General features: G+C 42.5%; 10 protein-coding genes and 1 long non-coding RNA gene across 27 annotated transcripts; 7 read left to right on the top strand and 4 right to left on the bottom strand.

The window, feature by feature from the left end:
• Positions 1-909: 909 nt before the first annotated feature.
• LOC112560441 (putative transcription factor Ovo-like 1) lies at positions 910-23,463 on the top strand. 2 transcript variants are annotated; one of them, XM_025232306.1, is made up of 5 exons: positions 1,030-2,114; positions 18,308-19,498; positions 20,323-20,425; positions 21,054-21,233; positions 22,192-23,463. In XM_025232306.1, exons 3-5 carry the CDS (start codon positions 20,332-20,334, stop codon positions 22,461-22,463), a joined length of 546 nt encoding a protein of 181 aa, XP_025088091.1. In that variant the 5' UTR covers positions 1,030-2,114; positions 18,308-19,498; positions 20,323-20,331; the 3' UTR covers positions 22,464-23,463. The 2 variants fall into 2 exon arrangements, with proteins under 2 accessions (XP_025088090.1, XP_025088091.1); XM_025232305.1 differs by lacking the exons at positions 20,323-20,425; positions 21,054-21,233; positions 22,192-23,463 and having other exon boundaries at positions 910-2,114; positions 18,308-19,494.
• A 7,034-nt stretch (positions 23,464-30,497) lies between these two features.
• LOC112560191 lies at positions 30,498-47,947 on the bottom strand. Of its 6 annotated transcripts, none has more exons than XM_025231831.1 (3): positions 47,820-47,947; positions 35,948-37,536; positions 30,498-35,289 (listed from the first exon to the last, which is right to left on the bottom strand). In XM_025231831.1, exons 2-3 carry the CDS (start codon positions 37,408-37,410, stop codon positions 35,013-35,015), a joined length of 1,740 nt encoding a protein of 579 aa, XP_025087616.1. In that variant the 5' UTR covers positions 37,411-37,536; positions 47,820-47,947; the 3' UTR covers positions 30,498-35,012. The 6 variants fall into 6 exon arrangements, 5 of the variants coding, with proteins under 5 accessions (XP_025087616.1, XP_025087620.1, XP_025087619.1 ...); XM_025231835.1 differs by lacking the exon at positions 47,820-47,947 and adding an exon at positions 47,475-47,521; XM_025231834.1 differs by lacking the exon at positions 47,820-47,947 and adding an exon at positions 46,707-46,827.
• A 17,836-nt stretch (positions 47,948-65,783) lies between these two features.
• Positions 65,784-67,270, bottom strand: LOC112560733. Its single transcript, XM_025232758.1, has 2 exons — positions 67,137-67,270; positions 65,784-66,815 (listed from the first exon to the last, which is right to left on the bottom strand). The coding sequence occupies exon 2, from the start codon at positions 66,772-66,774 to the stop codon at positions 66,190-66,192; it is 585 nt and encodes a 194-aa protein (XP_025088543.1). The 5' UTR covers positions 66,775-66,815; positions 67,137-67,270; the 3' UTR covers positions 65,784-66,189.
• Positions 67,271-70,622: 3,352 nt separating this feature from the next.
• LOC112558757 (tankyrase-like) lies at positions 70,623-77,245 on the top strand. 2 transcript variants are annotated; one of them, XM_025229403.1, is made up of 7 exons: positions 70,623-70,722; positions 72,069-72,186; positions 72,838-73,007; positions 73,420-73,587; positions 75,194-75,388; positions 76,120-76,273; positions 76,601-77,245. In XM_025229403.1, the coding sequence occupies exons 2-7, from the start codon at positions 72,171-72,173 to the stop codon at positions 76,864-76,866; spliced, it is 969 nt and encodes a 322-aa protein (XP_025085188.1). In that variant the 5' UTR covers positions 70,623-70,722; positions 72,069-72,170; the 3' UTR covers positions 76,867-77,245. The 2 variants fall into 2 exon arrangements, with proteins under 2 accessions (XP_025085188.1, XP_025085189.1); XM_025229404.1 differs by lacking the exon at positions 73,420-73,587.
• Positions 77,246-85,684: 8,439 nt separating this feature from the next.
• LOC112558767 lies at positions 85,685-96,490 on the bottom strand. Of its 3 annotated transcripts, none has more exons than XR_003098232.1 (6): positions 96,022-96,478; positions 95,117-95,672; positions 94,523-94,645; positions 94,005-94,206; positions 93,428-93,780; positions 85,685-87,909 (listed from the first exon to the last, which is right to left on the bottom strand). It is a non-coding gene; the product is annotated as an uncharacterized LOC112558767 (long non-coding RNA). The 3 variants fall into 3 exon arrangements; XR_003098233.1 differs by lacking the exon at positions 85,685-87,909 and adding an exon at positions 87,923-90,419; XR_003098231.1 differs by lacking the exon at positions 85,685-87,909 and having other exon boundaries at positions 93,181-93,780; positions 96,022-96,490.
• A 1,752-nt stretch (positions 96,491-98,242) lies between these two features.
• On the bottom strand, positions 98,243-101,966 carry LOC112558764 (GTPase IMAP family member 4-like). 2 transcript variants are annotated; one of them, XM_025229421.1, is made up of 7 exons: positions 101,838-101,966; positions 101,234-101,489; positions 100,827-100,946; positions 100,211-100,516; positions 99,493-99,851; positions 99,118-99,281; positions 98,243-98,906 (listed from the first exon to the last, which is right to left on the bottom strand). In XM_025229421.1, exons 5-7 carry the CDS (start codon positions 99,506-99,508, stop codon positions 98,373-98,375), a joined length of 714 nt encoding a protein of 237 aa, XP_025085206.1. In that variant the 5' UTR covers positions 99,509-99,851; positions 100,211-100,516; positions 100,827-100,946; positions 101,234-101,489; positions 101,838-101,966; the 3' UTR covers positions 98,243-98,372. The 2 variants fall into 2 exon arrangements, with proteins under 2 accessions (XP_025085206.1, XP_025085205.1); XM_025229420.1 differs by having other exon boundaries at positions 100,827-100,952.
• Positions 101,967-103,565: 1,599 nt separating this feature from the next.
• LOC112558759 (immune-associated nucleotide-binding protein 6-like) lies at positions 103,566-120,105 on the top strand. 4 transcript variants are annotated; one of them, XM_025229411.1, is made up of 3 exons: positions 103,566-103,733; positions 104,212-104,372; positions 119,529-120,105. In XM_025229411.1, the coding sequence occupies exons 1-3, from the start codon at positions 103,724-103,726 to the stop codon at positions 120,069-120,071; spliced, it is 714 nt and encodes a 237-aa protein (XP_025085196.1). In that variant the 5' UTR covers positions 103,566-103,723; the 3' UTR covers positions 120,072-120,105. The 4 variants fall into 4 exon arrangements, with proteins under 4 accessions (XP_025085196.1, XP_025085194.1, XP_025085193.1 ...); XM_025229409.1 differs by having other exon boundaries at positions 103,578-103,733; positions 104,209-104,372; XM_025229410.1 differs by lacking the exons at positions 103,566-103,733; positions 104,212-104,372 and adding exons at positions 118,628-118,726; positions 119,198-119,361.
• LOC112558758 lies at positions 112,300-116,822 on the top strand. 2 transcript variants are annotated; one of them, XM_025229407.1, is made up of 10 exons: positions 112,300-112,536; positions 112,819-113,077; positions 113,602-113,751; positions 113,989-114,122; positions 114,278-114,512; positions 114,714-114,956; positions 115,241-115,366; positions 115,518-115,661; positions 116,007-116,134; positions 116,679-116,697. In XM_025229407.1, exons 1-6 carry the CDS (start codon positions 112,432-112,434, stop codon positions 114,746-114,748), a joined length of 918 nt encoding a protein of 305 aa, XP_025085192.1. In that variant the 5' UTR covers positions 112,300-112,431; the 3' UTR covers positions 114,749-114,956; positions 115,241-115,366; positions 115,518-115,661; positions 116,007-116,134; positions 116,679-116,697. The 2 variants fall into 2 exon arrangements, with proteins under 2 accessions (XP_025085192.1, XP_025085191.1); XM_025229406.1 differs by having other exon boundaries at positions 116,007-116,822.
• Positions 120,106-122,453: 2,348 nt separating the features above from the next.
• On the top strand, positions 122,454-126,130 carry LOC112558754 (GTPase IMAP family member 7-like). 3 transcript variants are annotated; one of them, XM_025229401.1, is made up of 4 exons: positions 122,454-123,004; positions 123,442-123,605; positions 124,106-125,020; positions 125,060-126,130. In XM_025229401.1, the coding sequence occupies exons 1-4, from the start codon at positions 122,995-122,997 to the stop codon at positions 125,123-125,125; spliced, it is 1,155 nt and encodes a 384-aa protein (XP_025085186.1). In that variant the 5' UTR covers positions 122,454-122,994; the 3' UTR covers positions 125,126-126,130. The 3 variants fall into 3 exon arrangements, with proteins under 3 accessions (XP_025085186.1, XP_025085184.1, XP_025085185.1); XM_025229399.1 differs by having other exon boundaries at positions 122,455-123,004; positions 124,106-126,130; XM_025229400.1 differs by having other exon boundaries at positions 122,455-123,004; positions 123,445-123,605; positions 124,106-126,130.
• A 962-nt stretch (positions 126,131-127,092) lies between these two features.
• Positions 127,093-141,714, top strand: LOC112559683 (trichohyalin-like). Its single transcript, XM_025231016.1, has 8 exons — positions 127,093-127,288; positions 127,743-127,908; positions 128,431-129,437; positions 131,472-131,544; positions 132,422-132,936; positions 133,415-133,728; positions 136,454-136,617; positions 140,041-141,714. The coding sequence occupies exons 2-8, from the start codon at positions 127,783-127,785 to the stop codon at positions 141,529-141,531; spliced, it is 3,690 nt and encodes a 1,229-aa protein (XP_025086801.1). The 5' UTR covers positions 127,093-127,288; positions 127,743-127,782; the 3' UTR covers positions 141,532-141,714.
• Positions 129,438-134,449, top strand: LOC112558753 (GTPase IMAP family member 7-like). The gene is made up of 3 exons (XM_025229398.1): positions 129,438-130,584; positions 131,381-131,544; positions 132,422-134,449. The coding sequence occupies exons 1-3, from the start codon at positions 130,560-130,562 to the stop codon at positions 133,622-133,624; spliced, it is 1,392 nt and encodes a 463-aa protein (XP_025085183.1). The 5' UTR covers positions 129,438-130,559; the 3' UTR covers positions 133,625-134,449.
• Positions 141,715-142,278: the final 564 nt, after the last annotated feature.

Consider the following 142,278-nt stretch of genomic DNA (forward strand, 5'->3'; position numbering starts at 1 on the left):
TGTCTTTCTGTCGTCGTTTGTCTTGTTTTTGTCGGTCTTTTCTTTGGCGCCAGTTCTGATGGCAGGTCTTATATCTCTTGGTTCTCAGTGCTAAAATGTTAGAGTACAACGATGAGGCCAGAAGCCATCCACCCGACTCTTTAGGGAAACAAATACAGGGTGGATTAAGTGCTGCTTGAGTTGAGGGTTTGTGGTCCCAACTGGAGAGGGATGCACAGAGCCGGTATGATGGCGGGTTTAGTTGCGGCCCTATGCTCTACTGGGGGTGGAATATGAACAAGAAAAGAACTGATGGGTGACTGACTGGCTGGCTGGACGGTCGTCACACCGTCATCATTCTTCCTAGCGGATCTCGAAATGTGTTTCTGTTTATTTATTCAGTGCTCATTCATCTTTCTGAAAACGTGTCTTGTAGCACTCATCGTGAGCAAAACTGTTTGAAGTGACGTAGCCACAAACAAACAAACAAACAAACAAACAAACAAACAAACAAACAAACAAACAAACAAACAAACAAACAAACAAACAAACAAGCCAACAAACAAACAAACCCACGAAAAAGTCAACCAATAGATAAGAAATTGGACTGCAACTATGTCAGAATGAAATGTCTAATATATCACATTTCAGAGAGTTGGGACGAGAGCAACTATTCCAATAAAACAGACTCGAACCTCAAACTGTCTGGTACACTAAACAAGAAGCCTGGGAGTCCGCCCCAACCTCTCACTCTCTCTGTCTCTGTCTCTGTCTCAGGTGGAGGTCAGCGAACCGTTAAATGCTGGAGGCCGCCACTACTTTCACTTAGCGCCTCACGCTTCACTGAGCAGCCAACATCTTGTGAGGGGACGCTACCTCTCTCATGCCACCCTCCCTTGCTTCGGGTGTTCACCCCTCCTCCAGGAGGCCACAAGGGAGGGTGAGAAACGGGCGGACACGAAACGGGGTGGGCCACACCGGGGTCACAACGAAGATGGCAACAGTTGGTGGGCGGCACGACAGGTGAAACACAGTCGGGTGGCTGCTACCTGTAGGCGGTGGTTAGCGCACTCGGGAAGACAGAAAAGAAAAGATGAGTTATGATAATTATGACAGATGACTTGACATACTAATGTTTATCATACATAAAAATAATAGATGATAGTGAACAAAATGCAAAATACGGGAATGCAAACAGGAAATTTAGTTTTTATTTAGAGAGAATGAGAGGTAAAAGAATACAAGGGAGGTAAGGGCTAGAAATGAACAAATATGAACACTAACTTTGCGAGCGATGTGTGTGTGAGAGAGAGAGAGACAGAGACAGAGAGAGAGAGAGAATACAAAAAATCATGGCGGCAAGTTAATGAACTCAAACACGCAAAGGATAACGGAAAGACAAAGTTTCGAGGAAAGCCACTTCCTGCTGTTAGACGGATGCGACAACAACACAAGTTCCTCCACCAGAATAGCATCACCTACCCCACCAGGAAAACATGAACAGGTAGAGATAGGCTACCCTGGGTACAGAGGCGATAAGGGTAACCAGAGGCACCGTGCGCCGCGCACCCGCATACGGTATTTGAGGGGTGGGGTTTCGTACGGTTCACGCGTGCACACCCCTTTAGCCACCCGAGTGTGTATCTAGTGTATAAAGATGTTTTGCGGCGATGAATAATTCCACAGCACGATGAGTTCAACTCGGAGACTATTGCGATGTCAGGTGAATTCACAATAAGAAGGATCTGCTTCTGTTACTGTATGTATGATACACAACAGCAAACGATTCTCTAGAGGCCCCCACCCGTTTGTTATGCCCTCCCACCAATCAAAAAAGGAAAAAAAAATGTGGTAAGTGTTGTGTCTATAGAGTCTACAAGCTTCGTTGCTTACTGTGAACTGGATCCACCGCCTCGTGTGGCAGGTGACTGTGGGATCGTATGAATGCCAGGAGTGTGTTAGTCCAACCTGGAACTTCGTCAAAATGCCAAAAGTGTTTATGATCCGAAAACGGCCGAGCTGTGATGACGGGTGCTCACCCTCTACCCGCAAGATACCCAGGTGGCACAGCAGGCAGGTGACTGTGGAGAAGGCCTTGGAGCTTTGGCAAAACAAGAATGTGCTCTTCGAACAGGGTAAGCAGCTGATTTCCCTCCTAGCTAGATAGACAGACTTGAAAAGACTCAGTGTCGGGTGGATCTGTACAGTCGATCAACTGTGACACAAACGAAGTTTAAAAAGGTGGAGTTCAGGTCCTCTCACTCGGGGAAATGAATTCTGTTTATTTACAAAGGACTGGCGGTACCCTGTGATTACTAAACAGAAATTGTGTAGACATGGTATCGTCTCCTTTATGAATTGAGATATTTCTTCGAAATTTTTATTATTTAATGTTTCAGGTGTACTTTTTCTCCGAAATATTTATAATTACAAAAAAAAAAAAAAAAGTTTTTGTTTCTTTTACCTTTTTACTCGGTGAGGTATCAATGTTACACCTCTTAATTAGACTGAATGTTCACAGCCTTCTACCTGAAGTACTCGGGTAGGTCTGTGCAAATATGCGCGCGTGTGTGTGTTCGCGAGTGTGTGTGTGCGCGTGTGCAGGAGCTCGTGTGGTCTTGCTTTGCCGTCTCCTCCTCTTTATTCCATCGAAGCCATCCTTTACTGGCTCCACTTCTGTTCAGCAGGTCTTTAACCCTTTTGTCGTCTGTGGGTAATCTTAATTAATTAACAATTGCATGATGGACCTGCACAAGCTACTCAATGCTTTAATCGCCGTCTAGAAGAAAAATATAAAAATATTCAATCTTTATAATGATTACAAAACTTAGGATACAGTCTCATCATATTTGTACTAATTAGAGTATGTCTGAATACGTTTATAAAAGCTGTTAATTTGACAAGGAATTTCTCCATACAATGAACACCGTGTTGTAAAAACGAATTAATTTTACACTTACGACAATTTTGCAAATCTTTAAATTTTATTTTCTTTGATATTTATTGTATATTTTGGGAAGCATAAATTGTGCTAATTACAGTATATATGACTATGTAAATTAGTATATATGTTAATGTATATTATTGAAGTAAATGTAATTAAAATAATTAGTAAAATAGGACTGGCTGACAATTTAAATCTTCCACTGACCAACAGTCAGCAGATGGAAGACGATTCCAGCGACAGTATGTTCTGTCTCCACAACTCCTGACAGTCGTGTCTGGTCTGTGACATCATGTGAACATGAATGTTTTGTTAATTAGTGTAAATGATGTGAAAAACGCGCGTGAACTCGACATTCCTGCATCGTCCCGTTGCCTACACCAACATTTGTCATCAAGGTTTTCTCTCGTTTTTCTGAGCGTGTATGTACCCTGAACAATTCTCTTTAACACCCGAAAAACAAGGTTGTGGTTGAAAGAGCATCACGATAACATCATCACAGACACAGCAGACGACAGACCCTGCGTCCGTACCTACGGAGATGTTGCTGAGGCTGAGGGCGAGGGTTTAAACTGACCCTGGGTCACGAAGGTACTTACTACTCCTCGTGTCTACCCCGGGTGGTCGTGCGTAACCACGTCGGTGCAGTAAAGTAACCCATCAAGATCTGTCTTGCTTGATTGGCGTGTTAGAGAAATATTTGTCACTAACTCGAATATTTTGCATGGACTTGACAAAAACTGTAGGTAGAGGAGGCCGTCAGGTGAGAAATACTCGAGGCTTGGCGACGCTTGAATCTTGCAACAGCCTTTTAATGGAGGATCGTTGGCCTCCCCGCCGCCATTGTGTCGCCCTGTGAACTCGCTCAGTCGGGGACTGTTTGTGGGCTGCACAGAAAATACGACAGAAAATTTGGTTCATAGTTTTCAGTTGTGAGTTTGAGACGAGGGGGTTGGGGGAGGGAGAGACAGAAAAGAGAATATAAATGTGAGAAAGAGAGAGTAAGAAAAAGTGAGAGTGCGCGAGAGAGGGAAAGAGATAGAGTGCATGTGTGACAAAAAAAAAAAAAAAAAGAGTAAGAGAAAGGAGGGAGAGAGAAAGTGTGTGTGTGTTAGGTGCGTGCGTGCATGCTGCAGCAGGAGAGGGAGTGATAGAAGAACGAGTAACAAAAGAGTGTTTGTACTGGAATGGTGTCTGGAATTGACAGAAAGGCCGCCTGCATATGAACAGGATCCACTAGCAAGATGCAGACAGCGAAAGAAGTAGATAAAAAAAAAAAACCAAACTCGAGTGAGTAGGTGGACAGGTAGGAGGAAGGAGGTAGACACAGGTAGACAGGTAGACAGGTAACGTCACGCCTGTAGAACTCTGGCGTCCCGTTGACATTCCTACCCAGACATCCCGGGTCTTTGAAACTCGCCAAGTGACAGCAGACATAATGCACCTCAAAGTGACACTTGTCATCATGTAACAGGTAAATATGTGACACATAACATGGCACCGACAGCAATCGGAGTAACCTGAGGTAGGGGCCATATCAAGAACCAGTTGCCACCCCACTCCACCCCACCTTTATTTCTCCAGACAACAGGGCAATGAAGGCAGCACCATCAACCCCCCTCTACCCCAAATTTACATATTTAGAACATTCTGATACACTTCTACTCTCACTCATATTCATATAACTATTAAGATATATATAGTTTTATATAAATACAGTTTCAACTCGTCTTGCCATTGACTATCCCAGCAACACCCATCCTACACCCACACGTTGTGCAATGAATTATCCTATCCCGCTTATATATATTTTAAAAAAAACCAAAACAAACATTTCGACGTGCATCTCGTACTATTTTCGTGTCGCCACCATCTCCAAAATGTGTTGAAGGGTAGCGGGGTAGCCAACCTGTGGTTTGTACAGATACGGGTACAGAAGGAGTTTACTACAGTACCCGGGCTTCAAAATATCTAAATAAAGCAACAATGACACCGATAAACCAAGATCTCGGTGGACAGAGATGAAGACAAGTTGTTCTGTTGACTTAGTGCACAGCCAGGAATCGTGGATATGTGAGGATGGACGGGTAGGTAAAACAAGTCACGTGATCTTTGCGGAATGAGATGTTAGTAACGATGTAGGGACCGGGGGAGGGTTGGGCAGAGTGCGGGAGGTTTCTCGCTCTTCTCACTCTCTTCCTTTCATTCCCCGGCCCTGTGAGGAGTCAGGTACCCGGAGCTGCAGCGGACTATGCTCTGGAATGTTCCTTTTTAATGTTGACAACCTGCTTCTGAGAAATTAGTCTGCTGCTTGAGATGATAACCGGTAATAATCTCTGTCCTTGACACTATCATCTGTCGCTCCAGCCTCTACCCCATCTTCAGCACTTTCCTTGTTACCCAGCCACCCTCACCCTCACCTGATGTACCCGGGCAACGGCCTCGTATCAAGCGATTGATATCCGCCGCAGCGGCGATGTCGCGCGCTTCCGTTGCCCTGTAACCCTGACATGGCGTGGGTCGTCGTCGATGGATGGCTGATGGCTCGCTCTCACATCCTCTTGCTACAGTTCTGTACTTGATCATCACCAGCACTTGTTAGTGGCGCTGGTAGTCGAGAGGTGGGGTGTACAGATGGATATCCACACCAGCATCTCTATGCGCATGCGCGGAAAGAGGAAATTCGAGGGGAGGAGGAAGTGGTTATTGTTTCACCTGCACGTGCATGATGTCAGCTCTGCATCACTGGCTTTCATGCTCGTTATTTCAGTTCCGCTTCTTCATCATTTCTAAAAAACAAGCGTCTTTGAATTTGGAAGAAGGATGTTGACGGTTACCGTAGCGGGGTACACACGACACCCGACCTTCAGACTCAGTTTTCAGGTGAAGATGAGAGGGTTGGGTGTATCGGCGTGGTGGCTGGATTGATGGTTAAATGGAAGAAAATGCCTATTGCCATCGGCAATCTCATGATGGAATAAAAAGCACTGAAAGAAAAGGTTTCGAGAAAAGATAGATGAATAGTAGTAAGCGTCAGAGAGAAGAGAGACAGAGACAGAGAGCAGAACAAAGAGAACTAGTCGGGTGGAGGGTGTTCCGATGAGTTGGGGTAGAGGTGAAGGGAGGGGTGGTTAGACAGCATCGTTTGTCATATTAATGACACTCTGCCTTACTGTGCGAACCTTTTACAGTCCCACAAACCTTCCTCCCGTAATGGATGTCGTTCATCTGACAACAGGCTGACATCTAGCGGGACGACCATATTTATCTCCCTTGGCAGATTGCACGTTCACAGTCTTGAACCCACCCTCCATCCCCCTACCCCTATCTTCCTCTCCAGACTAGGGGCCGGGTTAAGGTGATTTGAGGACAATCCTTGCCACCGCGATCCCAAGATCTTCGTACCCGAGAGGACACAGACATGCTCCACCTCCAGACGATGGACAAAGGCAAACTCCACCCCCTGGCAGACGATCCTGCAGACACACTGGTCCTCAGAGAAGAAGGAGAACTCCGTTACCTGTCATCCCTCCTTCGACAGCCGCCAACAATCTTTTCTTGTCCCGTCCCGTACAAACCCTCGTCAAGGGGCGCTGGTGATGGCGACTGGTTCTCGACGATCGCACCGAGCGTGTGTCAGGTTTCCACAAAATGTAACATGGCGGATGCGGCACAGCATGTGTCGTGCGTCACGTGACGACAGCAGCGTCTTGCCGCCTGCATTCCAGTCGCTTGCTCCAGGCTTTTTCAAGAGTTGCGCCGCCTGCAGCGAGCAGCGGTGACGAAGCGCGGGTCCCGACAATGGAGCTCTCTAGCGTGGGTGATCAGCTTTCACTGCCAGCCACCCGCTAATCCTTGCTCGCTGGGATGTACCCGGCAGCTTGACTTCAGCTGGGGGGAACCTTTCAGTGAAGGCGCTCGCCAGGCAAGGGTGGCGAGGCCCCTGCTCCTCCTCCTGTCGTCCACAGGACATCGAGCGGTCCTTGCACAGGACATTCATCGTCCGTGTATGATGTGGCTACTTCTTCGCCCTTTCAAATGAACCCTAAAAATTATGGGGATGAGTGGGAGGAATGTTTGTAGAAACTGTCGTAGGTAATACACATAGAGTTAGTTTATTTTTGAACTGTTGGCAACTGTAGGTGTATAAACCTGCAATCTTGGAGTAAGTTTCTTTGTACATGAAGATGTCCTCCCTCATAAACGTGGGCTGATAAAAGGCGACATCAGATGAAATTATCAGCCTGTGTACAGTGTGAGTGTGTGTGTGTCTTCATGCATGAAAGTGTATCTGCATGTATCTCAGAAACTGTCCTAATAACCGTTTCTGGAGTAGCGACCTCCAAGGAACTTGCTGTGGACACCCATTGCCCAACAGGTCCATTGCCCTCACTGACTGACTGCGCCCAAATAAATAAAATACGTTTTGCGTGGCAGAGACATGTTCTAACAAAGTTTTTAAGCTCATATTATCCAAGCTGGGTTAAAGATAGACATTATTGTAACTGAGACGATGAGCGATGTCAGACGTGAACGAAACATCTCTGTTTATCACCGTGATATGATATATACCCGACACCATCATTAGTCTTCTTGTCATGTCTGCTACAAACAGAGACTCATTGTGTGTGGAACAGCGGAGACAGTGAATGGCGTAGTCGTTGTGTAATATGTCACGTGGTCACACAACTCTATTCACGCTGTGGATGACGGGAAGACTGTGAAGTAGCGGGTGTCGGGTGCATGCTCATCTTTATTTACATTGGCGTCAGAGCTGCAGGAGTCCCCACAACTGCGGGGTGGAATGTTTGGGTATTTTCACTCCGATGGTCAGGTAAATGTAGTGAATGGCCGTCTTCCCTTTCTCTCTCATTCTCTTTTCAAAGGGAACGACGACAAAGATATCAGAGAGATTGGGAAAGGAAAAAAATATTACAAGAAAAATTATTAGAAAGATAAATCGCGACTTGTAGCGTTTGTGGCAACACGTGACACAATAAACTCCTTCTTTGAAGTCACCTGATGGATGTATTCATCACTTTCATCACCTTGATGTCTATCTTTAGATTGTGACGGTTGGTCTTCTTGATGTCTTGTCTCTATCAAGTCTTGGGTGTTACCTGCACACAAATATGCAGGCTTCATGTTTGGGGGACAGGTATCCAGCAAGGGAGACAAGCCAGAGAGAAGATCAGGGGGAGAGAAGAGAGGAGGAGGGAGGGTGGGAGAGATACACGGGGTGGGGAGGAGGATTTCTAGGAAGGGTGTGAACGTGCGATGTGGGTGTTGGGAGCGGGTGGACGATGACTGTGAGCAGGGTGTGAGGTGAGCAGTGTATCACTGGCCAGTAACAACACTGTGTCAAGTGACATCAGTGACTGTGTCTCTGTCAAAGCAGTTTCTATGGTGATAGTTCTGGCGACTTGGTGTGGGGAAGTAGAGAAAAGAGTGTTTCCAAAGTGAACAATGGCAGTGCCAGTGATACTGAGATGAAAGTACAGGTGAGAGAGTTGATAAGAGAGTTGAGTGAGTTCTACAGGTGAGGGAGGAGCAGCAACCAGAGATGAAGCACTCCACACCTCAGTTAGTCTGTGATGACAAGCTGTACTAGCATCATGTGATCATAGTTCCCTTGAAAAAAGTATTAAACACAGTGAAATCCGTTAAAGTATTTATGGCTCTTCCACAGATATTCATTTCTTAAGAAAGTTTGGAATTTTGAGGAGACCATAATTTTATTGTTCACTGAATTGGTCTCAGTTGTCAAGCGCCACAGATCGCGTGTACTTTGCGTGGGCTCTTCATTCTATTAATTTATTTATTTATTTATTTATTTATTTATTTATTTATTTATTTTAGCATCCGAAGAAAGTTTGTTTAGGTTGTATTTAGCTAAACTATCTGTGCAGATACGTTGTATGATAAACAACACGAAGAGTCTATTGTCCATTGAAGCTCTCTTGACAACCCGAGCTGATCATTTAGTCATTATTTTATTGTCATGGAAACATTCCTTTAAAAACAATCCACGAAATCAACTAACCTTTGGCATTTCTGGTCTTAGGGGTCTCTGTCGGTTTTCGCTGATCATCAGAGGACTCAAACAAGATCCGTTGCATGCAATGTTTTATTTATTTTCATTATGTTTTATTTTTTTTATTTTTATTGTGTTTTGTTTTTTTGTTTAATTTTATTGTGTTTTGTTTCTTTGTTTAATTTTATTGTGTTTTGTTTCTTTATTTTTATTATGTTTTGTTTCTTTATTTATAGTTTTTTGTTCTTTTTTTTTAAATTTTATTTATTTTATTTTTTTTTTTTTTTCTTTTTTCCCAGTTTTTTATTTTTTTTTTTTTTTTTTTTTTTTTTTTTTTTTTTTAAAACTATTTAATTGTTACATTAACACATTACAATTACATACAAAATCATCAAAATCATATTCTTAATTATATAACGAGCATACATAGCAATACTCACAAGCCTTATATAGGCCAGCATTTTGTCCCAACATTTTTGGAACTCCTGAATTACAAAGTAAATTTCATATAATCTAATATCTAACAAAGCCATAATCGTCATCGACTAACTATATAACAATATAAAGACATATAAGGTAGTGTATTCAAATTAATGGAAGCTAGTGCATGCTTAAGTTTTTGGAGAATCGGCCACCAAGTTCATATAAGGTAAGGCCCAAAAGGACTGTATGAGGTAGGACGTAGGACTTGGTTTGTCTTCTTGATTCATTTCCTAGGCGAGGCAGTTATTAAAATTTGGGTTGTTATAATTTGGCAGTATCTGGATATGGGGGTGGCCTGCGGTTGTGGTTTTTTTGATCTGCAAGTATAATTGATATAGCGTGTAAGATTAATCCCAGTAATTCTCCTGTCTAATTATTAACTAGGCATGCCAAATAAACCCGTGTTTTCAGATAATATCCCTTGTCATAATCCACCTTATTTGGCCACATATTTAAACGTTTTTTGGCCCAGAAAAATCTTTTGGAAAAAGCCATTTACATTTCCCAAAAATATGTTGAATGTCTTCATTCTAAGGGTACAGATATCATTTCTAAAGAACCCCATATTATAAAAGCTTTTGATGCAGATCTTACTCATGACTCTGGATGTTGGACCCATTATATTTTATATCTTAAATTTCTTCCTTTCTTGCCTGACGAAGTGCCAATCGACGATTTCTAATTTTAGGTTCTTGTATCCCATTTTGGAGGCCACAGTTTTAGGGCACCATTAATTATTCCAAATGTTCTTGTACAGTGGGCTCACTAGTTTGACTTACACAAAGAGTTTTATTTTGTAATCATAGTCAAGCGGTGTGATAGTGGCATTCTCCCTTGTTGATTGCATATTCTTATGGCTTTTATGCAACCATTGAGGGAGACAAAAATTATGTCCCTTCAATTCATTTATCTTTTCATTCTTTGACCAAATGACATCTCTTTTCAATCAGCAGAATGTTTATTGTAAATTATATCCTTTAGTCCTAGCGCCAAACTTTATATCAACCGAATGGGCTTTAATTTCCCAATCTTAATTTTAATTTGTTACCAAAATGGCTCTGATATAATCGTCTTATTATGTTGACACAACCACCTTCCCACCGTACGCATTTAACAGAATCTTACCAGAAACTATTTTACAGTTACAGAAGAGCACTACGGGCCGAAGTTTGTCTAGGTATTTAACATTTTAAGTGTGAGGACAAATAATCATTTTTCCAACTATGACTGGGTTTTCTGTTATGTTCCGCAAACCCATTGTTTAAGGCTCAATCCCCCATGAGTTCTTAGCGATCTCGGTATGATCATCCCCCCATTATATATACTGTTTTAGTAGACACTTTTGCTGGCTAAATTTTATCGCTTTTGTTCCAACGCCCAGCAGAAGCCAAACTGAATATAGATTTTTTGAATGTTTGTTAACAATAATGAATCTGGGGGATTTGGGCAGCAATAACTATAAGTGTGTTAATTTGACAAATAGACTTGAGTATTGCTATTCTCTAATGGAGTTAACTTGTCTTTTCATAGCCAATCTTGTACCATGTTCCTACTGAATTTCGGCTAGCTTGACTATCATTAATTTACTTTTACATCTTTTAGATTATTTAGTAAATCCAAATCCCCCCCACCAGAATATTTTGAACTCTCCTGAGGTCCACTGCTCTGTAAATTTGGGGGAATACTTCAGCTGTTGAATTGCTTTGCTCCCAGCCATATTGCACTGATTTTTCAGTGTTCAGAATAAACCAGATATTTTTTTCGAACACTTTTAATGTATCCATGATTCTTCAAGAACTGTCTATCAACCCTCTAAAGTCAATTCGTGTCATCGCATATGTACCAATTTTGTTCTCGCTATTTGTAATTTTTATACCTTTTATGCTTTATTTTTTTCTAATCATTATAGCTGAATCTTTACCACATAAGAGAAATTATCGCGAAATTGGGTCCCCCTGACGGCCATCTCTTCTAACATAGAAACCATTCAACAGTGCCATTAACTGACACACTACGACTTGAATATTTTGTGTAGAAAAGTGCTTTCCACTCTTACAAGATGTGACTAAAACGCATAAAAAATTCAACTTTCCGACAATACGAGCTCCAGCTGATACCTATCGAACGCTTTTTTTTCAAATCAAGAAAATCCAACAAAGCCAGGTTCTTTATTTTTATCCAAGCTTATCAAATCGTATATCAGCCTAACATTATCTCCTAGAAGTATCTTCCGCGCCGGACAAACAGATGGTCTTCATGATTAGGATGACAAACGTTTATTCTGTTTGCAATGCATGTTGAGCCATCTATATCCAGACTTTCTAGTAGTCCCCACCATCGTAACATACAGGTCTCCGATCATTTTTACACTTTGAGTCCTCAATAGGTTTATCTATTTGGGAAGCTATGATCAACCTTCTTCTATTTGGTGTTGCAGGCATATTCCCACCTTACTTAAACCTTCATCCCAGTCAGCAGCGCCACTCCATACATGAAAGGTCCAGTTGTTAAAAGACCTAACAGAAATTCCACCAGATGAACCATCACTACCTGGCGTCCCCTTACCCATATTTTAAAACCTGCCCCCCCCCCCCATGCTCACTCTTCTAAAGTGATATTCCATCCAAACAGATTGATTCAATTGTGTAAGTTTGTATATCCTCTATATAGTAAAGCTAAAGTCCTGAACAGCTCTTCTGAGTACAGGTGGAAAAGAATCTCGCACTTCGCTCTTATTCTTCAGTTTTCTAATACCTTTCCCCATTTTGCTTCTTTAATTTCGAATTTGCTTGCTTACATAATTACGGTTTTCCAGTGAACAGAAAAATACTTACTTCTCTCCTTCTGCTATTCCACTTAGCCCTGGACGAATCAGTACACCCTCCATTCTTTTTCTCTTAAACTAATTGATTCACTTTATTCTTTCAAGTTTTTTTAATTTTTTGTTTCTTCTTTATTATTATGCTATTATTATTTAATTAGTTTATTTCTTATTTATCGTGTTTATTTATTGTATATATTTATCATGTATATTTTTTATATTATTATGTTTATTAATTATGATTTATTTATTATGTTCTATTCATTTACTTTTATTGTGTCATTTTAAATTAGTTTTATATTTTTATATGGTTTTATTTATTTAATAATATTTAATATTTTAATATGTTTTATTTATTTTTTTAATTAGTTTTTCACGGAGGTAGGACCACATTATCTTGCAAAAGCTTTACTACCGGCACAAACTTTCTAGACGATTCTTCTACATTCATTAAGAAACTTGTCCGACCTGCCCTCCGATTTCGCGCCAGACTACCAAACCTGACCAATGTTTGGTTTTAATTTACTCCTCTCTTCCACCACTAGAGTTGTTTGTTGACAATAAGTTGTTTTCATCATTTGCTGTACAGAAATCTCTCAACGCTCGTGTACCCAGGTGGCGCAGCGACTTGTAGGATCTTTGTACGCATGACAGAATTATTTTAACACCTGAACAATTTAATCAAAACAAGTTGAGAGGCGCCGGGAGCCCCCCCGGGGCTTCAGTGGATTAAAAAAAAAGTGGGAACTGCTGTTTGGAGCAGTCACTTACCTGGATTACGCTCACCTGCCCGCCATGCAGGTCTCACCCCATTGACAGCAGCGGCGGGTCGCACGGACCTCCCCCAGCTCATTATGGGTAATTAGGGCTTATCGCCGCTGCCATCAGCCTTGGCTTTAACATCAACTAATGGACTGGAGCCAGTGTGGGTCGAACGATGTTTCCATCACAAACGTGTTGTGGGGTGGACTGCACTATGGGGTGGGTAAAGTTACAGGTGAGTGTAAGCAAGGTTTAACTCCGGGTACAGGTACGAGCTGAGGTTTCATGAAGGTGTGAAGGTATTGTTGCATGAAAACATGAAGTCTGGGAAAGTGAATTATCTGACTACAATATTTGGGAGGGACATCGCAAGTAGCATAACAGTTGCGTCTGCGTTCGTTTCCCACGATAACCGGGTAGATTATTATTTCTACATGGCAGTGATGACTGAATTGTAAAGACAAAGAACAAAGTATATTAATAACTGTGGCTCTCGAGCATCAAAATCGTTAGTCTCCCTCTCTGTGAATTAAATTATTTTAATTACAGTTCCACGCGAAAAAAAAACCCTACAGGAATGGTGTGTGTGTGTATTTGCGTAGTGTTTTATTCGTAATTTTGTTTTTTTTCCAACTGAGAACAAGTCCTGGCAAGGATATTTCCGCTGTTTGTGTTGCTAGCTGAAAATGAAGGAGATAAAATAGTCCCAAGAATATCTTTACGTCCTGTCGCTGATCATCTAAGGCACTCGGGTGGGCATAACGAGGGTTAGTCGCACACACTTCACAGTCGCATACCCATTACATTTACATTCCAAAAGAACTTTACGACTTTCATTGTGCATCAGACTCATCATTCCGACTGTGAGAAACACCCCGGCGCCGGCTGCACGGATCGACGACTGCCGAGCACCCAGGACTTCGGGTGGCTGCTCACCCGCCTGTACCCGCCGCTTATAAGAAAGAAACAGTTACAATTGCATCGCAAATTACTGAGCGCTTCGTTCGCCATCTATGGGCTGTCAGAGCCGCCGCCTTCACTCGACATCTGGGGCCAGTCCCCCACCCCGGGTGCTCGTCCTGAATGAGGCTTGCACTCCCCTTCCTCGACCCCCAGCAGTTCAATTGATGGAGCTGCGCGAATAGAAGTTGCACGCAGGGCAGAGAAATTACACAAATTCTTGTTCATCAAAAGAAGCAAAGTATTTGAAAGTTACATATGAACAACCGTTTGGTAGTCAGTGTCAGTGATGCAGAAAAAAAGGGAGAGGTTCTACCCGCCTGCCCCTGACACAAGGTCTCGTGTCACGAACTAAATACGGGTACGTGGACTGTAAGCAGCTTTAGCTCTGGTCGCGGTTTTTATTGCAAAAATAATTTGGATGAATGTTTTACTGGAGTTTATTTCGTACGAAGTATTCATGCAGTTCCTTTCGCTATCCGAGATTTTTGTACCTTAAAAAAACTTTTACTGATTGTTTCACAATATTTTTGTTGTTTTGTTCGTTTTCTTTGTCCTCTTTTCCCTTTCACCCCATATCTCCACTCCCTTCACAGAGAGAAAGAGAGATTGTGTGTGTCTGTGGGTGGAGAGGGGAGGGTGTTGCTGTTGTTTACTCAGAGTCCACATGAAAGGCTACAACAGGTCACAGGGCCAAGAAAAACGGTGTTGCGCGAGACGAGATGCGAATCACGATCCTTTCTGTTCTAGTGACAAGAGCTTCACAGTGGGGAGACAAGGGGATGTTGTTATGCAGACTGCTTCATATTATTAGTAATATTATGCAATATTGTTTTTCTCTTTCTCTTTTCTACTCTTTGACACTAGTTCTCTGAAGTTTGTGGGGTGTCCCCGACTTTGGGTTTTGTATACTAACCTCAACTCGAGCAGTCAACGCGAGCTGTCGTTGTTGTTGCTGTTGTTAAATTTGTTACGGACAATTTCCCGTGTGGATGCTCGGTACGTTGCACACGAAATAAATAATAATAATAATAATAATAATAATAATAATAATAATAATAATAATAATAATAATAATAATAATAATAATAATAATAATAATAATTCGCAGTTGTCACAAAACCCTTTTGGTCGACTGATGGCAGTCACAAGCTGAATGCAAAGTATTGCTGTATATATTTATGTATTTATATATTTAATGGCATTCTAAACAGCAATGCACATCCGTGTTCCACGTCCATGAACAGTAATGAGCCTAAGGGGGGTGAGAGCCGTTGATGTTTTTTTCCTGTAATGACTGGACTGGAAAGCGACAGTGGAGACGAAATATTTAACTTTGTTGTGACCGCTCGCTCTGCTTGACTTCCTGCTAACGAAGTGAGAAAAAAGCAAATTATGGCAGAATGGCGCTTGGCCTCGCATCAGTGGTTTGTCGACACCGTCTGACCGCCATAGCAAGACTGTCCATGCTTGCAACTCCCTCCCGTGGCAGCTGACCTCAGCGGAAAGAAACGGAGGTGCCCACATTTTTGCCTTAAGCAAACAGCAGACGTCAGCATGGCTGTTGACGCGTGAGATTCGATCTGGCAGACAGATACACCGCTGACTGAACATGTCTTCATGGATGATTCCGCCGTGCAAAGGTTCATCCCCGCGAGGAAGACACACAGGTTGCTATTTTTCCACCCACTCTTCTCCCCTTTCCTCTCTCTCTGATATCTTACCAATCTCTCTCTCACACACAAACAAACAAACAAACAAACAAACAAACAAACAAACAAACAAACAAACAAACAAACAAACAAACAAACAAAACGAACGAACAAACAAACAAAAAACGAACGAACAAACAAACAAACAAACAAACAAACAAACAAACAAACAAACACACAAACCAGAAGCGTGGCCTCCGCCTTACAGACCCTCGGATATCTCGTTCCTTTGACCTCATGACCCCACACAAGTCGTTACGTTCATGAACGACCAAAAAATCCGAGCACCGGGCCCCTGATGTGTTTTTCATCTTCGTCGTCTTTGCCAGAATCACCTGGCCCTCCCCGTTAATCCCGAGGGATTTATCTGCCTCGGATCGAGGCCACTTAAGTCCTCGGCTACAAAACTTTAGGGAAGACGGGACAGAAGGAAGTGCTGTCACTAGCAAGAGATTCAACCCCGTGAAGGATGTGAGTGATGTCAATAGTATCTTCATCAGCAACTGACTCAACACATGACAACGAGACAATGACCGTGACTTACTGAGGATTTGACTCGGGTGGAAGCAGGCGGTCTTTTCTTCTGAGCGAAAAATGTGATTTTAACTTCATGTAAAGGGAGGAAAAGCTCATTCTCTCTTTCCCTGCTGAGGGTTAGGCTCTGAGGATTTTTATTAAACCTCATCCATTGAGGTCTACAGTCCTAAGGCCAGCTGTGGAGGCTTCATGTCCTGATGTTCCTGACCTAGAGACGTCTGGGAGGCCTCGGGTTGCTGATTGTGCAAAGCAAGCGAACTGCAAATGATTTCCTAATTATATTTTTTTTATTGTTTTTTTTTTTGAGGGGAGGAGGTCATGGAAAGGGAGGTCACGCCCTCTTTCCAAAACGCAAGGTTACAATTGCGATGTTCAAAGACTTCTATCTCGTTTCAGATACACATTTTTTTTCTCTCCTTTCTTGAATCTTTCTATTGAATCTTGGGTGTGGAACTAAACTCACGGCTTGAAGGTTTATTTGCCCTCGTGTTGCCCTTTAAACAACAAGCATGAGCACTGTTCCAGAGGACCGACACATACTCTTACTGGGGTCACGTGACGCGGCCGAGGCGCTGGGAGGAGAGGCCGACGAAAGATGAAAGCCTGTGATGTCTGCGTGGTTCGTGAGAAATGGACGGCGATACCCAGCGGTTTAGAGAGCAGATACAACACAGGTCCCCTCACCTCTCGAGAAACTCCTTTTCTTCAGTTGTGCGAGTTCGCGCCGTTATTCCGATATGTGGACGGAGCCAGAAAAGTACACACAGCCATTCTCACACTTCCACAATCAGGTGCTGGAAGACCTCCACCTGCTGGCGCCATTGAAAGACGCTGTCAGGTGTGAGATTGAGCTACGAGCTGACCGAGGGCAGCTTTTGCTCCCCCCTGATGGGCGATGCAGTCGCCGATGAAAGCAGCGATACAATGCCGATCTTCGCTTTTATTCGGAAGGTGCGACGATGTTGACGTAGGTGTGACTAGCGCTCGGTGCTGCCCTCTGGCTGTTGTCCTACTCCTGAAGGGAGGAAACCTAGAGTCTGAACTGGAGTGTGTTGCTTGAGTCGACAGAAATGACCAGTCCTCTTGTCCCCTTCAATGAAAGAAACTTTTGGCAATAAAAAAAAGTAAGGAGAGTAATATTAAAATGAAGGAATCGTGAACACGAGAGTACCAAGCTTCGATTTTCAAATATCTTCTCACCCGGATGTGTAGATCGTCAGCGTGTGAAAACACTTCAGTTCGCTCGCTGCGCCTGACCTCCAATGGTAAAGCTATTCATGTGATTCACAGAGGATAGACTTTGAAGGATTTTTAGTTTGGAAAGAGATTGTGTGAATAGAAATTACGGGAAATTTTTTAAGCAGGCCAAAAAAAAAAAAAAAAAAAAAAGTGGGCGGGGGGGGGGAACTTTGCCGAACATCATCTCCCCTGATTATGACAACTGAGTTTTGTTCTGGTGGACGCCCTCATTGCTGGCAAACCTTACAAGGTATTTGAAAGCTGGCAGCAAAGTTCACAAGACATAATCCCATTTTACAAATGTACCCAAACCAATTAATACAATACTCTCTGATCAACTTGACCCACAATCCAGAACGCTTCTAGGGAATTCTCGCGGCTCAGATAATGAAACTACTTCAACAGTTTAATATCTGCTTATTCCCGGGGTTGGCTTATTTTGTTTTTGCTGTTTTACAGGATTTTCCTTGCTTTTCCTTTGTGTGTGTGTTGCATGCGTGCGCAGGACCTGAATAGAAAAGGAGGGGCAGGGTTCAATGCAGTAATGACAACTACTTGGTCCTCGACCAGCCAGAATGAGAAATGACAGCATCACGTGACTTGTGTGGCAGGACCTTAATTGCAGTCTCACATTCCGTCCTGAAAGTCTTGTCGCAGAGTTAATCTCGTCCTCCAGCTGATTTCTCCACCACGGCTTTCGTTTACATTCGTATTGTTGCTGGTTCATCTAGCTTATCATCTACGTTTCCCTGGCTGTATGTTCCTGTCTGTACCTCTCTGTCTTTATGTTCGCTTTGCGCATGGCTTGTACTTCGCTCTAACTTTGTCTTTGACAGACTTTGGAGATGTTCGCGATGGAATTGAACCAACACGGCAGGGGGAGCCACACGGTCTTCACCCAGCTTCTCCATCCGCGCCACGGCCGGCAGAAGATGCTCAGGAGGTCCCAGAGAGGCCCACACAGCATCAGCTGCTGCAACAACAACAACAACAACAACAACAACAACAACAACAACAACAACAACAACAACAGCAGCAGCAGCAGCAGCAGCGGCAGCAGCAGCAACAACAGGAACAATGTGTTGACTACACCAGCCCCCTGTCGACAGAGACCGGGTCTCCGAGGTCTGAGGTCACGGCCACCCCCAGGTCGAGTGCCTTGTCCTCGCCGACTGGTTCTGTCAGCCCCCTGGAAACAGTTACATCGCCGCTCTTTACCAGGATGAAATACTTTTTCTCGTCTTCATCCTCATCGTCATCCTCATCGTTCTCCTCATCTTCACCGCCATCGTCTTTGCCACCAACGACACCAACAAAAGAGCCCCGAAGAGCAGCGCCATCGCCGGCATCCAGAGCAAACAAGTCACTAACAGAAACATTCCAAGCAGGACAGGTGCCACCGTTCATGACGTCACCATTGTTACCCAGGAGTCACCTGTCATCCACGTCCTGCGGGCGAAGCTGTGTGTACAAATGTTGTTCTCAGGCGGCGAGCAGGCTCAGCAGTTATATCCATGGAAACCTGGAGATACGCCAACACCGCATCTTCCCAAAGACAACCCGTTTCCGGTCAGCACCACGTCACTCTGCCTGCAGCCCACAGCGCCCTCTACATGTCATCGGGTGCTGCCCCCTCACTGCCCGCTCCCCCTACCACCCGCGTTTGGACTGCACCCACTGCCCCTCCCCGGTCTCCCCTGGCCCTCGGGTGATGGTGTCTACCACCCGGTTACCCACAGAATACCCGTGGCGCACACTAGGGAGTTCGGGGTGTATGGGATTGTCGCCCCTGAGGAAGTGCCCTCACCGCCAGAGAGCGTGGTGCCGGACATGCCCACCTCGCCTCTGTTGTGTATGAGGTCGCCAGGTGCTGAGAGACCGTTTGGACTGCACGATGCCAACAAAGGGTGGATGTCAACAACAACGACAGGGAGGGGAGCAGGAGGCAGGGCTACAAGTCACCTTGTGGAGGGGAAGCCTTGGACACCAGCCTGTGTACAGAGCAAAACTTCAAGGCGCTGCTAGAGGTAGGCTGTAGTCTTCCACAATTAAAATAAGGATTATTTATCATATATACACATGTATATATATCATGTTGCTTGCATCGCATCATATCAGGTTGGAGGACAATTAAGTTGGGATTATATTACTTTCCACATTATTTCACACCGCTCTATCAAGTCCTTTTTATTGAAACATACTTCTAACATTTAAATGTCTAGATTGCTGCAATTGCTTTTCTCATGACTGGAATGCAAGAAAGACACTATTTCCCTCAAATCTGACAAATGACAAATCCCCAATCAATTCTTCAATCCCAGTGGACAGTTGTACTCGGGGAATGCGCCACAAGTTACACAACTAAAGACAGAACAAGTGGTGGTTGATAAGACAAGTGGTGCATCAGAGAAAAGTTACAAACAATCTGACCTGTAAACCATTTGTTAGAGACACCTACATCATCCCTCCGTCATACACTCAGCTGATGGTTCATCTGTGAGTGTGACTGTCACTGGACTGAAGAAGGAACAAACCATCTCAAGTGCCTGTCACAGACATAATACAGACATAACCATTTACCTCAGTTTAATAAACATATTCTCCTGTTAGAAAGTTTTTTAGACCATCAACCTCAGTGCTGTCACACTTCCAGTCAGAACCATAATACCCTTCACCCTCCATCCTTCACCCTCCACCCTCCACCCTCCACCCTCACTAAGCTTTGATGATCAACATGTTATTATCCCACTTCCAGTAAGAGTCACCCAGAGTGACTTGTGATGATGACAATAGTGATGATGGCTGTGATAACATGCAGTCAAATGATGCCGGGTGTGATGACGATGTGCAGAGAGCCAACATGTGTGTGGAGACTGTCAACGACGGCAAAGGTGTGAAGAACCCGCTGCTGACCTCTGACCAGCGCCACCCGCAGGTAGACAGAGGACGTGTGGGTAGGTAGCGGTCTGTGTGTAGGGTGGGTGATGCACGTGGGGTGTGTGTGTGTGTTTTTGTGTGTGTTTTTGTGTGTGTGTGTGTGTGTGGTGTGTGTGTGTGTGTGTGTGATACTAAGGGTATGCATGAGTGTGATATCTGGAGTAACCCTGTATGTGTTTGATTCACTTGGGTATGTGGTGTGTCTTACATCTGGGTTCTGTCATATTTCGATACAATAGGTTATGTTTATACGGGTATATGAGTTATTTTTACTTGTGTTATGCATTCGGGGCACGTCTGTATGCATACTTGGAGTATTATCTGTCTGAAATACATCAGCGAGCAGACGAAGCTTTATTTAATAGAGAGCATTAGAGAAAGGTGAGAAACCAAATTAATCTGACTGCAAGCATATCTTTGGTTGGCTTTCTATGAATATTTTTATGTACTTTCACCGTTATATCTCTTTATGATTTTTTTCTACAGATATTTAAAAAATATATATCAGCTAACATATTCGTGCTGTTGTTAGGGGTCCAGGTGACACCTCCGTGTAAAAGTTGTATTCTTTTGGTCCTGTCAGTTATACACCTCGATGAGTGATTTACGGTTTGTTTACTTACTACCATGCCATTAATCTGCAAGGGTTCCTGCGGCTAGAGGCGTGCCATGCGTGCCCGGTGTGTGGGGTGGCGTGCGACACGCCGAAGTTCCTCCACAAACATGTCAGGACACACAAAGAGCTCAAGCGCTACCTGTGCTCCTTCTGCGGCAAGGGCTCCAACGACACCTTTGATCTCAAGCGCCACACCAGGACGCACACAGGTGAGCTCGCAGGAGTCGCAGCAGAACACCTGCGGTTACTTGACGGCAGGACTTTGCAACATCGCCTCTGTGGCCGCGAATTTCAGTTTTAATGACCATAAAGATGATAAATCTTCCGGGGACGGTCTGGCCTAGATAGGTTGAAGACTGAACCGGAAGTCGCCAAAGCGAGGCGCCAACTGTAGTTTGGTGAGAGGTCGGTGTGGGTTTGGGTGGTGAAGTCTATCAACTTACACAGATCACTAGGTAGATGAACTCTTATGGTAGAATGCACTGGAAGAGGAGGGGAAAAAAGAAATTAATCTGAAAGATGTGTTGACTTCAATGGTTGGTCCATCTCTTCTTCTTCTCTCCTTCCAACCTGAGGTGTCTGTCCTGTTTCATCATCGTCATCATCTCACACACACCATTTCTCTGTGGTTGAGCATCTGGACAAAGATGGAATGCCACTGTCAGATCATTCAACAAGAGTGTAATCTGTCACACTGTCACACCTGTCACACCTGTCACACCTGTCCTGTAGAATGGAAGCAGGGACAAGCTTTACAAACACTCGTCTACTCTGGTGGCATCTGCTACACGCCCACCTGTCTGCTACACAACACACACAACAGTCCAGAATAAATGTTTTGCACGTCAAAAATGAGAGAGAGAATAAGAAAACCGTAGTAAATAAATTCCCGGTGTTTACTAACCTTCTATTTTCTTGTCAAAATTGTTTGTCTAACACTCTCCTGACATCTTTTCCCTCCTTCAATGCCTTTACCTTCAATTCACAGTAAATAACAGATTTCTCCTCCCCTAACCCTCCCTTTTTCTGTCTCATCCCCGCCTCTTTTTAACGGCAAACTAAAGCCAGCTATATCTATGTCTGTTGTCGATGATTTGCCTTGGCAACACGAGCCTGATGGTGGTGACTACAGGTGAGTAATGTCTCGGTGTCCACACCTTGTGGCAGGTGTCAAGCCCTACAAGTGCGACTCGTGTGGCAAGGCCTTCACCCAGCGGTGTTCTCTCGAGTCTCACTGTCGCAAGATCCACGGACAGAACCTCCCCTTCGCCTTCAACGAGCGCCGAGCCAAGATCTACGTCTGCGAGGAGTGCGGCCATTCCACCTCCAGCCCAGACACCCACTTCCGCCACCTGCGCGCGCAGCATCCGGGACATCCGGCCCTGCTCAAGCACTACGATCGCCGGCAGTTTAAGTTCGAGAAGGACAGAGGAGGGTGAAAAGGTGGAGGAGAAAGAAGAGGAGGACGAAGGATGGTTGCAGGTGGATGACACGAGCGAACACTGACAGTCGTGAAGCAGGAACGTGAGTCGCAGACTTTGTAACACGGACTGGGCCTGGTGATGGAAGTGAATAACATGATGATTGCTATGTTGGTAAACATTCTTTGCTTCACCTGCCGATGGTCCTCAAGAAAGATTCAGCTGAGTTTTGTTTTCTTGTAATATGCAAATGTAAAGGTCGGTCCATGACTTTTTCAGGGTTAGAAAGTGAGGTGCGTGAGGATGCCATTGTCCACCTCCTCTTTCTCGCTGCCTTATCTCCCCAACCCTCTCTGGAGTCAGGTACCCATTCCTGCCAGATGGGTGGACTGTGGAAGGGTGGGGGAAGGAGTAGCTGTACTACACGGGTATCGAACCAACGCTCTAACCACTCGGATACCCGCTTCCGGTTTTTCTAGTAAAGAATTTGAGTTATTTATTTCTTGTAATGGTACATCCTTAAAGGCACAGACATTCCACAAGAAATAACATTATAATAATATATAAAGCAAATAAAGCTTAACAAGTATAAGCAAGTCGGGGGAAAAGACGTTTACTTTTTAATTAGAAATTCACCGATGTGTTTCTACTCTTTTGACGAAAACCCATGTACGACACAAGTTCCTCAAAAGTTTGTATTGAATAAAAGTCGAATGACGAGTCCCTGAAGGTGGGCAGACAATCGCTGCATTTCATGACCTTTTCCTTGCTTCTGAGCCCACTTCCGGCTGAAGTTGTGTTGTTGCTGCTGATGTTAGTGCGAGGATGAGGAAAGGGGTGAGGAAGGTTAGGGGATGCTCAATGACATAAAACTGTCGATACCTGTACAATGTTTACTGACTGTAAACTATGAATGTTTACACACGTACACCAACTGTTTACAGACTGAAGACTTTTATCTGATCTCATTGTTATGGAATTATTATATGCAACATCACTAAACAAATGCACTGATGTAGGTGTGCAGGTGTCTGTGTTGGTTTTATTTGTGCGTGATTGCGGAGTATGTCGTTTCGTTTTGATAACAACACGACGACGACGATGATCATGATGATGGAGAAGAGGACGATGACGCCCTATCTGAGTTATTCAGAATTATTAAACGAAACTATTTTGCACACAAAGACTCGAAACCCTTTCCGAAAAAAATGCCCTGGCGGAACGAGTTGCTGATGACAAACTAGCGACATCAGGGTGCAAGTCGACAGTCGCCATCTACCCAGCCTTCACCCCGCTGTTTGCCATTTAATACATTTAAAGAACATTCACTGATTCTGACAGGCGGCTGCGGTGATGAGTGCTCAGGCAAAACATTCACCAACCTGTGTGAGGGACGCGGCCACATGGGGGGCTTTGGTGAGTCGACTGAGTGTCTCAGGTCGGCGCGAAACTTGATGTCTGTAAGGACCTAGCCTGGAGGAAACATTGCCCATGCACTACCCTGCCCTGCCTATCAACAGATGGGTATCCCGTATCTTGACTTAGATAATTGGGAGGAAGGGGAGACGTCCTAGTTTAAATTTTCTCAGCATTTCCAGGACACGGTGAGCCTCTGAACCCTTCCTGTCCCTACAGTCACAGGTCTGTAGGATCCCTTAACTGTCTAACCGTCCTCCACCCGCCATCCACAGAGCAGCAGATGGTGTGTGCCAAATGGCGAGCACCACCACCTTCTGTAGGAGGACTGCTGTTAGCAGGTCCCCCATCCTCCATCCTCCAAGACTGCAACCATTTCTGGCGTTCACTCAACTCTATCCTCCATCGTGTGTATGTGTGCGCGCGCACCTTTGAATGCTTTGTAAGAAGTGTACGCCTGTCCTCCCCCTACAGGGAGGGTTTATATGACCTCGTGCACATCACCTTACTGATCCATTCTTCTCTTTGCGTTCTTTGTCCTCAGACCTAGCACTGAACAAGTTAAAGGTTTATTACAGAGCAAACTGTGTTTTGACGGATGACCGCACGATCTCTCACATCGGAAGCAAGTTTTTAAACTAGAAATGTCTTGTGCAACTGCCCCTGTATGGAAGTACTGGCCTCTCCATCCCATCATGCACAGAGTGAAGGTTATTATTGTCTTTACTGTTATCATGAATGTACATGGATGCGCTTACGTCATCAGAGGCTACAGCCAATCAGAGACCTGGGACCATAGGTTGAATAGGTGAGTCCATGGATGTTCGTACAACCATAGCTGTGTGTAGGCGTGCATCTCGAGAACGAAATATGGTGATTCACTAAGACTGGGAAGACATGGCATCTTGTACTGCAGTCAGCGGCTGTACAGAAAGTATATTGTACTGTCGGAAGCCTTTAAGCCAGTCGTTGCCCAATCAAGGCTCAACGCTTCAACAGCCAATGCTGACGTCTGCTGTTTCTAAAAATACAATTAATTAATTAATTGGCAAAAATTACCTCTTAGGGGTAACTTAATCTCTCCAGTTTTATTCCTGCTGAAGGTCCTGCTGGGGGAGTGTTTTTTCTTAAGCATTATGTCTTCCTTTTGAAATGTCTTGCTATGGCGGGCACGAGGACTAGCAGCAGTCAGTTCAGTCACCCTGTCGACAACTGGAAAGCACAAGGTGGTGGTGGTGGTGGTGGTGGTGGTTGTCACGGTAGTACTGGTAGTGATTTGTTAATGTCCATCAAAGTGTAAACGCCTGTTCATGCTTTGAGTAAACGAAAAAGACCTTCTATACAATTTTTCCTTAAAAAAGGACCGTTAGCTGATCCCCACTGCGCATGCACAAACAACAAATTCTTCGTTCTACAGAATATAAGTGCGTTGATGTCTGTGAAGGAAAAAATTTCAAATAAGGAAGTGAGTAATTGCTACACGACTCCACTGAAAGAGAATTATTCGAGAATTAAACTTAGAACAGTTCTCTCTCTCTCTCTCTCTCTATCTCTTTTTTCCTCTCTGGAATCACGGATTAAAGATATTCATTGCCTTAAAATATTCTTTTTTTGGGGAAACATTATTTTCTCTAGAATCTTGCGTTTGCAGTCATATTTAATAAATAAGGTCATATAGGTTTGTCTAATGCCTCCACCACGAACAGATGGTAGTCGGTTCGAGGCTCTATCCGGGATCTGTATCAGAAAAACTCTCCCTGCCAACCCAGCACAAGGTTCCTCATTCATCACTGGAGGTCAAAAATGAGGGAAAGATGTTTGGACTGCGCAAAAACATGCCCTAGACACGATGAGCCACACAAGTTCTTTTCCTTGAATACTTGAGGGTACAGGCCACTCTCCACTTCATTCTGAGCACGTTTGTGTGACTGTCACGTGAACTGCAGTCTAACTCATTAAACAGCAGACCACCTGCTTGAGAATCGGTTGAAGTGATAATGTGAACGGGAGAGCATTCTACTTGTCAATGAACGAACAACCTTTTATTTTTTTTGTTCTTCTATTCATTGAAATGACGCAAAGGGCCACAACCCTTAACGTTAGCGCCAGCTGCTTGGGAGGGAAAAAACCCATAGACTGGCCACGATTCACACTTTCAGCTCTTTTTTATTTTTCCTTCACCAGGAGCTGCCCTGCTTTCTTCTCAGTGAAACGATTTATATTTGGACAAGTTGCTTACCCGCTCCCACCATCTCCTGCCCGTCAACAAGAAAAAAGAAAATGAAGGAGGAATTCTTTGTAAAAATGTGTTGACTTTAAAAATACCACTCCAATAGATGAACACCCCACGAGTTCAAACTTTTACAAATTCTTTTGGTGTTGCCAGTGCAAAAGGAGCGAAATACCCACAGAGGAGCACAGAAAGCTGATGTTTTGTGGACAAAACCAGGGACAAAGGGGTACTTGTGGCTCGCTCTGGGTAGTCGATGAGAGGGAGCGTGAGAGAAAGAGAGAGACTGGGAGGACAGAAACGTGTTTTCCTTCCCGCCACCTGACCCTGCAACTTGTTGTACCCGTTTTCTTTGAAGCTTACAGACAAGTCGCTTCAGCCACCCTGGGTGTTTTTCAACGGGCTCTGTCAATTATAGACACCGCCGTATTTCGGTTCTTGTGTCGGGCCTGCACACCCGCTTGTAACATGAATGACGAACAACAAATGGCCCTACAAGCAGTCTTCATTTTCTGTAACTTATCCTCAGTTTGCTTCCACAAGTATGCTTATGTTTCCTGAATAGTGTTATCGCAGAACACCTCAGAAAAAGACGAGGGTCAACAAACCAAAACAGTCGATCGTGTAAATTAATGAACTTGCTGGAGGACATCCCCGAGGGCCACCCTCTCCATACTTGTGTGTTTGTGTGCAGGGTGTCTAGAGCTTTAGGTGTGCAAATGTGTTTTTGTGTCCCTGGCTGAATGTTTATCAAAATGGTTGCATGCATGGGAGGCCGTTTGAGGACATGGGCATGCGTCTTGGCTGAAGGTGATCGAGTGTCCACACCTTCTTCCCACCCGTAATTCCAGTATAAACCCTAATTCGAGCACAAAACCTTGCTCTCCTCCAGCCATCGACTCCAATATTCCGGGGATTAACTCCTACACCTCCACACAGCGTGGGTCACTGTATTAGCTGTCGGCAGGATTAGAGTCCTGTCGGAGACCCAGGAGCTCGTCAACAGATCCTGTTACCGGACGCTCTGACGGACACTCAAGATGCTCACCCATGCGTGCTTCTCATGCCCAGGGGGCGTTACTAGGAGCTTGGCAGGGGAGGTAAGAATGAAAAGATCTGCAAATAAGGTTTATCTGCCCACAAAGATGGTGGCGCGCGTGCAAAGCTGCCTGACGCCCCCCTGACAGCTCCCGCAGCTCTCGTCTCTGGTTTCTGTCTCGCGCCGTCTCCTGCGGCCTCTCTTGTGGTGGTGAGGACCTGCTGCACCACCCTCGGCCGCTAATTTATCGCAATCACGGGGGATGGGGGTGAGTGATGGGGGAAAAAGGCAAAAAAAAAAAAAAATTCCCGTCCTCCCCCGTCGGGTTCTCCGATGGCGCAGCGGTACAGCCCTTGTCTCCACGTGGTCGAGGGTCGTCAGCGGCTTGTAGACCTCATGGCAGTCACAGCAGCTGTTCCTCTTGGTGCGACATTTTACTAAAGATTGTAACAACTGATGGCATACAATGTATATTATACAGCATAAACAGTTAAAGCTTTTCCTGTGTGTGTTGTTGTTGTCTAGAGATTGCTTGTGGCGAGAGGTGAGAAGGTCAAGCGACAGCGACTATCAGGCAGCCATCACCTCCGGTGCACGGATAATAACCTGTCAGGTGTTTCACTCAGTCACAGCATGAACTCTGCTCATCACCTTAGCCACTGTTTGGAGGAAAATCCGGTAGAACACTTGACACTGAAAACGAGAACATTACATGCAAACCTCTTACAGCATGTTGTTTGTTGTCTTTACATCCTTTACTGGTAATTATAATTATAAACACAACAAAACTGTTTCTAAGTTTCTTCCGGCATGTTCAACTGTATTGAGACCACCTGACACACAGCTTTTGTTTGGTCGCTGGGGATGTGATAGATGATTTAAGCACGAGATAACAACAACTGTTTTGGTGTTTTAAAAACCTCATGTGTCAGTGGTTGTGTAAACAAACAACTTGACTCATGGGATATCGCTTGACCAATGTGATGCCTTTACATGGCTGAGTAAGTCTCAGAGGTTTTATAAGTAACATCAAACATATTGGTCAGAAAAGAACATAATGAGAAATGTGTACACGTTGCAGATAACATATACAAAACAACAACAACAACAACAAAACTAAAACAAAACTAAAACAAACAAATAAAAATGCAAGGAGAGCAGACATGGATGTTTCAAACCTAACAGAAGGATAGAGAGACAAAGGACACTGCAGATAAAAGAATAAATCCAAACAGTGACAGACATAACAAATATTGCGAGGTGATAAGTAGCAGGAATTCAATGAATATGTAATAATCAAGCAATATGAATTCAATGCAAGCAATCGGGTAGAAAGGGCCTGGAGTGAAGAAAACAACTCTCCCGCTGCTCTCCAGTCTGTAAAATAACACTTTTCCGACACGTGGGTTGACCCTAAACAACAACCACCCGCCTGACCACCACCACCACACCACCACACCACCACCACCACCACCACCACCACCACCACCACCACCACAGCCTCGTGGTAAAAAGCTGAGATCGCAATCAGTCCAGGCCCCCCGCGTGTCCCGTGGTGTTGATGTCGTGTTGACGAGTGCAGCGACGACGCAGCGACAACAACATCACGAGGCAGACGACGACCGCAGTCCCCGGGGCCGGAGAGCAAGGGGCTGTCACTGCTGCAGTCCACTAGGAGGAGCTAGGCACGAGATAGCATCTCACAAACTCGGAGGTTGCATGCACAGTCAGGGGTCATGACCTCAGGCCGTTAATATGCTTTCACACGGGGTGGTGGGGGTCAGGGGTGAAAGGAGGAGGGTCGTCTGGGTGTGCTGCTGGGGGAACAAAGTGGCTTCACTGAGCGGCGGAGTTTGTTGGGGAGGTTGTTGTTGTTGTTTTAAACAATAGCGGTAGTAGGGACAATGCAAGCCAAAGGCGAGGAACCTTTCGTCCTGCCAAGGGTCATTATGATATTTTTAGCATCATTTGCGGACAATACATAATTATCATCTTAAACATTAGTCTGTTACATATGGCGACACCGTGGTTTGCCAGTGTTAACACTTTGGTGACATGTACCACCCCAGTCTGTCTGGCACCGAGTGTTAGTCACCGCAACATCAGCAGACAACGTGTTGTACTCGGGTACCGTCTACCCCGTAATGCACGTTCCTTGCTTGTACCACACAATCTACATTATTATCATTCTCTGGATATACATTTATGTTGCTATGATAAAAGCTCCCAGATTGATTGAATTTCGAGTCCAGTCTGCGGTTGTCCTGGGATGGCCAGACCAAATGATTTCACAGACCTCACACAGCCCACGAGCCGGACTTTCCCCGCCCCTCCCTGTACCCCCCTGAGGTAAGCAATGAAAACACCATCAGACCCAGCATGGGATGCGACCTGGTGTTCTGTGACAAGTGATAACAACACTCAGTTCTGTAAATCTGAAGACTCCTTTGAAAACTGTTTTGTACATCGACATGCAAATATTTCCATAGTCACACAATCACACAAAGATGGTTGCTTGATGCTTCAGTTTTATTATGTTAGACTGATGATTTAGTCAGCAGCTAGTAGTCGTGAAAACATCAAGTGGTGTGTGTGTGAGGCTCTCTGGCTCTACCTGTTCACTGTTCACCTGATCCGCACTTCGCACGATGACACTTTGTTTACCTGATGTTCACGGACTGTGTTCTGTTTGTTTGCTGAAACATCTTGATTACTTGTTTACTGACCTGTTTTAAGGACACAAGGTCGTTAACCTGTCTAAAATTTAAAGTGTACCAGGAAGAGAAAATTTCAGCGATGATTTCATTCTCAGAAGCCACCTTGGGTAGGAGGGGGGAGGGGCGACCAACAGTCTGTCAGTGGTACTCTCCCCTTAACTAGCGACTGGCGGCGATACACAGACATCAGGTACATGTACACAGCTTTACTTGTCACACAGGACATTTGTTTTTTGGTATTTTATGCCATGCCAGCAACTCAGGCTATATCATGGCAAACACACAGGACAACGAATACACACACAGCCACACACACATATAAACATATACATACATTCATACATACATGAATACATTTTGACAGACGACTGTACATCTCTTTGCCGAGACTTTTTGTGTGTCATCACGAGTTGCATTTTTTTTTAATGAAAATTTTAAAACATCTGAAATTACAGAATCCTATCCCAGGAGTGGTCAGTGTAAACTTATTTACAGACATGCTAGCTCATGCGTGTATCCACATTGTGCGAGGACGAGTAAACAACCATGTCAGGTGCGGGTGGACACATCACTACACTTGATTATTTCTACATCGCTGGTCACTGGAGCACTGTGAGATACAAATACTGTGACAAAAACAAACAAAAATATTGTTTTGAACAATTTTAATGAAAATTATTTTATTTCCACCTTAAGAAACGGATACTGTACGCAGGTTTGATTTATAAAAGTTTCAATAGCAGTGGTACAAAATATGAGGGAAAAGTCAAACTCAGCAAGATGTTAAAACACAGGCAAGGTTGTATAGACTTGCAAATACTTGAGTACACCATGCGGACACACACACACACTACACACACACTACACACACACACACACACACACACACACACACACACACACACACACACACACACACACACAGAGAGAGACTTATATGTACACAAGATGCACACAGACACACATGAACACTCACTCGCAGGCACAGAGTCCTTCAGACAGAGGACGAGGACGACAGCGAAAAAGATCCTATGATTTCAGTCCACTGACAACAACTGGTCTCCAGACAGTGAACATGGACTGAACACTGCCAAGCTGTTGTTACATCAACAAAGGACGGCAGGGGAAATAATTTATACCTTTACTACAACAACCTCCTTGCCTCCGACTGCGTGATGTTCCTCCCACTGACAGAATCTGTGTCTCGTCCTCCCCCTGGACATTCAGTAAAACACCAAATACATGGACTGGGTCATCTGGGTGTCAGCAACACCGCACTTATACATAATAATAATATAGACACACATACTCACACACCTACATCGCCAGACACCGGGGGCACCTTCACCTCTCGCAGAGCTGGGTGGCTAACACCAACAGACAGCTAAAATGTTGTTTACAAACATGTTACTAGACTGCTAGGCGTTAGCCATTCAACCACTGAGGTAGGGTGCACTGATATTGATAAAGTAATATCAACGGGCTTTTTTTTATCATTCTTGTCCTTTCCAAAAAAAATTTAATTTCTTTGAAGTGTTCATATTCCACCACAGGAATATTATTATTACGAGGTGTGAAGTATTCATCATGCCACACTCCACACAAGGTGGACCATTGTCAGGTCGCTTTTTCTACTTTATGGTTCTCTTTATTCCACCTGATGTAACACAGTAGAGACAGTGGACCACTCTCATCTTCGTAACCTTGATCATCACTTTATTTTTTAGCCACCTACACGGTCTTTTGTATTCACGAATTATACTTTTTCATCTCCATTGCTGTAAATCTTACTGTCAACTAAAGTTTAAGCAGTATGAAGAGAGGTCCTCAGGATTTCTTTGTGACAGGGAACATCACCACTTGCTGACTAGCTTCATGTGACACCACCAATGAGAGATGTCGTGTAAACATGTTGAGACAACATGGACACAACACATGGTTTGTTAGACCTTGCAGACACTACATACAATGTTACCACTAGGGCAATGACTGTCAGCCCCTGTCCCCTTATCTGTGCACCGGTAGACTTCAAGGAGGGTCAGATAAAGATAAAGAAGTTTACAACCGACATTGTAAGAGAGATTGATATATGGTCCACTGATTATTTTACTACGTTTGTATGGAATTACTGGCTACCAAGAAAACGGAAGTTCGTCCATCGAATTCTTAGAAACCAAGTTTCAGTATTCATCCAAATTTCATCTCTAACACTAGTACAGTGTACTATACTTCTTACATCCTGATTATTCCTCCATACCCGGGGTATACATCCAAGTGCCATCTCTTTTCTTTATTATTTATACATTATATTCGTAGTTACAGTGTCCTGCATTCAGGTTCCATCTCCTCTACATGTCAACTGCTGCAATACACTCTGATTTACTGATACATACATACAAGCTCCATGTCATCCTCTACATAACTTCTACAATACACTCTGAGTTTGCCACAGACACGAGTTTCATCTTTACACCTACACCATGCTTTGTACACTGATCGTTATGTCTTTGGCATACATTTGAACCTGAGCTTCTTGTTTTTAACTATTCATTCAGTATTTTAGTGACTATATAGTGACTACATCTCCGCAGAATGACAAATCACAGAGGTTTGAATCACGGAGGGATATCTATGAGTTTGTATAGTTTCTCACCTGTGAACAATATTTCTCAGGATGGTCCAGAGTGACCAATTTTTCCGCCTGATTGAGTTGAGCTCAGTTCAAGATAGGATATCACAAAATGTTAGTGAAAAAATTCCAGTGGGAAAAATACAAGCACACAAACTAACCCTGTTTAGACTGAGACCAAAGTTATGATAGGTCTGAATAACAAAAGGTCCTCAGTTATTCCATTGGCTATAGTCACGACAATACAAGAATTGCAAATACATTCATGTTTGTGGTTTTAACCATTTTGAGTTTGTTTGCAGAGTTCAGGAAGGCAATGACTTCATTCACACAAATCATCGCTTGTTCTAAACTAAACTGAGCCACTGGAAAAATACAATTTGTAGATATTTAAACAAGTTTGTTGCACTTTGTAGATATTTAAACAATTCCTGTCATTTCCTGTGGTCTGTCCCAACAATTGCTTCGTTTTTCTTCGTGATGAATGTGGATGTCATATGAATTCACGTGCACTTTTTTGTCAGGAGTTGAGGGGAGGGGCCTGTAGGCAGTCCGTGACCTTTGCCCTGCTGACGACCATCAAGTGACTATCACAGACTCTCTGTCTCGGCAGGCAGGTCTCCACACCAGTTGACAGTAGACGAGAGGATGCTCCGTGGGTCTGTGCGCAGCTACTGAAGGACTTCCGGCTGCAGGTGACACATCTCTAGAGCTTCAGTCCTATCTCGGTTCTTGTGATAAACTGGAGGACAGACCACACGCCAAGTGCTCTGGTGTCTGATGATCGAGGATGGCCAACTAACCCCGAGTGCTGCACTCCACTCTTCATGTAATCTTTTCGGGGACAGCAATTTTTGTCCTCGCAGGGGTCTCAAGATACTCTTACATAGTCAACGAGATTACAATTTTTTAATAGAAGGAAAGAAAGGACTAAGGCGATGACCGAGGACACGTTTTGGTGACGGATCCAGGAACATTAATTATTTCCCTTCCCTACACCTTGTTTCAAAGAAAGAGATAGCGAATAGTTTGAGCAGTTTGTTGAGATACCAGCAGCTCGAACGAAACAATGCTTTGAGGGAACATTTTTAGGGGTGGAGCTGAGGTTAACCAAGTTTTGTTAACTGTAATGACTAGTGCACACTCTGTACAATGAAAGTCTTTCAGTGTCAGTTTGATTGACTGGCTCTCAGTCTCACTTCTACTGAACATTCTCTAAAAACATACAAACAGACAAGACAACATCGCTGCTCAAAGCACGACAGATGCGGAGGTTATAAAAGTAACACTGTAAACAAAACAAACATGTGTTCAGTGTGTTATGAGCTCTGTCCTCAGCTGGTTGACCAGGTTGTCTGGCAATATTTGTTGTCACAAATGTATGACTTACATCAAATAATGCCCTTTACAACATTCTTCCAACATTATCTCCTCCTGCTAACAGTGTGACACAGCAAATACTATCAGTCATTTCATCTTAGAAAAAGTAATACTCTGATAACAATGATAATACTGGACGATCACTGCAATAATTTAGACAAGCAAAGCCTCAGACACCGAGGTCTGACAAGGAAGTGAAAATCTACTTCAGTTGACATGTTGACAATTGTGACACTTGTACTTGACTTCATTTGAAATATGAGAGCCAATGCTATTGCGAACATTCGTAAATCAAGAATATATATGTAAGCTGATAAAAGTTTGAGTGTCTGCTATTATTACTCCAAATATTGAGCTGAAAATCTCACAGTAAAGTTCTTTCTTGAAAAACAAGAATATAAACCATCGACATCATTTCAACAAAAGCCAGAAAGATTTTAGTTTTCGTAACCAGATATTCTGAATATCTGACTCATGTCGGCCATTTTCCACTGACCGCCATATAAATATTAGCCACAGTCAGCATTGTCCATCGGGTCCAGACGGTCCTTCAGAGAGAAACATGTTGTAGGAGGGTCAAAGTCTCCAGCAGGTCACTTCACGAGGTCCTTGCGCCATCAGCTCCGAGGCACTGTCTTCACCTTCCGGTTCATCGGGCAAAGAATGGTGTTCAGACTGCGGTCGTTTTTCACAGTTTGGACAAACGATTTCCGGCAAGTCTTGGGACAAGATGTCGGCCTGTCTGTGGGCAGGCTGGCCACCATGTTCCACGTCTTCAGGGGACACGAGTTTAAAGGATATGTGCTGCTGTCTTCGGACCTCACCTCCTGCCAAGGGAGGGAAATCACTTCTTTCTCGCCTGGAGTTTGTGAACCTTGGATGATGCTCTCCATGTTGTGTAGCTAGGAGGTCGGGAGGATTTACTTGAGGGTTAACGATGTCATTTGTTCCAGGAGTTTCAGCAAAGGACACAACCTCGGCCTCGTTTATTTCGGCGTAGATGGCGTCTGAGTGAAATTCTGATTCATGAAGTCCTGACAAAATGGTGGCTCCTCTCCTAGAACCATTTGTCCGTGTCCTCAGTTCTAAAATCTCTTGTCCAGACCCACTTTTGTCGTGGCTGCTGCTCGAAGCAGGAGTTGCGTGTGACCTCTGGTCAGAAGACCTCTGACCCCACATCATTATAATAAATCTTGCCAGCAGACGGTCGCCGGGCGTAGAGCTGGTCTTCCCTCGCTAACGGAGACGTGGTGTCTTTGTTCCGAGAGTTTTTTAAATTGTTTCTTCGTAAGATCCTGTCTTTGGTTGAGCCCTTAGACTTGACCGAGCTGGTCTGTCGGTCCGACCCGCTGGCCTCCTGTCTCAGTTGAGACCGGAAGTGGGGGGCGCTGGCCGTGCCGCTGAGTATTGAGGACTTGAAGTGACGTCGGAACCTGCAGGAGAGGTCAAAAGGTTGTGGGATTTACAGAAACATCCGGGCATTGGATGATTTGTATCGGATGTAGGAGGATACAGTAAATAGACATACAGTGGAAAGAGACTTGGAAAAGGTTAGAGGTTAGAGCCAAGTGCAAACAGTGTAAAAAGCAAAACGAGCATCGTCGAACAGAAATGAAAATAAGAGGGAAGGAGCGGAAATCAAGGAGAAATGAAATAAAGGACAGAAGACCGACGGCAGGTGGATATGAAAAGAGGCAGGAAGGCAGATATTTCTGTTCAAACTTACTTCTAGCTGACTTCTGGCAAAGATATCCTCGTACACTACACCGTCGCAAGAGACGGACGTGTGCGTTGTCCGTCTTTGGACGAATGATTGTTGGTTGTGGATGCAATGTGTCGAGCCGTAGATAAACAAACCTACTCCTGCCTGAATTTACCAATCACTTTCTTTTTCTCCTTTTCTTTGATTTTCATCTCTATTCGTCACAGTGACTTAGCTAACTGCCTGTTTCTTTCCTTTATTTTTCCTTTCCTTAATCGTCCTGGCGTCCATCTGTCCACTTTTGTCTTTCTGTCTTTCTGTCTCTCTCTCTCTTTATCTGTCTCTCTGTCTGTGTGTCAGTGAGTGCGTGTAATAACAACTTTCTTCACCTGCTGCCCACCATTCCTAGCATGTACTTGACTTCCATGCGGAAGCGGTTGCTGCGCGACGAGTACAGCCAGAAGTTGATGCCGTAGTTGCTGTACTGCAGGAGGTTGGTCACCACCTTCACCATGTTCATGATGGCGTTGGTGCGGGAGCAGGTGGCGCTGTAGTCGTACAGGAAAGTGTCGATGATGTAGTAAATAGAGTTTGGCAGCGTCGTCACCAAAAATATTGTCGTGACCAACACCAGCATCCGGGTCACGCCCCACGAGATGACTGGCACGGGCTTCGCGAGTGGCTCATGCTGCCTAGTCAGTCTGACATTGGTTGTCGGCCTTCCTGTATGCAAGTCGCCTCCCCTGTCAAGAACCATGTCGTTTCTCGCATGGACGTCGGCCTCCATGCGGATGTGATTACCTCCTCTTGACAGAGCATCCTCCAGAGTTTGTTCCGGTGCTGCAGAATGACCACTACTACTCACGCCCTCCGAGCCTCTGACGTCAGAGGTCACTGCCTCTCTCTCGTTTTCAAAAGCGTCGTCGCCATCCGAGGACCTGGACTGTTCATAAGCCCCGGACTCGTACACTTCACCGACTGCGTGTCCGTTGGGCTGAGGCACCGCTTGATCCTCCGACTCGAACCCATCCTGAGACATGGATGTCTCCTCGACCCTGTGACCCCGACCGATGTGCTGCTGCAGGGCTCGTCTAGTCGTCGTCCGAGGGCGGTTTCTTTTTGATTCGCGTAAAGATTTAACGATAAAGCAGTTTGACAAGGCCATCAATACAAACGGAAAAAGGGAATCGAAGAAGAGGTCGATCCACACGAAGTAGTAATTATTGAACACGGAGAACTCTGGTAGAGAATCACACCTCTGTGAATCGTCTGTTGTTGCTGTTGTTGTTGTGTTGATTCCGGTGTTGTTGTCGGAAGAGGTGGAATTGAAACTTGAGACCAGTCCGTTGGTGAAAAAGAAATGCATGTTGATGCCACACAGCAACACAAATATGATCACCAGTCGTATCAGCGCTCGGTTCACGGTGAACCATATCCGCGCGTGGAGTGGTTTGTGAACACTGACGACCCTCTCCACGGACACGGACACCAAAATCCACGCCGAGAAATCCAGAGAGGTGTAGAGGACGAAGAAGTTCAGCCTGCATCCGAAGTCGGAGATGGTGGCCAGGTCGAACTGGAAGACCTCCTTAGTCCAGTATCTCACGGGACCCAGACACAGGATGACGCTGTCGTTGAAGGCCAGCACGAACATGTGCAGCAGGGTGCTCGACTTCCGGAAGTGCAGGCGCTCGAAGACGATGATGACGAGGAGGTTGCCTAGCAACCCGATGATGATGATGAAGGGAGCGATGGTGGACCACATCCATTTGACGACCTTGTCTGCCGCGTGGCAGAGGTCGTCGTCGGCGTGGCTAGAGTCTGGGTCGGCGCTGTCGCTGCTGTAGTTCATTGCTGACCAGGCTCAAACCTCAGGCCAGTCCTTGCTCTCGTCGTCTCCTCATATCCACTCCAGCTGGTGTTGAGGGCAATGTCGAACATTCGCCGTCAGAGGTCGCTCCTGTTGAACTCTGGAATACTAGAAAGAACGAGGCAATCAGGACTCGAGACATAACACGAAGGTAAATGAAAGGACGGTGATAGAAGAATATAAAGCTAAGAAAAAAATGTGTAAGATGGAATTAAAGTTCAAAACTGTTTCTAGCAGTCAGAAGCAGAAGGTAGACTGAGATGTAGCGCAGCCAACGGACAGCATCATGGAAGCTTTATAGAGTCCAGAGAGACAACAGACATTCAACTCAAGGGCTGTACAGCTCAGAGAAAAAGATTCAATCAGTTTAAAAAAAATGCTTATGCCAGTGATGTCTTTCTTCTTCGCTTGTATCTTTGAAAACTGTTCTCAAGTAAAACTCACTCCAACATCTAAGATATAATTTATTCATACATTGGACACCAACAATCAGCGAAGCCACGCCCCACTCGAGTTCCCAAGTACACGAACAAAACATACTTTCAGAGGCAATATAAATGACTAACATGCATAAAATACTATTTTTCATGCCGTGGAAGACATTGGGATGGAAGAAGAACGACTATTTTCCGGTTGAGATTACTGTGAGTGACAGGAGCGAACGGTTAACGGTGCTGACGACAGAGGAAGCAGAATACAGGAGACGAGACTTCAAACTCTGTGCTACATCCTTCGGTCCGATGAGTTCAGCCTGTGGGACAGCTCGAACACACGTTTTGCCAGAGAGAGTTGTCCCTGCACATCGCACCCGCTGCCATGGCAATGATGCGTGTCCCCAGTGTCCTGTGCCGCCGGTGACATCAAAGACACCAGAAGCTAGCGCCCAGGTGAGAACTGGAGCTTTATCGAGGTCAACTGTCAGCCTCAGACGACGAGACTACACATCCGGTTCTCCTCCGTCACCTTTGCCTTCTAAACTCAAGCTTCTAGGAAACTGTGGCGCTGCGCATGCCTGTGAACCTGTAGGATCCGCCATCTCCAGCAAGCTGGAACCAACAGGACTTAAGGTGTAGAGTGGAGATTAGCCACGTGGTGTGACAGCTTGGAGAAGGTGAAAGGACGCGACGAAGTGTTTCAACAACCAGAGATACCCGGAGCAAAGAATGAGAGAGAGAAGAGAGAGAGACTGTGTGAAGTAAAGGACCTCACTAGCCAATAGGTTCACAATCCAGGACGACAAGGATTGGCTGAGATCAAGGGCCACCCTGGGGAACATTCTGCTGCTTCATTGATAAGACCAGTCGGGTGAGGTGAATACACTTTATAAAGTCAGTCTCCATGTTGGTAGAATTCATTATCATAAAGAGGGCATTGAGAATATTATTTAAATTTTATTTGTTTTTAAGTCAAGCACATTGAGTTTACAGCTAAAAATGCGCCATGATGATGATGACAGAGTCGTCGGGATTCCAACAGTTGTCGACACCAACCTCAACATCTGTAGACAGCTGACAGAGTATTGTCACAATCATAACAGTGACAGAAGACAGTTCACACTGCCTGTCATCTGAACACATGCAGACAAGTGAACACTGAGACCAGTGCAGACACTGTATCCGCCGACAAGCAGACGACAGTTCGGGGGGCGAGTTGTCAGACCGAAGGGAAGTAACTGCAGGCGGCGGGGGGAGGGGAAGTAATTCTTATGATAGTAATCGTCATCGACATCGCCATCACGTGATGTTTGTCATCTACAGGATGAAGGATGGAGGTGCAGACCGTGTGTACCCCAGTGTGTACACGTGTTACATATTTAGTGAAGCTCGGGTGCGAGTGACAATGTTTGTGCTCCAGCAAATACCCAACTCTGGAGTTTGCGAGTCCTTGTGTTGCTGAATAAATAAATATTTGTCTTCTGCCAACAGCTTCCTATATTTTCTTCTCTACTTCATGTCATTCTTTTAGCCTTATCTCTTCTGCCTTTAGCAAGAGTACATGTTTATGAAGTCAATGAAAGGCGAATATAAACAGACCTCGTTAAACTTATTTCTGATAGTAGAAAACTCTGCTGACGGGGAGATTGCATCTCTAGAATGTATTACGATTATTTTTGTCTTTCAAAATATTTTTCTTACACCTTTTATTGTCCTGCTTATCTGATTAAATTGTTGTTTTTCGATTTTGATTTAGAGATTAAGCTTGTCAAAACAAACTTAGGTATTTAATTTTCTATGTTTAGCGCCGTTAGTAGACAGGAGCTGTCCACAGTCCCCCCACTGCTTGCACTGATTACAGGGCTACTAACCATGATAAAATAATAGCATAATAAAATACCATTCTGAGTAAAACCTTAGAGCTTACTGGTGTTCTGTTTGTACAGAGGTCATTCAGCTCACTACATACTCTGCCCTCTAACAGATTGCCTAGGTGTGGGAGGGAGAGATACAAACACTCCCAGAAACACTCGCCAAGATGAGATGAGATGAAAGTTCTCCATAATACAACAGGTGTGAGTGTCACATAGTCATCCCGCAGTCACAGGTATCAGCTTCTGTTTCCCTTGGGCAATACCTTGCGTAGGTGTATTGTATCACATGACCGACTTCTACCTGACGTTCATTGAGGTGTGTAGCTACCTGTGCTCTGTGTCCGCGTGGGTTGAGTGCGCAGGGTGTGTGTGTGTGAGGGAGAGACAGAGTGTGTGTGTGTGAGATAGAGAGGGTGTGTGTGTGTGTTTGGGGGAGGTAAGTACTGTGGTGCTCAGTGTCACGGTTGTCGCTCAAGTACTCACGAGCAGTGTAAATGTTCACAAACACACAGGCCCACCTACAACACAGTTTCTCTTACCTGTGATAATTAATGACTGTGACGGTTGATGACACGGCCACTCACAGGTGGCGCATTGTTTGCCGAGAAGACTTACACAATGCGTTTACCACAGATCGCTCCAACTTTCTACAATCATCGGTAACCAACCTTCAAAGTACTTATCAACAATATTATAGATACAAGCCTTCACGATTTCAGTTTTGCCACAAACATTGGAAGCACTCCAGCTCGTAAAAATAAATCAGATTTTACTATTTTATAGCATGTTGTAATATAAGACTAAACAACAATGTGAGTAACTTGTACAACACAGCATAGAGAGGGCAGGGTCACCATGGTGACCCTCGTGTCCACCATCTCGTCCTGCTGCCAGCAAGAACCTGATGCAGTCTAGAATTGTATGTAGACAACACATTATCTTGCCAGCTACATCCAGAACCCATCAAGACAAACTAAAGCCGTACAAACAACTGAACTGTAAATATCTCGAGGTTGTGCCAACCTTACTCCTAGCTGGACTCCTACAGGAGACACGCCGGACTGTGAGTCAGAAAGTCAAGAACTTACCTTGCGACGACGCAGAAAGTTTGGTGTGACGACAGATACACTGGGAGAGGCACCCGGATGTACATGTGGTCGAGACACTTCCCCAGTGTGGGCGTCAGGAGGGTGGGGAGGAGGGAGTGTAGGGGTGGGCGGGTATTTGAAAAATGTGTGCGCCGTGCAAGCATGACGAGCATTGTCTCCCTTGTATCCTGTTGGCGCTGCACTCACCGCGATGTCTACCCCCTCTCTACCCGCTACATACCCTGGATGACGTCCACCCCTTGTATACCCTGCAATAAGACACTATCCCGTTATGTAACCGCCTCCTCTTGCTACACAAACCTTCGGAGTTGTTAGTACCCTGATATATCCTTCGCGTGCAGCAGTTACACTGGATCGGTCATCTACACCCTCATCTGTACTCCGCACCCCATTCACAATTCCTCTTGGGTTCACCTCTGACCTTGGTGTCTCGACTTTCTACAGAGATATACCACCCTTTCTTGACTCTACCCACCACTGCTACACGTGTTTACCTACTACTGAATAAAACAGGTGGGGTAAGAGCGGGTGGGGTCAGAGCGGGTGGGTCGGGTGGGTCGAGCAATGCATCATGTCAGAAGCTATCAAATGTATTGCATCTGGTCTGAGGGTACCGTTACATCCGGGTGATCAATATCTGGGTCTCGAGGGAAGAGTCGTGTGTGGGAGCAGTGACGTGGAACGATCCCAGGCTTTGCTGTCCACCCGCTGCTCCCCACAGACTTCATGCGAGCGAATGTGTCGCCACCAAATGAACCTGTTGGTGGATGGAGTTATGGCTGTCTGGACAACTGCTGACACCTACTCACAAAATTTCACAGCCGGGTATTTTTCACGACCTGCGAAAATTGCGACACCGCCATTTTCTTTCAAAATACAATAAAATAAATAAATAACGAACGTTAAAACCAACCGACTCACCCTGGTATCACCACCGTTCCCTCTTTGTCTTTCTACAGACCACGTGCTGACAAAATAAAAGCACAGCAGTAAAACTAATATATTCTCCAACGACCAATTTGTTTTATTCATGACCAGGTTGTGTGTGTCTGTGTGGAGATGGGAGGAAGAGGAAATAGCACTGCACGGCGATTATCATATCTCATGTTTGCACGTGCACGCGAGGGTACATTAACACATTCTCCAGCGGTAATGACAGCATCCCAGCATCATTTACATACATACAGAGCTGTGTACACGGGTCGACTCATTTGCAAAAACAGAGACAGAGAGACAGACAGAGAGACAGACAGAGAGAGAAACAGAGACAGAGGGACAGAGAGAGAGAGAAAGAGCCACAAGAGTCTGACTGTCCAGGACTGGAATGATGATAAAACTTGGGAACAAGACTACTTTCCGTTGGCTCAGTGTTTGTCTAGCGACACCCAGCATCTGTACACTGTACCCGACACAGTGCATGTACCCCACTTCACAGTTCAACGGATACTTTGTTTATCAAAGATTTCACTTTCCTCACATTCCTTGCTATGAATTTTAACGGTTAGTCAGCAGGGATCTGATGGACTTAGAGAACAATTGTAAGAGGAATCTATCAGCTTATCCATCCCATAATTTGGAGAGTTGCGAGATAATGTGATGATGGTGTAACTCTTTTGAAATACAACAGGCTGAAATGTTTGTTAGCTGTTCTTCTTTGCTTCTCTGTGTCTCCGCTTATTTGACAGATAGCATCTCGCTGTTAGTCCAGGGAGAGAGAGAAAGTAGTTCGTGTTGTAGATAAAACTGTTCTTCCTGTCTGCCAAGTGAGGTCCTCACACTTTCACTGCCCACCAGAGACATCAGTAAAGTTGTTGAACATCCCTGATTGACTCCAGTAAAGAAACTCGATATTCTGCACTTATTCATGTTCCTGGAACTACAGGCCCACAGCATCCTTGACACGGTGAGCAGACATGTCGTTCACCCCATGCCCTTTGACCTACTTCAATTTGTATAAAGTCTTCCTGACATTGTTCATGATTCATGTAGGTCAGAGCATTGAATTCTTTCTTGCTTTCACTCCCAAATTAGTCTTCAATGAGAACCTAGTTATTTAACCCAAGCTGCACAGGAAATAATTAACGAAGGAAGCTGTTTGGATTAGTCATCAGTCAGCATTCATCACAGGACCACTTCAGACCTCAGTTTCATCAAGATGGCCGATATAATTTTCAACTCTCTTACAAATGTTTATCATTGTCCTCTTCATGGCTGCCTTCTCGGAAGTCTATAGAAAATGATGTTGTTGAACGATCCTTGTGTTTCAGCCTCCACATCCTGTAATCTGGCCACCTCAACATGCTTCTTGTAAATAAAAAGATTATTTTTCATGAAGATGTTGTGTGCATTAGTCTTACAAACATAATGTCCATGTGGTGGTATGTGTGTGCACAGGAAAACTACATCCTGTCAATTCTTAAACAAAGTAAAAATTTAACGAAGAGGATGTTTATCTAAGGAGTTCTTGATGTTTGTACAGATTGTAGTTATTTAATTATTTTACAAGAATCATGACACTAGTGGTCAGATAGACATTTCAAATTTTAATGTCATTTCGACCTTAGAGATAATTATTTCAGAGTTGACAGAAAGCTCCTCAGAGCAACGCACAGGATACTTTTAGAACATTTTCAATGAAAATCGTTTTGAATAAGATGAAACTGCTGAACCCGGACTTTCCCTCCCTCAGTTCACGCGGGTGTAAACAAGGAGGATCATCGCGAAGATCATCTAAAGGACAGCCAACCCTCACTGTACTGAGGACAGATGATGGTCGTTGCCCCACCGGACCGCCCACTAACGACCATTACAGTCAGACGACTCGACCACTGCTAAGATGGTTTTGTATACACATACATTATGTGTTAAAATTTTTTAAGTTAAAAATATAATGCATATTGATTGATGAACATTCAAAACGTCTTTAACTGCAATTTATCTTTGAAATCGAGGAGGAGGTCTGCTTGTCATCAATCATTACAATCTGAAATGATTCTGGAAATGTCGCTTTGCTAAAATCCAAACTCGCTGCAACAATTCGTTATCATTCTATTTACTCATATAGTCTCCAGGTTTTGTTGTTGTTTTTCAACACCTCGAGTTCTTCTCTGATACTGGTTCTAAAAACCGTGGTCCTTGCTTTCATGTTTTAGGCAGTTTGGTACAGCTCCAAGCTTTTTACAATTTACAGGACAGGATCTCTCATAAAACGACTCCGAAGCCCCGTGCAACTCTTGTAAAAGTTGTTGGTGACAAACACTTAATTTGATTTGACAAAACAATTTTAGGGCTTAAACGTGTGCTGTGCAGCTGGCCCCACAGTTGTAATCTTGCTGTAAAGTTTTGTAGCCAGTCTGTTGAAAAACTGTGAAATCACTAAAGAAAATGGAGAAATTTATACAAGTGATACACAACAATTTCCTGAACAGCATGAAAAAAAAAATGTTGTGTATTTGTATTTGCTTGTCTTTGTAAATTTTTCTGTTAAGCAACAAATATCGAAGAGGAATATAAATTCAATGACTATAGACTGGTGCACAAAATGTTTACACTGTTTGTTGAGCACTGACCTTACAACCAGGGGTCACCACACCTTAGCTGCTGACTGTAGCTGACCTTTGCACACCTGCTGCGGCCAGACCGAGCGGCGATCCGTGACCATCCGATGTGAACACACGAGGGGCAATCGTCACGTGCCTTTGGACAGCATCTCCTTGTCTGGTGTTGTCGTTGGGTCCTCTGGCTGGTGAGCTCCTGGGGTCCTGAGTTGGTGTTGTCCTCTCTTCACCATAAAGTCCATCATTCTTGCAGCTACCGAACTTTCCTCCCTTCTTCACTGGCTGTAGTCCTGATCTCAACTGTTTGCTCTCCGCTACATTAACCCTCGATGCTTAAAAAAATCCGTTCAGTGTTGTGTATCACCACCATCTTGCCTCCTCAGCCACAGAAGTGTACAATTAGGAATCATTCCTTCCGTGGACTAAGACTGTGTTTGCTGCTTTGTTCCATTCCTTGTCCAATCTCTTGTTGAAACGATCGATCACAATTCTCGCAATCTCTCGCGCACACTCACTGTAATCCTCTTACACTCGTTGCCATTATAAACTTCAGAATTATCTTTCTAGACAAATCTGAGGTGTCGAGTTCTTTTTCAGTCTGGGTGTGAATTTCTTTTTTTCTTAGGAGTTCGTTCATGTCCTCATAATTCTGTAATATATCCGTTCTGAAGCTGATTCTTCCAAAATTATCCATTTTATTTTTCAAAGTCCTCACATTGTGCTTTTAATTGTTCTTTCATTCGTATCTATTTTTGTCATTCATCCTTTCAATGTCCAGTCAGAAGAAATTGTAGAAGGCAAATATTCACCCAATGCTCTGGGCACGGTATCATTGGCTGTGGAAAAAGTGTTGGCTACTAGACCTTTAACAACGAATTCCTCCAGAGGATCTGGTTTGTCTGCCCATCACCACACTACACCAAGAAGCGCGTGCAGACCAGTGCATCACGTGACTAACGATAGAGAGGCTAGAGTCCCCCGACTTGTCTCCCAGCTATGGTGGCTGTTAGCTGTGTCATCACAATCAAACCAAAAATACTGTTTGGGGTAGTCAGACCTCATCATCCTACATATTTAACACTTGACCAAGTGCAATGATAAACACGTGATTGAAGCACCATGCTCGCAGCGCGCGAGACAAGCACGAGACAAGCACGAGACAAGGACAGAAGGCGAGGGCGGCTTGAGAAACATTCGTGCAGACAAGTAATAAAGACAAACAAGACAGGAATCAGGGAACAAGTAAGGATGGAGAATGTCATAAATCTGCAGAGAAAGACCAGCACGCGGACTAGTCGACAGGCTATAGTCACAACTATCGACAACACATCAATAGACGAGAACAAAGGAAAGAAATGTTAGAGAATAGACAAGAATCTTGTTGATTGGAGCCAGGAGTAAAGCTGATGTAACAAATGTGTTTAGTGCATGTTTACAGGAGTTGATGGCGGGTAGATGGCGGATATGGAAGGGAAGAGAGTTCCACTGTCTAACAACACAGTCAGTAACAATCCAGTAACCATACTACTGTTGTAGATATATCATATAAATATAAACATAAATAATATATATACACACAACATAAATACCTCTCCATGTGGACAACATTTGTTCCCTCACAACGATATGAACGAATAGACAGAGGAGAGAGAGAGATGAATGTTGAAACGATGTTAATGGTGTATCATTAAGAACACATACAGAGTTCAAAGGTCACACAGCTTAGTAACCATAATGCTAGTGAATAGTAAGTGGTTCACCGTGCTTAGCTTACAATCAGCCGCCTTCAACGTTGGGTTAGGTAACAACGTGTACAGGGTGGGCCACAGTTGGGACAAGTAACCTTTTATTGTAGACTGGAACACACTAACCACAAATTTACAAATATATCTCATATATATATATAGTAAATACACACACACACACACACACACGTGTAAGTACACACACACACATGTCAGCTTGCACGGGTATACAAACAAACGTGCATATACACAACAGACGTACGCACACACAGACACACATTATACACACGCTCACAGACACATATACACACATTCTCTCTCTAGAGAGGAAGGGACGAGCAGGCAGACGACTGACTAACCTATCTCTGTAGAACTGTGTGATCAGATCACCAGGGTGTGAAACCCTCCCTATTACAGGATGTATTTACATACCACGTGTTCTAGACAACTCAGACATGAAATGCGCCTAAACAAAATGTTTCAATTAACAAGCTAGAGATAAAATAATGTCAAAACATCCTCAAGTCCATTTATGTTTGATGAAAATAAACATACATACGTTTCCTTGCTATCAGGCCAACAGACCTTCTCGACTTGATACAAATGGACAGAAAAATGTAAACCTTCTTCTCTCACTTCCTGGTTCCCTCATTAGTACACTCGTTAATTGTCTATTTGCTGCCAGCAATCAGGGCTCATTAATTCTTTTGTTCTTTCAAACATTTGTTCACACTTACTTCACAACTAAAATCTGTTCCTGTCACAACTGTTTGTCCCCCACCAACAAACACCAGGCTACCTGTGAACACCAAACCACTGCAGCTGTTGTCGCGGCTATTGATTGGCAGTTTCCATTACCTCATTATCGTCACACCCATACACTGAGGGTGTCGATCAAAGCATCGATAGTGATCAAAGCTAGTCTGTCAGACATACCCGTAAATGTTCCTGAATTGTTTGTCTACGAACTGAACTTAAACATTATCCACCATTAGTTTCATACCAAATAATATTACTTTTCGCCGATGAGACTTGTCTGGTGTTCACATGTTATATAGTCAAATGCTTGTTCCTCTGGCTGTCTGTGTTTTTTATGTACACCAATGCCTGAGCAATACATTTGTGTATTACCAAGCTGTGCATCTTTACTATTGCATGGATAAAATACCACTGGTGTTTTACACACCATTCAAGCAATGCACCTTTGTTTTCACGGTCCTAACATCAGAGCTTTGTTTTCCACAATCAGATTTCATTTATCTTTGTTTTCTGAAAACCAAAAAAATGAAACTCTAGTCACCGATTTAGCAAAAACCGAACACTATACCTTTTGTTTTCCGTAGTCCAAACACCCAGACCACCAATTCTCAAGCTATGAACTTGGTTTGCGATGATGAGAGGCCCACAGTATCCTTCTGTCTACAGAGACTAGCCTGACATACACTCACTCTTCTACCATCTAGTAAAGACAGACTGTAGTAGAGGAGGATGACAGGACACAACTGTCGGTGGGAACAAGCTTCTCATCAATAGATGAACCTCACATCGACCATTGGACGAGCGGGACGGACACCGTAGCAATGTGTCTTCATGTTTGTTCTGTTTACAACACAAAACTCCATTTCCTGTGCGGACAGAGTCTGTAAACTAAAAGAAAGTTTGTTGACTTTACCTTTCCGGAAGAAGCCATTAGACGGAGCGGAGGGCTGTGCAGGTATTTGTGTTTGGCCAGAATGCTCAGTTCCTGTGCATGTGTTTGCCTTGCTTTAGACAGCTCTCCCAGAGGAACAAAAGATAAACCAGCCTGTGACTCAACTTACAAACTCATGTGACGATATGTATTGCAAAACTGATAACGATTCAATGCAGATATTACTGGCTTTATATCTCCAAGCTTCTGATCAGCCAACTGAGCGACAATGACATGTTTGGTTCCAGCAAATAACCCGCACCTTAAAATATATATTGAAATAGATATTTGTTGCAGGCGTATTATCGACTAACAATAAAATAAAAGGTCGATACATACAATATGTGACGGTATCTAAAGGGTGTAAGTGATGCTGTATAGTTGTGCCTGGTGCACTGACAGTTGCGATACAGTGGGTCAGAGGTCACGGTTTATCAGTAATGCGATGTCCGCTGACTTTTGATTAGAGGCCTAATGTCATGTGCCTGCCCTCGGATCACTCATTTCAACGGCTTTCTGCGCACATCCACTGCAGCCGCGACTGTCGGAAGTATGACAGTGGGGTCACGTGAACAGTCGGGTTGACCTTTTAGAGCCAGCGGGAGGTGACTGGAGAGGGATGCTCACGAGCACGTGTGACCCGACAATGAGTTGGATAATAGGCATTGTTTCACCTGCGTGCCTATGCCGAGTATGTCGAGTATGTACAGGTGTGACATCGCTAGAGAGTATGTGTGTCGGCTGGGACAAGCTGCTGGATTTCTTTATTTTTTTTTTTTTGCCATCCCTCCCTCCAAGTCCTATAGAAACACACACGAACAATGCACACTTAACAGACCCAGTGACTGATCCACTGACCTGCCCCACCACAGACAGCACAACATGTTGCACAATGTCGAGTGCATCTTCCTAAAGACAGACGGCGACATTTTTACCCAGGTGATAACCAGTGAACTTCTAGGAGAAACCCGACTGAGCGGCCGTCGTTATGTCAACAACATAAACAAACAGAGATTTGTATCTTGCATGTTATGTTTTGTTTGCCTGTCATCTAACTTATCCTCTTGTCGTGTCCAAGTATTTTACGAAGACAATCCTCAAGTGATGTCGGGAAAACAATGTATCAAGAGGAAGGTGTCGCGAGAATCATGTCGACCCTTCAAACTGAGTCGTCGCCAGATGCATAAACACACATCCTGTTCAGGTAGATGAATAGCCATGAGAGAAAAGCCCGAGATGTCAAGTGAGGCAGGTAACTGATTTAAAACCGCGATACGAGAAGTGGGGCAAATGTTTGTTGGTGTTGCTTAATCTGAAGGTCTCGCACTCACTGAAACTATTTCAGTTTCTAACATCAACTGAGACTGCATGGGGGAAAGATCAAACTACACAGACCTGCACCTCAAACAGTCGTGTGGGCAACAATATGTTTGTTACACGATATCCGACATGTTCCAGAGATTTCCAGATGTCCGACATGTTTCAGTGTCTAGAGACCAGAGACGGTTTCGTGTAGGGATCCGGGGATCCACAGCGTTCCAGTGTAGGAACCAAGGAACCCGAAGTGTTTTGATGTGTGATGTCAAGACACCCGACAGGTTTTAGTGTGGATGTCAAGACATCAGACAAGTTTTAGTGTGGATGTCAAGACCTCCAACATATTTTAGTGTAATAACCCGCAGACCTGACATGTATAGCCTAGATGTATATGTTTTACTTGGATGTTCAGATAAACGACATTATTATCGTAGATGTCAACACATCCGAATATTTTAGTGTGTGAGTCAAATCTGCATTGCTTAGTGTACAGGTCAAGAGTTCACAATGTTTTAGTGCAGATGTCCAACGTGGCATGTCTTAGTGTAGGGATCAAAGGATCCGGTGCTAGTTAGTGGAGGTAGGAGAAGGGTGGGCGACACAAGGTGCAGCTTGAGGCATGTTAGAAAACTCTTCAAGAGTGTGAGATTAGAGATTACAGAGACGGGGGAGGAACAAGGAAGCCTACAGAACGGCACACGCCCCTCTTGAAGCAGGTGGCAAGACTCGACACTGCCTACAACTCACTCCCTCACGTGCTTCACCTGCTCACCCTCGGGAAAGTCTGTGCAGGTGTGTCATGGTCACAACAGGCGACAGACGACGTGGAGCCCGAGACAAGACTCCAACACCGATATCCTCTCTATCAGTTTCCTTGAACTCGCCTCAACCTTCAGTCAACCTGCGCTGATTGGTTGTAAATAAAACAACCCTGGGTTGTAACTGATATCAAAACAGATTCTTCCTGCTTCAGAAAAGGTCGTAATTTGTGTCAGCAACATTATAAACTACGTGATCAGTCTGATGGAGTGGTAACTCTAAATCAGTATTCATGTTGAAAGGTTGCAATCCTTTCTCTACTTCTGTCTAGCTCGGGTAAGACAAGTCAGGGTAAGACTTTCATGATAAAAACTATCCAAGAGTCAAGATAATTTTGTAGAAAGGACCGAGAAAATATATTCTTCAACCTCCGGAGTCAGGAGACCATGCAATAAATAACTTCGAGTTGATCTTCGTGATAAATGTACCACGTGTGTGTCGCTAGTTACATAAATCAACAAGATGATAAACAACCCAACAACTTCGAAGTAAGAGAGGATTGGCTGAGGGAGCATGTGGTAGACTCTGCCTGTCCGTCTGTCAGTCTGTTCTGTGTGCAGACCACTCTATCTGTGTGTGAAATGTCGGGTTCTTCCTGAGAAGTTCAGTGGCTTATCAGTCCTGTACAGATAGTCCTTCTGGCTTCTGTCTTCCTTGTTCTCTTGACATACCAATGTAAGTGTGAAGTCGTTGTCGTCAACCTCACGGGACTGTCCCCAGCGGACGATTAATATCTCATTAACATGTTGTCTCTTTGTCACCTGCTGAATTTTTATTGTTTTTATTTGCAATTTCAGTTAAATTCATTCAAACGCTTAGTTTTGTTCCTGATGAACACACCCCAGATATCTGCACTTTTATTCTCCACACTTTTACGCTTTAAACAATTGTTTTTCTTTTAATTTTCATTCATCAATCCCTTCATTCTCTCTTGCTTGCTTCTTCTTTTCATTCTACGTACGTGTGTGTGTGTGTGTTTTAATCTCTCCTCCTTTTTTCTTTCAGTCTCATTCTCTTCCATTTTCTGATTGTCTGTCTTCGTTAATAGTGCAGTTTGTCAAGCTTTAGTCTCCATTTGGCGTCCTTTTGGAGCTTAGCTACCCAGCCATCGCCTCGACTGAAGTTAAAGCCCCTTAATCCTGACCTCTTGACTTCTGACCTTCCGCAAAGTCTGTTCTTGTCTCAAACTGTCGTACGAGCAGCCAGGTGTACATCACGCAGGTAGCACTTGCTGATAGCTACCTCTAGTTAGCTACAATACTGTCTTTGTTTGTTTGTTTGTTTGTTTGGTTGGTTGTTTGTTCGTTTGTTTGTTTGCTTGTTGCTGAGACAAGGTGAGAATGTCACGACACTAAATAAACACAACAAGAACAAGATAAACATAACACAAAGTGTATATATCACGACACAAGGGGACAATAACGGTATTACAGAATGTCAGTGTATCATCAATGACAGGCTTGCTCGGTAATCTTTGGCAAAAGAGCGAGATCAATACAGTATAAACCCATCAGAAAACCACATTTACCCTCAACAAAAGCTGGAAGATTGGCATCCACCCCTTCCCCACCAGAAATACTCACTTTGTCATGGGGCGCACATCACGAGATGAGTAAAAGATGGATCGGAACATTTACATCTTTGTAAATAGCCCCCGTATAAAAGATTTAAAAGATGAGAATAAAGAAAGGAGACCATTGTTTGCTACAGACAAGGCCGCCTTTGACGATTTCGCTGAAGTAAACACGACACAACAATACCGTGTGAACAGTTCATAGCAACCTTTGATAGTCTCACGGGAGTAAACACGACGCACCAATCCCGAGTAAACAATGCACAGCCACCCGCTTTAGAGAGAGAGAGACGGGCAAACGGTAATCTAGGAAAGTGTTTTGCAAAACTAATGTAAATCAGAATCCATCCCAATACTGAAAAGAGGAGAGGAATCGAATTTAATGCAATATGCAATCTTCTGGTAAATAGGTGCGCGAAAGATATGCACAGAAATGGAGTGCTGGGTATTTCCGGTTGAGATATTGCTGGCAGGACTGAGGCACGAACAGTGCACACCTCCACTGCATGCGGCATGAGGTGATCAAAGATAAGATAAACCTCCGACAAGAATGATCAGACAGTTAATAGGAAGTAACGAGGCTTGGCGATGGCAAGAGATGACAAGTGCTGGCAAACACTCACAGGGGCTTAAAACAGGGGCTGGCAAGTTCTGACAAGGACTGGTAAATACTGGCAGGGACAGACTAGGGTTAGTAAGGGGTGCTATGGTCAGGTAGGCACGGGTAGAAAGTGGCACGGGTGACTCAAACGGAAGTCCATCGTCGCTGTGATCAGACATGCATATAAAGACAACACGCAAAAAAAAAAATTAAAAAGAAACAAAGAAAAGAAAAAAAAAGCAACGAAAGACAAGAGAGACGAGCAGAGATATCACACGAGAGAAAGAAACAAGAGCGAGGAAGACATCACATGACAATGACAATGACAATTCTTTATTAACGTGAGGTAAATTAAGCAAGAAAATGTTTTTTTTCCCCCATTTAGCCCTCGCCCAATACGGGGGAAAATAAGCTAAGTAAACGAAGTAATTAAGTACAACGAAACAATAATTAGTAGTAAACATAAGGTAATGTATCAAAGGAGAGTGGAAGGTGCATATGTACAAAAGTGGTAGTAAAGAAAAACATTTACAAGGTTTCCTGGAGTTGGGAGGTATCTCTAGAGGCTTCATCTAATTCTCTTGAATGTATTTAAGAGAGAAACATACAGACACATGACGAGAGAGAGACATAGAATATACTAACTGACATCATCATAGAAAGATGAGAGGGGAGGGACAAAATGTAGGGAGGTATTATCTCCCTGTCCGCTGTAGAAACTAGTAAAAGCGGCAGAAAATACGCTCAAGGGAGGCTATCCTGCTGACTATACCATTAAGTTGATTAATTACCTCCCTTACCTGAGTACGAATGTGAGACAGCAGTGTAAGGGAGACTAACAATAACAACAGACTTTATTAATCCCAATGGGCAATTTAAACACGGGAGCTGTGCCCTGCGTCAAAAATATATGTATATGGAAAAAAACCACACACAAACACACACACACACACACACACACACACACACACACACACACACACACCTACCCATCACACACACACACCGCTGATAGTTCATCTGTGATTGAGTAGCTGAACTGCGGATGGCACAAAAGATTTTAGATGCCTATTGGTTTTGCATACTGGCATGGCATAGCGGTTACCGGAGCTTAATAAAACAAATTCTCCCGCTAGCACATGCTCAGGTATGGACAGAATGCGGCAAGCTTTCCTCGATAATTGCTGATCACAGAAGGAAGTCAAGTCCCTCTGTTTAATACAAATTATTTTGGAACAGATGTTGACAATACTATTCAAACTGTTCCTATCATGAACAGATAAATTATGAAACCAGCATACAAATGAGAAGGATAAAAGACTCTCAATGAAAGACTGGTAAAAACGACCTTAAATTGCTCTGCTAACGGAGAAGCTATTTAACTTCCGCAAAAGGTACATTCTTAAGGTAACTGCTGGACAATCAACAATCTAGTACCTTGGACATAATGTTGGATCCTTTGATGTTGTTACTCCAGGTGTCTAGAGATTTTGTAAGCTTGCTATTAATGGCTGGATTGGCATTTGTGGGCCTCAGGTTCACCAAATAATACATTGATCAGTAAGAGCGGCTAGGACTGAACTGAGCAACTCGTGTAGTTACGATTTGTGTAAATAACTCAGTTATCTCCCTTCCACCTCTCTTCTTTCGCCATCGCGTTTTTTGAAACATCGCAGGTCGGAATAAGGAATTTCACAATGGAAATTTTTAGAGATTTTTTTTGGGGGAAACTGCAAACGAAACGCGAAGACCAGCACACTAAAAATAAAATTTTTTAGAAGGGTGTCATTTGGGATGCTTGTGCTCACCTACAAATATCTGTAAAAAATTTCATTTTGAAGCTATTAGAATTATTACGGAATTGAAGATTGAAATGTACAGAAATTCTTGCATACCAAAAACAGCATTTAATTGGAACAGTGTAGCACAAAACATTCAACAATCGACATCTATTTCAGAGTTTTAAAAAGATGTTTGTGTGTTTGATAGCAATGGTCCTGCTTTCTATTGTCTCGATATTGTTCTGATCAAATCTGACATACTGGGTTACGCACTGGAGCAAGCAACGTATACTTAAACTTAACACACTTAAAAAATAATTCATCATGTTGTGTAGTCCCTTAAGCGAATCATCTGAACGTTATTTATTGAAATGTCCACTTTATAATAATATTCGTCAAGCTTTTGTTCATACATTCAAACTACCTCCTTACATTTATTCAGACAGACATCGTGGATTGAAGGACACCAAAGACAAAAACAAGAGTTAAGTAATTTAATCAGTTTAATAATCAAAATTCGAGCAAATGACTAACATTTTACAGAGTATAAACATATGACTACATGAAAACAAAATAACACCATCTTTGAAGAATGAAGACTTAAAGCAGCAAGTTAACGAAAAAAAAAAAATTCTAAACGGGATCCTGGAGTGGTAGTTGTGAAGCGAGGGGAAATCGTTGCCCTGGGGCAGCATGGGTAACCCCAGGACATGTTTCCGACGTTCTAAAGCAGTGTCCACACCCAACAAATGTTTTACACCCTAGAGATGTAGTTTCAAGCAGTAGCAAATAAGTTTTTTGGCAAAGAAACAGGAAGTAGTGCCCGTGGGGCTGGGCGCCGCTTTTCCTCGAGTTCCGTTGCCCAAGGGCTTACCCTCGCTTCGAAACTCCGGCCGCAAAGAGTCAGAGGTAGTTTGTTTTAAAAAGAAAGCCTTAAAGCTAATCCTGATTTTTACTGTCTGAAAGAAATATAACCACCGCTTACACTTTAAAAAAATTATATATCCTTCTTGTATTTTGTGCTTAAAAACACTCCATCTCTGAATAATTTTCTATTACCAGTGTTATTATATTACAAAAATAACACATCCAAAAGTGTTCTACAGTGTTACCAGAACGTTCGCCTTTTAAATAGTTTAATGGGTTTTAGAGTGTTAAAATATGTTCTAATATGTCATACAGAGTTGGTTTGGTAAACCACGCTCTTGCTGAGGAGAAACATGTGTTTGGCTCATGTGGTTTGATATACAGTTTGCGATGTAATTTACAAACATTTTACAAGGTAGTGAAATGTGAAAGAACATCCTATAAATATCTTGTGAAATGTCATATTATATGGAATGAAAAATAGGAATATTCACACAAACATTGAATATTATATTAGAGACAAATAAGAAGCATGCTAAAATTGGTGCTTAGTTTATACGTTTCAAATTTCCTACTGAACAAGCTGTGCTCTATAATATTAAAACCAAAAATCAAGAAAGTAAAATGCAAATCTACAGGGCAAGGTCAGGGTTGCTGCGTACGTTAGTGCCTGGATAGGTCCTCATCTTGGCCCTGGTGCTAACCACGTAGCTTTCACCACGAACCAAAGGTATCTCTTCATACGACTGTCACAATGACTCAGCTGGTGTTTTTTTTTTAATCAACTGGTGTTGATAGGTTGTTTTGTTCGAAGAACAAAGGAAAGAGTGTTTGAGTGTTTGGGATGTTGTTGTGTGAGTTTTTCCTTGACGGGGGCGGGGAGAAGTAACAGTCTCCTCGGTGTCATCAGTGTGTCCGGACGTTTTGTTTCTAACAAGACTTGAACCGACTTGGTGTTGTAGTCCTGACTGGTGCACATCCTGACCAGATTTGTGTTATTTAACAAGTCCTGAACAGAATGGAAGTTAGCCTTGACTGGACTGGGCACATCCTGACCAGATTTGTATCTGTTGAGGTGAGTGTGTATCTTTGTTGATTGTTCGGTGAGCGTGTGTTTAATGTTTGAAGAATGTTAGTTAGTTTTGAACTTGCCATTTAGCTAAAGACTTTTTTTCTCCAGGTTTTTGTGGGGTTTTTTTTCTCACTTTTGTTGTTTGATCTTTGCTTATTCATCGTATCCGCCTCGGCTCACCAACCAGAGCTGAATTAGAAATAACTTCAGGAAGAGCATCGGTGTCAGTGGAAACTTGTGTTACTTTCAAGTGACATTATTTGTGTTACCTAGAAGTGGAAACTTTGTGTTATATTCAAGTGGACATATTTGTGTTACCTAGAAGTGAAACTTTGTGTTATATTCAAGTGGAGACTTGGTGTCATTTTCAACTGGAGATTTTTTTTTAGGGGGGAGGGAATGAATGGTCGGAAGGAACATAAGATGTGTTGTGACAGTGGAAGTGTTCGGACTGTGGGGTTCGGAAATTTGGAATTTGTCTTTTTTTGTGCATGACCAGCTGTGGAATGTGGCAAACATATCTCACATAAAATAATAGAGAAGTCCGACATATTTTTGCCAAACACATCAACTTATCTATTGTAATTTAACAGCATTGATGCTAGAAAGCTCTGACAAAATCAACTTTTTAAAAGTATGTAACAATTTAACATCTACATGTCAGTCCAAATTTTAAAATGACAACATGACGAGACGATGTAGTTTAGCTTATAGTTTACTTATTTATGAAAAAATAATGTGGATATTTAAACAAACTTTACCAAACAGACAGTCACAATAATGTCTGGGTTTACTGGTCGTTACCTTGCTGTATGTAGGTGTTAAATAATTTTACTGTCATTTGACACTTTGACACTAATTACCCAGCGTGTCTCTTCACACCATTGGAAAATCTGTTTCAATACAACTTTGCTAATATTTAAATCTGATATCTGATATCTGGCATCGACATTCTCTCAAATACCGTTTTTATTTTGCGTCTTATTCTGAACTATACGTTTGCTTTTCTTGGAGGTGTTTCTCAAATGTATCAGTTTTAATTCACTCCTTAAAGATTATCCTTTCTCTTTTTCTCTTTCTCTCCCGCACGCGCGCACACAGATGAGGGTCCCGCTCTACAGTCTACAGAAGCGGGGGCGAGGGCAAAACTGCTCGCTGGTTCCTCCGACAATGACGAATAAGCTGCGTAACCTAGTCAATGACTGCCAACTGGTGTGTGAAGGCGCCATCACTTTTTCATGCCACTTCCGGCGTGTCATTTTCCCGCGCACCACTTTCTTTGCCAGGGGAGGCTATTGAGGATGTTTGAGGCTGGGTGGTGCACGGGAGTGGTACCATCGGGGGACTCGGACCCGAGGTCGGCGGCGTTCGACGAGCTGCTGCAACTTTTGACGCCGCACAACAGCCGACGTCAGGTCTGGTGCACGGGCGCCCCCTCGCGCACGAGGCTGACCGCCTCATTAGGCGCACCGTGTCGCCGCGCGTCGCACGTGCACTGGCGCGGTCCTCGCGCCGGCACACTTGTTTGACTGCGGTCCGCCGCGGCCCACTGGGCCAAGGTGCAAGGCTCGGCAGTAATCGCCGGCACTCCCCGACCTAATTGTAACCGAACCCCTACCCCCTTCCGCTGATTGCTGCGCGCGCGTCTGATAGGTCACGTGGTGTGTCGACTGGTAAATCACCCATTTCTTCACTGTCTCAACTGGCGCTCCGATTGAACGCCGCATATTTTACGACCGGTAGGTCGCCAGGCCCGTCACCACGGTCACGTGACTACCTCGGCAATCAAAATTTAGCATTCTAATGTGATGCAAGCCAAACTGCATCGATATAGCCAACTCTAAAATGTCTGGATCATCACTTCATCTGAGTTAGTGTCACTGACATTGTTCATTTAACGTATTTTATTTTTATCCAGTTTTCTTTCATTTTAAATGAATTTTTATGTTAGGATAATGCAAAAGTAAATGTATTAGTCACCCCTTAGAATAAGGGTAGACTCCGTGTTCTGGAAGTTACTGCATATGGTCACTGTTTTGTGCCTGTGATAGATTCTGCTTCCCACCCCACCCCCACTCTCCATCCTGCTCATTCTTTTCAGTAAAAATAAAAGTGGCTACTGATTTATTAAGGAGCTATTTAAAGCTTACAGATGTAAATGTGGCGGAGGGAAAGCTTTGATTCCGCTTTCCACGGGACGTACTCTAGACTGATGAGCCACTTCGGCCAGTAGGCACAGAGTCCATGCCAGTAAACTACTTCGCTCATTTATTCATGTTTATCTGTTCACCCTGGCCGTGCCTAGCATTATGCTAGCACATAGCTAGCTTGTTTGTTTGTCTGTTCATCCTGGCCATGCCAAGCATTATGCTAGCACATAACTAGCTTGTTTGTTTATCTGTTCACCCTGGCCATGCCTAGCATTATGATAGCACATAGCTAGCTTGGTTACGAGTGTTTGCGTTGCTCAGTACAAACTCAAGCCAAAGGCATGATAGACTAGCTGCTTGACTAGCCACTGTAGTCCATCCCTTTCCACATTCTAGAATTTTATGTTGTTACAAATCGAAAGGTGAATAATGATTTAGTTATTTATTTATTGGGCGTCATCACGGATTTCTTTTAATGTGATCTTGCTCTTTCTTACACACACATGCGTGCACCCCTCCAGTGAGACTTGAAAGAGAGAGAGAGAACGCTCACTCGCTAGAACACACACACCCCCTCTCTCATCCACGCACGCACGCACGCACCCACACACACACAGTGGCCTGTCTCTCCGGGGGCAAGCGAGGCCAGTCAGTTGGAGGTCTCGGTAAACTCAGACCCCTCTTTGTCTCCGCATCTCTGAAAAGTTTGTCACTGTCCTGGCCTGGTCTGCTGGGACAGCCAGTCCCACGTCGACCATACATTATCTTCATCATCCAGCGGTCCTCTTCGACCCGCCGCCCTGCAGCCGCGGTAGCATCGTGGGTGATCGCGTTTGACCCATCTGACGTCGGAAGTGTGCACATTCCACGACCCTGTGTACAGTATATGTGCGTGTGATTGTGTGTGTGTGTGTTTGCTTGCTTGTTTGTTTGTTTTTTGTTTTTTTTTTGTTTTTGTTTTGTTTTACCAGGAGAGGAGTCTTTCGATTTGCAATAAATAAAATTCTTTTACCAGCTTCATTACGAAAACGTGCTCACCAGACACCATTGTGGGCAATGCGAATCTGAGATAATTTAATAGAGAGAAAAAGAGAGAGATTAATCTAATCGGTGTGGTGTGTGCGCCGCGTGCAAAATGTACATTTTGGAAGACAGCGTAATGATAAAAATGAGAGAGAAGAAGGGTGAATATGAAAGCACTTACACACAAATAAACAAATAAAACACTACACACACGCGCGAGAATAAGTTTGCTGTGGACTCCATGTCTTGCATCTCTATTTTATGGTACAATATCATCATCAATAATAATAAGTATAAAAAATAATAATAAAATTTATATTAATTATTATTATTGAACAACAACAAATAAAAAGCTTAGACACTAGACAAAGTAAGAATCACCACTCTCACATTTTCATGATAATAAACTGATTTTTTTTTAACCAAGAGCTAGCATTACTTCAAAAGCTGTTTTATTTACTGTTTTATTTCACATCACTAGAAACTGTTGATTCTGGGAGAGCAAGATAGAGTTGTTTGTCTGCGAAATGACCACGTGATACTTCATGTAAACAAACACCGAAAACCAAGGTTAATATAAAGGAACAACTGCCACGTGACAGTTTGAATGACTTTTGTACAACGGACAGGGTTGTTGGGTCACGCGACGTCAGCACAAGGTTCGTTCGACAGAAAGGAATGACGTCACAACACAGAATGACGTAACGTACTCTTGCAAGCGTCAAAAGTAAAGTCAAGGTCAGGAAGCGTGCTGCAGCTCGAGCGGCACGTGATGCGCGGTATGTGGTGCGCTGTCGTCACTCTTGCCTCCCCTTGAGCCTCTGTCACTTGCCTCCCCTTGAGCCTCTGTCACTTGCCTCCCCTTGAGCCTCTGTCACTTGCCTCCCTTGAGCCTCTGTCACTTCCACTCTTGTGACCTGAGATTTAGTGCTTGGCACGACGCGCGCTTATCTACCTGCTCACTCGTGTATACCTCTGCCGTCATCCCTTTGTTGTTTTCACTATTACGTCTTTCTTCTTTCTCTTTTAATCTTCCTTTTTTTTCTTCTTTTCTTTCTTTCTTTCCTTTATTTCCTTTCCTCCTTTCTTCTTACCGTACATTTCGCGCGTCTGTCAGTGTATCTCTTTCTTTTTTCGCTATCTCTGGTCTGGTAAAGGTAGATAGAAAGTGTCAGAGACCGAGCGAAACTCTAAAAACAAAAGTTTTCACACATAATATCCTCAATATGAGCAGGTAGAGAAAAACAGAGATTGAGATCCAGAAAAATAGAAAGAAGGAGCGAGAGAGTGGGTGGATGTGCGTAGGCTGCTTCCGAGTGTAGATGACAGTGTAAATTTTCACACCTTTTGGCAGACACACTGTTCCTGTCGCTTGTCAAGGGTTTGTGCACTGAAACCTTGCAACATGTGCTGACGCCTACAAACCAGAAACATGAACTTGACATTGACTAATGGCATCCTTGACCCATCTGACGTCGGAAGTGTGCACATTCCACGAACACCCTGTGTACAGTAACCCTGCACTTTTGCCTTTTCGCCTTTGTTTTTGTTTACTCGTTGGCTTCCTTGCTACAACCATTCCCGTTTCGAACCCAACATCAGTTTCCGTTTCCATTGTAATGTCGACCCATCCAACCCGTAGTCTCCCGTGTCTGGATATACTAGAAGCAGATGAAATGAAGAAGCCGACATCCGGGCACTGTGCAACGAAGCAAACGCGCAGCATACTGGGAAGCCTCTGATTCTATCTCTTCTCAGTCTTAAAGACCAGCCAAAGTCAAACAAAACTAAGTTCAAAGGTCTAGTTGGGTGTACATTTTTTCCTGATGCCTGGTAAGACTCAGTACAGGGTACTATTTCCACAATCTGGGTCGTGACGTCATATGTGTACACAAAGAGCCTCATTCACATATGACCCAGTTGTCCCATTGATGGATATGGCTGATCTTATTCATAGATATCTAATTCATTGCTACACCATTCATTGTGTTGAAATACTCGCAGACCGACACTTCCTGTCCCAGCCTACGTCACAGATGTTTGTAGGAATTTTTCTTGAGAACAGAAGGAGTGAAAGTAGTAGTTTACACTGAACGTTACCCAGGTATTAGAAACATCTCGCCCAACATCCCTCTTTGTGCTATGGGGAAACATACCTTCTATATACCAGTTATACCACGCAAGGTACTCACATTTATACATGACAATTTAAGTTCAAAGAAAATGTAGTTACACTGGAATCCAATCAAAGTTGGGCAAATCATACAGCTCACTTCTGCAAGAAATTATGTTGGAGACGTGTTTCACGGAATGTTGTTTAAGAAATGAAATGAGGCGGCCCCAGAATGTATATACTAACAGTCGCTGACAACAAATTTAGCCGACTGCCAAAAAGCCCGAGGATAAAGTTTCAAAACTAGTGAAGACGAATGCTTGAAGCTGTGGCACCATTGTAACCAGAAGGCAAGATGTCTACCAACTGTGCTACCTTGACAAACGAATCTTTCTATTTTCATTGACTTTCTCGACGCGACAACGACACAAACAGAAATTTTGAAGCCTTCTGACATAGACAAAACATCAGATTTGGATCAAATTGTTTTCTTTAAAATAAACTCTTCCTTATTTAATTTGCTTTCTTTAAAGTCATGTAAAACAAAAGGTGAAAGTTCAAGTGTTTATACCTTTAAATTAAAAACGTTCGAAATAACAGAAATTTTCTCATGATATGTCCAGCAATTCAATTGTACTTGCGAGGACGAGGGATGATGTCTAAATGTATTTGTGTTGTTGTTGCTGCTGCTGCTGCTTTGTTTGGTTTTTGGCGATAGCACAATGCGTCAGACAGTCAATGTCCTCCTTTATACAACCCTTCCTCAGACAACCCTTCTCTCTCACTTTTTAAGCTAACGCCACAGTTATCAAAAACTCTTCCTTGACGACAGAAGCAAGAGAAGAAAAAGAGAAAGAAGAGCACACTCACACACACACGCACGCATGCAGAGACACACGCCCAGAACTGTAACAACCTGAGCGTTCACAAATCACATTCACAGCAAAGCATACTTCACATGACAAAACAGATCCTGTGTCCAGCGGTCTCTGAAAGGTGATCACAAATACACATTTCCTCCATCACACACATACACATCTTCCAGCCTGTCTTTGTAGTTAAGACGGCGGAGGACATTAATGCCGAATTGATGCAAACTGTCTCTCCCAGAGCGCATTTCAACTGTTTGCCCGCCACTGATCTCCACCAAGAGCGATTTTCTCGCTGAGAAATGTCTTTGTGATTGCGCCAGCTCCGTGGGTATATGTCTCCTTTACAAACATTTCGGAACATCTGACTGCAAAGGTTGGACAGCCACAAAGAAATCGCAAACGTCTCACTTTCGAAGAGGTGAACCATCTGTGATATCATTTGTTTTAAATCGGAGAGGGAATCAACACCACGATGCCCAAACAATAAGGAAAGTGGAGAAGAGAAGACAGAAGAAGAGGAAAGATACAGGGAGGAGGATACATGGAAAGTGTGGACAGCGCTGGTGTGATTAACTCCCCATGGGGCTTTGAGGAACCGTGAAAATGGACAGAACTGGTGGCGAGGTCACCGTTGGTCAAACGAGCATGAAAGCTGGGGGTCACATGACAGTGATTTGTCACTGGCCACCTTACAAACTCAGCTTCATCTCCATGTTCCGGTGAGATGGTCGAGGAACTCGGGAAAATGTGCTTCTGGGGAAGAGATGGAGATGAGAAATGATGTTACAAAAACCAGATGCGTAGGTAGAAATAGTATGTTGCCATGAGAACGCTGCGGTAGTAGAAGTGGTATTCGAATATTAACGTCTCTGTGGTAGGCCTGTAAGTCCAGATGTAACTGTGCTTCAACATGATCATAGACTTACAGAATGGTGGAAGCAGCACACACACACACACACAAACCCACTTATCTTTTTAGTCTTCTTTGTCCTCCTAGTGCGCAACCATACCACCCAGCGGATCCGAGGATCGATCTCCTCCTGGTCTGTCTCCGACCCTGCGTTTCATCTGTGGTTTAAGTCCAGAACTTGTCTCGTTAAACCGGTGTCAAATTGCAATAAAATCAAATTGTCAACCGTACACTGCAGTCTATGCAAAAACTTATTAAATACATTTTTTACTAAAACAAGGATATCGGCCGGCAGCTCTTCCTTGCGATGTAAGTGTAGAAGCAGGACTGAAGTATCGTTGGAAGTCAGAGAAACATTGCAGTGTACTGCTGACGTCAAGCAATGTCTGTAAGACACAATAACAAACACGTTAATGCTTTGTACAAGCCAAGATAGTGTGTTTTCACGAGCAAACCTTCGATGTCGCAGTTGAAGATGTGAATATTTTCACGGGTGAGTCCCGTGCTGTGTCCTGGTGACCGTTAGCACGGACACCCTCGTGTCGCGTAGTCACTGGGTCAGTGAAACTTATTCTCTCCCTTGTCTTGCTTGTGTCCTGCCGTCCACACAAAAGTCCTCGACATTATGGGATAGCAATTGTCATGAACTGTGGAGGACAGGCATCTTGTCACTTATTTCTTGTTGGTGTTCTTTGTAGGGTACTGTAGTCCGTTTTCGATGTCCTCCATTGACTGGGCAGACAACTCTGACCACGCGTACAATGATGTCTGGAGGGGAGAGGATCGGGTAGGTTGTTGCCGTCTGTCACTCCGATCTTGTTCACTCCATTGAGTATGACGTGTGTGTTCCTGGCAGTTGGAGGTAACTCGGGGGACAGTAGCAGGGTGTTTGTGGTCCGTCGTGCACTAGTCATCTTCGTTAACAGCAGCCTCGTTGTCGATGACGTCACCGGTTCTGGGGCGTGTGCGTGTCGGTTCAGCGGATTTGTTCATTGTTGTAAACGGCGAACTTGACTTTTTCACGAACTTTAGACACGTTAGTTGGTAACGGCTGTATAGCCTGGTGGCTACCGACGAGGTCTGAAGACTGAAAGGTGGTGTGTTCAAATCTGACAGTGACAAATCAAAAGAGTGAGTGAGTGAGTGAGTGAGTGAGTGCAATTTAGGAGTGAACAATTTATGATTATAACAGAGCTTATCAAGCAAAATAAAGTGTACAATGTGCTCAACTCTCACGAATGGTTTACGCTTTAGTCAATTTATGTTTTCTTCAATCTCTAAATTTTATTGACATTTTATAAAGGAGAAAATAAGTAAGTAGTCGTTATGTAGCCAAATTGTATGAATAAAACATGACATAAAATGTTGACCTAAACTAGATGTTGGCTGACGAAAAGAATTTCGTCTGATAATAAATATATTCCTCTTACTCTCTCTTCTCTCTCTTTCTCTCTCATACAAACACACAAATACCATCACAGAGTAAAAGAGTGAGAGAGACAAATCACTAATGAAAACTCTTTATTTACGAGGATAACAGTATAAGCAAAGTTATTTCTGTTTACATCATGCTCCCCATCTAAGGAAAGAAAATTGAAAAACTTCTTAATTATAGAACAAAGATATTGTGGAAGGAAAGTTAGAAATGTACAAAGAACGACGTTTTCTGATTTTACAGGGAGTTTTGACCAGTGAATATGTAACATATAGTTTATGTACACTTTTTCTTTTTTATAAATGTCTGGTTACGTTGAATAGAAAATCTGCGAAGTGTACATCTAGTAAAAGGGTAAGAAAATCAGAACCGCTCAGCAGGGTTGTTTCCCAGAAATAGGTCACACAGTTTTGACCTCATGACGTGCAGCACTCAGTCAGATGCCAAAAGGTTTTCGGGAAATCCCGAGACTGACTCCAGACATCAGCGAGAGCTTATCTAACTCTGCAGATGACGAAGAGATGAAGGGATGAAGCTCCGGTCCTCTCGAGGCGTTAGCAAGGATCGCTGTTCCGAGTCATGAATGTGGATATAAATTATGTGGTTGGTTACCGTCTTCGTCCAGCCATAATCAACAATGAATTTGAGTTAAGATTAATTTGATAACATGATAAGAAAAAGCTGACGTGATAGATGTCCAACGGAAATATGAAGAAAGACTAAAGATATAAAGAAAAGTAAAAAAGTTCTCCCAGTACTTTATTGCCAAATAATATTTTGATAAATACTGATACGTCTAGATACCATAATTATCAAAGATATGAAACTTTAAGCTGATTTTAAGAATATTTTAATGTTTTGATTTTTACAAAAATGTTCACTCCTTCTAAATAGTATTACTGCTATAAGAGTATTATTTTATATTATTTTAGAATACTTAAACCTTTTGCTTAGGAAGAGATTTTAGATACTTTTAATTTATCATTGATTAAGAGCAACCCACAACAGCCAAAAACGGATTTTATCCCAGATGCTTTTTTTAACCATTAATTTGAATGGATTCGGTCTAGACAAGAGTCAGAGGTGTAACCTTCACACAGAAGTGGTAAACTAAGAAACTTAGGTCGTCAATATGTTTGTTATCTAAGGAAGATCGAAGATAACAAAACCCATTGGTTCACCTCCTCCTACTACATTTTGTCGCTGATGCCTGGAGAAGGTTTCCATCACCAGAGTGAGGGACTGAACAGTCTCGTCTGTTTGCACGACCTATTTATTTTCTCTTAAAGGATAAGTGAGTTATTACACAGATCACTTTTATTCTATAATAAATCAGCGGATGAAGATTACAGTTTGCTTTCTCACTTCAGTGCATACACGTACATTCAAACGAGAGTAATACAAACGATGACATCGTCTCCAAGTGTTTTATTTTATGTCCAGATAAATGGATTATTGGTATACGTGTCTATATCTAGGTAAGCAGACAAACATATTCACAGGCTGCTTGAAGAATAGGGTAATTTGTTTATGATACAAATATAAACATTCATATATCTTCGTCTATGCGATCAAAAATAATGTAAAGCCGAAGAAAGAAAAGAGACTAAAGACCAGGGTTGTTTAACAAGCACATCAACAGCTGAAGCAGCAGAAAATAAAAATTATACTCAACAATTACAAAGTAGAAGAACTTTTTTTGCAAGTATTAATGAACACGTGTCGGGTTAAGCACTTGCCAACCCTCAGGGAAAAAAAGTGGACAAGCAGGAAGGGTCTTTAATTTACAGAAGAATTCAAAGAAGGTTGATTGCTGAATCTACCAACCAAATATTCTAGACAAACCTTCGTTGATAGTTTCCTTGACCTCCTTAATGAAACTGGCAATTTTTTCTCCAATGTCTTTGAAAAATTGCTTGATCCAGGTCCACAGCTTGTTGAAGAACTCTTTGACCTTTATGAGGACTTCAGTGAAGACCTCCATGATACTGCTCATGATGGAAGCAGTAGTTGCCACGTAGGTCTTGTAGTCTCGAGTCTCTCTCTCATACTTCGTTTCTCTTTCCTTGAACACATAGTCACTTTCTCCTTTTTGGCGCTTGGGTGGCTTGGGAGCGTGGCTCTTAACCTCAGCTTTCATGTCATCGAAACATCGGACCACTTTATTTTTAGCTTCATCAAATACCTCACTGATAAACTCATTGATTTCTTCAGATGATTTGTCTTTAATTTTATCTTTGAAACCTGCAATTTTGTCCTTTAGATAGGATTCTGTGTCCTCCTGCAGATTCTTCACTTTGTGGCGAAGGACAAGCGTGGCAGGATTTTCAGTTGATGACATCACAACTGTGGAGGACCCCAGTCTGCCCGTTGTCAACCAGCCCGTTGTCGCTGTCTTGGACATGGTAGATGGCACTCACAAGGTATGGTACTTTTGAGAGGGACCTTTAAGAAATATAAATATGTAGTTATAATTAATCATGGTATAGTGAACAATGTATGCTTGCAACAGAAGACATTAAATAATAAAGTAAAATCATAAAAGATATTTTTTAGTTTCTATTTAAACCAGCGGTAGATATATGGGTTTTTTTCTAACCTCCCATGTTCTTCTAGTGACATTTTAAAAGGTGATTCTTTTCGGTGCAGAAAATACAGAAACACAGTGTAGACAAACAAAATACAGCTATTCTTTTCTAATACACACACATTATATCAACTGTTGACGAAATATAAGGTGAAAAATAGACAAATGTCTACACCTACTTTTGAAGACTTTGTAATGGTGGATTCGTCTGGTGTCGGCTGTAGTTTGTTAACAAAGACCTCACTGATGTGACTGTTGTCGTTGAGCGTTCGAGTGATATAAGGGCGATAGAACATCGTGGAATTTATATAGTAATACGGTGTAGTGTTCGAAAACACCCCATGAATGTTTGCTCCCCCGTACAGGTTTGCTCGTCTTATTAAGATAGTAATTTTTCTAAATCACAATAGTGACAGTAGTATTACCACAATCCGTATAATATAATTTATAAAAAAATTATAACATAAAATAATTTTATATACAAGCTTTTGTATAATGTAGAGGGTATTTTTGCTGAAGGAGAGCAGGTTAGACCCATCACCTTTCAGAAGTTTTCGAGAAACGGGTACAGGTTCGGAAAAGACGGAATTTTGAGAAAAGCTTGAGAAAGTGCATGCTTGATGCCGTAGTTTCTTTTCTTTTTAACACCATCACACCTTAACCTCGCCCCACTTCTCGCTGACTTGGCACCAGCAGCGTGTGCAACAAGTGTGTTTGTGGAGAGCATCCCAGCTTCCCCAGAAATAACCGACGAACACGCGCACCAACATCATGCGTGCCTGGTAGCGCAGTGGGAAAGCAGTACTCGACAGACATGTCTGTCCCCAGTCTGGCCCTGTCTGCATGTCAATGGAATGAGGACAACTCCTTACCTGCTACTCGTCAGCACACATTGAAAAATGAAAGAAAAGTAATATTGTACCCTGGTTCATCTTGTTATCTGTCAATCTTTGCATCTCAAGCCTGTTGTTGCTCTATAGATAATTTATTGTTTAGACGAAAGTTGCTAGAGGGTCCATGTAAGGTGCCTTCCAGTACTTCGAATCTACTGACAGTTCGGCTATTCTGTGGATGGTGGGTCCTAACAAGTAGGAGTAGTGTTAGTTTGCTCAGGCTTTTGTACCTCCAACCGTCACAGTTGAACTATTTGAATGAAAGGTTTGTGGATGGTCAAAGACAATGTGCTTACATTTTTATTTTTGGTAACAGGTAACTACCTGAGATAAGGTTGTGAGTGGTCATATATTCGATATCTAAACTCTTGTGCGTGCCACAAAAATTTTAAGGAAACGAAAACATTTTGCTTTCGTCTTTGAGATGAAATCTTTCGCTTATTTCGAGATAGAAGATTGACTAATGGTTGATCAACCGATGACCATACCAGCCACGGTCAATGTAACAATAACATTATTGCGAATCTCGATTACGACGACTTTTATAGTTATACCCGGACAGCAGATTCACATGATGCATTCCAAGTTTGCTTCTTACTCCACTGGGATGAATAAAATAATGAACTGCACAGAATACAGACCGGAGCTAGAAAAAGACAAGAAACAAAAACAAACAAACTAATGTAATAATTTCGGTTACCAGACGACCATATTTATGAAGCTGTGGCAAAGATTTCTTGGTGTAAAGTAGCAAAACGCAGTATTCGCTAGGTTTGGAAGTAACTATGGAGACCGAGATGCTTTTCTTGATATTCCATCACCTGGACTTACCCTTGCTTCATGAATACCGCCCCATACAAAGGAATAGCGGCGGCTGAAATAACGCGTGCTGCCTACACATCAACGCTCTGAATACAGTTAAATTTAGTAATGATCGGCCTTTCATTGCTTCCATACTATTTCTGTCGGTTATCAGAAGAACACATCATCATGTTATCTATAACTTCTGTCAGTAAACATTCAGAAAGAAACGATGTCGACTCGGCGCTGATCGTCAATAAAGACAACTTTTTATAGCTGTCTGTGGCAACTGCATAGTCACAACAGATAACCCTTGGTTTCCAGAAGTCTGGGTAATAAAAATAGAAATAATTCAAATAATTATAAAACTCCCACTCTTTCAACAGCTATTTATGACACAAATACAACAGAGCTTATTCACACATGTCCACGCACACATAGAGTAGGGTGGCTGGTAATTTCTTGATAATTATGCGCCCCACCCCATTTAAATATCGCCTAGAGTTATTTATTTCTTTTAGTTTTATTTCATCTTTTTGCATTCTGCAGCGGCAGACAGCAGACAACAATGTGGTCCAATGTGGTATTTGAGATTTCTGTCTGACTTCTTCTCATCTCCCCGCAGTCCTCCTCCGTGTCCACGATTAGACAAAGATCGTCTCTCATTGTCACAGTTAAATCATATCGGGTACATCAGCAGTCACACAGGAATGTAAACCACAGTATCACAACAAACCACAGTATGACGACAGCTTATCAGGTGATATGGCTGGGTGGGTCATTTCCAGGAAACACACGCAGCGAGTATGAGAAACATCCTCACGTTGTTTACATACAGGCAGAAGTGCTTGATGTGTTTGTGTTGTGGTCTTCTACTAGCAATTCTAACAAAAGAGAGGGTATCAGTCTGTACGTTGTTCTACTTTTCTGTCTACTGGTGTAGGTGTCAGCAGTGCGAGAACATTCACTAGAAACGTTGGCTAAGGTTGTTTCCCAGAAATGACCTCACACAGGTCATCAACACAGGATGCTGCAGCACTGTCAGATGCCTGACGTTCCAGGTGACGCCTAACATCAGCGAGGCCAGACCTAAGTACAGTCATGGGGAAGGAAGGAGATGCCAGACACCAGTCTCGAGGCCTGTAAACATATCCACAAATAGTTCTAACTTCTGTGTCGTTGACCTTTTTCAGTAAGAGTAGGAAGAGGTTCGACACCACAGACCCCTTCTGGGAAAACCAACATTACCGAGATGCAAAAGAGGTTAAGGAGTTTTTTTAGGGGCATGTTAACCGGGATCAAGTAAGTGAACAAAAGTATTCATGCCTCTCGTCCCAAAGAACATCTCTAGTTTCTTCAGTCAGTGGGTCGCCACAGGTCACGGCTTGTCTAAGGTCATCGGCTGACTGTATCCTCAGTCGGATTCAGCGATTACAAACGTTTCCTTCTCCACGCAGAACTTAAGAAACTCGCAAAGGATAATACATGTACCATGACATGTATCTGAGTCTTATATGTTACTACAGATTATAACTTAAAGTAAACAATATGTGATTACAAGAGAAGTAAGTCAGTAAAGTAAAGTGTCCGCAATTCTTATGAATAGTTTTAAAGCCTTTTCATGTTTTCTTGAGCCTGTATATTTTGAAACGAGAGAGAAAGAAAGATAACAAGAGAGATATATTTGTTATGTTGCTTCAAAGATCCCTTTCTCTCGTTTGTTTCATTTATAGCATTCTATTTAATTAATTAGTACATGCATGAAAGTATGCATTCTCACAAAGTAGAAATACTGTTCGCCAAACAGGTACAAGATATATTAACGCGATTGACAGAAAAGAAAAAAAGACATCTTAAAAATTTATTGTGAATGCGAATGACAGCTAACCCAGGCAGAATTTCAGATTTAGTGCGATGTTGTCCAAAGAGAGGGATGTATGACAGTTTAAAATTTCAGTAATGTGAGTAATGTCACATGTGCAGATTTACCAGAATATAAAGTATGAGCAGTCTCGTTCACGAACAATCCAAGCCAGAGATGGATGGAAAGGACGGTGGCTTTCGAATTCTGGTTAGTCGCTATTTTACGTTGATTGTGGTTGATTTTAGTATCGTGATAAATTGTTGCGTTCCTTGTTTATATAACCCCTGTCACCGTCTTGTTGAGTAAACAGATTCGTCGTCTCTTTTTTGTTATCTCTCTATCTCGGTCACGTCGCTAGCAGGTCGACTTTTGTACGACGCGTAGAAAAAACAAGAAGCAAAAAATGCCTTGCCCTGCACCCTGGCTGTACTGGATAACATAGTCTATTAATAAATATCGCAAAAATGAAGAAAACTATAAACAGACTGGAGACAATAAAATGGAGTTGGGGTAGGGGAAGTCTTATTTTTTTCATCTTGCATATTGCAGTGGCAGAGCGCAGACAAAAATGTGATTCAATGTGACGATGCTTCCGATTTATGACTTCTTCCTCCCATCTCCCCGCACTCTTTCACGTCCTTGATTAGACGACGGTCGTCTCTCGCTCTTGCGGTTAGATCATATCGGGTACAACAGCAGTCACAAGTGGCTGTATACCACAGTATACCTCGATGACGTCAACAGATCAGGTGACATAACTGGGTGTGACACATCAGGGAAACACATTTAATGAGTTTTTAATGACCATCCTCACCTTGTTTACACATAAGCAGTAGAATGAAAAGTGTAACATACAGGCAGATGTTCTCTACATGTTTGTGTTGTGGTCTGCTTCTGTTTTTAGAAGTGTGTGTGCGTGCTTGTTTGTGTGTTTTCTCCAGAGTTTTTGTGGCGGTAGTGAGTGAGTGCATATATTCGCGTGTTTTGTGCTAGTGGTATGTGTGTTTGTGTGAATATATGTATGCACGCGTGTGCGTGTGTATGCTTGTGTACGCTTGTGTACATGTCGCACGCGTGCCTTAAAACATTTGGTTTTTTTTGGTCAAATTGACGTTTTATGCAAGAACAGCTTATTTTGTGACAAAGCTGTAATGTTAAAGATTAGAACAACACACAGCCTTTCCCACGCAAAGAGTATTTAAAATAAGATGTGGATAACAGAACGGAGATACACACTGGAAGGTCACCATCCACATTCCTGTATACAGCGCTTTAAGTTTTCTTTGTTCTTTTTAATTTTTGTTAATAAGTTTCTCCAGTTCAGTTGTCAAGCAGACATCTGTAACGTCTGGGAAAGTTAGAGTCCGCATTACTACATTACTAAACTTCCTTATTAGTATGATCACAACAATCTATCGTTAATATAATAAATAAAATTACTTAAGCTTTGCAATGAGAACCTCTTGAACTGTTTTGACCATTTTATGACTGTTGTCTCCATTGCAAGGTTTAGGTATTACCAGTAATTGCAATGTCTGTTATTGTAATCTCAGAAGCATTCGTACGGAGAAACGATCCTTGATCACCTTCCCTATGATCACCTGTGAGGTCTCACCACTCACCAGCTCATACAAAGCAGTCCATTGATTAACAACATGGAGGACAACGCAGGTAGAAAAAATTCCATCTCATCCTTTCATTCAAAGGCATGAGTCATCTTATCAAGTAAAATGGGGTGTCTCTTTTATTTCTACAACACAAACTCTCGCAATACGTCTCCGGAAATCTCATACCGAAAGGCAGCAGAACATTTTTAGAAGTTCATGTTGATGAACAGAAACTCTACAAGACCTTTTTCTCCAAATCAGTTAACTTAAGAAACTAAAGAATTTCAACAAAGCTATGAAAAGTCAGAGAGCTTTATGTGGTAAAAGAGGCCAGGCAAGTGATTTGGAGCTTTTGCTCTGCCTACATCATAGGAAGAGTTCACTTCTGAACAGTTTAAGTTTTTATTACAGCTTTGACTTGACCACATTTGTTTCTTTTTTATAATATTTTTTGAAAACGCTTGAATTTACTGTGTACCTGAGTAAATAAATGACGTGGAGTGTAACATTTTAACAAAAGAAATGTGTTTCATAAGTATGCCTATGCATTTATTAAATTTTCCCAGATAAGATTATTTTGAGCATTAATCCTTTCTATATAATTCTTGGTCATGTAGCAAGCGCATGCTTAATTTCCATTTAATATTTAATTTCATGCAAACCAAGAAGTGCTCACACGAGATTTATTCTTATAAACGAATGTTGATTTTTGCAGATGAACGTCAGCTCTCTCTATTACTAGACCAAACTCTATGGATGAGTAGGAGCATGAACTTCGCCGATGAGAAGTTGTTGACTGGTCAACTTCAGGAAACCAAAGACAAAGGAAAATGTAGACGTAGAAAATCCTTATCAGATAAGAGTGACTTTCCTTTGTACTGGAAGGTCAGGGTCAACACATACAGACTGTAATGATCTGGTTTTGTTGGTTTTAGTCTTAGCTACGTTGTAACTGGTCTTTTACTAGTTATTTCGCTCACTCTCCAACAGTTCTCACATATCGATTTCGAAAAATACAACAACAACAACAACAACAACACACCCAAGAAACAAAAGCAAAAAAACAACAACAACAAAAAAAAAAAAAAACCGAGATGGAGCTATGTCTCCTCCAAGTAATTTGTTTAAACCTAGCATCAATCTGGTGACAATATTAACATGACATGTAAAAAGGACAAAAAGTTCCTTTTTTATAGAGTGGCCTTTCGTGAGCCAGTTTAACTGCAGACAGTTTCCTTACATGTATGATTTGCCAAAGTATCGAAATAAAGTAGAAAAAATGTTCTTTCTTGACCAGTTAAATAAGAAGGGACCGCGAGAAAAAAGGAATCGCCTGCTTGGACAGCTGTATACTGTAGAAGACGATGTGATGTCAGCAGTGGAGCAGCTGGTAAAAACAACTTGGCAGCAGCAGCATGTGGGACATGGAAAGGATGGGGTGGGCTTGAGTCATACAGGAGTTCAAGTGAGTATGTGTTTGTCGTCATCGTCATCGTCATCATTTGATGCGGTCACTCAACAGGTTTACATTTTGACTGCGGATGCTCTCATTTCCGAGGATAATGGGAATAATGAGTAGAGGCTTGAATATCCAAGACCACACCCACAACCTACGCCGAGAGCTGGTGGTGGAATCTAGACAACACCAACATGGCAGGGGGGCACGTGTTACACCAGCAGTAGTCGATGTTTCCTTCTGCTGGGTCATCGCCATTCAGCTTCAGGTTGTGTTGAATGCATTTGCCAATGCTGATGCTAAGCCGGACTGTCTTAAAAAAGCTTAATTCGAAGGGAGGCTAAGAAGAACAACCTAACTAACCTTTTTTTAATGTAAATAGCAACATTATAGGCAAAGATTTTCTCCGATGAAAGTGGGCCCGGTGTCTCCGTGTTTGCGACCAAGGCAGTCATTGTCTGATGAGTGTCGGCTGTGGAGTCGCTTGGAAAGGAGCTGGCGGCACTCCGTGGATAACAGAGTTCAGACCATGATTAGGTAATGCAGGAAGAATATCATGATGGATTGGTCGATGCCCGAAACAACGACTAGGCGCTACTTAGACAAGCACCAGGGTGAGGACAGGGAAAAGTGTGTTTTGGAGCTGAACCATAGACATAACTGAGAGAAGTAGAACTTCTATTGGAAAGTCAGCACATCAGTCCAGTGTCCAGAGTGTCCAGCTGAAAACAAACACTGACACATGAGGTAGACATCGGCCCACTGTGGGACTGGCACAGGTACGACGCCCAGCCTCGTGGAGAATGAGGAATGAAAAACTCAGGTAAAGAAGGGAGGAAACCAAACGTCAGCATAAAGTTGTCTTCCTCATACTCAAGGAAGTGGTCGGAGCTGTCGTTAGCTGCTACCTCATCTCCGTTCGCATCTTTGCCGAGACTAACGATGTCCTCCCTATGTAATTTTCATTAAAATTTTCTTGATAAAACAAGCATTCACTGGGTACTAGGCTTGCCGTTGAACATACAACTGTTCTCGAGTGAGAATTAAATTAGGACTTACATACTAGGTGCCCTAGAGAAAATGTCTTATAGAAAGTGTTGACACAAGATAAATTAAGCTAAAGTTTGTTTTATTAACTTACTATGTGACTCATATAACTTAGATTATTAAAAATACTTATCATGGCAGTTGTGTAGATGTCATGAGTTTAATTTTTAGATTTGTTTGTCATACATAATTTTTGAAAGTGAAAATGCGGGAGGAAATATAAAACAGAACAAATAGGCTTAGACATTATTTATGCAAAAATGATACATATATTTAACGCACTGCAAGTGTGTAATTAATATCTTTTACGACCACTGATAATTAGTAACTGCGCACTAGTGCTACAATTATTAGTTTTGAACTTTTGATGACCATTTTATTACTAGTTTCTTCTTATGGTTTTATTTATAAAAAAAATAGATGATTTCATGTATACCTAGGTGACTAAAAATGTGAAGCTCACATTCTGAATGTTACTATCAGTGTGTGGTGTCATTTATTTAAGCTTATTTCTCTTTCATAAATATTATGTAGAATTAAAGATTTACATAAATCGTTCAATTTTCAGGTTGTGAAAGTCGAGCGACTGGAGAACCCTGGTCTGTGGAACCAGTACAATCATCGTCGAGAAATGATTTATCACAGTCATGGCTATACCTACTTCCGGCCAATAGTCAAGTTGCCGGGATCCTCAGGTCCTGTACAGACAACAGAAAGTGTACCACGAGAAAGTCCTCTTCGTCGACAGATTTATCCATTTGAGGTCAGAGTGAATGACGGTTCTGTTACTTGGAAGAAAGTCATTTAAACACCATAAAATCGTTCTCTTTTAATATTTACATGTTTCAGTAGGTGTCGTGAGTAAAGTTTTGTATTTTTTAAACTTTATTGGGCATTTATTATCGATTTATTTAGATTTTCTCTTATCAGTAATTATGGTTAACACTGGGTGAGTTATTATGAAACATTGTGTACATCCCAAAGTGTGTGTGTGTGTGAGAGAGAGAGAAAAAAACAGAGCGCCTTCATTGTCTTATGACACGTCAGACATTAAATTATGCGTTTAATGTATTAGCAAAGTGTTTGCGTGTTTGTCCGCTACTGTTTCAGTCCTTACTGATAGTTTGCATTGCTTTCTCACATCAAACAGAGAGCAGTCTGTTCTGTTAGTATAATCAGTCTCCTCACACCAGTCTCGTGTACTTGTCCTAATCATACACCTGTACAGCGATCATGGTCACACAAACACTTGCTGTCATGACATTGCACACAACAGTATCGCAAGGGTTGTGACAGCTAATTCTCTAATATGAGCGAGTACAGTCAGATTTTAACTGGCCCCCCTTATACACCTCCAGAACTTATCGCAGTCATTCTCTAAGTTAAAGAATATTCACAGAGATTCAAGTGTTTAACTGGAGATTAATATTCAAATGCTTTTCACTAATTACTTTTAACCTCTGGCGTTACTTTTAAACTAAAGTGTAATTTCAGGCCAATGAACACTACCTTTTCCATGGAACCAAACAGGAAAACATCAAGAATATAATGAACACTGGACTAGACAGTCGTTTAACCAGTGACAAAGCCATGCTCGGACAGGGTATCTACTTTGCAGAAAGTCCGACCAAAGCCGATCAGTACACAGGTACAAATATAACTTTTATTTCTGTCATATTTATGCTTCTTATGTTACTTTTATATGCAAGTTCAATAGATGATTGGCAGAGAAGTTACTTTTGTAAGCATGTTTAATGAATAATTAGAACAGAAGCTGCATATCAACTGTTTAAATCTGTTTAGGCTATATTGTATTATGGGGGAACCTACCATTGAATGAGCTATACATGCTACCAAGCGTTTTTGTTATTGAGAAATATTATATTTAACATTCAGCTACTTTTATAAGGCGATTTCTCATAGTCACTTTGACAAAGATGCATTGAAACAGGTAAAAAACTTACATTTTTTTCAGATAATAAGCACCAGAGAACCTCTGGGGAGAAAACAATGGTGTTGGTGCGAGTGGTGTTGGGCAACCCTTTCATCAACACCAGTTCTGACCCTGACAAGTTCAAACGTCCGCCATGCAAGAGGTGTTTCAAGGACCTCTGCTCTTGCGACCATCCACACCATTTTGATTCCGTTATCGATGATGCTGGCAGGATTTTCCGCGAATTCGTTGTTTATGACGGTAGCATGTGCTACCCTGAATACTTCATTACATACAATAGGGTGTGATGTCATCATTTAGGCAGCAAGGGACAAGCATTATGTCGGGTAGTGTTATATGCGCCACGCAATTCGCAATTATTCAAGACAGGAGTTACTTGTAATGTTTGAAAACTATACAGGACAAAAGACAAGCAAAAACTAAACAAATGATTCTTTGTTATTGATGGAATATTTTTCTGCATATATTAATAAATCATTATGTTTGAAGGTTCTATGTTAATATTTAAGATTATAGAGCTTAGGTCATCTCCTACATAGAAAGTTTAGTCTGTGATGTTGTGGAGTTCTGCGTTTTGCCGAAACAAGAACCGTGTCAATGTGTATCTTCACAGAAGTGTGTCGAGAAATATTATCGTCATCTGTTTACTTATATTCCTCCAGAGTAGCTGCCTGAGAGATGTCTTTCACTGCAAGGGTAACAATGAATCTATCATTGACCATATATTTTATAGTGTGAAGGAGGCTATTCAGACACTTTAAGAAAAACAAAAATGTAGGCATGTCAAGGCAATCCTGCTCAGAACTTCCCCAAAGATAACATGGTTCGCTAATTACAGACAAGAAGAACATTTCTTTTAGATGTGTATGTCAGGATACGAGTACAGTTGTATTCAAACCACTCAACTGCTAAATGCAAATGTCGCTCTTGATAAGCAGCAATCACACAGTTTATGTACACAGTCTAGTACGACTAAACAAAGCTACCTTTCACTTCTCAAACTATCTCCAGTAATCACGAAAGCATTTGTAACAAAAGAGAGGGTACTATAGAATGTACGTTGTTGTAATTGTCTGTCTACTGGTGTAGGTGTCAGCAGTGCGAGAACATTCACTAGAAACGTTGGCTAAGGTTGTTTCCCAGAAATGACCTCACACAGGTCATCAACACAGGATGCTGCAGCACTCTGTCAGATGCCTGACGTTCCAGGGAAGCTGACGCCTAACATCAGCGAGGCCAGACCTAAGTATAGTCACGAGGCCAGACCTAAGTATAGTCACGAGGCCAGACCTAAGTATAGTCACGAGGCCAGACCTAAGTATAGTCACGAGGCCAGACCTAAGTAGTCATGGGGAAGGAAGGAGATGCCAGACAGTCTCGAGGCCTGAGTAAGAATAAGTATCCCTAGACATGAGAAAGACTTACGAAATGTCCCCCCTGACGAAAGTTTAACTATAAATTCACAAAGTGAAGAGGGTTGGCTGTTGTCTGCGTTGTGGAGCTGTAGACAGCACAGATGGCAGGAAGGACGAAGTTATACTTTAGAGGAAGAAATAATTTGAAACGATAATAACTATGGGTGGTGGGATCTAAAGATAACTAGAAGTTACACTTCTACCACCATTGTGTGTGTGTGTGCGTGTGCACACGTGTACGTACATACATGCATGTTTAATTTATTCCTTGTTACTCCTCGAGGAGCATAGGGCCGCAACATCTCCTCGCCAGCGGACCCGGTATAGGGCAGCCCCCTTCACTTGGGTCCCCGTGGCTCCGATGTCCTTTGCCTCGCTCTCTACTGTTCTTCATCTCCAAGTTTTTAATTCTAGTTTTTCCAGCCTGCTTTTCTGTCGAAATTCTTTGTTCAGACAACAACGCTTTCCCACATCACTCTGGATAAATGCCCGATGCTTGGCAACAAGCAAGCTTTGGGGTCTTTGCTAATCCATGGCTTTTTGTTTACAAACAGTTTGTCACAAACCTGCTGTTTATATTGAAAACAATTTTCTGTTGGCCGCTTTTCCTTTGCTGTGACGGCATGACTGCGGGCTACAGTGTCATGGTGAAGACAGAGATTGAGGGGAAGGAGAGATGCTCGCTGTCTGTTGTGTCCTGGACTGTGGCGGGGAAAGAACCTGAACGTTTCCTCCAGTGCTGTGATAAAGTCCTGACAAGATCAGGTAAAATGTAAATTATTCAAATGAAACGTATTGAGTACGTGAGTCTGCTCGGTTTTGATTTTATGAATCTTTGTTTGCAGTTTTTGATTGACTTATTAATTAGAGGATACTTAATTAGTAAAATTGTATAACTGCGGATTTACAGAAAGAAATCAATCTACTGGTCCTTAATTTTACTTTTACTATTTTCTTTCTCCAAGATAAAGTCAAACACGAATGAACTCGACACAACAGACTTGTTTTCAGCTTTTATTTTCTCTCGCATGGTTGCACATAAAGTACATTGGGCAAAATGAATACAAACAAATAACGAGCAGCAGACTTATACTCATCAGCAAGCTTTGAATATTTAACAACAGATCTGTCTTACTTAAACGCAGGCCTTATTGTTTCTCATTTACAGTAGGTGCTCAGAATGTTTGTAATATATATCTATATACTAGACGGGTGAGCATTGGTCAATGCGGGAGGAAGGACGTGTGTGACTTTGTCCAGTAAAAAAAGTTGTTCTTGAGACCCAAAATGAATGTTCGGCCTTTAAATGACAGAGGATAGTATACTTATGGATATATATATATATGTGCTATGGCTTTACTTCAGACTAAAAGTGGTTTTTAAAATTTAGAGTCAATCCATAATGTGATCTGAGATATGTCTGCGGCGGCAAAGTGAGAGGACCCGTGCAAAGTGCAACTACTGACCTGAGGTCAACTAGGAAAGTGGTGTTGGACGATCGCGCAGCCTGACTTGCAGGTGTTGTGTTTTGGTGTTGTGTTGTTCTTTTCCTGCCTCTGTACAATAGTAAACGGCTGCGAAAAACGAAACGAGAGGAAAGTGCTCCATGCTATCCAGTTAACACTTGGTCTGTCGGATACTGACCTTTAAAAAAAATCTCAGCTTTGCACAGAGTGGAAAGGATACTCAAGGACAGACCCAGACCAGTGATAGTAAGGTTGGTCTCTCGTAAAGGCAAGCTTGCTGAACTTAGAATGCTGTACAAAATATGGTTAAAGAGACAGTTAACTCCATTAGAGAGAGTACTAATACTTAAGCCCTTAATTTTGTTAATATAACTACACCTGTGGTTACTGCTTCCTAACCCTCCAGACTATATTATAAATGACATACAGAAATCCATCTTTAGTTTTTTTGGAATGGAAAAATGATAAAATTAATAGAAAAATATCCATTAAAAATATCTATGTTGAAGGCTTGGGAATACCTGCTGTTAAACACTGGCTAGCATATAAACTTGTTAACTAGACTAAATACTGACTCTCTCTCTATATATAAAAAGGACATTATGATTACCTAAAACTACGTCTCGATACTATATACATTATATAATATTATTGTGCCGTCAGCCTATGACACATGCGATCCAAGATACCGTCTATTGATTTGTGTCAGATGTGAAAAGAACATATATATACTTTATTTCTGTTGTGTAAAATTTTACAATGCTAGTTTCTTTGGCAGATGGATGTATTCTTAACATGACTGTTAATCTATGTGCATGTTTGTTGTTATGTTGTTATATTGTAAAATATTGCTTTTATGCTATGTATATTTACATTATGTATCTGTGAGAGATAATAAACGTTTATATATATTTAAATAATATATCTATATACATCTTTTACTCAGGCCCACAAAATTACAAGATTTGCATATACAGATATAACCAGCTAGTGTGCATTATCTGTATCATGAACGAGAAATATGAACATTTTCCCATGCAGTCATCAATGACTTTAAAACAGTTAAACAGCTAGTATGCCTGAGATAAGTAGTAATATCAACATCAACAGGAAAAGATCTTTCCATGCCACCTTTCATGACTTTACCGTTAAACAGCTAGTGTGCAAGGTGTCTGTCGTGCTGTCAACAGCAAGATGCACTGTCTTTCCATACTACTTTTTGTTACTTTAAAACAGTTAAACAGCAAGTGTACCAGATTTATGGTGTGAAGTTAACAGCAAGACTCAGCATCTTCCATGACTTTAAAACAGTTTATAAACATCGTCAACACCACATCAAAATGAAAATTCACTCCACACCACCTTTGTGACTTTAAAAAAGTTAGATAGCTTAAGTGCAATACTGTATATCTGTTATCAAGTAAACAGAAAGATGCCAAATCTTTTCATACCATCTTCCATTACTTTAAAACAGATAAATGGTAAGTATGCAAGATGTAAAGTATGAAGTAAACATCAAAATGCACCATTTCTCCCGGTCCTTATGACTTTAGAACAGTAAAACTGCTAGTGTGCAATAAGATGTTATGATATCAAAGTTATACAGATATACAGCTTATTTTATAAAACCTTTCTTGACTTTGAAACAGTCAAACGGTAAGTGTGCAATATGTATGACATGAAGTAAGCATCAAAATATGTACATCATTCCATAGCACTTTTCATGATTATAAAACCGTTAAATAGCTGGTGGGCAAAATATATGTCATGAAGTCTACGGAAAGATGTAATATATTTCCATTTCCTTTAATGACTTAAAACAGTTAAATGGTTAGTGTGCAAGATGTAACTTATGAAGTAAACAGCAAGATGCAATATCTTTCCAGGCCAACTGTCATGACTCTAAAACCGTAAAACAGGTAAAACAGCGACTGTGTAGGTCAACACCAACAACAAGATGCAACATTTTTCCATTTTTCTTTTTGTTACTTTAGCAATATGTACATTATAAAATCAACATCAAGAATGAAAAAAATAAGTCAGATTTGGCATGAAAAAGTCCTATACAAAGCTTGCCTATAACGCACATACCCAGTTATAAGACCCCACGTCATGTGATTTGTTTTGTTTTTGATGGTGTTCGTGTGTACGTGTTTTGGTAAAACTTACTTCAAGGTTTGATCAAGTATTTGATTAAATACTCTGATGATACTGCTCTCCTAGACCTCTCAAACTCACACTCTGCCTATGTTGATGCAGTAGATAAATTTCATAAATGGTGCAAAGTAAACTATCTTGATCTAAATGTAAAGAAAACAAAAGAGCTGGTGATTGATTTCAGATGCAAGAGCACTGTTATCCCTGACCTATACATTGATGGTGCCAAGGTTGAACGTGTTGATCAGTACAAATATTTAGGAACTGTGATTGATGACAAACTCACTTTTAACACCAATACAGAGGTTATTCACAAGAAATGTCAACCTAGATTGTACTGTTTACAAAAACTCCGTTCCCTGGGTGTCAACAAAAAGGTTTTAAGTGCTTTTTATAGATGTTTTCTTGAGTCTGTGTTGACATTTGGATTTTTATGTTGGTATGGAGGATTGAGAGCTAGTAATAGGAATGTGTTACATAGAGTTGTGAGTGTGAGTGGGAAGGTGATTGGGGAGAAGCAGGAGTGTCTGAGTGAGTTGTATGAAAGGCGAGTAGTACGGAAAGCGAGAGTGATTGTGAAAGATAGTACACATGTTTTAGCTCAGTATTATAACCTTCTTCCGTCCAAGAGACGTTTTATTGTTCCCAGAGCTTCCACTGCCCGTTCTAGGAATAGTTTTATACACAAGTCTGTTGTCTTACTGAACAAGGGTTGTAAGGATTTGTGAGTGTGTGGATGTGGGTGTGTGGTTTTAGGAATATAGTTTTAGTGTTGTTTCTTATTTAGTTGGGTATTTACATGGACTGTAGGTGTGTGTGTGAGATGATAGTTTGAGTGGAATTAAGTTGTTATTAAGTTTTTATTATAAGTTTTTATTATAAGCCAGTTGTTTTACCACGTCTTGTAATTTCTCCTAGTGAGATAATAAAGTTAAATTGAATTGAATTGAATTGAATTGATCTGGCGTCAGCTTTTCCCAACCTTATGACTGTCACAGAGAGATGACATGAGGTTAACTAGCTAGCACAGCCGACCCACTCCTGCTGAATGAGTGATAGTTATTATGTCTAGAAGACAATATAATTAACCGTCACCGGCCAGCAATATTTTTTTCTGCAAAGGTGTTTACAGAAGGAACGAACTTCGGGCCTGTTTGGTACTGTCTGGTGGATTCCGAGCGCTGTACCATTCATCAAATAACGGCACATAGCTTTTGTGGGATATTCATGTTCATTTCCAGTTTGTTTCTATATATATGAAATGTTTAAATGTTAAGACCAAACAAAGAAAAAAAAATCAAGGCTCTCTTCCCATACTGTCCCATAGCCACATAGTCATACCTCTAGTTAGAAAGGAACTATCTTATTACTGAAATATTTTGCCTCTACTGGCTAACAAAGAACATTAGTATTTACTATACACATAGATTTTATATATCATAATCAAAAGCTTCCTGACTCTCTGTGTGTGTGTGCATGCGAGCGTGCATGCTTACGGAGAGTAACCATGCAAAATGCTAATGTGAGCTTAGACATTAAATATTGGGCATAAAATTAAAATACTAAAACAACATTCAAAACCCCAGAAAAACTAGCAAATTTATGTCTATATACATATTTATGAGGAATATATGACGTGAAAAAAAAAATTCTCATGATATGCCCTTGAAAACAAATGAAACTGGAAGAGGTGGTACCGTTGCTGCCAAGCAAAACCAACCAGGTGGTAGTCGCATGGCAGGGCCCACACTCGCGGGAAAGTCGAAATTCACGACTATAAAGTACAAATGGGCCGGAAGAAGGCATATCATGCAAATCTCCAGTTTTACCAGCCGATGGCTTCCTGACGAATACGCAGATGTGCGGAATGTGTGCATGAAAGCGCTGCAAGGAAGACTTTTGTGTGCATGCAGATATGTTGGTGAGGGTGAGGGTGAGGGTTATTTTGGGGAAGGGGTATTAGTTGTTAGTTCCTTTTTGATCTGTTGTTGTGGCGTGGTGATTTTGTCGGTTTGTCGGGTGCAACATACACTATTTGTATGATAGGCACTGCAGGGCTAGCCTAGCAGTAACACGGGAGATAGGGGGGATTTGGGGGAGATGGCCGGAGGGCATTTTGACTGTTATATGTGTAGCGGGAGCGCTGTTTAGGTCAGCAGGTACTGTTAACAGTGCCTAGTCCCTCCACGCCACACCCCCGTCCACCCCACGCGTGGTCGCGAGAGCGGCGCGCAGTGACGCCGACGACAGCTGCAGCAACGGCGAATAACGTGGTACCCAAGCTGCCCTGTACAAAATGCGGACAAAGAGCAGCGCCCGCGACTTTTCTCTCGGTACGGGAACTGGTCCTGCTGGGTATGGCAGTAAGAACGTTTTGAGTCTGAGTTAGCGAGAAGTACCTTTGGCCTGCGAAGCCCCTGGTCCGCTGGAAATAGCGGCTCGCGACACTCAGTCTCTTTTCCCCTTTCCCCTCCCCTGGGAGTTGAGCTAGCGATAAGTACCATCGTGCCACTTGACTGGTGTGATATTTTTCTATAATGTCAGCCACCCTCTCGAGGCTTGTGATCACTTCTGTTTTTTTCCCAGTAGTGGACACATAAGTTAGGACCCCATCTTAAAAGAGATAAGGATACATTTTAATGGGTTTTCGATCTCTTCGTAAGCACCACACCACACACAAAAAACTTGCATGTACGTTCACACATAAGGAGCATGCTCTTTGAGCTCGAGACAATATCTTTGTATTGAATAAAATAAATTTAAATACTTTTTATTTTGTGTCATTTGGACTGATTGCGTATCCTCTGTCTGTCAGCTGCATTTGCACCTTCCCAGAATTTACCTGTGGTAATGTATGTCTGTAGTTGCTCCATTGCAAGTCTGTGATTTTCCATTCTCTGGGCATCCATCTTTTAATATTTCTTAAAGAACACTTAAGAACTGTGACAATGATAAGTTTCCAACAAATGTGTTGTCCGCAACACAAAATTACAAAGTACCACCTAAGAAATGTGACACTTAAATTTACAGCATTAAAGCTACAACAACTATGATGCAAAGATGCAAAATTATATAAGTTGACCCTGTGCACAACAAAAGCTATGGATGATACACTGCGTTCCCAAAATAATTGACTAAAACACAGGTAAGCACGAAAAAACTACCTATAGACGACGATGTTACAGATAATTCAGTGTACCTGGTCCACGTGGGGATCAAGTTTCAATTTCGAAACTAGACCAGAACTAAGCTACAAACATGTTAAAAGAAAACACAGATATAATCACAAAAAAACCAGCTAGCTGTAGACGACGATGTTATAGATAATTTACTTGCGATTTGCGATCGGCAAGAGCAATGTTCAATGTACCTAGTCCACGTGGGGATCAAGTTTCAATTTGGAAACTAGACCAGAACTAAGCTACAAAAATGTTAAACAAGGTAAACAAGAAACAACTATATAGCTGTAGACGACAGTGTTACAGATCACTTGCGAATTATGATCGGCGAAGAGAACGTTGAGACATCAGTTCACCTGGGATTTGCAATGATCAAAGAGAACGTTCAAGGTACGTAGTCTTCTTTTATAGCCCTCAACATCGAGTATTACAGGAAATGACCCTGTAAAGGAGTCATGAACTGTGACCTTTGGCACATGCGCAGAGCTCGCTTCAACTGGTCATATTGCCCAACGATTCATATTGCTACACCGCAAGGCATCTGGTCCGCTGGAAATAGCGGCTCGCATCACTCAGCCTCCTTTTCCCACCCCACGGAGTTAGGTGTCAGGTTTTGGATAGGTAGGTAGGTTAGAATAAGTTCGGTAGTTGTTTTGTATATCTTGTAAATAAATTTATGTCTTCAAACCGTAAGTACTTGTGTGAGCGTGTCAGTGCCAGCGAGTGCTAGTGTGTTGTACGTAAGGTGACCAGACGTCCCGCATGAGGCGGGACAGTCCCGCTTTTGACCTCGTGTCCCGCCTGAATATCGGGCGGGACGCCCAATGTCCCGCTTTCTGGCTTTCTGGAAGTCCATCAAATGTCCCGGTTGTCTTTAAAAATCTGAATACCGTACACTGATACGCCCCCCCCCTACTTTTTTCGGCGTTTTTTGTCGGTGACGACACCATCTTCGGCACGTGTCCCGCTTTCGCTCCCGAAACGTCTGGTCACCTTATACGTAGAAGACAAGAAGAGCGCTACCATCTAGTGAGACCCACCAGCCCACCGGCTTCGGAACCGCCTTCTAATGCGATTTCAGAAAAGTCACTTAGCTCAAATAGCTCAGAGAGCACAAACTTCCCTTCCACTTCGAGGATGATCTGCCCGAGGCTGACTGGAGGCAGGCTGAAAGAAACAACAACACAATACCAATATACACAACACAACGAAAGGCGCAATGGCCGAGCGAAAGAATCCAAGACAAGCCGACGCCGATCAACTAACAACGGCCGATCCAAGACAAGCCGACGCCGATCAACTAACAACTTCTTTATTTATTAACATTGTGCAACTAGTCCCTGGAAAACATTTTGTCCATTTTCCACATTTTTTATCTAGAATCTCAAAACTCTGTATGAACCCTGGAGACTAACAATTAGTAGAATAACAGAAGATCTAAAGCAACAAGCCCTCCGATGACAAGTGTGGACTAGACTGAGAAACTGACAGGTAGCAGTGTCAGCTGCCTCCCTGCGCAGTAGGGTACAAAAATCAGACAGGTAAAAACAACTGAATACATTTTGGCTATCATGTCATAAATAAAAACATACTGGGGCCAGATTAATAGCAAACTTAAGGTCTCAAAAGAAACGAAGTGATCTATAAAATAAACAGAAACAGCAGAATATGACTTTTAAACTTTTATGCTTTAATTCTTGGCATCTTGATGCTTAAACTATAATTAAAATATTTATAGAGATAAATGATACTTGTAGTACTGTTGCAATGTATGTACTTATAAATATAACGCTTAAATTATCTAAACCCACATCCCTATAACCACTGGCAATAATAAATGTAATTTACTGGTAATGCTGTACCTCTTGAAGAGTCAGTTCTTGCTCATGGTGCAAATTCTGTATTTTCTTCTCATAATCAACAATTTTGACTAAATCAATGCTCTAATTTCTAAAGTTCAAGTAGGTCATCTCAAAGAAAAAGCAAAAATGGAAAATAAATTTATTGAAAGCTGCTTAAAAAAAAAAAAAAAAAAAAAAAAAAACAGAAAGAAAAGACACTTTAGTTAGAAAGTAAAGCAGGGTCTTTTGTGGACTCCAAGGTCGGCTGAGTTCGGGTGCGTTTAAGGGATAGGTAAAAAAAGAACAGAACGCGAGGTAAAAGGACTAGACGACATACCCGACTAACGAGAGACAGAATTTTCATAGAGTGGAAAATTCTCCTTGGGAACTTCCGTCCTCTTCCCTGGAACAACAAAGAGGAACGGACTGATTTGGCGCTAAGCGTAGGGTGTTAGCGTAGGGTCGGTCAGTCTGGTTACATATGTTTTGTCCTGTCACCACTACGTACTGCTGGCTGGCAGGATGCGATCGAAGAAGGGGTAGCGTCTAGCCTACACTGTCCAGCAGATGGCAGTTACATCCCAGTGGGTGTCCAAGAAAGGACTCTGGTAGTGCTTTGTATGATAGGCACTGCAGGGCTAGCCTAGCAGTAACACGGGAGATAGGGGGGATTTGGGGGAGATGGCAGGAGGGCATTTTGATTGTAATTAATGTTTTGTCCTGTCGCCACTACTGATGGCTGGCAGGATGCGATCGACAAAGGGGCAGTGTCTAGCCTACACTGTCCAGCAGATGGCAGTTACATCCCAGTGGGTGTCCAAGAAAGGACTCTGGATGTGCTTCCTATTTGTATCACTCCATATGTAATTATTTGTCATTGCCTAATCCTTACAGGCATGCAACAGTTGCAATTCAGAAATGCAATATATCGCTTCAAATTTTCAGATGAATTTTATGAAAGCCATTTTTTTTTATCAAATTATTAGTAAACTGTGCAAACTATTTGCAGTCTCTGTGTTCTTCCTACAAACAAACTGCAACAGCTGGGATTTGAAGATGCAACTTGTCGCTTTGAGTCTTCCCAGCGATGAATTTCAGGAAAGTCATTATTTATCAACAGTTAAACTGCGTGAAATGTTTGTGAAGTCTCTGGCATGTTTACACATATTGAAACACAAAAATTAAATGTAAAGCTACGGGCAGTATAGCTTTAATTTTATTAATAAGCTGCCGCATCTTCAGCAAGTACTTGTGGGTTACGTAATAAGCTTCCTGTAAAATGATTTCAAAGGGCAGGTTTGGTTTCTAAATGGTTCTGTTTGGTTTTTTTTTAGTTTCTTTTCTAAAATAATGACTCACTTAAAGTTAAAATTAAAGTTAAAGTTAGTTGAAGTTAAAGTAACATTTACTGCACAGATTGATTGCAAAGTAATTTTTGGTAATTTTATCCTAATGTAATTAAATGCTCGACCATTAGCTTCTTGAATCATCACTTAGCATCATTCCGAATTTTTTGGCGGAAACCTGCATAATGTAATTCTTCTCAATGAAATATAACTTCAAACTTAATTGAAACTGTTTCTTCAAAGTATAATAACAAACATGGCTAAAAATGTCAAATACTGTGGGGCGCTTACTAGGCTATATTTTTGTGTGTATTAGGACCACTGGAGAAATCGTCATTTCTTCACCAGAAGTAAATAACAAGACAAAGCCATGTGGTATTAGATGAGATGTGGGATGTCCTATGAAATTACCATATAGTGTGCATGAATATAACATATATTACATAATTATTTCAAGCATATTAAAGAAATTCTAAAAATGACGTGTTGAAAGGATAGATGTGTTAACTATTAACCAGAACAACATTTATCAAATAGAGGCATATAGCTTTTATGGGATATTCATGTTCATTTCCATTTTGTTTCTATATATATATGTGTGAAATGTTTAAATGTTAAGACCAAATGAAGAAAAAAAATCAAGGCTCTTAACTTCACATACTGTCCCACAGCCACATAGTCACCCCTCTAGTTAGAAAGGTACTATGTTAATACTGAAATATTTTGCCTCACTACTGGCTAACAAAGAATGTTAGTATTTACTATACACACAGTTTTTCTACATCATAACCAGAACCTTCCCAACTCTGTGTGTGTCAGTGAATCCTTGTAGAAAGTAACCAAAATGCTAATGTGAGCTTAGACGTTAAATATTAGGCATAAAAAAAAAATATATACTAAAACAGTTCCAAAACCCTCCCAGAAAAACTAGCAGGTGGTGTGGCAGGGCCCAAACTCGGCCCAACCCAAGGCTCAAATAATGTTCAAAACAAAGACGACAACTCTAGAAAGCAATGTGAGCAGAAATAAGTGGTTTCCTCAGAGCCTCTGACATGGAAACTTTTCCAGGTGGCTCATTCTGCAGCTTCATGAAAGCACCACGGACTAGTGTTTCTTATCCTACCTGATTCCTTCGTCATAAGGAGGGAAAAGACATTGGTTAAGTAGTTGTTTTGTAATGTTTCTTTTTTATCTCTGTGCTTCATTGATGTGATGAGGGTTTGTGCAATAGCCTGTATATATGCTAGCGTATTTGGTGGGTGTGGCACAGTGAAGTGTGGACTTTTGGGTCATTTTTCTTCTGCCTTGACATGCGGTGGGTTTAAACTGGACTTATATTGCTTACATCTTTATTTTTGCTTGATTGAACATGAAATGATATCAATGGATGAATAAAGGTTTCAGGAGATACATCTGATAATACTGTCTGTAAGTTGCTGTTTGCTTGTTTTGTGTGTCTCAATGAGTGAATTGTGTCATCACTGACAAAAACAAAACTGACTGGTGGAGGTTTGTGTCTGACGTACATTCTATTCACATTATGAAGTTTCCAACATTCGGGGTGCACTGAGACTTTTGTTTTGGGTGTGTTTGTTCCTGAAACGGAAGAATGACGTCAGCGACCTTGACAGTCGGCGCTAAGCAAACCTCTGTTTCAAGTTGAGTTCTCACTCTTACTATTTCTGATCATGTGTTGACAACATGTGAGTTTTCACTCTTGCTGTCTGGCTGTAGGTACGTGATGCCTGTATTCAGAACTAATTGTCACTGCAACTCATTCATTCACTTGATAAACTCTACTAGCTGTCATCTTGTACTAGCCTGAAGTCATCCATTGTATCTGACGTTGTTAGGAATGTGTGTGCATGTGTTGGGGGGAGAATGTGTATGTGAGAGACACTATTTGAACAAATACATTCACATTATCTCTTTCATATCATGCATATGTATATATTTTTGCTCGTACGAGCACTATCTCGAGAGGGGGGATTTGGGGAAGATGGCCGGAGGGCATTTTGACTGTAATATGTTTTGTCCTGTCGCCACTACTGCTGGCTGGCAGGACGCGATCGACAAAGGGGCAGAGTCTAGCGCACTCTGTCCAGGAGATGGAGGTCACAGTGGGTGTCCAAGAAAGGACTCTGGTTGTGCTTGCTATTTGTATCACTTCCAATGTAGTTATCAGTCATTGCCTAACCCTTACAGGCCTCTATAGCTGATCTATCGGTACCTCTACGGCGAAGTGTTTTACCGGGCACTGACTTTTTTTTATTTTTTATTTTTTGTAAATGTCTCAGCGAAAGGAAAAATTCGTGACTCTTCGGAAAAATGACGTCAGCGACCTTCACAGTCGGCGCTAAGCAAACCTCCGTTTCAATCTTTGTCTGGTATGAAATCTTGTTAATAAGCTCTTCAACCTTTAGACGGTATAAAGGGCTGCAAAGTTAATGGCGTCACGCATATTAAGTCAAGGTCTAAAACTAATAACAGGTAAAGGTAAATTAAAAGAGTTATCTATGTGAACAAATCCATAATACACAATTTTTCTTACACATGTACAAACCTAGATCTATGTTTTTTTTTAAAAGGAAAAAAGTGGTAATGGAAAGGTATGGATATGGTCATCATTTATGTGTAAAAGGACACGTGCACTCTCATTAGCTCACTTCCCTATACTAATTAAAAGAGGTAATGATTATATTGTTTCCTATTTAATGATTAATTTTAACCAATTACTTGAGAGTTTGGCATTTAGTTGGGACTTGTGTTGGAGAACCTTATGCATACCCATAACAACACACTCACATATTTCCCTGCCTCAGCCCTAGGCCTTACCTCTAGTCATGGTTAGTGCACACAAGTACACAGGAAGAGTGACATAAGTTTATTCTACTTTGAAGTACCTGGATTTTACTTATTTAATATTTAACTTTTGGGGGGAAAAACCCACACACACTTTGCACATGTACACAGACACACCTGCCATATTTGAGAACTGGGTACTTGGGAGAGTTTCATGCCATTGCATAACGTGAGCTTGTAGGTTATCTGCTTTGCATGTGTTGTTTTTTTGTCTAGCAAAAGCATTGTGTGCTGCTCTTCATTTTTAGGTCTTAGCTTCAATTGTTCTTTTAAAGGGACAAAATGGAGGTATTGTAGATGATGATCTCCCTTTACATGTGCCTTCTCACTGTGAACACCTCTCTCACATCCCCATGTTAATTTAACCAGGTAATGCAGGACTGAGAGGGATGGTTGAGTGACATGAGCCGCTTTCCAGAGGGATTAGAGCACCTTGTGGCAAAATAGTACTTCTCTCATACTCAGAACCAAAGATTTATTGCTCTTTCAAGCGGGTGACCAGTCACCTGGGGGGTGGGGATGGGGTGGGAAAATGCTTCCACCTCGCGGTGATTTTGCACTGTGAAAGATGGGAATCATTGGGGAATGTAGTTATGGGGATGGTAGACGAAGGTAGGGAGGTGAATTTTCCATGGTATTTATCATGGAAAGTTAGGGTGCTATGTCATCCTGTATCGCATCTTGCGTGACCAAGCATGGGAGTTGAAGGGGGTGCGGGGGTGTCACGGACCAGTCCGTGCCTCCTTTGTTTGTTTCCATGATCCACCTGAGTTTGGTGGAAGGAAGTGGAGGGGGGAGCGGGGTGGTATAGCCAGCCCTGTGTGTTGCCCATCTGCCATGTGACAGTCAACAGCGTAATTGAGGGACGGATGTAGAGGTCGTGAGCACCACGTGAGTTTCGGACCTCACCTGCGGCTGGAGGATTTATAAGCCTGAGGGTAGAGGCCAGTGGGCAACGAGTAACGAGCAGCAAGTAGCCAGTTACGAGCAGCGAGTAGCGAGCAGCCAACACCGAGCAGGCTGCAGACAACGAGCAGCGAGCAACGAGCAGCAAGTAGCGAGTAACGAGCAGCCAACACCGAGCAGGCTGCAGACAACAACGAGCAGCGAGTAGCCAGTAACGAGCAGCGAGTAACGAGTAGCCAGTAATGTGCAGCGAGTATAAAGAGATCGAACATTGAGCAAGAGGCTATCGCTCCAGCAGTGACTATTTTTACCTGTGTGGTTACCGGTGTTACCTGTGTGGCTCACTGACTGGCTGCTGCTGTGTTTTTTGGATAAAACCTCAGTCAACGGTTGCTGTAGTTTAGCAAGCTCACGAAGAAGTTTGCAGGAGTCTCCACGTCGTTCCCGCTGCTGGGTGCGGGGGAAATAATCGCCGTACGGACGAAGAGGGTGCTGAGGGAAGCAGTACCAGAGCCGGCGATCGAGTGGAACGGGTCCCACCCAAGCCTCTGAGGGTGTGGAGCAATTTGGGCAACCCTCGTTCCTTTCGGCAAAGACAACTCCGACGACAGGGAGGGCCGTCGCTGTCCGTGCCGTCCATGGAGTGTAGAAGTTACCGCCGTATGTTATGCTGATGTCGTTATATCGAAAGTAAGACTTTTCCTTTTTCTATTAGAGTTACACGAGTAGAGAGGAGGGCGTAGGTGTCGTACCCCCTCCCGCAGTTACTCTCCATCTTCTGGGTTAGAGAGAGTAAGACAGTTGGTTTGAACTCTGAAGGCGTGTATGCAGCATTGCTGAAAGTTGAAAAGCACGTGGACTTTTCGTGTAGCAAGAAACAGTGCTCTTGAGAACTTTGTCATTTTTGAATGTATATTTATTAACGTGCTTAGAAAGCTGTAGTGGATTATGTTCACAGTTTGGGGAAACGGCAAAAGACCTGCCTGCGAGCGGTCTGAGGATTTGCATTTAAATTCATTAAGTGTGCTGTGTTAATTTGGATATTGTAGTTGTGTACGAGTGCAAGAGTAGAGTGTAAACTGTTCATTCTGGAAGTTTCGTGTGTAATATTATATGGACGTCTTAAACTGAAGTGATCTCGTGTTGATTTATGAAAGAATGCGCAAAGTCCGACTGCCTGTTGTGACGGGGGGGGGGGGGGGAGGAAACAAGCACTGTCAAAGGTACACGCTGCCCTAAACAAGTGTGTGTGTAGGAGAATGGTGTTTCGTACACCGAGACAATTGTAGGAAAAAGGTAACAAGCTTGATGATTGGCTGGTCTAAGCAATATTCATGGTGAGTTAAGTTAAAGTTGCCTGTTACCCATTTCTGGAGACTACCACTGCTCATGGAAACTGCACTAATATCCTCTGTCCATAAACTTCATGGATTTTGTATCACACTTTCTCGTGTTGTCTCTTTTACTGATATCATTTTTATCAGCCTTCTTTTCAGCATTAGCCATATAAATAGTAACTATTTGAAGAAAAATGTCTTCTTTTTTGACTACAGGGTTTGTATCCCCCACATCGGACATTAAGCTTCTGTCCTCATTTTTATCAGTATCATGCTCACTCCTGTTGCTGTTGATGAAATCAAGGCCTTATGATTGCCATCACTATCTGATCTGCTTACCTTTCCTTTATGCTCAGAGTGCTCTTGTATGTCACTGAAAATGCAGCAGCAGGATCCTTCAACCTCCAGACTGCTTAACACTGAATGTATTTTAAAGCAAATGCAGGGTTTAAACTGTCAGTCACAAGCTGTTCAGAAGAAAAAGTCAGCATTACTAACACTGGTTGAGTATTTCGTCTGCATGCCAGCATGGGTAACTGGCTCTGAAGTTGAAAACTTGGACGTTGACTGTTGATTGTGACGTTGAGTGGTGCTCGAAATGTCAAGAGTGCAGACACAGCTGATAACCGGGCCTTGGATGCTTGGAGCAACTGGATGGAGGAGACCTTCACATCTTGGCACTCACAGACCACCTAGGCAAACAGTTGAAAAACCAGATCAACCAATGTATATTTCATTTAGTTTTAATGCAAAAACAAGAAATACATAGGTGTGCACACACACATATATATATATGCATTATATATCCATCCCCTTATGCTCTCTCCTGCATCTCTCAAACAAGATGCCCTGGAAAGTTCTACACTAGTTTTTTTCATCTGAAACTGTCTCAACAGCTTTTTTTTAGTGATCCAACCTGATAGTCAGGACCCAGCAGGCCCTGCTGGAAGAGGGTGAGTGCCGCTTGCAAAAGCAGAAACAGATGGAAATGGAAGACACACCAATGACAGCAGAGCCTGATATAAAACTTGCCGACATGTCACTGAGATGTAGAGAGGGGCTGGGTTCTGTTGTACTGATTCTGTCAACATCACAATGGCCTTGTGTATGGACTGCCACTAAAAAGGTAAGAAAATTAGAACCAGATTTTAAGGAAAAAATAACCAGCAAACAATATCACCAGAAAAGGCTAAGGTGCATATAAACATCCAATCATAGAGTATTTGTAGCGTTAGGGTTATGCCATGCTAAGATGGACAGTTACAACATCATGGTCAGAGCATGAAAGAGTTAATAAGATGTATAGCAGTGCAACATCGTGGTTAAGAATTTACAATAGAAAATGATACCTTGTACTTCCAATAATGGTTTTTAAAGTTAAGATATCAAGACTATTTTTTCAGCTGTGTTTTCTGTTTCTGGATCCTTCCTCACCTCAATAAGCTAGACACAAACAGTCTGGAATCCATGGATGATGTATAGTTTGCTGTTTCCGTGTAAAAGGAAGCTTGCAACTTCCAAATACTCTGTTACTGTCTTGCTCTTTCTCTTGCAGTCCTTGAATCAACAAACAATTGTAGACAATTAACAAAAAACTTTACAATTAAGAGCAATGGATTCTCGATGCCAGGACAAGTAATGTGCAGCAGTAAAAAGTCCCCGGCACTAGGGACGGACTAGGAAGGGTAGGAATGTGCGGCACAGGTAAATGTGAAAAATGAAGTTGTTTGAAGCTGCTTACAAGCCTTTAGACATCTGACTGCATTATTCTGATGTGGCAGTTTGCTTCTGCAACTACATTCTCATCCATCATCTGCAAACACAGCTCAGATCTGTTTGTTTTTATCATTGAGAAAGTATGTTCACAAACATTACCATCATTGTTACTTTTTCTGACTTTTGACAAACGCGTCTCACAGCAACACACTCATTGACTGTAGCTTAAGTTTACATACTTCTACAATCTGAGTGAGGTCAGTGAGCATTTCATTGATGTAAGCCTTTAAACCAGAATATTGTAATACTTACCTAATACAGATGTGCAACACTTTGGCGAGCCCCCTTAGATAAAGGTGAAAGAAAGTGTAGACTGTTGATCTTCAGTTTTAGCAGAAATGTACAATGGAGACGTTTGACCTTCAGCTAAAGTGGTAGAGATGGAGAGTGAAGACAGCTGATGGTAGCGGTCAGAATGGAGAAAGTACACTGCTTAATTAACTTGTCGATAACACAACGTCGATAACACAACTGGTCCATCAGATGAGAGAAACAGAATGTTATTCTTTCGTTGTTCGCAGAGAGTTTTCGACCGACCGGTCTTCTTCTTCTTCTTCAAGCAGACGTTCAACTGCTTCTGGATTTTTCTTGAAAAATGACGTCGTCTAAATGACGCACACAATGACGTATGAGGCCAGAGACTCCAGTCATACATGAAACAATGGAGGACCGACTTCTAGATGTTTCTACATGATTCTCGATACTTTGTACACCGTATATATGCTCTGCGAGGGGAAAACACGGTAGAGCGCGGCAGCAACGTAGAGAACGTAGACAAAGCGCTCAGCGCCGTCAGGCGTGTAGTTGCCTGTTGCATGGCAGAGACAAGAGTCACAATTAGAATCTTAATTGCTTGACAGGAAGCCGCGTTTGATTAAGGTCGACAGTTAGGGGTTACTAACGGTTAACTTTATGCATCTTAAAGTAAACAAGCTTAAAAGAATCTCTTACATGTTTTAATCAAAGTACACACACATTTGAGAAAAACACGTAACTAATTACAATATAGACATTAACAAAAACTGCACAGCAGCACCATCGGTCACAGATTTTATTTCTAGAACTCCAGTACCCACGATATAAATATAGTTAACTAAATCGCTATTAAAGTCCCTCTCCAAAACATTGAGATTAAAGAAAGGTAATTGTCAACTTACTTGACATATATGCTTGTAGAACTGGTCGGTGCTGTAAAATTTTCAAGTAGTTGGGAGGCTGGCTGTTTCTGACTTCACAAGAAATACTTTCAATTTTTGTGCTTTCAATGTCGATCTGCTAGCGTACGCTTCCTGTCGACGCTTTCTTCCATTCAGGAAAGATTCTGTATATTTCACATGCTGCACATCTTGCACAATGTTTGTTTTATGAAATCTTTCATTCAACAGCCAGTTTGTTCCTGAGCCAATGCTCCTGAAGTGAAAATTTCGTGGAATCTTGAAGTCAAGATGGCGCACGTACTGTCCTCACAAACATCGCCAACAAAACACGGTAATGATAGATTGACTGAAGTGGTGGCGAGGTGAAGAATCGTCTACATTTGGCACCTAAGTATAGACTTTAAGACGGCAGAGACATGACTTGCAGCTTTGTCTCATACCCTCAACTTTCTGTAGCGGACAGAATTTGAACTGACGCCATCACCAGGTCATTGTCGCAACAACATAAGCCAATCAAACCGCAGCATTGCTCCAAGGTCAGAGGCCAAAGGTTTTGCAACTATTTTTAAATTTTCCAGCTCAAACCTTTATGGAAATGTCTATTTTGTGAGAGATAGTCTACCTAACTGCAAGTTCAAATATCTACACATATCTCAAAATCACAGCTTTACCTGAGCATTTCTAACTTGTGTACCTTGTTTTGATCCTCTTGTACTCTTTCCGAACAAACGGTGCATATATGCCACTATAGTGGACACAGTTCCCACGGGTCGCTCAGTGCTTCTCAACCAGAAGACCCTATAATTGAGTCGGATCTACATGATTTTGGCGATTGTTGTGGGTAATTTGCAAAACGAAAATACAAGTTATATTTATTTCCCTATGGGTCCTTCACTCGAGGTGTTTGACTATTTAGGTAATGCTGCTTTAAATAAAGCGTACCTGCTTCAACGAACCGTGGACAGTTCCTGACTGAACGACCGATAGGAAATAAATGTAAACATAGAATAGTGTTGACCTGTTATCTATTCTAACACTTTAAAAACAATTTTTATGTGGAACGATATCGCTGTGATGAATCTTTGCACTTGGCTTACTTCTTGTAACAATGTTGGTAATGTCTATAATTAGCTAATATTAAAAACAAAAACTGTAGTCTTCCAAAAAAATGTTTTCTACTTTCACTTTATTAGTCGTTGTAGCTCACCAACCAGACAACCAGCCATCTAGAGAGGACTAAGAATTCTTTTCGAAGGAATGATCGAAAGAACAAACAAAAAAAAAAAAAAAACGGAACATGGAACAATCCCTTTTATTTATCATGAAATAAAAACAGATTAAAATATTCAACACAAAAGCCTACTTATTTACATCTTGTCAACATCAAGTAGCTAGCGGCTAGACAAGCTTCAACAATAAGACTGATCTCAGTGGGATCACATCCGACAGGAAACAGTGTCACTTGTAGTGGGGTTATAAGATTTGCAGGACGGGTAGTGGACTGACTTCATTAAACTTCTATCACTTTATAGAGACTGAGCAAGAAATTTTATCTGAATTAAGAAGACACGACACCAGGTCAAAAACATGTCAACGATGGCACAGGTCACTTGAAGAGGACAACGCTTGGCAAGGGAGATAAGTTGTGAAAGTAGTTACATTCCAGTCATGGTCCATTTACATCTAAACATCATTAGGTCCACTTCAAATCCAATGTTGACATTGAGATAAATAACAACATAAAATAAAACAAATACCAGGTGCATAACGTTCCTTAGACGAGAGTATAAATCATTCATAGTCAGGTGGATTTGTATGGGATTTTGCGTCAGCAGCCTTCTTTTTTTCTGAAGACTTAAATCCCATCATTTTCTTCAGGTCCTTTAAAGCCCGAAAAAAGTTGAATAAATTTTCCGACAGCGCCGACCATTCGATCCAAGAGGACCTGGTTCGTTGTCCCTGGCCATGCCCTCCCTAAGTCTCCTCATCTCCTCTTCTCGAGCCCGGTCGCGCTCCTCCCACTCCGCTCTGCGTTCCTCCATCATCCGGTTCATCATGGCCGTCATCTCATTTTCTCTCCGCTGCAGGTTTCCAGGTCTCTTTCCCGCTGTTCCTCCATCTCTCTCACCTGCCGCTCTCTCTCCATCTCGAATTGCTGGCGCATGGCGTCCATCTCGTGTCGCCGCTGTTCCTCGCTCACCTGCTGTTGTTCCAGCTGCTGCCGCAAGTTCTGCAGGTCGGCCTCGCGCTTCGCTTCCCGCTGACGCATCTCCTCCTCCCTCTCGCGTTCCTTCCTCTGGAATTCCTCCCTCTCGATGTTCAGCGCGGTCTCCGCTTGGCGAGTCTGGGCTTCAAGCTGCTGCACGTACGGCTTCCGTTGTAGGTGGCGCTTCTCCAGCTCCGCCAGCCTTCGCTCCACTTCCTCCTCCATGGCGGTGCCCTACCTCTCCGTATTTGCTACACGAGTAAGGCTGCCCGCCATTTTGCGCCACCATCGCTCGAATCACCTGCAAAAGGCGAAGCACCTGCGGCTCTTTGTTGTCGGCCACGTTGTTGAAGACGACGTACCTGTTCTGGACGGCCGCCATGATCTGGCGAAGGGGGGCCGGGGCACTTGCCAGCACCTCGTTTATCGACCTTCCCGCCGCCTCTAGCCCATCCCCACCAGTGAACACGACGACCGTGTACTGCGACAACGTCTCGTCAAACAGCGCCACCAGACGCTCGAAGACTCCGGCTTCCTCCTCAGTGAACCTCTGGCCGATCTTGACGACGTACAGGAAGGCGTGAGGACCCGGATGCATGCAGGCCACGGCTCGCACGATCGCCTTACCAATGGCTTCCAGAGACCGGCTGGTGTCGAACAGGCCAGGAGAGTCTATAATCTGGAAGAAAATCATTTATTTTTAAATGATTCCAAGGAACAAAGATTTCTGAACAAAAATGTGACGTACAGTACACATTCCATATTTGACACAAATCACTGACATGCTGCTTAGCCTCTATCGTCTTGCTTTGAAAAGTGGTTAGAAAATCATTGACATGACATCTAACCTAGTGTCTTATGTCGGTACTCATCACTGACATGACACTCACCTCTAATGTCACGCCGTGTCGCGTGTTGCGTTTCAGCTCACAGATGTCAGTCACTGACTCGAATGTCACGTCACTGGTGAAACACTCGTCACCAAGAATAGTGTTTCCTGTCGTGCTTTTGCCTGCTCCTGTCTTGCCCACCAACAGGAAGCGGAACGTCTCCCCTGAAAAATCAATCAATCAATCAATCAATCAATCAATCAATTAAAACTGATAGTTTCAATCAGATCATGTTTTCTAATGACTTTGCCACGTGAACAAAATGGGGTAGACTATAAGCTGTGGTCAACCAGTGTAAATATTATGTTCAGTCTAAAATAAGTCTTTTGCACCAAAAAGAAGAAAAGAATGTAAGGGCAACTCTGTTCTCAGTACCTGTCACACGTGGCATCCTTGTAGCTCCAGCCTGTTCCAGAGCTCTCAGGTCACGATGATAGTAACTGTCGGCTGAAGTTTCGGTACAGAAGGTTCTGGGTGATGACTCACTGCACGAGGGTCTACCAACTGCTTGATTACATGAACCAAAAGAAGAGTGATCCCCAAAGACAGGTCTGTTTGCAGCTTGGTTACTTGAAGGACCGTCCTGTTGATGATCCACAAAAGCCGGTCGGTTGACATTTGTCTGCTTGAAGGGAACAAATGTGTTTCCTCAGAGACAGGTCTGGGAACTGACTGGCTACTTGAAGAAAATGACTGTGGATTCCCAAAGACAGGTCTGTTGGCGGGTTGGTTACCTGAAGAACGGAAAGAGTATGGATGTTCATGAGCAATTTGGCGGAAGGTTGGTCATTCAGGATGAAAATAAGACACAAGCAGTTACTATATGGGGAAACATTTACATGGCTTCATATGGAATAAGTAAGTATTTTATGTCGCAAGTAATCTTATGCGAACACAGACATTATCGTTATTTTGCTCGATATGGATGGCGATTTTATATTCTTTGTATATTTTAAATGCACCTTAACAAATCTGTTATATTTATATATTCGTGACATTTTAGTTGCCCATCATGGGAGTTTATACTCAGAACAACTTAAACTTCAGCTATGAAGATTGTTTAGTAAATCATACAAGGACCAGAGGTGAGCACCTCGTGAGCTGTGTCCGGATGATCCAGCAACATCGCTGTGTCCATTCATCTCCTTTGAAAAGGTGACGTCCCCTTTCTGTGTCGGGCTCTTCACGGGAGTTGTCTCTCCTGCCAGATCCATGACTGCTTCTTTGAGGGCCAGGCACTGGGCCACGGGCAGCAGCCTGGGTCTCTGGAAGCTGTCAGCGACTTCCTCTGGCGTCAGGCGGCGTAGCATCCTCATGGAGGAGAACCCCTCCTCCCGCAGTACGCGCAGGGTGTCACGTGTAAGGTCATGGGTCACTGCCCACTCCTCAATCTCCCTCTCTGGTCACGAGAATGAAGTTTATTGAAATGACAGTGACTACATCATTTACAGACTTTACAGTATTACACTGTCAGCTCCACTGACAAATATAGTGAAACATCACTGAAGTTTTTCTCTATATTCTCGCCTTTGATATCTTGATGGTCAATGTAGAGTAGAGCATGAGATGAATGAGGCAAAAAGAGAAGAAAGTGGGTATAAATATAAGGAGTTTACAAGAGTTTGAAACAGCTCCAAGTTTATTTAAAGAGATGTTATTTCTTATCATTTTAGGGCTGAATGATAAGACAAAGTTTTGCCATGACCTACCTGTGTTGATCCTCCATTGTTGATCAGTTGTTGCTAAGGTCTGTTGTGTGTGAACTGATGCGTGGTGAGGTTTCACAGCTACAGAAGGTGTGATGGGCTCCTGTTTCTCTTCGAGCACTTCTGAGACTTGTAGAAAAGAACAGATGAAATTACAGTGACATTTGTTGGGAAACCTAAAATACCTTACCACACAGGTGGTTGTCGGACATACACGACATTGGAGGAGTTAGCACATGACAGAGTAGTTAATAATGACTAAAGAATGCAGTTTTTTTTAAATATTTATAAACAAATGACAATATATTTGAAGAGATCCTCTGTGCATGGTTCAGTAATTGTCTCTACTGTTGCAGAACACAGGCGACTGTGGTACCGTTAAAGAAATGGAGCGAAACAGGAATACTGACCTCCTCCTTCCCCGGCTGCTGTCAACCACTCCGGAGCAGTTTGTTGTAGCGACACAACTTCTGATAAAAGCAAGAAAGTCTGTGTCGTAGTACAGGAATGAATCTGGTGACCTGGCAGTATCTACCTTACAGTTACACTATTTACAGCTCGTTCTCGAAGCTGCTATAGAAATCTGTCCTAGAAAGCAGTGGTGTGAGCGGTTCTACTCATCGTGACACGGATGAGTTCATGGCTGTCTTCCAATCATGACTTGTTCTGAGAAATTGGAAAAACCCGTCGGGGGAAAAAAACTGTTACTAAGACTTTGTTAAAAAGCGTATATGCTGCTTACATGCACGCGCGCGAACGCAACACATAAACGAACAGTAACACAAACACACTGAACCACACTAAAACACGCATGTGCACGCCCTATGTATATACACTCCTGTCAATATGTATGTCACCCACGCACGCACACAGACACGCCCACACATATGCTTCCCTGTGTGTGTGTGCGAGAGAAAGAAAGGTAAGTGTAAGTCAGAGTACAACACATACACATGGGAGTATCTGTATGTTAGTCTGTGTTTTTTTAAATGTAAACATTGCGAGGATATTTACCAGAAACGCCACTAAGGTTGTTTCCCAGAAGCCACCGCGCACTGACCTCGAGTGATGACCTGTCGTCACCTCATGATGCTGCGGCAGGCAGCCAGGCGCGACTATGTTTTCGGGAAATCCCGAGGCTGACGTGTCACAGACTAGAGGTCTAGTCATGGACACGGGGGGAGGTGGGGAGGACAGCAATCAAGATGCACTGGCAAGAAGCAGATGCTTAGTCATGAACAGTGGTTCAAAATAAGTTTCCTCGACGAAACGGGAATTACGACTTCGCAGGGTCAATAGGGTCAAATGTTGTCGGCGATCTGCTGCTGTAGAGAGACATGGAAGGAAGGATAAAGTCCTAGTTTAGAGGAAGGTTAGAGAGACGTTTAGGCCGAAAGCTTTTTGGATATAGATATATAAAACATTATTCGCAGGACATACAAATTAACTTGTTGTATTTGGTCAATGACGTGTTCGTTCTTCTGTCACCTTGTCATGTGACGACTATGCGCTTCTGCACATTTTTCCTCATCACGCTCATTATTTTCCTTTAAATTTTAAAAAATTAGATCATCCCAAAATAAACTACCATAAAAATACGCATAAAATAATACATTGTTTTACTGTATAGACAAGAAAGATATGCACAATAAAAGTGGTTTAACAGTACATCCATCATCACAACAAAGCATCCAGAACAATGCTGATAAAAATATTTTCTTACAACTCTGTTTCACCTAGTCTTGTACTTACACAAGCAATATCAAGTTTTAACATGGGGGGATCCTTCTATAGATGCTCCCAACTGGTTTCAATATATCCTTTTTAAAAAAATTCTTTTACTTAATCATGTACGCGCGACTCAGGATGGTCTTATACGATGTCACTAAGTGCATGCTGATCACGTGATCAGCTGTCGCTACCTGGCCATAGGTAGCTATCGGTGGCTTCGTTTGTGGGAAATCGAGAGCCTGGTTTCCCCAGAACCAAGAGAGTATGTCTTGTCATGGAATGATTCACTGTCAAGGAACAGTGTGGTGTGCAGTCACAAAAAAGTGGATAAAAATAAAAGTGTTCAATAGAGTGAACTAAGAGAGTGCTAATTGTTAGACAACTCTCAGTAAACTGAACTAACAGAGTGCTAATTGTTAGACAACTCTCAGTAAACTGAACTAACAGAGTGCTAACTGTTCACTGCTCACAGACCCCAGTAAAGATACAGGAAAGAGGAAGTCAGACATTACAGATGGAAGAAGGAAATTATTCACGGCGTTAAGTGGAGAACAGAGAAGGCGATACTGTATCATGATTTTCATTATTTTTAGAGGCTGGGGTGTATATTTGTGTATGTGTATGAGTACGTGTTTCTCCGGCGCTCTTTCTCTATCTATATATGCGTTTTGTGAGAGAGAAAAGTACCTGATGCTCACTGTCGTGATGAAAGGGGGCGCTAGCCACTGCGCCATCAACCATCCCGCTCATGTGTTCAATAAATAAAATAAACGGAAGAATAACTGACAATAAGATAATAAACACAATTAAAACTGACATTGTCAGTCAAAAAGCAGAATTAAAATAAAAAATCAAATACCACCTCCCAACATCTGCCGAGTATTTAACGAAAATAAAACAAATGTGAGCTGTCTACATAAACATTTGGCAGCCTCAGCATCCCAGTCATGCAGGTATAAAAATCTTTTTCTGGTGAATACACCGTTTTCTGAGAAACCCATCGCGGAAATTCCCACATGGCTAGAAGCCAGGCCATTGGCGGCTGACTGTGAGGTTGGGGATGTGGGAGGTAAGAGTGAGGTCACTGTCATTTATAGAGACCACTCGTGTCTGGTGCTTAAATAACAGTTTCTTGCTTTCTGAAGTCATTGTGGAGCAGTCTAGTGACCATGACACAAGGTAAGTGTTCAGTGTGTAACTGCTCCGTGCCTGTACATATGTCTGCATAGACTGTCTCTTCTTGTGCACATGATTTATTTTTGGGAATCGGGCAGAAAGCTTGTATTTATTTGTAGATTGTTATTAGTAGTAGTGTCTTTCCTACATTGTGTTTTACTATTTCTAGCCTTTAGTATGATGAACACTGTCATAAAAATGTAACTGAATAGAATTCTATTCTTTAGCCAAACAAACTGTCTGATTAAAAAATAACACTTAAAAAAATCCACACATAACATATTATGGTAATGCAACTTTTTGGTTCATATATTTATATAAAAGAAATTTACTCACTTTTTTATTTTATTTGAGAATAGAGCTCCTAAATACTGGTGCTTTGTATGTATAATTATTATTTCCCGCTAATACTTTGTCGCACACAGCAATACACTTAACATGTTCACTGTTCATTCCTCATCGCTTATTATTTTAACAGGAGAAGTACTTCGGTTCCTGCTGGTTGGGAAAACAGGATGTGGCAAAAGTACGACCGGGAACACGATTCTCGGTCAGGACCTCTTCGACAGCGACGTGACCTTTGAGTCGGTCACCAGCACGTGCAGCCTCAAGCGCGGGACACGCAATGGGACTAACATCGAGGTAGGATGGTATTCTTTCTGTCTGTATTCTATCTGTATTCTGTATTCTATCCTCCTGTCTGTGCAAACTTACAAAAGAGTAAGAAAAAAATTCCTTTCGATTAGCTTTCTTGAGTTGCAGATAAACGAGTGTGCTGACACACAAACGTTTTGTTGATTTTCATTTTCAAGCCTTTTAAGAAGTCAGGTAACCTTAAACACATGCATTAAAAGTTGACTAATAATGAGCTAAAACGAAAAACAGCATGCTTGTAATCAAACGTGTGGACATTACAGTAACATGAGTATTTATGTTCACAAATTAACGAGTTGTTACTCCACAGATCATGGACTCGCCGGGTCTTTTGACACCGGAAGGACGCACGAGGAGGTGGCGGCTGACGTGGTTCAAGCCGTTGCCTGCATGCACCCGGGGCCCACGGCCGTGCTGTACGCCGTCATGATCGGCAACCGCTACACGGAGGAGGAGACTGGGGTGTATGAGAGGCTGAAGGCTCTCCTCGACCCCCGCGTGACCCAGTACATGATCATCCTCTTCACGCGCGGCGACGACCTCAAAAGAAAGAAGAGAAGCATCCAGGAGATCTTGTCTTCGGCCCCTGAACATCTCCGCAAGGTCCTCGATGAGTGCGGCCACCGCTACGTGGTCTTCGACAACATGGCAGACGACAAACAACCGCAGGTGGAGCAACTGATCGAGGAGGTGCGCAGACTGAGGGAGGCGCATGGCGGCAAACCTTACACGTGTCCCAAGTACGGAGAGGTCGGCGAGAAGATGGAGAAGGAGGTGGCTAGGAGACTGCAGAAGGTAGAGGAAGAGGAGGTGAAGAGAAAGAAGTATGTACAGGAGCTGGAGGAGAAGACGAAGAAGGCACAGGAGGAAGCTGAGAAAGATAAACAAGAATTTGAGAGAAGAGAAAGGGAGAGGGAAGAACAAATAAAGAAGAGCGAGGTCGAGAGAGCCAAGCAGCTGGAAGCCATGATGGAGGCCTTGAAACAACAGCAGCTCAGCGCTGAGCGGATGCACCAACAGGAGATGGAGTATCGCCAGAGAATGGAAGAAGAGAGGTGGCGTCAGGTACAGGAGATGGAACAAAAGAGGAAAGAAGAAATAAAATCTATGGAGGCGGGACAACAGAAGCTACAGGAGCTGTACGCCAAGCAGCTGGAGGCGGAGAAGCAGGAGTCGAGGCGCCGCGAGGAGCGGTACATGGCGGAGATGCGGCAGCTGAAGGACCAGATCGCCAGTGCACCCAAGAGTCGCAGTTTCTGTGTAATTCAGTAACTCCTTTCAGACTTGATAGCAGGCTTACTGTAAACATAGAAAAACATATGCTGCCGACTGAGATAAAGTGACATGTCACTCAGGAATGGGACTAAGACCAGCACTTAGGTTTTGTTTGTTCAGTGTAGATAGGTGATATGTTTCCCCTCTTTATGTAATGGCAACATTAAAATGACTCCCAGTTAGTTCTCTGTGAAGATCCTATAAGAAGCAAATATTCTCGGTAAGACATTTACTAACGAAAATTTCATTTTGGCTCATCACTTGACTCGTAAACACATCGCTCTCCCTCCCTCCCCCTTTCATTTTACCTTCCTGGCAGTTAAACTCGATCTGCTTTCTCCTAAAATATGTCAGAATATATTTGAATCTGATAATAAAAATAACTCCCCAAAGATTTTATGTGACGTTACGTGGTATACAGTAGGAAAAAAGTAATTTTGAGTTCAAGAGATGGAACAGAAAAAAAATAATATAGCTGCTTGTGCGAAAATCTGTTTTAAGTTGGAACTGAAACAAAGTAAAGAGACAGCGAACTCGGGGAACAGGCTTGATGATGAGAGACAAAGACTGGGGAAAGAACGGTCGAGGACTCTCTCGTTTGCGAAATTCACACACACACACACGCGCGCGCACACACACACATGCACACATCTTTCTATATCTATATATATAGACGTCCATTTCTCCCCCAGGAAGGAGTGGTTTATCGGGTCAATACAAGTCGGCCAACGTCTCGTGACAGCCACTCCCATCATCCCCGAATGTGGCAGTTTGCACCAGGACATTAAACATTAAAAAATTGAGGTGAGGCGCCGGTGTCCTCCCAATGTGACCTGCAGTGCTATTGTTGTAATGACTGTATTATCTATATTATAATTATTAATGTTGATGAACAACATTAACTGTCATGCCTAAACTACAGCGTTAGAGGAATTTTATTTCAAAATTATAAAGATAACCAAAATAAAAAAACTTAATAAAAAAATAAGACAGTTATTTAAGCATTTGAAACATTTGTTGAATGCGTGATATCACTTGCACTGTACTTAATGACAGGCGATGATCCGACATCTCTCTCTCTCTCATGATATCCAGCCACTCACTGCATTTTAACAAGGAGTTGTAATGGATGTAATCTTATCGCAAACACCTCTATTGATAACAATATTTTACTGAAGCTAAATATCGTCAACAATATTTATAGTTTTTAAAAAGTTGACGATCATCATGACAATTACAATTAATGTCTATCGACTGATATAACTCAGGCCACTACATACAACCTCCGCTGAATCCCTCAGAGAGAACATGGCACGGTCACACCTTGCTGCTCTATAAACTCCTTTATTTTATAACACATGTTGATGTCTGCATCTCTCAAACTGCAGGCGATCTCTCAATCATAATTGAAACTATAATGACAGCATTCCCTGTCGTCTGCTTGCTCACAAAATGTCGGCTGAGTGAGTCACGTGACTCTTTCATCGTGCAGGCAATGAATTATTTCCCACCTGCTAAGCAACAGCAAAACATTGAGGTAGCACCTTGCACAGCCGCTAGATATCAAAGCTTTGCCGTCTGTTGACATTTTGAAGAGCTTCTTCTTTCTGTGAGCATCCGATCAGGTAACCTCAGGTCGTGATACGTCGCCATAGTGTAAAACATGATTGACAAGAAGCAGCCACATCTCTTTGTTCTTTCTTTACTCATCGTTTGGTTGTCTTGAGGAATTCGACTGACTTTCGTGGTTTTCTATGTTATGACTGAGCTCTGTGTTTTGTTTCCCTTTTGGATTGTGTTTTGTTACGAACGGCTGCTAGCATTTAATCCTGATTTAAATGATTTTGTGAAGATTCTAATGGTCCTCATTATCGCATCTTCTCGCAGTTTCTAATCTTTATCTTCGGCAAATCTGGATTATTAAGCTTTTAAGGGTGATTTCAAACTGTTTATATTTCTGTTAGTGCTTACTGTCTGTTGGTGGTTTTTGCTTTTAGTCTTAAGAGCTTGATCCTTATAGCGGGCTTTGTACACAGTTTGCTGCTAATAAATCCATTGCTAGAGGTTACAGGAGGGGGCACAGCATCATGATGATTGCAGCCAGCAAGTTGGTTGCTAGGGACAATAACAGGATATGTGTATCATAGTTTAGTTTCATTGTACAATACTGTGGACTGCAATATGTAAAGCCTTGATCAAGATGGCGTATGTCATAGGATATTCTTTAATGATTCAGCCTTGTAGTAAAATTTCTCAGAGGGTGCAGCACAATATATAATGCACAATATATAATGCATATATTGATCATACTGACTGCTAGACTTTCTCTCATGCATGTATAGAAAAGTTATAAACAAAGGTATGTATCAGATTATTAGTCACCTTGGAATCATTATATGTCATGTATAGGTGCAGATGCACAGTTATGCATCAAGCCAAGTCACCACATGATTGTGTAGACATGTAGGTACAAACACTGATGTCCACCAAATCTTACAACACCATGCAGGCATGTGTATACTATACACAGCTACAAATATTCACCTAATCATTAGTCTCCATACATCATGGAATCAACATACATAAGCTAACATCTCTGTATGAAAGATGTGATGTGACTTGAATCAGTGCTGTTGTAGCTTTTCCTTATTTCTCATGCTCTGTAAATAAAGAAGGCAATGCTTAGTGTATGTAATAGTCTGGTATCTAACATTAACAATGATTTTGAAAAACAGGTTGGGTGAATTTGAGAAAAAGTAGAACATAATTTGAGGCATCGTTATAAAATTCTCCAATTAAGCCATCTGGCTCAACTGCCTTTTTAAAAAAAGAATTTTGAAGTGTTTCCTATTTTTCCTTTTGATATGACATTGTTTAGTGTCTCGTCATTTTCCTTTAAATTGTTACTGGTATCTTCCACTGTACCATTCTACTGAGCTTTAATACTGTTATCTGTAATTGTCACTTCTTTGCTTGAATTCAAACAGCTGAAATGTTAAAAAAACTGTTTAGTAAAGATAGGGCATACAGTTGAGCATTTCCTCTAGATAGCTTAAACAGTTTCTCAGAAATGTATAGAGTCAGTTATATTTTCTTTTAGACATCTCAGTAAAAAGTATCATGCTCCTGTTTATTTTCTTTACTAAGCAATGTTTTTTGTAATGTTTTCTTTCTTGCGGGTATTTATTTCTGTCTTCATCACAGTGTGCTGCTATAATAAGCCTTCATTGAAAACTGAAAGTACAGCATTTGTCTTCAACAATAAGATTCTCAGGCTCCTTGCATTACATCACTTTGAACATTATTATATGATAAGTGGAATTAGGTTGGGGGAATGTCAAAACCTTAAAGTACAATACATTGATCTGTATCCATCATTTGTTTTGAAATCCTAGAATATCATTTCCAGCAATTTCTAAGATTAACCCTTTCCTTTGTCATTAATGTTACTTATTGTGTACAAATAGCACTGTACATTGTCGCTGTTACATGTGTTATTAAAAAAAAAACGTAATTTACTGAAGAAATTCTAGACTGTTCGTTCAAATTTCTTTGCTCTTTTCCTCTAAGTTGGAAAAGGCATGGCAGAATTTAACATAGCATCAATGTGCAAGAACGTTTGCGAAGAACAGATGAAGAGAGTGGAGGAACAAAAGAAGTGCATTGAGATGCAGGCTGGTCGGATGCTGGAGCAAACCCGGAGGGAGCAGGCGGAGCGGGGGCGAGCCATCAAGACTGCCACTGAGGTCGCTGTCGTCGCCGGCAAACGTGCGTTGGACTGGGTGGCCAGCGAGATGGCCAAGTGAAATCACTGACAACACATTACAATGGCTTGACTATGAGATGATGGACGTGTATATACAAGTTCGTGATGAGATGATGAAGTGAGAACATCCGCAAACAACACTTCATCCGGCTGTGGAAATTATCGACAGAGAAACCTTTGTACCCGGATCGTCCTTTAGTTCAGGTGTCACACTGTTTACACCAGCATACGATTCTTATCACTGAGTTAATTTTCTGCATTTTTCTGTTATACTTTACAGATTTTCTTGACAGCCACCTGACTATATATATAAAACGAAGACATCTAAGTGCTGGATGAAGTGGAAGATATAACTGTAAAATTATCAAACAAGCAGTTCGCAGGAAACTAATATATTTTAGTGACGAGGGTATAACATCAGCATGGTTTTGAAAAAGTTGTCATTATAAACGTCGTGTTTGACTCTTTGTTGTAACAATATTAATCACATTGCTCAAAATGTTTTGTATAATAATTTATTTAGTTAACATTATCGATTAGTGATGTTGTTCAGCTCATAAGTTTGTGTGTGTGTCACAACTGGGACTGATACGCACACTGGAACAGATGTATTTTCAAAGACTTTTTTTAAGTTTGTGCACTCTGTGAATCTCAAATAAAAAAGGTCAATTAAGTTGTTTGAGCCAAGAAAAAGATTATTTTTGTAAGTTTTATTTTTTCGAATGTTGGAGCATCAGATGAAGAGCGCAGAGATCTGGAAAGAGCAGAGAGAGAGAGAGGGAAGTGAAGAAGCGAAGAAGGTGAATAAATTGCAAAGAACCGATTACTGACTTACATGACTATGACGATGTAACCGACTACATTTCAGTTTTAATAATGTAGTGGAACCAGCGTCTCTAGAATTGTATAGTTAGAATTAAAAATTATTATATACAGACGTTGTTGCCAACTCTCTCTCCTTAGCACTGATTACAAATTTCTTCCTCTGTCAGTCTCTCTCTCTCTCACTATTACTCCTATGTAACAAGGTGGAATTCGTGTTCAAGAGAAACCATGTCTTTCACCCACCCTCCCATACCTGCTCGTCACCCACTCACCCACTCACCCAGTCTCACCCGTCAAGTGACCACGAGTCAGTCGCTCACTGACATTGCCAAGTATAGTTTGAAGTAAGTATTGTTATAAGAACACACCCATCCTGCTAGAATTACGTATTAAAGAGTTTTCTTAACATTAAACATTTGAAGTCTCCTCCCTGCCAATTGTTGTCTTCCTGTATGACTATAAAAGGTGGACACAGACATCTTGCTTCCAGAACAATGGGATGTTGTAGTGGAAGCATCTTACCATTTTTATTCTAATTGAATATAACATCCAGGGCAGCCTGGCCATGGCCATACGACCGGGACAAAACTCTGACCGCCTTCAGTGTATTTTTGTAGAAAGTCGAAGTGGAGGTGGACGCAGCAAGGACAGACTGACAATCATAAACGACTGCACTGACCACACCAGGGCCGCCGAGAGCCTGCACGGGCCCCGGTAGGCGACCTCTCCGAGCCCCTTGTAATTGTAATCTTAAATTATTTTCCCAGTATATAATAATAATTATGTTTACAATTCCATTGTCAATGCAGTCAAATCTCCCTACTATGCCACCTACCGGGACCGAGCAAAAGTGGCATAGTAGGGAGAGTGGCATAGTAGAGAGGGTTCGTAAAAACGGCTTTATTTGTTCAAGTTACCGTCAGTCCAAAGCAGGGGTGGGCAATTAATTTTCCCAAGGCCGCATGAGAAATTGGATGGTTTTAGAGGGCCGACTAATTTAGTTAACTCAGTTTTACCTAATACTGTATGTATAGTATATATACTGGCGGCGGGCCGGTCAGAGACAGGAGCCTTTGCCCAGGTCTGGTCCAAAGCTCTCAAGAATCGTCGGCTTCACTAGCTGTCTTCTCTCATTCTCCCCTCACCTCTTCATCCTCCACCCCTCCCAACCACATCCGCGCACCTGCATCCTGTCGCTAGTCGACTCCCTCACACCTTCCCTCTGTCACGTGACTGTCACCCGGCCAGCGACCACCACCCCCCACATTGCCAGCCTCCACCCTCCGTGTGTGCGTGCTATGTTCCATCCACCTAACTGCAATGTCCCACACTACCATACAGTATAATAATCGAGCACTGCGTGGAATTTCACAACTTGTGCCTTTTAACAATCACACAAAAGTGGCATAGTAGCGAGAGTAGGGGTGGCATAGTAATTTTTTTTTACATTGAATTTATAGTCGGGACCGAGCAAAAGTGGCATAATACCGAGAGTGGCATAGTAGAGAGGTGGCATAGTAGGGAGATTTGACTGTATCTACATTTCATTCAGTAAGGTAATATAGACGGCAAACATGACAAGTGCACTAGGATCTACATCACTACTTGAACATAGAGTTGTTTACACATGAGTGGTTAGTAAATGAGGAAAATGAGGTTAAAGGATCAAACTTGTGGTACCTCTATCCATAGAAACAAAAGGAGACGAGGCAAGAAAGCGATGCGGCGTTTCGCGATTTCATTAAAAATGGAGGTGAGTCCGAAATCAGTGGAGCGTGTCTGTCCCTGTCTCCCCTGATGTGCATTGTTACTACGGGTATAAAGGTGTGAGTGAGCTACGTAGAGATGTTTACCTAAACGTCTTCCAGAATCTTACCAAAGGTAAATTGACACACCCCGTGCACTTGCTAATGTTGTGACATTATCTTATTATTTATCTTGACATGAACCGGAGGTCAGCAGGTGATAATCAAGGGGAATCACCTTTGCCTTTTCGATTTCTTCCTTCTGATTGTTAATTTATTTTCTAGTGGGGACAAGCCATGCTGTAATTTTAGAACGCAAATAACTTGACACAAATAAACAAGACTGTATTTAGCAAGTGGCGGCGGTCAGAGTCGGACAGTAGACAGAACCTACAGGTCTGTACAAGGTGACTGTCAACCTTCCACAACTGTCGCCATGGAGACCCCGAGCGTGCACAGGACGATAGTTTCAGAGACCCTCGAAAAAATGAAAAAACTTTCTGAAGAGATATCAAGGGAAAATGAGAGTCCCACAGAAGAGGTATGCATGAGTGAAAAAATTGTTTCTTTTGTAATTACCAGACTGACAGGTATGTCCAATCAACATTTCGCGGAAATCATTTTGAGTTGATGAGCTACAACTGCATGTAAGTTCAATGAATTTACTCACTAAGCTGAGTTTCAAGTAAGAAAACACTAGAAACACTAAGAAGCATGAACATACAGGTACATACATAGATACATCGTTCACACACACGTTCAGACGTGCACGCGCCATCAACTGCCAAATATTTGTGTTCGGCATCTGACTTGGTGTTTGAAGGCACACGGAGGACACTCGCTCCGACTACAAACTGGTCTGAGAGTCACTGTTCCTACAGAGGCTGTGGAGGGCGAACTGAGGAAAAAAACTCGGATGAAATGCCTCATCCTCCTTGCTGCTGTCATCATCATGCCCGCGGTCGCCATGTTTAAGGAAATGATGGGGCTGGCCATCACTCAGGGCATCGGGGTGACAGATGACTCACGCTCCCTTGGGCCAGGGTACAAGAATACATACAAAATCGTCTACGGAATCTCGGGTACAGTAATGTTTGTCAAACCCTTGCAGCTCTAGTTGTATTTGTCTTGTTGTTGTTGTTGTTGTTGTTGTTGTTGTTTGTTGTTGTTGTTGTTGTTGTTGTTGTTGTTGTTTCCCACATCTCATTGTGTCACTGCTTTTGTTCGCTGTCTGTATCTTTTAAACTATGTACTCGTATAAGCTTTAAACGGATCATTGGCTGGGAATTGACTTTCTACAGCACCTGACAGCGTGGAATTTCGATGTTTTGTTACAAGTAATGTGAAAAAAATAATAACAACACATGTCTAGAAGATGTGTGCTGAATAGTAGTGTTCCACGTCCTTTCTCTCAGGTATAATTAGCGGTATTCTCATCACTATATTTAATTACCACTTTACAGGTATAATTAGCGGCGTTCTCATCACTATATTTAATTACACTATTACAGGTATAATTAGCGGTGTCTCATCACTATATTTACTCACTGTATTACAGGTATAATTAGAGGTGTTCTCATCACTATATTTAATTACTGTATTACAGGTATAATTAGCGGTGTGCTCATCACTGTGTTCAACTACCGACCTGTGGCGGCGGCAGGGGCGGTGGTGTCATGTCTTGGCTGTCTGGTCACATCTTTATTGCACACGAAGGACAAGCAAGCTATCACCTTCTTCTACTGCATTTTACCAGGTTTTTCTTTGAAATTATTGCCTCAGTCAACGGCCTTCTTATCTCCCTTACTTGGTTTCGTTGTCGCTTCACCGTTTCAGTGGGATGTACCATTGAGACAAACATTCCACATTTGTCAGAGAGACAGGACGGTTGACGTGCGAGATAAAAGTAGTTTTTATTATGAAGATATTTGGTGTTAATAAAAGTTTTATAATTTGCTAAAAATCCTATTCTGAAGCACGATATGTGTTGCAGGTTTGGGCAACAACTTTCTGTACACCACGGTGGTAGTGGCGGTACTGGAATGTTTCGGGGACAAGAGGATGCTCATTGTCATCTTCACTTTTGTCGCGCAGTTCATCATTGAGTTCATCCTCATGCTTATTTCAGTAAGTACAGGCAATTTCCATAAATTTTATTCCATTCATAATTGTTAGATTAGTGACATATATTAGAACCCAGAGTCCCCTTTTAAAATATTTGTGTGTGGACGTGTGTGTGTGTACCCTCACCTGAGTTCACCGACCTCTGGCATGTTTGTCAGCTACTGGACACGGAGGCTGTGCTGAGCTCGAGTTGGCGAGTCACCCTGGGCATCATGTGTGGCATCTATGGTCTGTGTCTCCTCGCCTCGTGTGCTCTGGTCCCTCTCAACTTGTACATGAAGAACAACCCTCGTCAGAGTCTGCGCAGCCGCATCATGAACACCGAGAACCTGAGTGTCTTCAGGACTCCGCTACTCTACGCCATGAGTGGTGTCTTCTTCTTCACGGGAATAGGTGGGCCCACCCGCACTGAAACAGCAAATATTAGGCTGTACACACTGAGGGCTTACAATAAACAATAAGCTGTACAAAATAATGGGAAATCTGTTTATTTCTAGAGATAAGATGGGCAAGAGATCATCCAACAGCCTAGTTGTCCACTGTTAATAGCTTGAAGCAATCAATTTAATTAAAGATGGAATTTTCCCTCTTCAGGGCTCGATATTCCATTGGATGAGGTAGGGAGATGATATGGCTTTGCGCCCCTGATTGTGCTGGCTGCTGTCCTGTTGGCGATGATAATCAGCTGCTGCTGCTTCAGAAAGTTACCAAGGGAGACATCCATGACCGCGATCACAATCCTGGGTTTCTTTATGGGAGTTTGGACACTGTCTGTCAAAGGGTTTAATGCTCAGACCTATACCTGCATCTACAGCCTTCTCTACGGCATGGGATATGGTAATATATTGTCTTCCATTAGTATATTTGAGCACGATTGTGATTTATCTCTGGAGTTCATGATGTGAAGATAATTACGATAGACGCACGTTAGTCTAAGAACAGTCCATCAACGGTCTTCAACTCAATGTCCAGAAACAACTGCGGCACAAAGATGATTCAGTAAAACTCCTAAAATAAGCTGTTTATTGAGTCTGTCCATACATAAACTGCCTTTTTGTCAAATAAAAACCACGATTTTACCACCCAATTGCTAGAATTCTGACTTTACTTTACCTTCACAGGTTTGCGAGAACCAATCGCAAGAAACCTGATTCCACTGGTGATGGGAGACAAGTACCTGGGACTTACAGTCGGGTGCCTCAGCTTTGCGTCGGGTGTGGGTTCCATTATAGGGGAGAAGAGTTCAAGTAAGCAACAAAAAAACATCAAGCAGTTCAACAAAACAAAAAGAATATTTTAATGTGGATGACAAGCAGGTGACGATGATGTATGCGCGCATGTGTGTGTGGTTTGATATTTACTTTAGAAACAGTCTGATGATGTGGTTTACCTGTACAGATGCTATGATAGAAGACCTGAGACGAATAGATGCACCATTCTACCTGTCGGGCATCAGTCTGATCACATCGTCGCTGATGATGCTTGTCGTCATCAAGGTTGTTAGAAATGCAACTCGAACTGCGTGTGAGACCAACAACGAGGGTAAATAACTTGTAAATATTCACCGGGTTTTTTTTAAAATTAAGTTATTGGAATTTTCTCCGTTTTCAGTTTCAATTTGTATCAGTTGATAATATTTTTTATCTAAGTTTCGGCAATGTTTAAAATTAATTAATTAACTTGTTTTGTCGTTCACTATTTTCTCAGTCTAGCAACGAAATCATATACCTGAAAGTATTCACCAGATTCCTTTTTCATTTAATATTATTTTGTGTGTGTGTGTGGTTGTGCGTGCGTGCTTGTGTGACTGTGTACATTCATGTGTGAGTCGATCAGTTCCTTGATTGTTGTTAAAACTGTTTTGTCATTTTCTTTTTGGTCACACAGAGCGAGGTGCAGTAGATGTGACACAGCCTCCAACGACCGAGGCAATCAGTCTACCAAGGGTATCTGTTCACAGTGTTTGAAGATAAACATCACACATCGACAATGTCCGTGTTTCAAAGTGGAGCCTGGTACGTTTGAGATCCCGCCGAACTTTGAACTTCTTTCACCAACTGACCGATGACACAGTGCTTTGAGAGTTCTGGGTGTCATTTATATTTAGTGAGAACATATTTTCACCTGCTGTAAAACTTCTTCGATTCCATACCAAGCTTTGATGAAAGGAAAATGTCTTCTTTCCTCCCCTCCCCCTGTACAAAGTCTCTGTGGAGAATTCAGTTCTGGATCCAAAGGTCCTTTGTGTGTTTGCAGTGTAAGGGATCCTGTCTAGAGGTTGTCTTCATGTCGTGTGTGTGAGGGTGGCCAGGGTTTTGGTTAAAGGCTGGGAGGACTAGGATGGGAGGCAAAATGAGATGGGTACTCATTATAATTGTTTGGGTTTATTGACTTTGTTGGGCAGTGGGTTGGAGATGATGTGTGAGTGGAGGGGTAGGTTTAGGAGGAAGGCTAGGATTGGTATGAAGTTTAGTTTTAGTTTTCTAACCGATGATCTTAACGATTTGTTAGATGTCACTTTTACATATGTTTGTGTTTATCAATGGAATATGTGTGCAGTGGTTAAATGGTGTAGAGTGACTTTGGCAGATACTCACATTCTGGATCCAAGCTCTTGCAGCAATAACTAATCTCTGTGTGTATATGAGGAATGGGGTAAGTGTGTGTGTGTATGTGCGCTTGCTTACATGTGTTTATGTGCAACAAAGAGAGAAAAAAACTATTTTATTGTTTCAATAAACGTATTTCACATTTTTACAATGTATTAAAATCTACATTGTTTGTTCACCTTTTTTCTGACTACAAGGTGGTGCTTACTTTTGTATGTGAATGTTTATAAGGCAGTTTCCTTTCACATTCTTTGATATCATGATATTTTTTATCTTATAACTTCTTATTGTCAACTTCCTATGTCCCTAAAGTTAGCTATTTAAAGATGTGCACTTGGCGTGTTCAATTGTGTGCAAGACTGACAAATAGAACAGCGAGAGACAGAGAGGCTAAACAAAAGGAATATATGTTTGAATTTTACATAATATCTGCTAGAAAAACAACAACAAAACTGTCATGTGCACAAAATGAAGGGGTTAAACACATGTTTAAATTCTGGGTGGAAGGCTAGAAGTTTAAGTGTACCTGCCACATGCCACAATCTGGACAAAGGGCACCCTGGGTACTTAGTGTCGCCTGGGTTATTATCCTTGTAAACTATTTTATTTTTATTTTAGGCTTTCTTATCTAAAGTAGTGGAAATATCTGAGAGAAGAGAGGGTTGTTGTAGGGTTGTCGAGTCGACTTCTGATGGGATTCGGTGTGACCACAACCATCATAAAGTCCGCTCAACAGCAACCACCAGGCGATTTGATTAAAGCCACCAACGGTTCATTACTGATTCATTACTATCAGTGTCCAGTGTTGGGCAATAAATTCTGCACCTTCTTTAGAGGCTTCGTTGTCTATAGTACTGCACATTTTATGTCAAATTATCACATTTGACTATTTACACCGTAGATACAGTTAGGACAAACACTTTGTAAGCAGCCACCTGTTAACAAACTGTGTTGTGGGAACAGGTATGATTGAACTATGAACTGCACCTCGTGTACTACGATCGAGACTCATGTTCACCTCATGGACACACTATTTCTTCTCTTTCATAAGCGTTCGTCGTTTTTCTCTAATTTCTGTGTATTAATTACTAACACTTTATCACAAGCTGAAGGATGGTGCGTGGAGACCGGAGCGAGTCGCTTTGACACCAGAAACATCCACACGACAATCGTCCTGACTACCAGCTGATGGTTCACACCATGCAGGTGATAATTTAATCATAACTTGTGTAACCCTGACAAATGAGATTTCAGGTGATAATGGAGTGTGCCAGTCAGGTGAGCGGCGTTTCTACCAAGTGAGGCCTCACGTAGGTTGACGAGAGAAAATTCCGACAACGTCTCCATCACAGACTGTGACAACGAACGCCCACATCATCTACTTCCTCACTGAAGTCTCTCATGTGTAACCACTCACAGAAGGTGTTGGGGGCATGAACACGTATACGTGAGTGAGCACACTTGGCCTGAGTCCGTGGGTGTGTACCCTAAAGATTTCGTCGAATTCACTTGGGAAACACAGCGACCTGAAGGACTGTGTCGGTGTCCCACAATGCTGAGTATTAAAACACATTCAATCATTGTGTTTGTCGCCAGATATAAATCAGATAATAACTGGTATTTTCAAGAATCGACATAGAAATTAAACTAGGCTTCGACATGACCTGTCATTGACTATAGAATGTTTGTAAAGTTGATCCCGTCTCCTAGCAACACAGCACTCAGCAAACTACTCAGCTTTTCTCCGGACTCAATGGCCTGGTGTGTTCTGTGCACACAGTCATTGAAATAAGCTTAGTTGTGCAGTTCAAACCTTCCTGTGTACCTCCCCCAGTAACCATATTCATAAAACCTCAGAGAGCAGTGTTTCCATTGATGTACCCGCCTGTCACAGTCCATCGTGTCTCAGACATACACCACACTTCACTTCTCTGGCTCAGTGGTAGGGCCGACATTTTTATTCTGTCTCGCAGATTAGTCTGCTGGAAATGTCTCAGGGTAGGTTTACATATCTACTTGTCTTTTTGTGTGCATCCTGCCTGTGTGTGTGTGTGTGTGTGTGTGTGTGTGTGTGTGTGTGTGTGTGTGTGTGTGTGTGTGTGTGTGTGTGTGTGTGTGTGTGTGTGTGTGTGTGTGTGTGTGTGTGTGTGTGTGTGTGTCAGGTGCACACATTAAACATCTTGAAGATTGCACCTCCATTGGACAACTGAAATGATTCAACATTTCCATTACTTTACGAAAATAATTGGTACACGAGTGACAAGATTATTTTTATTACAGGCTAATAGTCTATCACACACAGTAATTACACCAGTTATTACAAAGGTCTGTAGTAAAATTAAAGTAGACATTGCCGTCATACATGTATATATATGTAGATATATTCAAAAGAAATTTTTTCTCAACTTGGTCTCTAACGATAAACATAACATGAAATTTTGTTTTCTAATCTTTTTCTTTATTTAACAGGAGAAGTGCTCCGTTTCCTGCTTGTTGGGAAAACCGGTTGTGGAAAAAGTTCGAGCGGGAACACAGTTCTAGGTGAGAACCTATTCGACAGTGACATGTCCTTTGAGTCCGTCACCAGCACCTGCACGTTGAGGACCGGCACCCGCAATGGCACTACCATCGAGGTAGGAGTGTGGTACTCACCCCCTAGTCTACTTTGTATCCGCTAAGTTCATGTATGTACAAACATAGTTACAAACAGTAAGTGGTACGTAAACTACTTGTTATTTGTCATCATCGGCAGAAACATCAGATGCTTCTTCCCTGTATGTGAATGTGTCTGGACTTACAGATCATGGACTCGCCGGGTCTGTTCCACACCTCAAGGACGCACGAGGAGGTGGCTGCTGACGTGGTTCAAGCCGTTGCCTGCATGCACCCGGGGCCCACGGCCGTGCTGTACGTCATCATGTTAGGCAGTCGCTACACGGAGGAGGAGGCCGGGGTGTACGAGAGGCTGAAGGCTCTCCTTGACCCCGACGTGACCCAGTACACCATCATCCTCTTCACGCGCGGCGACGACCTGACAAAAAGGAAGAGAAGCATCCAAGATGTCCTTTCCACGGTCCCTGAACATCTCCGCAAGGTCCTCGATGAGTGCGGCCACCGCTACGTGGTCTTCGACAACATGGCAGACGACAAACAGCCGCAGGTGGAGCAACTGATCGAGGAGGTGCGCAGACTGAGGGAGGCGCATGGCGGCAAACCTTACACGTGTCCAAAGTACGGAGAGGTCGGCGAGAAGATGGAGAAGGAGGTGGCTAGGAGACTGCAGAAGGTAGAGGAAGAGGAGGTGAAGAGAAAAAGTATGTACAGGATCTGGAGGAGAATATGAAGAAAGCAGAAGAAACATTGGAGAGAGAAAAACAAGAGTTTGATAGAAAAGACAGGGAGAGAGAAGAGCAAATAAAGAACAAGAGGGAAGAAGGGGCCAAGCAGCTGGAAGCCTTGTTAGAAGTCTTGAAACAGCAACAACTCAGCACTGAGCAGATGTACCAGCGGGAGATGGAGCATCGTCAGAAAATAGAAGAAGACATGATGCGACACGTGAAGGAGATGGAGCAACAGAGGAAAGAAGAAATAAAAGCTTTAGTGGAGAAGCAAGAGAAGATGCAGAAGTTGTACGACAAGCGGCTGGAGGTGGAGAGGGCGGAGGGCAGGCGGCGGGAGGAGCGGCACCGGACAGAGATGTGGCAGTTGAAGCAGGGCATCTCCAGGACACCCAGAGGTGGCGGCATGGGATGTGTAATTATGTAATGCACCTCACACCTAGGGCAGGAGGGATGCACAGACTATTTCTATACTGGACAAATCAACATAGGCAATTAATCATATTTTTGTCAAAGATTATTTTAGAAAAAATGTCCGACAGGGCATTTACTTACGAAAATTTTATTTCTGTATTAAACAGATTTTACTGGATAATATAAATGAATTTGTCTTTCTTTCTAATTTGTTATTTACTGTTTACTTGTGCTTTTCCTTCATATACATTACTTTGCGTTAACTTTGAAGAACTTTCCACTGTAACATCTTACACACTGCTGTCATTTTTTACGACTGTCTTATGAATTTTCAGCTGAGGTCTCCAGTAGACTTGACCAAAGCACGACTAAAGAAATATCTCAAGTTAAAGCAAAGCAGGAGCACAGAATACTTCTTTCTCTATTTCTCTCTCTTTCTCTCTCTTTCTCTCTCTTTCTCTCTCTTTCTGTGTCCACACCCCCTCCACTGTCTTTGCTGAAAACTATTCTGATGATCTTTCTTTTCTCTCAAAACAAAAATACTGATTAGTGATTGAAAAAAATGTCTTAGCTGTGAATAAGATAATTACTTCAGGAGCAAAGTTACTAGAAACATTAATAAACAGCTTTCAGCAAACTGTAACCCGACTTGAGTTATCGTATGTAGAGATCGTGTTCACATGAAAACTGATGTTGGAAGCAGGACTGAGCCCCACGTGCAGTGAACAGAGTTGTGAAAATACTCTCGAGTCCTCAGCCTCCATGTTGACATCAGTATCCTTTCCTTTCCTAGATTAAACTTTAATGTTGTCAAACCCATCAGAAATATTTCGTCTGCAAACAATGGTCAGTGTGAACTGTCGTCCTCCCGCACATCTACCACAGGGAGGAGGAGTTCGGCGAGAGAAGAAAGAGAAAGAGGTTTACTACAAACGATGATAGTCAGTCAAAATGTTGTGTTTTGCACAAAACAACCAAAGTATGCTTTTGGGGGGAATGGTGAGTATGTCTTCTGTGATCTCAGTCCGGACCTGGGGAGGACATTGGGAGGACACATTCTCAAGACTTGAACAAGGAACAGTGGAGTGAGACACTTGAGTGGACCTAAAAAGGTAAGACTGATGACAGATGACAGAGCGATGATTGTTGTTTGCATCTGGCGAAGAAAACACCTCAAAAGTTTACAGCGAAATTATCCTTTCGTGGATACATCGTTAAAGGTGCTATAACACGTTTGTTTGTATATGTGTGTGATTTGATATCTACTTTAGAAAAAGTGAACAAGTGTGTATAGATATATGTCTCTCTATATGTGTGTGTGTGAGAGAGAGAGAGAGAGGGATTTTTCTTTTGGAGAGTGAGGCATCAATTGACTAAAGGATCCCGCACTTAGGGAAATCATTTAGTTAAAGAACTTTGTGAAAACAAATGAATTTTTGTTTACAAGTAAAGGCCTGTATACAAAAAATGCAATTTAAATGTCCCACTGAGTAATTTATTTGATGATTTTTGACAGACAAGTGATTGATTATTGTTTTGAATTTTTTTATTATAGAAATAAATGTGACTATAATTATAATGTAGATATAAATAAAAGTGTAATGTAAATGCTGATATTTGTTCCATTCATCAGCGACATTTATCACTGTAACAGAGCCGGCAGCTGATGGTTGTCCATGTTTGTCTATGTCCATGATCTGTGGAGCGACGACTCGATAATTTGTCGATGGAAATACTTTTGTGATTTTTACTGTAGTCACCCACTCATCTGATTGAGATGACGATTGTCTCTGTCAGGGTGATCGGTGGACACATGTGAGGATGTGACTGATGACGATGCAGAAGGAATATGCGCCGACCTTGCAGGTATTAATCTTTGGTGCCAACCATTCCAAGAAACCGAGTGTTTTCAGTCAAAGACAGTTGTAAACACTTTTATTTACAGCTTTTTACAATGATTACTTGCCGACACACTCACAAATCGGCAACACACAGGAAGCTACCCGAGTAGCGACTCCCAGGGTACACATTCAAACTGAATCGTCAGGCTTTGACTCGCCTGTGACTGACTAAAGAATATTTGTAAACTTACAACTGTCGCCTAGCGACACAACAATGAGCCTCGTGACATTCTTTGTGGACTCAATGGCCTGAGCACCCCGAGCACAGTCATTAAAATGAGCTTAGTTGTGTAATTCAAACCTTCCTGTGTACCTCCCCCAACCAACCATATTCATAGAAACCTCAGAGAGCAGTGTTTCCAGTGATGTACCCGCCTGTCACAGTCCACCCTGTCATTGACAGACAGCAACCTGTTGGCAGACCTCCCCTCCCTGTGTCACGCCATTGGGACAAGGACAGGGACCTTTGAAGAAACTTGTCTGGTGATAAAAGACAGACTTCAACATCACAGGACAGATTGTTTGTCGGCATAGCTCCATACCACACTTCACTTCTCTGGCTCAGTAGTAGGGCCGACATTTCTATCCTGACTTGCTGAGTAGTCTGCTGGAAATGTCTCAGGGTAGGTTTATATGTCTACTTGTCTGTTTGTGTGCATCCTGCCTGCGTGCATGTGCAGTGTTTGTATATGTGTACCTTTGTGTATTTTCTGGTAACCTGTGCTTTTGTGTACTGTGTACATCTTCAAGATGTCGCCTGCATTAAGAAAAATTAGCAGGATTTATAAAAATGAGATCAGATGTTTCCAGTACTTTAATGAAATAAACAGTACACGAGTGGCAAGGTTTTTATTACAGCTAAACGCTAAAAGCCTATCACACATAGCAAAGTCATTTCAAAGGTTTGTAGTAACATAAATAGCCATTGCCATGTTACTGGTACATACATAAATGTAGATATCGTCAAAACAAAATCTCCTCAGCTTAGTCTCTAACGATAAACATAACACGGATGGAGTACAAAAACATTTTTTTTCTCATCGTTTTCGTCATTTACCAGAAGAAGTGCTCCGTTTCCTGCTTGTTGGGAAAACCGGTTGTGGAAAAAGTTCGAGCGGGAACACAGTTCTAGGTGAGAACCTGTTTGACAGTGACATGTCCTTTGAGTCCGTCACCAGCACCTGCACGTTGAGGACCGGCACCCGCAATGGCACTACCATCGAGGTAGGAGTGCCGTACTCACCCCCTAGTCTGCTTTGTAGCTCCTACATTTATAGATACAGTAAAACAAAAACCACTGGTTATAGTCGTTCTTGACATGAAAACATCTACTGAAGGATGTATAGACAGAGAGACTGATGGACAGAACGCCCTGAGACACAAGTTGTAATGACATACGTTGACCGTTTCATGCTCTCGGTCCTGCTAAGTGCAATGTTCTGACTGAAACCTTATCTTACGTGTGATGATGTGTTGATGTTTATGAAAATGTTAACTTCTCTCAATAATATGTGTAGGAAGCTTTTGAAGCGGATGCTACAAGGGCTTTATGAGATCACACAGACGTTCCTTTGTTTTCCTACACACTAATGGCAGTTTTCGCCAGACTTGAAACATTGACCCGGGTAATTGAGCACGTGGGTGGCAGTATGATGTCACTCACTATACACATTAACATAATTCTACTACTCCTTCCCTGTATGTGAATGTGTCTGGACTTACAGATCATGGACTCGCCGGGTCTGTTCGACACCTCAAGGACGCACGAGGAGGTGGCTGCTGACGTGGTTCAAGCCGTTGCCTGCATGCACCCGGGACCCACGGCCGTGCTGTACGTCATCATGTTAGGCAGTCGCTACACGGAGGAGGAGGCCGGGGTGTACGAGAGGCTAAAGGCTCTCCTTGACCCCGACGTGACCCAGTACACCATCATCCTCTTCACGCGAGGCGACGACCTGACGAAAAGGAAGAGAAGCATCCAAGATGTCCTTTCTACGGTCCCTGAACATCTCCGCAAGGTCCTCGATGAGTGCGGCCACCGCTACGTGGTCTTCGACAACATGGCAGACGACAAACAGCCGCAGGTGGAGCAGCTGATGGAGGAGGTGCGCAGACTGAGGGAGGCGCATGGCGGCAAACCTTACACGTGTCCCAAGTACGGAGAGGTCGGCGAGAAGATGGAGAAGGAGGTGGCTAGGAGACTGCAGAAGGTGGAGGAGGAGGAGGTGAAGAGAAAGAAGTATGTACAGGAGCTGGAGGAGAATATGAAGAAGGCAGAAGAAAAAATAGAGAGAGAAAAACAAGAATTTGAGAGAAGAGAAAGGGAGAGAGAAGAACAAATAAAGAAGAACGAGGTCGAGAGAGCCAAGCAGCTGGAAGCCATGATGGAGGCCTTGAAACAACAGCAGCTCAACGCTGAGCGGACGCACCTACAGGACATGTTATATAGCCAGAGATTGGAAGAAGAGAGGAAGCATCAGGTACAGGAGATAGAACAAAAGAGGAAAGAAAAAATAGCATCTTTAGAGGAGCGACAACAGAAGTTACAGGAGCTGTACGACAAGCAGCTGGAGGCGGAGAGAGAGGCTGGCAGACACCGTAGGATGCACCACCACCCACACATGCGGCACCACCCAGAGATGCGACATCACCACCCACACATGCATCACCACCCAGAGATGCGGAAGCCGATGGGTCATCACCATGGTCCACCCAGAGGTGGCGGGGACTGTGCAGTTCAGTAAGGTACCCAGACCCTGGGTCAGGCTAACACTTGCAGCAAGGCTGGACACATGTACACAGACAATAGACTCATGGACTGGACTGAGACCAACACTTTTCTTTTCCTGTGTACAATTTTAATACATTTGACATAAATCTACTAACTCAAGATAGGTAGTGAATAAATTCTGAGTTAAAGATTATTAGAGAAAGAAATATGCTCAACAGCGCGTTTACTTAGGACGATTCTTGTATTGTGTAGCCAAGATTTTACTCGGAAATATACATGAATATTTTCCCCTTTCTAATTTGTTATTGTTATTGTTTAATTATGATTTTTCTCTAAATATATCATTTTTGTTAGCTTTGAAGAAATTTCCACTTTAACATCTTACACGCTGCTGTCATCTTAGACGACTATCGTGTCCTTAATTTTCATCAGACAAACCTGACACCGAGCCGGGCCAGGGGGATGAGGGGCCTGGGAGGCAGGCTGTCTGACACAAGTATGACTGAAAGAAAATGTCGAATTTAAATGCTGGGTCACAAAATAGTTTTCTCCCTTTCTCTCTTTGTCTCTGTCTGTCAGCATCCCTCTCTCCACTGTCTTTACTGAAAACTTTTCTTAAAATCCTTTCATCCGAAATCAAAATCTTATTTTATTTGAGATGAAAATCTTTTTCTGTACTTGTCAATAAAATAATTAGTTTATCAGCAAAACCGATATAAGCATTACAAACTTTTTACAAACTATTCCCTTTAATGCTCTAATCGTTGCCAGAAGTCGATTCTCACATAGAATATTGGTGGCAGCCCTGTCCTCACATGTACTGAAAAACTGACAAACACCTCACGTCCTCTTCTACAGGGCTCTACTATTTCACTGTTACAATTTCACTGTTATCAGAACCATCCGACTATTTTGTCTGTAAACAAGGCTGTCAGCAGGTGCTGGGAGAGTGCAGGTGCCGCTACAGGCTGGTGGAAGACACGCAGACAGACAACAATTTGCAGGTCAAAAAAAAAAATCAACACACAAGGATGTTGTAATATATAAAATAGGACACTAACGTGTGTGTTCAAGAACTAGAACAGAAAAACACAAATCAGTTGCGATGAAATCAATCTAAATTTGAAATATATGAAAAGAAGAAAACCCTAAGAAAATACAGCGAGCACAACAAGAACAGGCTCTGTGAAGAAAGAGAGTGGCGGGAAGAGCGAGCGAGATTGAGAGAGAGAAAGAGAGAAAGATAGAGAGAAGGTATGTTTCTGAGAAATGAGGGCTCTGGTGGTTTCCCAGAAACAAGCGCTGACTGCCAGGACATGTTCACATGTCGCCATGCTGTGTGGTGCACCAAGCAGCCAAAGTCTGTTTTCGGGAAATCACCAACACGTCCTGCAGGATGCGATCCCGGACATGGGAGGGACAGAGGGCGGACACACTCAGAAGGAACAATGACACAAGTCACTTGAGATGATAAAAAGGTTATGCTGACGAAACCAAGTTACAGTGGTGATTGCTGTTTGTATTCTGCCAGGCAAACACAAGATTGGAGAGATATTCTTCATTATTCCAGGGATCATAACACACTCGTGTGTGTGAGAGAGAGAACATGTTATTTGTATAATAAAATGTTTTGCTCCTTTCAACATTCTTAGACCTAGAACCCTACTACTATTGTGACTATAAGTGTATACATGTACAAAGCTCCTCAATCAAGTAAAGATTCGAAGTAATCTAGATGCTATATGACCATATACATGTCAGCAAGACAGACAGAGTCATACACAGAGGAGGCAGGCAGACAATCCTACACACAGAGAAAGAAATGAATTCAAGCAATCAAGAAAGAAATAATAAAAAAATTGAATACAGAAAGAAAGACTTGAAGTAACGGAAGCTGGAAACTTGGGCTGTCTACAGACTCAGTGCCAAGTAAGAAGGTGTCATCGCCCTCCACTCTATGACCTAAGAGTTCACCGCTGATCACGTGACCACCACGTCAGACACAAATGTCGGCGGAAACTGGCGGCTGACTTGGAATCTAGTCACTGATGTGCTGATGAAGGGAACTTCCGCCATCTCTCACTTATAAGTCCGCTCACATCCACGAAACACGAGCCTGTTTGTTGTCACAGTTTGACACACTCTGACTGAAACTTTCTGGTGAACATGGAGCGAGGTAAGAGTTTGTCTCTGAGCAGATGCCTGGGGATGCTTGTGTTTGCAAACGTGAAGTATTCATAGAAATCTATGTGTGCTGAATATATTTGTGTCTCTCAATGTGTTGTGCATAGAGAACACTACATGTGTAGTCGCTAAAAAGAGTCAAAATTCAAACAATTTTGTGAAACAGAAGTGAGCAGCTTACAGCGCCCACTACATGCAAGAAGGATGCACTTCAATCCTATCTACTACAAAAACAGATAAAAATAATTATTACAAATTTCTATCTTTGACTACTGAAAGTATTTTCAATGTTAGTAATCACGTATAAAATAATTTTCAAAACCCATGTGAAAGTTTAGGAAATAAAGTTTATCGGTTTTTGTAATGAATTACGATGGTTAACATATTTATGTCACACCTCTTTCAAGCTCCATGTTTCCTGACAAACATTGCTTGATATATTTCAGCCGGAGAAGTGTTTCGCCTCTTGCTGGTTGGGAAGACGGGATGTGGAAAAAGTTCAACCGGAAACACAATTCTGGTGAGGACGTCTTCCACAGCGACGTGACCTTTGACTCGGTCACCAGCACCTGTACTCTAAGGCGTGGCACGCGCAATGGCACTACCATCGAGGTAGGAGTGGCCTTTATCCACCCTATGTCTAACTCCAGTCTTTCAACCCACCCTTAAGTCCGGAAGAAAATGTTTACTCAGGGTTCTGTAAGGTTTCTTTAAGCTGATCAGCAGCTACCTGGGACAGGACGCACTGATAGACAGAGGGAAGGACAGAGAACGTACTCCAAGTAAAGTAGGGTTATGACCCTGCCCAGTCCAGTGGGTTGCATCAGCATCACCTTAGTGAGTTCATACTATGTATAAGAAATAAAATGAGACATTATAAGAAACCTGTATTCTAAACGACAGATGACTTAAATTGAAAGGTTTTTACTTACAAGTATTTCACTAGTGCAGGTATACTGAATATGCATTTTATACTTTGGAATTGTTCAAACCATAGTTGTACACCTGTCTGTAAAATTAAGCAGACATGTTTTCTAATGTACACAGAACGCGGTGAATAGCTCGTGCTGTCCATAAAGGTAGATTATGCCATATAATTAATATAATTACTAATATAACTTGTCCTCGTCCTAGATCATGGACTCTCGCGGGCTGTTTGACACCCAGGTGTCTCAGGAGGAACTAGCTGCTGACGTCATTAAAGCCGTGACCTCCATGCACCCAGGACCTGACGTCATCGTCTACGTGCTGATGGTCGGCAGCCGTTACACGGAGGAGGAGGTGGGCGTGTACACGCGACTCAAGATGCTGCTAGACGAGGAGGTCACAAAGTTCATGCTGGTGGTCTTCACGAGGGGAGATGCTCTGAGACGAGCCAACAAGACGATGGAGGACGTGCTGGCCTCGGCTCCACCTCACCTGGCACAGGTGCTACAGGAGTGCGGGGGCCGCTACGTGGTGTTGGACAACACGGTGACAGACAACACCTCGCAGGTAGACGAGCTTCTCCAGGCAGCGCGGAGGATCAAAGCGGAAAATGGCGGAGCATCGTACGTGTGCCCCAAATACGCCAGTGAAGGACGTACGTTGGAGGAAGATGTCAGCAGACGACTGATGGAAGCAGAGAGAAACGAGATGAGAAATAAAATGTGTGTCCAAGAACTGGAGCAGAAGCAGAAGGAAGCAGAAGTGGCTGCAGCAAAAGCTAAAGAGGAACTGGAGGAGAGGAGCAGGGCGAGGGAGCGAGAACTGGCAGAGGAGGCCCGCAGGCGGGAGGCAGAGATGGAGGAGCTGACCGCGAGACTGAGGGAGCAGCGGGCCCGGGAGGAGCAGCAGCGGCGGGAGGCGGAGGCGTATCGCCAGAGGCTAGAGAGGGAGCAGAGGGAGCAGGCGGAGCGACTGGCGGCAGAGAGGCGGCGAGAGAGGGAGGAGGCGGAGCGGAGGGCGCGAGAGGTTCAGCAGTTGCTACAGCAACGACTACGGGAGGAGGAGGCCGAGCGACAGCGACGTCAGCAGCTGCACGAGCAGCAGATGTGGGCCCTCCGTCAGCAGGCCGCGAGCTACAGAGCCAACAGCGCAGCGACTGTCGCATCCTATGAGAGACGGACAGTGGAGTTTAGTGTCAGACAGACACATTGCCTGTAACAACTCACGTGTAGGATCCTAGACACTGCACATATTTAGATATCAATGTGAATACAGTAATAAAGCACGGACAGGTGTGGCTATAAAATATAATACACCTACCTAGCAATACACTAGTTGTGAAAATGTTATTTCTTACCATAGTTGTCTTTCATTACTTGTCTGTTTGGTTGTTTATCCTTCCCTTCCCCCCTCCGTTCGTATGCTGTCCATGTCTCGTTGTTATCTCAGGCGCTGAGAGCATGCTCCTATTGACGGTGACCACGCATTAGATAAATTATTATTAGCTCTCCAGAATACACAAAACAGAAAACAAACAAATATCGTGTACCAAAGAACTCTAGCCACATAGCGGGTACACACCACTCACCACTTTAAAATCTTTCAACCACTACTCGGGGTCTTGAGCTGATTTCGTAAACCAAGTGTGTTAATAAGTCTGATAAACTTGACTAACAGCTGTAGATAGTAACATTGTCACCACGCCAATCTCTTTGTGCGTTTCTCGCTGTGTAGTTGTAGTATGAATGGACATTTCGGTTAATCAGGTTAATTATAGGATGGTCTCTAACGGTTCATCCCGATGTCTGTCATCTCCCAGTCAAAAGACATGTCCACCTTTACTGACTGGTAGTCGGGGTGAAGGTTCACGACTTCGTAGCTTGCTTGCATTGAGTGGTCAGGGTGGGTGTGGAGAGAGAAAGAAAGAAGAGATAAGACCATTGATTCACTTTCGTGCAAAGGTGACGTCATCGATATGCAGGTCATGTGACCCGTGTTCACTCCTACAGAACTGTGTATTAATCATGGTCTGTGACTCACGTGCTTGTTTCCAGTTGACACAACTCGTACCTGTACAGCCTGAGGACAGACCAGTGGGAGAGACGTGTGCTGTTTGTAATGAGAAAAGACTAGGGGAGATCAGACGATTGTTCAACCGCAGATAACACTTGTTGATAAACAGCAGGGATCGAATCCCGTGTCACGATAACAGGTCATCACTCATATCAGTGCTCCTACACTTTTTTAGTATTTGATTTAGAAGACTGAAGACTGGCTTCTCGTAGTGAACAGCAATCAGTTGTCTTCACCTTGTTTGTCTGCGTGTTGCTACACAAATGTCGCACGGTAAATGTTTATCAGGTATGTAGATGTGATTGTTTACTAGAGTTTTTAAATCGAAGCAATAGCACAGACAATTCCATTAAAGCCTTCGATTACCTGCACAACTCAGCATCTGTTTAATTCTGTAACAAAACATTTTAGCTGTTGTCTTGTAAAGTATTTGTGGGTTGAATGTGAGTCCGTTGACTCGCTCGTGCCCAGTGAGACATAATAAAAGTCTTCCACTGATTACTGGCAGTAAACACTACAGGATGTTTAACAACTGTTGTTGATTGTGTTTGTCTTACACCGGACCATGGAGCCTGAAGATGGGCCTACCACCAATTCCTGCCAATTAAATGTTTGGGTTTTTTGTTTTGTTTTTTTGCGGTGTGGGCCAATGAGAATTTGCTTTCGTCGGAAAAGTGATGTTTGTGTACAAAATCGCTGAAGGGATTGTAAATAAAGATGTTTTGAATGAGTACAATCTGAAGTGTCTGCTTAAATTTCTTACTCACTTCACTTGATATCCACAAGGATGAATGATTGATGACATCGTTACATCACGTGTTCACAGTACAAGATAGATTGCAATGAGCTTTACATGCTTGTGTTTCTCTTCTGAACTTTGTAGAAAGGAAAAGATATCTTTACTGTCTATTGTTGGTAAAGAAAAGATGAGATTTCCACCTACAAGTGTTCGCCTAACATTTACTTGGATGAGGACGTGAGCTTTAACTGGGGAAACATGTTTTTCATCCTTTGTTATGGTTAAAAACGTTTTTATAGAAAATATTTTACTTTACATTTGTCTTAGCTTTTTTTTGCTATTTAGACCAGTCGCTACGGTTCCTGCTTGTCGGGAAAACTGGATCCGGCAAAAAATCCACTGGAAACACAATATTGGGAGAACATCTCTTTGACAGCAATACAGACAGGTCCTCGGACACTGCCACCTGTACTCTACGCCGGCAAGAGTGTAAAGGGAGAATTGTTGAAGTAAGTCCGTCCTCTCTCTCCTTACAGACTTACTTGTTTGTACAGTGATGTTACAACACACTAACACAATCACTAGTATACATACTGGAACAAACACTCACAGATTATGACAGGGTGCCTGCTGACCTGTGTACACGTGTCGTGTGTATACATCAGCGTTGCACTGATCACCTCGATTCCCTCAAAAGATGAGTTCATGTGTCATCCTGCTCCTGTTTGCTGGATAATTAAAGTTATATCACTAAACTGTGTTGTGAAATAAAGAATTATAGCTTGACTTTACTCCCTCTACATTCTGCTAACATCCCTTTTCCTTATCTATTAAATTTTCCAGTTCTCTCATTTTTTGAGCAAGGTTTTTGGGAATAATACATTTTTTAAATAGTAGTTGTTATTGAAAAATGTTGATTTAGGGATACATTAAAAAAGGACTAGTCAACGTTCTGAATTATGTTTGCTCAACTGCGTGTACCACAGCACAGGTGGTACAAGATGCCGCCATGTTCTGCATTTAAGTGACGTCATTTGCATTGGCGTCCAACCAGTCTTCCAGCAGCCCTCGTCTTTTTGTCTGTTAAACTACTGGATACAACTCATAAATTAGAATTAGTTTGTGTTCCAATGGAAATACATTGCTACCCAGAGCTGTGTTTAGAGCCCTACTGTAAAGTAAACAATAACACCCTCTGAGTACTATTTTGACGATTTTATGACGATTCTCAAAGGTTTTCATATATTAAACCTTTTTGTCAAGGAGATAGAGGACCTTCGCAAAGTCATCTAACTGGAGAAACAATGTAGACATGAGAACTATTAATGTTAATGTTGTAAACTGAAACAGTGATGTGATGTGATGTGAAATGACGTTTCTCTACAGGTCATGGACTCGCCGGGTCTGTTCGACACAAGAAGGAAGCACGAGGAGGTGGCGGCGGATGTTGTTCAAGCCCTCGCCTGCTTGCATCCGGGCATCACAGCCATACTCTACGTCATCATGCTGGGTACCCGCTACATGGAGGACGACACTAAAGTCTACAACAGGCTGAAGGCTTTGTTAGACACACGTGTAACCCAGTACATGATCATTATCTTCACACGCGGTGACGACCTGAACAAGAAAAAGAAGACCATCGATGAAATGTTGCTCAAGGCCCCCGAAGGTCTCCACACGGTCCTGAGGGAGTGCGACAACCGCCACGTGGTGTTTGACAACATGGCTGACAACAAGCAGTCGCAGGTGGAGCAGTTGCTGGAGGTGGTACACAAGATGAGTCTGGCTCATGGCGGGAAACCTTACACGTGTCCTAAGTACACTGACATCGGTAAAAAAGTGGAGGAGGAGGTGTCGAGGAAAATGCAAGAGGTGGAGAAAAAAGAAGTCAAGTCAACTACGTACGAGCTCAAACTTTTAACGGAGACGAAGGAAATACAAGTGCAGGCGGAAAAAGAAAACAATGAAATCGAGAAAAGAGAAATTTATCTGCAGCAAAAAGAAATGGAAATAGAGAATCAAAGAAAAGAACTTGAAATAAAGGAAGAGGAGATGAGAAAGAAAGATCAGGAAATACAAATGAAAATGAAGCAAATAGAAGAGAAAGCGGACAAACAAAGAAAGGAATTTGAGAGAAAGGAAGAGAGAGACAAACGAATGAGAGAGAAAGCTCAGGAAATACAAGAGAAAATGAAGCAGATGGAAGAGAAAGCGGAGAAACAAAGAAAAGCATTTGAAAAAAAGGAAGAAGAAAGAAATGAGCAAATGAGAAAGAATGAGTTGGAAAGGGAGAAACAGCTGAAGTCCTTGATGGAATCCTTAGACAAGCAGCAGCTCAGTGCTGAGAGGGTGGAGCAGGAGATGAAGACATTTCGACAGGAAGCAAGAAAGAGCGAGGGAGAAAGAGCGGAGAGAGATGGAGCAGGAGAGGGAAAGAGAAAGACAAGGTGTAGAGAACATACAGCAGCAGGTGGAGATGACACGGCGATACGAGGAGCGTCTGGAGGACGAACGTCAGGCGAGAACAGTTCGAGAAGATCATCACCAGAGTCAGATACAGAAGCTGCTGGACGACATAGCAGATCGTGAAAATGAGAAGCAGAGGATGAAGAAGATGATAGATGAGCGAGAGAAGCTGCATCAGACGGAGCTGAAGGAGCTCAAGCGCAGACTGGACGACGCCATCTACAGCAGTTCGTGTGTTCTTCTATGATCTGAGGAAAATTATTATCGATACTTACAGGAAGCTTAGTTGGAGAACAAAGCACACTCCTAACTTCACACAACTGTATGAAATAGACATTTAAAACAGATTATTAGTTGCGAGGAAACTAATTCTGAAATTCATTACTGTGCGTCCCTAGAGAGAGCGAGCAACCGGACAAGGAGAGAGAGAGAGTTACATTCTCCATTTTAACAGATTATTGAGAATTGAAAAACAACATGTAAGTTTGGTAAGGAAGGACAAGTCATCGTGATGTAATTTAATGTCGGTGGGGAACAACAACACAGCGTGCACACAGTCACAGTATTGAGGTTTGTTTTATACCGAGGTGTACATGTTTTACTCACAACAATTTGTTGTGTACTTTGTGTTGTCAGGCATAGTAAAGACATTTTGTTTATCAACTCTTGGAGCTTCTAAATGTTATCCTATTAATATCGGATATGTTATACTTTTATTTGTATTGTAAACATTAATTTGGATACAAAAAATAGTTAAAGAAGTGATTAATGTAAAAAGAAAAGGACTGTTTACAGTTATAGATATCATTAAACTTGTTTGTTGTCTGCCAACAATTCTAATAATGTGATATTATTAGGTTTTTAGTGTCAATTACCCATGGTAAAGGTATATTTCAATACAGGTACCACAGTTCAACAAATCAACCATGTTTTCTTCTAGACAAAAAACCCCCAAAAAACCAGAATGTCAGTTGAGATTTGACTATGAGAAAGAACGAAAGTTCAGCGACGGTTTATACTTTGACATGAACAGGCCTAGGTTATTTTAAATTTGAATGTTTTTCAATTTGAGTATCGTCAGCAAACAAATGAATAATTGTGGCGACGGGAAACAAAACAAAGGTAAAAGAGTTCACCAAAGCAAGAAAAGGCGAACGTCGTCAAGGTCCTGCGTTGCAGTAATCAGCCACCCGTAAAATCGCGAGTATTTGTTTCAATGATCCAATCCTTGATCTGCAAAAGAGCAGAGAGGGCAATGATTGGCAAGACCTGGGCAAGGAGCGGTGTAGTGTTACCAAAGTAAGCCAAAGCACTGGTATATATACTGGTAACATTATACAGGGTGCTTCGGTTTCTCTTTCTCCTTTAGAAGATTAGACCGAGATTTCTTTCTTGAGCAGGCATAATGACACAATAGTGTGTGTGTGTGTGCGCGTGAATTTATTGTCTGGGAGTAAAGGGGTATACTTGTGTTTTGTGGTTGGTGTTGAGAGAAACACGCAAATATTATGGTGCACGTGTGCTTAAATACAAAATAAACCCCACCAAAAAACAACAAAAACCCAACTATACTTATAACTTTGAAAGACGATGTAGAGAGAGATGAGAACTTTTGATATTATCTGTTGAGTTTCACTTTGCAATACATTGTTTTGGTTGCTGTGAGGCAGTTACATGTCACCAGTCCTGTCTTGTTACGTTTACTTGTCATGTGATTATTACATCCCGTTTGTCTGTCTGTCAATCCGTTGCTGACTTTTTTGTTTATATTGTGCATGCATAGCTAAACTATATACAAATGGAAAAATAAACTAAAAAACAAACAAGCCCTCACACCTGCGCAGCTCTTTTAATTTCATAGCAGCTAGTGAGAGGAGTCGCCATTGTATCCTGTAAGCCATGTCGCACGTTACCGTGACAGTACGGGTGAATGATTTCTTCTCCTTTCTCAGGAGTGCTGCTGAGAAAAAAGAAGTGAAGCTGGAGATTTTCCCAAAAATGACATTCAAAAGCCTCGCATAAAAACAGTATAAAAACCCTCCCCAAAACCAGGCGTTAAGTTTTCTCATATGTCAGTACATTAGAACTTTATTATAAGTAGGATATGAAGCTTGCATTTTGTTGTGAAGGAAGTCTAGTCCCTCCTCTTGGCCTTGTATTCACCTTGAAATATTCTAGCACAGAGGCGTAAACCTTTATTAGATGGCTATATGAAAATTAAATCCAAATTGGGAAGACATTTTATTACTTTGAGCGCTAAACCCTCCATTAATTCTTCGCCGTAAACGTTTTTTCCTTTGCATTCAGTAAACTATTTTTACTGTGATGTCTTACCTAACGAGAGGCGTGCTTATAAAACTAAACATCATAAAGGTTTTCGGAAAACATTAAGTTTTTTAATGTGTAAGTGCTTGCGCACTTTATTCTGGTGTAGGTATGTATATAAGACTGGGATGTGCAGCGACCACATAATAGTTGCTACAGCTCTGTGACATCGTGTGGAGATAGTCGGGCACAATGGCTATGAGCAAGCCCTCCGCAGGTGGGTGTCTTTTTGTTTTTATGTATTTTGTACAGTTTAACTTTAAAATTGCTAAGAATGCAACATTGCTTGTCATTTATGTTATAATATTTTGTGTTCATATTGTATCGTTTAATAACTGTGTTTGCCTATGTCAGAGAGATCGTGACGATTTTGTGCCCCAAGATATTGTCCCGTTTGTCATGTGTAGCGATGGTTTATAAAACATAATGATCTATATTACTTCACACAGCCTTTGCTCACCGTATTATTTTACCAACATCTTGGCGCTACAAGAAAGCGCATAATACATGCAAGATTTTATTTCGTGGTAACACCCATCATTACTGGACAGTTTAAAAAGATAGAAATGAGCATGTACACGTATTTTAGTTTAACTTTTTCATAGTGTTCTTTTGTCACCTGAACAGATCAGACACTTCGTTTTCTACTCGTCGGGAAAACTGGGTCCGGCAAAAGTTCAACGGGAAACACAATATTTGGAGAAGAACTCTTTGACAGCGACTTGAACTTTGCCTCCGTCACTAGCACCTGTACTCTTCGCCGTAAAGAGTATAATGGGACACTGATTGAGGTTAGTGTATGCTTTTCTTTGTAAGACATCTATTGTCGCGTTCCACCCCCAGTGGCTGCGGAAGCACGCGCACAGCCGCTCACACAGCCGGTCAGACACGCACAGACACTCGGCTGGAGGCGGGCAGCGACTTACCTCTCGAAACCCGTGCACGGCACAAACCACGACAAAGACGGGAAAAACGATACAAGCACGCAATTTAATAACAAATATAAACACGAATACACATACACCCACACACACCCACAGAAAACCGGATCAAAAAATACACCTACGAGTACTCGTCAAATAAATATAAAAAGCACAGGGGACTGCCTCCACGTAAAGAGGTTACAAATAAAATACACACACACAGCAGAGAAAATACAAAGTGCACTGCGACACAGCACAGTCAGTGTCTGCTCAAAGTGTTCGTAGAATCAACGGAAACACCAGTCTTCTTCTCCTCCAGCTGGCCCCCCCTCCCTCCTCGCGTCCAGGTACGAGAGGTGGGTAGGCCGCTGGTCACGTGAACCCCTGCTCGCCGGTCCTAACCCTGGCTGCTCCACTTAAGGCTGGCCACACACCCGCGCAGCGAGGTCACGTGTTCACACGCCGATGAGATGACGTGGGTACAGGGTGGCTGGTTGACACAATGGCGGATGAGACGTCAACGACGAAGAACACATAGAGTCTGTCGAACACGAGGAAGATGCGAAATACGAAGACGTTGCAAAATATGGCGAACATGTAGAACAGATAAAAGCCTGTAGAAAAAAAAAACCAAAAACAATTCCTACAATAAACAGGCAGCTCTTCCACAACTGCACAGTTTCTACACACATATTCTAGCACACGTATATGCATGTGACCGTTACAGCGCCGGTCCTAAAGCATACAAATCCATTTAATAAAACACGGGTGCGCGCCACATGCGCTGCGACCCGGCCAATACAAAAGCCATTCTAACCGGACACAAGTCTTACACTCAAAAAAAAAAAAAAAAAAAAAAATCGTGAACATAGTCATTAACATATAAAGATCAACCCATTCACACTCCAATCCAACTAAAGGCCCCATAGACTGGAAACGTGTAGAACTCAAAAAGAAATGGACTCTACTAACCCAAATCGGCTTGTGATGGTACCCGACGGTCAGCTGCCCTCCACAACAGGAATGGCAGAAACTCTCCCGTGGAAATCCGCGGACACTTTCCAAGGGAAACTCACATGGCCTGGGTAAAACGGCGCAGACTACACTGCCCAATTGGCCCGGCCTCCCGCCGTCCTTTCAGACACAACACGCTCCTCTCTCCACCGAGCCCAGGTCAGAACTGCCATGAGGGACGCTGCTCTCTGGGGTCACTTCCTGTCGCCCAGGGGCTGTGACCAATCGTCAGCGCCCACGACACCCAGCCCATGCCAAGGCGCGTGAACGCTTTTCACGCCAAAAACCTTGGACACGGGAAGGGAGGGCCCGACCAGTGCACCCCCAAAGCTCCCACCGGCAGCACACAGCACTCAAGCCGACGTCACGTGACGTAGCAAGAGCGTGACGTAAGACACGGCTACGGTCAGCGGGAGAAGGCCTTGACCCTTTTCCCCGCGAACTGTACAAAAAACAGCCGTCAACCGTCGTCTGCTGTGAGCTGCCTTACTGAACAGGAGCGTCCCCAGGCGCTGACAGAAGGGCCGAAATCGTGATACGCGACATGGGACAGTGACATTACAATATGCAAACGCCATTATTTGATACATATTAAGAAAGAACCCTGTATTATACATACAATTAAACTTATATTACTATTAACATGTAAAATTTTTTTTACAACAAACGTCTTTAACGGTTGCCAATTGTACACTAGTAAAAAGACCTAAGACAAAGCACAAATAATATTGCCAGACCTACACCAGCTTTGGTGCCCATTTAGATGACTCCTCAGTTAACAATGCTGATAAGGTTCTTTCCTTGCACTCCTTTGTCCTGTATAACCCTGACCCATCTGACTTTCATTAACCCTGAAAGATTTATTTACGGGTGTCATGGTTACAATTTTGGCAATTTTGGAGCGCCTAGGTGCCACTCCTTCGTAGGCGAGTCCCTCTGACGTATTAGTGTCGGGTTTACCAATGTATACCACTAGCCACGATAGGTCGCAATCACAGGGGATTAAAATCACCACGGAAAAAAGCAGGGTAATACTAAACACCGTTTTCCCGAAAAGGTCGATTTGTGATTGAACAACGAGCAACCGGAAGAGGTTCAGTCCTTCAAATACCTCCTCGCGACCATCACCAGAGAGGGTGACAGCACGGAGGATGTTCATCAGAGGACCATAGCCGCAACAGCAGCAATGACTAGAGTGAACAAAATTAGGAACAGAAAAAGCATCTCGTTTGTTACCAAATTAGGCTTTACAAGACTGTCGTTGTCCTCATTGTGCTGAACGGCTGTGAGTCTTGGACACTTGCTCACAGATAAAGAACAAAGATAACATCGTCCGAGATGAAAAGCTATAGGAGATTGGTATGTATCTCTTATAGAAGGGAAAAGACGAACGAATTCGTGAGTTACCTGGTTCGCAGTCTGGTGGGTCCCCAGGTAACTCTGCTCACAGTCGTGAGGCGGCAAAAATTGAAGTGCTTTGGACATGTCATCCGGCACGATGCTCTACCGATTGTGTTGCAAAGTACTGTCGAAGGAAAAAAAGAAGAGTGGGCAAGCAGAAGAAACTCTGGGCTAGCAGCGTGAAGGATTGGACACGTGTGTTGAGCGGCAAGATGACCGATTGTGGCCAGTGGTAGAGATTCGTAAACCGGACACTAATACATCAGAAGGACTCGCCTACGACGCTCCAAATACTATCCAGTCACTTTCCCAGAATGCTCCACTTTAGTTTCGTTAAACTAACGCATATTACGTCATAAATTAGAGTTAGTTTGTGTTCCAATGGAAAACATTACAAAAACAATACGGATTTCATAAATTGACCTAGAGGTCATTAAGCAACCCACAGTTAGAACTCTTTATCCGAATATTGAAACACAGATGTACAATTGGAAAATTTAATGAATGTTTAAAAATAAACGAAGAAGTGTTTGCTAAACACTGGCTTATGTATTATGCATCTGTGAGAGATAATAAATGCTATATATATATAAACATTCAGAACATCAGTATCCTTCTTGTAAAACTTTATGTTGCATTCGCTTTTATTTTATTTTCACCTTCAATCAGGTTTGAAAACCCAAAACGATCGCTGTTTCACTGATGCTTCCAGAGGGATCAAAATGATTTAACCAAAGTTTTATTGTATTGAAACCCGCTTTGTTAAGGAGACAGGCCTTCACAAAGTCGCCTAAATCTAGAATCTTGAACTAATAGTGATAGTGTTGTCATGACAGCAAACTGATATCGTGACTTTGAAATGATTTCTCTCATCAGGTCATGGACTCGCCGGGTCTCTTCGACAACAAAAGAAAGGAAGAAGAGGTGGCTGCGGATGTTGTTCAAGCCCTCGCCTGCTTGCACCCGGGCATCACAGCCGTGCTGTACGTCATCATGCTGGGTACCCGCTACACTGAGGAGGACACTGAAGTCTACGACAGGCTGAAGGCTTTGTTGGACCCACGTGTAACTCAGTACACGATCCTTATCTTCACACGTGGTGACGACCTGAAGAAGAAAACCAAGACCATCGATGAAATGTTGCTCCAGGCCCCTGAAGGTCTCCGCACGGTCCTGAGGGAGTGCGACAACCGCCACGTGTTATTTGACAACATGGCTGACAACAAGCAGTCGCAGGTGGAGCAGTTGCTGGAGGTGGTACACAAGATGAGTCTGGCTCATGGCGGGGAACCTTACACGTGTCCTAAGTACAGTGACATCGGTAAAAAGGTGGAGGAGGAGGAGGTGGCGAGCAGAATGCAAGAGGTGGAGGAGAGAGAGGTCAAGGACACTACGTACGAGCTCAAACTTTTGACGGAAACGAAAGAAGCACAAGAAAAGGGGGAGAGAGAAAAGAAAGAACTCGAGGAAAGGGAGAAGGAGATGCAGGCACAGATTGAGCAAATGCAAGTGGAAATACAGAAACAAAGAAAAGAATTTCAAAGAAAGGAAAACGAGAGAGACGAAGAAATGAGGAAGAAAGAAAAAGAAATGCAAATGAAATTGAAGCAAATAGAAGAGGAAGCGAAGAATCAAAAAAGTAAATTTGAAAAAATGGAAAAGGTGAAAGACGAACAGATGAAAAAGGAAGTACAAGAAATGCAAATGAAAATTAAGCGAATGGAAGAAGAAGCAATTAGAAGAAATAACGAGTTTGAGAGAAAGGAAAAGGAAAGAAATAAGCAAATGAGACAGAAGGAATTGGAAAGGGAGAAAGAACTGAAATTCTTTAAGGTAGCGTTAGACAAGCAGCAGCTCAGTGCTGAGCGGATGGAGCAGGAGATGAAGAAATTTCGACAAGAAGCAGAAACAGCGAGAGAGAAAAAGCGAAAAGAGATGGAGCAGCAAAGGAAAAGAGAAAGACAAGCTGTAGAGAACATACAGCAGCAGATGGAGAAGACGACACAGCAGCACGAGGAGTGTCCGGCGTACGAACGTCAGGCGAGAAAAGTTCGGGAAGATAAGAATCAAAGGGGGATGATCAAGCTGGAGAAAGAAAGAAGATATCGAGAAGATCGGTATCAGAAAAAGATGAAGAAAATGGAGGAGGAGAGAAAAGACCGGGAATATGAGTTTCAGACTCAGATACAAAATATGGAGAAAGAGAAGAAAGAACGGGAAGATCGGCATCAGAAGGACATGAAGAGGCTAAAGGCATGTCAAGAAACAAAGCTTGAGAGCCAGAGAGATGAAATGGAGAAGCGGTATAAGGCGGAGCTGCAAAAGCTAAAGGATGAAATGGCCAAGAGCAGGTGTGTTGTTCAATGACTTTCCTTGATTCTGAGATTAGGATTTGTTAAGAACAACAGTGAAAAGAAACTTACAGGAAGTCTTTCTAGAGAACACTGTCACACTTCTCATTGAATTCACACAACTGCATAAAATATACTTGTGTCAACCACATTATTACTGAGAAAAGCAGTTCGGAAAAACAGTTACAGAGAATAAATAGGCCGTTATAATTATATAATATAATAGTGTTTAAATATGAGATTAGGCTATTTGTGATTTAATAAGGAGTGTTGTTCATAGGAATGTTATTACCATGGGAATCCCATGGGATGGGATGGGACAGCACACATTTGTATTTCCCATGGTAGTCGATACTTGATATTGTAAAATAAATTTACGCTGAAATCTGCAGTTGCGTAAGTAAATTATTGGAAAAATGAACTTAGATTTCCACTGATAAGAAGTGCGAAATTGTTTTGGCCGTACCAGCAGTGTTGTCCATAGGAATGTTATTACCTTGGAAACGTCCCATGGGATGGGATGTGATAGAACAGGCATAAATTGCCATGGAATGGGATGGGATGGGATAGAAAAAAATGTCCCATGAACAAACCTGTTAATAAGGCTGTGAGGTGTTTAATGAGGACTGTAATCTGTAATCAGCGTTAATCTTGTTAGTAACAATGTCAGTCAGTTCGTGTGGAAACAATTCATCAGAGATTACTTACATTGCTCAATCTGTATCATCTCACTGGAGTATAGTTAACTAACTGTAAGTGCTTA

Source organism: Pomacea canaliculata, linkage group LG3 (assembly GCF_003073045.1).
Source record: "Pomacea canaliculata isolate SZHN2017 linkage group LG3, ASM307304v1, whole genome shotgun sequence".
Taxonomy (NCBI): domain Eukaryota; kingdom Metazoa; phylum Mollusca; class Gastropoda; order Architaenioglossa; family Ampullariidae; genus Pomacea; species Pomacea canaliculata.

What these genes read in the sequence shown, in the direction of transcription:
- LOC112560441 (XM_025232305.1), top strand. Translation starts at nt 1,964, where the DNA reads ATGCCAAAAGTGTTTATGATCCGAAAACGGCCGAGCTGTGATGACGGG. An exon ending in GAATGTGCTCTTCGAACAGG is followed by an intron (nt 2,115 to 18,307) that starts GTAAGCAGCTGA and finishes TGTCTTTGACAG; the next exon opens with ACTTTGGAGATGTTCGCGAT.
- LOC112560191 (XM_025231831.1), bottom strand. Translation starts at nt 37,410, where the DNA reads ATGAACTACAGCAGCGACAGCGCCGACCCAGACTCTAGCCACGCCGAC. An exon ending in CTAGGAATGGTGGGCAGCAG is followed by an intron (nt 35,290 to 35,947) that starts GTGAAGAAAGTT and finishes CCTCTCCTGCAG; the next exon opens with GTTCCGACGTCACTTCAAGT.
- LOC112560733 (XM_025232758.1), bottom strand. Translation starts at nt 66,774, where the DNA reads ATGTCCAAGACAGCGACAACGGGCTGGTTGACAACGGGCAGACTGGGG.
- LOC112558757 (XM_025229403.1), top strand. An exon ending in ACTTTCCTTTGTACTGGAAG is followed by an intron (nt 73,008 to 73,419) that starts GTCAGGGTCAAC and finishes TTTCTTGACCAG; the next exon opens with TTAAATAAGAAGGGACCGCG. An exon ending in GACAGATTTATCCATTTGAG is followed by an intron (nt 75,389 to 76,119) that starts GTCAGAGTGAAT and finishes GTGTAATTTCAG; the next exon opens with GCCAATGAACACTACCTTTT.
- LOC112558764 (XM_025229421.1), bottom strand. An exon ending in GACACGGCGTGACATTAGAG is followed by an intron (nt 98,907 to 99,117) that starts GTGAGTGTCATG and finishes ATTTTCTTCCAG; the next exon opens with ATTATAGACTCTCCTGGCCT.
- LOC112558759 (XM_025229408.1), top strand. Translation starts at nt 104,775, where the DNA reads ATGCACCCGGGGCCCACGGCCGTGCTGTACGCCGTCATGATCGGCAAC.
- LOC112558758 (XM_025229406.1), top strand. Translation starts at nt 112,432, where the DNA reads ATGGAGACCCCGAGCGTGCACAGGACGATAGTTTCAGAGACCCTCGAA. An exon ending in CTTCTACTGCATTTTACCAG is followed by an intron (nt 113,752 to 113,988) that starts GTTTTTCTTTGA and finishes TATGTGTTGCAG; the next exon opens with GTTTGGGCAACAACTTTCTG. An exon ending in TCATCCTCATGCTTATTTCA is followed by an intron (nt 114,123 to 114,277) that starts GTAAGTACAGGC and finishes CATGTTTGTCAG; the next exon opens with CTACTGGACACGGAGGCTGT.
- LOC112558754 (XM_025229399.1), top strand. An exon ending in GCAATGGCACTACCATCGAG is followed by an intron (nt 123,606 to 124,105) that starts GTAGGAGTGCCG and finishes CTGGACTTACAG; the next exon opens with ATCATGGACTCGCCGGGTCT.
- LOC112559683 (XM_025231016.1), top strand. Translation starts at nt 127,783, where the DNA reads ATGTGGAAAAAGTTCAACCGGAAACACAATTCTGGTGAGGACGTCTTC. An exon ending in GCAATGGCACTACCATCGAG is followed by an intron (nt 127,909 to 128,430) that starts GTAGGAGTGGCC and finishes TCCTCGTCCTAG; the next exon opens with ATCATGGACTCTCGCGGGCT. An exon ending in AAAGAAGTCAAGTCAACTAC is followed by an intron (nt 132,937 to 133,414) that starts GTACGAGCTCAA and finishes ACATTTCGACAG; the next exon opens with GAAGCAAGAAAGAGCGAGGG.
- LOC112558753 (XM_025229398.1), top strand. Translation starts at nt 130,560, where the DNA reads ATGTCGCACGGTAAATGTTTATCAG. An exon ending in GCACGGTAAATGTTTATCAG is followed by an intron (nt 130,585 to 131,380) that starts GTATGTAGATGT and finishes TTTGCTATTTAG; the next exon opens with ACCAGTCGCTACGGTTCCTG. An exon ending in GTAAAGGGAGAATTGTTGAA is followed by an intron (nt 131,545 to 132,421) that starts GTAAGTCCGTCC and finishes GTTTCTCTACAG; the next exon opens with GTCATGGACTCGCCGGGTCT.